The 119,801-nt window shown below is 31.4% G+C and overlaps 11 protein-coding genes, 1 long non-coding RNA gene and 2 pseudogenes across 20 annotated transcripts; 6 read left to right on the top strand and 8 right to left on the bottom strand.

Annotated features, from left to right (window-relative positions):
* The first annotated feature begins 2,689 nt into the window (after positions 1–2,689).
* LOC114187726 (putative LRR receptor-like serine/threonine-protein kinase RFK1) lies at positions 2,690–10,721 on the top strand. Of its 6 annotated transcripts, none has more exons than XM_085675150.1 (24): positions 2,690–2,964; positions 3,254–3,428; positions 3,554–3,625; positions 3,764–3,832; positions 3,917–3,988; positions 4,084–4,155; positions 4,287–4,358; positions 4,446–4,517; positions 4,603–4,674; positions 4,779–4,850; positions 4,964–5,035; positions 5,249–5,317; positions 5,547–5,612; positions 5,986–6,048; positions 6,147–6,194; positions 6,624–6,667; positions 7,347–7,735; positions 7,806–8,004; positions 8,426–8,599; positions 8,798–8,916; positions 9,017–9,227; positions 9,398–9,635; positions 9,725–9,875; positions 9,973–10,721. In XM_085675150.1, exons 1-24 carry the CDS (start codon positions 2,871–2,873, stop codon positions 10,345–10,347), a joined length of 3,060 nt encoding a protein of 1,019 aa, XP_085531276.1. In that variant the 5' UTR covers positions 2,690–2,870; the 3' UTR covers positions 10,348–10,721. The 6 variants fall into 6 exon arrangements, with proteins under 6 accessions (XP_085531276.1, XP_085531275.1, XP_027931851.1 ...); XM_085675149.1 differs by having other exon boundaries at positions 6,144–6,194; XM_028076050.2 differs by having other exon boundaries at positions 2,691–2,964; positions 8,447–8,599.
* A 540-nt stretch (positions 10,722–11,261) lies between these two features.
* Positions 11,262–13,666, bottom strand: LOC114187700 (dynamin-related protein 4C pseudogene; annotated as a pseudogene).
* A 3,216-nt stretch (positions 13,667–16,882) lies between these two features.
* Positions 16,883–19,199, bottom strand: LOC114187924 (dynamin-related protein 4C pseudogene; annotated as a pseudogene). The gene has a single exon (XR_014995640.1). The product of XR_014995640.1 is annotated as a dynamin-related protein 4C pseudogene (transcript).
* Positions 19,200–26,221: 7,022 nt separating this feature from the next.
* Positions 26,222–28,320, top strand: LOC114186853 (uncharacterized). The gene is made up of 3 exons (XR_003605160.2): positions 26,222–26,437; positions 26,541–26,615; positions 28,045–28,320. It is a non-coding gene; the product is annotated as an uncharacterized LOC114186853 (long non-coding RNA).
* Positions 28,321–28,501: 181 nt separating this feature from the next.
* On the bottom strand, positions 28,502–31,343 carry LOC114187590 (heat shock 70 kDa protein-like). The gene has a single exon (XM_028075868.2). It carries the CDS (start codon positions 31,028–31,030, stop codon positions 28,649–28,651), a length of 2,382 nt encoding a protein of 793 aa, XP_027931669.1. The 5' UTR covers positions 31,031–31,343; the 3' UTR covers positions 28,502–28,648.
* A 1,543-nt stretch (positions 31,344–32,886) lies between these two features.
* Positions 32,887–34,966, bottom strand: LOC114187591 (heat shock 70 kDa protein-like). Its single transcript, XM_028075869.2, has one exon. The coding sequence runs from the start codon at positions 34,874–34,876 to the stop codon at positions 33,068–33,070; it is 1,809 nt and encodes a 602-aa protein (XP_027931670.1). The 5' UTR covers positions 34,877–34,966; the 3' UTR covers positions 32,887–33,067.
* Positions 34,967–40,373: 5,407 nt separating this feature from the next.
* Positions 40,374–44,433, top strand: LOC114187566 (protein NRT1/ PTR FAMILY 4.6-like). Of its 2 annotated transcripts, XM_028075841.2 has the most exons (6): positions 40,374–40,530; positions 40,620–40,740; positions 40,817–41,034; positions 42,435–42,878; positions 43,034–43,161; positions 43,367–44,433. In XM_028075841.2, the coding sequence occupies exons 1-6, from the start codon at positions 40,528–40,530 to the stop codon at positions 44,235–44,237; spliced, it is 1,785 nt and encodes a 594-aa protein (XP_027931642.1). In that variant the 5' UTR covers positions 40,374–40,527; the 3' UTR covers positions 44,238–44,433. The 2 variants fall into 2 exon arrangements, with proteins under 2 accessions (XP_027931642.1, XP_085530962.1); XM_085674836.1 differs by lacking the exon at positions 40,374–40,530 and having other exon boundaries at positions 40,614–40,740.
* A 1,077-nt stretch (positions 44,434–45,510) lies between these two features.
* On the top strand, positions 45,511–46,860 carry LOC114187200 (oil body-associated protein 2B-like). Its single transcript, XM_028075378.2, has 4 exons — positions 45,511–45,846; positions 45,937–46,019; positions 46,111–46,225; positions 46,506–46,860. Exons 1-4 carry the CDS (start codon positions 45,564–45,566, stop codon positions 46,760–46,762), a joined length of 738 nt encoding a protein of 245 aa, XP_027931179.1. The 5' UTR covers positions 45,511–45,563; the 3' UTR covers positions 46,763–46,860.
* A 5,774-nt stretch (positions 46,861–52,634) lies between these two features.
* Positions 52,635–53,117, bottom strand: LOC114186618 (uncharacterized). Its single transcript, XM_028074573.2, has 2 exons — positions 52,973–53,117; positions 52,635–52,896 (listed from the first exon to the last, which is right to left on the bottom strand). The coding sequence occupies exons 1-2, from the start codon at positions 53,031–53,033 to the stop codon at positions 52,724–52,726; spliced, it is 234 nt and encodes a 77-aa protein (XP_027930374.1). The 5' UTR covers positions 53,034–53,117; the 3' UTR covers positions 52,635–52,723.
* A 2,862-nt stretch (positions 53,118–55,979) lies between these two features.
* On the top strand, positions 55,980–63,203 carry LOC114188268 (Integrin-linked protein kinase family). The gene is made up of 12 exons (XM_028076856.2): positions 55,980–56,475; positions 58,413–58,487; positions 58,597–58,692; positions 59,371–59,456; positions 59,543–59,663; positions 59,775–59,854; positions 60,656–60,718; positions 60,851–60,957; positions 61,129–61,214; positions 61,644–61,765; positions 62,268–62,379; positions 62,746–63,203. Exons 1-12 carry the CDS (start codon positions 56,161–56,163, stop codon positions 62,848–62,850), a joined length of 1,368 nt encoding a protein of 455 aa, XP_027932657.1. The 5' UTR covers positions 55,980–56,160; the 3' UTR covers positions 62,851–63,203.
* Positions 63,204–84,765: 21,562 nt separating this feature from the next.
* AG (K-box region and MADS-box transcription factor family protein) lies at positions 84,766–92,794 on the top strand. Of its 2 annotated transcripts, XM_028075466.2 has the most exons (9): positions 84,766–84,971; positions 85,327–85,565; positions 89,359–89,440; positions 89,608–89,669; positions 89,847–89,946; positions 90,091–90,132; positions 92,153–92,194; positions 92,289–92,455; positions 92,557–92,794. In XM_028075466.2, exons 2-9 carry the CDS (start codon positions 85,336–85,338, stop codon positions 92,558–92,560), a joined length of 729 nt encoding a protein of 242 aa, XP_027931267.1. In that variant the 5' UTR covers positions 84,766–84,971; positions 85,327–85,335; the 3' UTR covers positions 92,561–92,794. The 2 variants fall into 2 exon arrangements, with proteins under 2 accessions (XP_027931267.1, XP_085530845.1); XM_085674719.1 differs by lacking the exons at positions 84,766–84,971; positions 92,557–92,794 and having other exon boundaries at positions 85,318–85,565; positions 92,289–92,459.
* A 4,455-nt stretch (positions 92,795–97,249) lies between these two features.
* On the bottom strand, positions 97,250–99,634 carry LOC114187085 (GDSL esterase/lipase At1g29670-like). Its single transcript, XM_028075213.2, has 5 exons — positions 99,263–99,634; positions 98,842–98,966; positions 98,479–98,724; positions 97,824–98,061; positions 97,250–97,632 (listed from the first exon to the last, which is right to left on the bottom strand). The coding sequence occupies exons 1-5, from the start codon at positions 99,510–99,512 to the stop codon at positions 97,367–97,369; spliced, it is 1,125 nt and encodes a 374-aa protein (XP_027931014.1). The 5' UTR covers positions 99,513–99,634; the 3' UTR covers positions 97,250–97,366.
* Positions 99,635–101,685: 2,051 nt separating this feature from the next.
* On the bottom strand, positions 101,686–103,576 carry LOC114187329 (GDSL esterase/lipase At1g29670-like). The gene is made up of 5 exons (XM_028075549.2): positions 103,263–103,576; positions 102,957–103,081; positions 102,600–102,845; positions 102,282–102,528; positions 101,686–102,199 (listed from the first exon to the last, which is right to left on the bottom strand). The coding sequence occupies exons 1-5, from the start codon at positions 103,510–103,512 to the stop codon at positions 101,922–101,924; spliced, it is 1,146 nt and encodes a 381-aa protein (XP_027931350.1). The 5' UTR covers positions 103,513–103,576; the 3' UTR covers positions 101,686–101,921.
* Positions 103,577–117,270: 13,694 nt separating this feature from the next.
* LOC114187713 (GDSL esterase/lipase At1g29670-like) lies at positions 117,271–119,564 on the bottom strand. The gene is made up of 5 exons (XM_028076036.2): positions 119,244–119,564; positions 119,025–119,149; positions 118,644–118,904; positions 117,729–117,963; positions 117,271–117,654 (listed from the first exon to the last, which is right to left on the bottom strand). Exons 1-5 carry the CDS (start codon positions 119,494–119,496, stop codon positions 117,470–117,472), a joined length of 1,059 nt encoding a protein of 352 aa, XP_027931837.1. The 5' UTR covers positions 119,497–119,564; the 3' UTR covers positions 117,271–117,469.
* Positions 119,565–119,801: the final 237 nt, after the last annotated feature.

The raw sequence follows: 119,801 nt of genomic DNA, 5'->3' as shown, positions 1-119,801 counted from the left end.
ATTTAAATCAAATTTTGTCAAGTTTAGTTGATGTTTAGACGTGTTAACATTAAAATGAAAATTTATGGCTTAAATACATTTTTCGTCCTCATTCTCGTAGTATTTGTTACGGATGGTCCTCATTTTGACAGAATATTTAAAATGGTCATAATTTGTATTGAATGTTTAAAATGGTCCTCATTTTCGCAATTCGTGTTTTATTTGGTTATTTTCTGTGACGCCGTTTATATCAGTAACAGAACACTGTACAAGTACACGTAACACACTCCAATGCAACGTAATACGTAATAAAAACAGTGTCACATGTACAGTGCTCCGTTACTGATTTTAACGGCATCGCAAAAAAGGACCGTATAAAACACGAATTGCGAAAATGAGGATCATTTTAAACATTCGGTAAAAATGAGGACCATTTTAAATATTCTGTCAACATGAGAACCATCCGCAACAAACACTACGAAAATGAGGATGAAAAAAGTATTTAAGCCAAAATTTATCAAACGATGTAAATAACTCAAATGTAATTTTGAAATATGTTTAAAACGTCAAATAAATTTAACAAAATAGGTTTAAAATGACTAAATTCATATAGTTTTAAACGTTAAAGAACTAAATTTGATCAAAATTTTAAGAAGAGACTAATTTCAATTTTCACTAAAAGTTAATGGACAAAAAATATATTTAACTTTACTATTTATCATAGATTCTGAATTCATCTTTATACACTACTCTGTAGCATCTTTATTTAAAATAATATAAATATAATGTATTATTTCAGTTCCTAAGTCATTTAATTATTCATTTTCATAATTAAAAAAAGTTTAATTCACATATTAAATATTCAATCTTGCCTTCACTAAAATATATGTCAATTAATCTAGTGAAAGAATATTTAGTTAAGCCTGTAATTTTATTATAAATATTTTCATCAAAATGTCTCTATTATATGCCAATATTAGATTCATTGGTAAATTAAAACTTTATGCTGATTTAAGTAGTCATTTTTAGGAAAAAGAGATTTTAAGTCTAAAATAAATTCAAACTATTTTTTTCACTTTTTAAAAATAAATAATAGCATTAAAGTTGAACAATTTATAATATCACTTGAAAAAAAGGCCCAAAGCCCAAAATATTGAGAACAATAAAAGCTGGACTTTTATTATATACACTCCTTCTATTTGTTTATTAACTTGCTTTTATTTTTCATGTAAAATTGCTTTATAGCATTTTTTGAGCTCTTCCTATGTTTTAAGTTAAACATATAAATGTATTTGTAATATTAAATTTATAAATAAATTAATAAAGAAAAATATATTTTTAAATTATTTCAAATATTAAAATTTAAAAATTATAAATGCCATTTTATGTTAACATTTTTAATATCTTAGAAGAATTTAAAATTTAAAATTAAGATTTTCTTATTGAAATTAAAAATGTACAGAATAAAATTAATTTAAATATTTAAATAGTAATTTGATGTATAAATTTAAAATATAAAAACTAAGTAAAATAAAAAATATTATCATGTAATACTATTATGTGGTATTATATATATATATATATATATATATGACACTATTATTGTGACGTGATCCAACAATAATTTATCAGATGACAAAAAAAAAATTAAAAATTAAAAACAAACACGTGACATGTAGAAAAAACGAAGCGTAATCGTGGATCTAATGAAAATAACTTAATTAGGTATTTTTAAAAAGTTAGAGGACTTTTAACGTAACGTAGTCTATTATAGTACCATCCTCGTCAAATCACGAAATACCAAAAGGCCCCTACTTATATAAGCGGAATATATTTAGTTTTTCAGCCCCCTGAAAACCATCGATCTTTGGTATTGCTTCACAATTAACGAGATTCGTTGAATGTCAAAACTTGGTGTTCAACCTCGTTTGTTGAACTATAGCTTTTTTGAATTTTCTCACTTCTTTGCAAGTGTTTTTCTTGGTGGTATTCATGAAACCAAATGTTGACTCACACTATTATTCATTTCATTTGTTTTTAAATTAATACGGCTGCGGGGACATATGTAATTAGGGGCAACAGCACTTCAAACAAAAATATACTAAAATAACAAATATTCATAGTTGCAACTAAATCTAATTCTATACGATAAACGATTCACTTTGAAAAATCAAAGAAGTATTTTTATTAAAAAATATATGTCAATATTACATAATAATAAATTTTGAATATATTAAAATACCATGTCATAATTTTTATCACCTTCTCAGTAATTTATTGATTTTCATTCACTGACTCTAAACTTCTCATATTCTGGTACGGATGTGCATTTCGTTTACTGACTTTAATGTCTATTTTCATATTCGTATTTTAGTGTACTGTACTTTTTCACTGTTTAAAATTTACTCTAAAATAAATATTTTTACAGTGGACTATTAATTTTTTTTAGTATCTCTTGTCTAAATGAATATATTAATTGTTCAATTATCACAATTACTCTATTCTTCGTATTTATTGAAAGTGTGAGTATTTTAATAAAAATGTATAAAAACATATATGTATTTATTGTTTTTCCTAAATCATTCGTACGAAAGGTACTTTACAATGGAGGAAGTATAGAAATATTCACTTGTTTAATGCATAAAGTTTAAGAAAAAAATTCAAATGAATGCACCGTCTGGAAAATGCAAACACGTAATTAATATAGTGACAGTGTCTTTGACTCGGACTGTTCCATGTTCAGATCCATCATCTCCATTCTCCAACTTAGTTAGGTTCCTTCAACTCAATTATTGCACGTAAGGTAGCTGCAGTGAAAGAAAAATGAGACTTGAATAGTAGAGGTTATAGCTTAGCCAATCTGGTGCTTCTTTTTCACCCCTTAGAGCAACATGGGAGTTGCCAATTTCTTTGTCTTCCTTTTTATTGCTCTAAGTTGCTTCCGCTTGCTGAGAGTTTCTGCATCAAAATTACCCCAAGAAGAAGGTATCTTCAGTTTCATCTTTGCAGATACGGATTGGAGGTGCTGAAGTTTTAGTTCAGCGTATTTCAGTAACCTGTTGTTGTAGTTGCTCATGATGTAAAATGAATAATTTATGGGTGAAATTTTGATTAATAGTTTCTATCTATCCACTTTAATTTTCTTAGTTATATGAACATTGAAACAGTATTTTCCTTTGGGTTGGAAGTTGTCCAGTTGATATTAGATTCACGTTATAATTAGTGTTGTTTACAACTACAATGCTTATGCTTACATGTTTATGTTGTCATTTAGTTGATGCCCTTAGAGAAATTACGAGTGCGATGGGGTCGGCATATTGGAAATTTGATGCTGATTCCTGCAGTATTGAAATGGTTGGACTAACGCAAGAACCACCAGCTGAAGCAGAGAGAAGCATTGGTTGTAACTGCAGTTTTGAAGACAACACTGTCTGTCATGTTGTGACGATGTATGACTACGAAATTAGTTTATTTTTCGTGTTACGTGTTTTCACGGTTTTATCTCTTAAATTTCCACATTCAGTTGTCTCAAATTTCTGTTTTAGCCCTGATGAACAATGTTTGTATGTTTTAGGACTCTCAAGCGCCTAAGCCTACCTGGCACTCTCCCACCTCAACTGGCCAAGCTACCTTTTCTCCGAGAAGTGTATGACCAATTTAAACAAGTTAATCATTGTTTCTTGTTAAAAATAATTGTAATGGGTTCTTATACCTTGATTTGGTTCATTCCCGTTATCAACATCTTTTTTATCTTAATATTTTCCAAAAATTCCTCTGTGCACAGAGACTTTGCTTACAATTGCTTCACCGGTTCAATTCCAGAGGAATGGGCTTCAATGAAATTAACTTCAATGTGAGACTGAGTCTCGTGCAACGACTGCAAACTTTTCGTTCTATCATTCTTATTTTATATTACTGACATGTTACAAATCTGCAGTTCTCTTCTTGTGAATCGCTTATCTGGGGAAATTCCAAAGCATCTAGGAAATTTTACAGCTCTTACATATCTGTATGTTCCAAGCTTTAATTTAATTCATTCATATTGTGGTAGTATGTTGTTTTACATCCTCACTAACCTCTGCGTTTGTTTTTGTTTCCAATTAGGATGCTTGAAGCAAACCAGTTTTCTGGTGCTGTTCCACCTGAGCTTGGGAAACTAATCAACTTGCAGACCTTGTTAGGCATCCCAATTCCTTTTCTTGTTTTCATTTTTTAATATTATTTGATTTTTTTAATATTTTATTTACTTTCTCTTGTAAGATATCATGTTTTCTTAGATTTTTTTTTCTGTAATTTTAACACTGAAGGGTTCTGTCATCCAATCAATTGACTGGGAACTTACCACTTACACTTGCTGGACTACAAAATTTGACTGACTTGTGAGCTATGATTGTGTTCCTTCTCCTTAATTATAACCCTCTCATAAACACTGCATCTCATGCATACAATTCATTATCACATTGCAGTAGAATAAATGATAACAATTTTACTGGAACAATACCTAGTTTCATACAGAGCTGGCAACTTCTTCAAAGACTGTGAGATTCTACTTCCTTTCTTAGTTAATGTTGAATCTTATATGGTTTCTAACTCCACACTCTTACCAATGTAAAATCTGTGAAGAGAAATGCATGCAAGTGGACTAGAGGGACCCCTCCCATCAAATATCTCTCTCTTGAAGAACTTGGTTATGCTGTGAGTATATCTTCCTTTTAGTACTTCGATCATGGTACATTTTGCGCTTCATTTTGTCTATCATATTTATATTCTAGCTCATGGTAGCGCATATACTTATACAGAAGAATCAGTGATATAGAAAGTCCTGCGCAGGTCTTTCCTCATCTGGAAAACATGGCAAACTTGGCTATATTGTACGTCTACTGGTGATAATATTTTCTCACATGTTGTTTCTTAAATGGGAATATATATATATTCCTTCAACCATTAGTCTGAAGTTTAACGCAATTGAATTTTGTGTTTTAAGGATTCTAAGGAGTTGTAACTTATCTGGTGTTATACCTTCATACGTATGGACAATGAGGAATTTGGCGATTTTGTAAGTAAACGTGTCAAGATTGTAGACCTATAATATGTTTATTCCGCATGTGTGTACTGTGTATTAAGATTTATGAGTCGGCACTATAGTTGTTATTGACTTGTTTTAATTTGTTATACAAGCTTCTTATATTATTGTATGATTACATATTTCGTGTAAAAGGGCATTGCCTCATTAAAATTGAAATTCTATATTTTCAAAAATTTATGATAGGGATGTCAGTTTCAACATGCTCGTTGGGGGAATTTCATCAATTATAAGTGCAAGGCGTCTAAGATTTATGTAAGCATCTTACTCTAATGTATAGTTTTGACTTAAAAAAAAAGGCAGAAGAGCTTATGCAGATAACAAATCTCTGCATTTGAAAGCAAATTTTCCTCTGAAGTGAGATATTTTTCAACCAATTTCCATGATTCTAATGTACGCAGTTTTAAATAATGAAACTGAATAATTGTTTTTATGTTCACGTATTGACACAACGAATTAAACAGTTTGGCATTGCTTCTGTTAGCTACCTAACAGGTAATATGCTTAGTGGCAATATACCGAATTCAGTCCTGAAGGATGGAAGTAGCATGTAAGTTTCTTGTGCTTCAAAATTCTTAATCTGCAATTAAGGTTTTACTCTCGTATAAGTACAAAACCATACTGTTGAATCTCCTCTAAGGGCATGAATACAACAGCAAATGCTAAGTATTATCTCATCTGCTGCATTTCTTCACCTCTTTTCCATTTGATCTTTTATATATTAATTTCTGGGAAAAGATTGAAACAGGGTGGGAACCCATGATGGCATTTTAATATGTGTTGAATAGTAGAAGATATTTTATCAGTAACTGGTCTTGAATGGTTTAATTTCATCTTTTAGTGTGAGAACATAATTATAACCAGACTTGGACTTCAATTATTATGGTTTATTGACAAAAGCTCTCTTATTGTGTTGGACACAGTGATCTATCATACAACAACTTCACTTGGCAAGACTATGAGCAACCTGCTTGTCAGGATGGCATGTCAGTCAAAACATTTTCATTAGTATTTCCTTCCTTTACATTTTTCAAGTTGATATTTTTCTAAACTGAATTTTGTTTCTCATTGTTTCACTTAGTAGGAACTTGAATCTGAATTTGTTCAGAAGCTCGATTCTGAAGAATAAGTTGTAAGATCCCCTTCTCTAGTTTTGGTTAGACAAGAAGCCTAATTGAAAAATGATTTATTTTCAAGAATTTAATTGCCATGTAGACCAAACAAGTGCTGTGCTAGTCCTGACTATTATTTTGACATCATTATTTATTTCTACTTTAATTCATGAGAAAATGATATAGCAATAAATAGTGGATATTCGTATGCAACTTCTTAGGCAATGCAAACAATACATCCATTGACACTGTCTTTCTAATACATAATTTAGTACTGAATGTATTTTATAATGTCCAACAAAAAATTTATCGACGAGAATGTATGGAATAATGTTGTCAAAAGATATATTACAACTTGCTAGAAGCAATTCAAACTTCTTTATAAGTACATGCTACTAATTAAATTGTATTTGAAAACTGTTACCGAATATCTATTTTTCAATTGACAGAGAGGAGTATGTTCCTTGCTCCAAGAATTTCAGCTGTTCACGGTGTAAGTTATATTAAATTACATGATTTAAAAATATTAAACCGATTAGGTTTATATATATTTTTTCATACATGAGTTATAGTCATTGAGTTTAATCTTACATATATGAAAGATTTGACACAAATTTTATTCCTAAAATCTTAAAATAATGAGGTTATAGGTCTTTTAATTTATATAGTATTTAATTTTGTTTTTTCTACCTAATGAGAACTTATTCTCCACGTCAATATTCTCTGTATTAGAAAATCTTATTGTACTTGACTATATTTTTCTCTACTATTTAGAATGTCAGCACCCCTTGAATGATATCTCTCATCCTACTTAACATATATATTAATAGCTCTGAATAAAATTAAAAAAAGTATGCCTTAATTTTCTAAAATAAAAAAAACTGGTAAGCCAGAGAATGCAAGACCTAAAAATTACCACAAATCAGAAGGATGAATCAAAGTGTACACGAGTGGAAATGTTGCTTAATCAAATGACGAAAATTGTAAGGTGATATAAATATGTGTATATGTTGCAATGTTGAAATCTAAGTAAATGCATAGTATAAAATAACTCTTTGCTTTGTATGACTGTTATGGTAATTGCATATCAAATTTTGTACTGTAAATTTTCTTATTCATTGTGACAAAAAAAAAAAAACTCTTACACTTTTAATTTCTCAACCATTTTTCAGTTTCAAGTTGTTTACATGTTAACTGTGGTGGGAAGGATGTAAGGGTAAGAGATGATAGAGGAGAAAACCTTTATGCGGGAGACGAAAATGTTCAGGGTGGCACTGCAACTTATTTCTACAGTGATGATGATCACTGGGGATTTAGTAGCACCGGGGACTTCATGGATGATTTTGAGGCCCAGAACGTGCGTTACACTGTATCTCTTCCATCTTCAAATATGCCAGAATTATATAAAACGGCTCGTGTATCTCCAATTACGCTTACTTATTTCCACAACTGCATGCAAAATGGGAACTATACTGTGAACCTTCACTTTGCTGAGATACAGTTTACAAATGATAAAACATATAAAAGTCTTGGCAAGCGCATATTTGATATTTATGTACAGGTAACCGATTTAACTAATTAATTTTACTTTAATTTCCGGATTATGAATTAATGCATTGACTTTGTCTCAGGGAAGAATCACTCACAAGAATTTCAATATAGAGAATGAAACAAATGTTGCTGAAAAACCACTGGTACTGCCTATACACAATATCAGCATCACAAATAATGTCTTGGAGATCAGATTCTACTGGGCTGGAAAAGGAACGACTAGAATTCCTGATGTTGGAGTTTATGGCCCTCTTGTATCAGCTATATCTGTGATTTCAGGTGAATACTGCCCCATGGCACGATGGGTGTAAATTTATTGTATTTAAATTTGAAAGTTTATGGTGTCTACGTCTAACATCACTTTTCTAGAATACACCACTCTGCTACTATTGAAAAAAGAATGCCCTTGGAGAAAAAGAACGTCATGAAATAGTAGTTTTGCTTTCATTTTTATATTTGGTATGCTCTTTTCTGTTTCTCAAATAGCATTCTTCATATGGCTTTCTTGATCTTCTTAGTAAAGATCAAATGCAATGTCTGTTTCTTGTCACTTACGTAAGCATTTCTTATACTCTCAATATCATTTCTACATACATATCAATTGAAGGCTACACATTTTAGTATTGACAGCAATCTTATGGGTGAGATGACTTTTTAGGTGTTTAAAGCGACCATATGAATAGTGTTGAATAAAATTCAGTATACCTTGTTCTTCGAACAGATTCTAGAGTTTGCTCAACCGGAAAAAAGAAAGTTGCTGTTTCGATAATCATTGCCATTGTAGCCGGTGCTGTATGCTTAGTGCTATTTATATCTGGACTCATATGGTGGAAGTGGAAAAGCTTTGTCAGAGGGAAACGGCGACAGAAAGAAGGTGAAGTCTTATACTTTGAAAGATGAATTGTACGAAATATCCATAGGGGAGTGGCAATAAAAGTTTGAACAAACTAATTATATTGTTTTCGATCACTATTTAATTTATGCAGAGCTGATAAGTTTGAGGCTTTTGTTTACAATAGGATATATAGATAACTACTGACTAATACAAATTTCGCATGGCTTGTATGGGCAGATGCAAAAGATGGAGATATGCAGTCAGGTAATTTTAGCTTGGAGAATATCAGAGCTGCCACCAATGACTTCTCTTCTGCTAATAAGATTGGAGAAGGAGGTTTTGGTCCCGTATACAAGGTTTTTATACAACTTCCAAATAATTTTACTTTATTTAAATGGAATTTTCTGTTTATGCCTGGCACACTAGGTTTCTGGTAACTGGGATACGACAATGCAGGGCCAATTAGTAGATGGTACTTTTATAGCGGTAAAGCAATTGTCATCAAAATCAAGACAGGGAAATCGTGAATTCATAAATGAAATAGGGTTGATATCTTGTGTGCAACACCCCAACCTCGTAAAGCTTCATGGATATTGTGCGGAAGGGGAACAACTTTTGTTGGTATATGAGTACATGGAAAATAACAGCCTGGCCAGAGCTTTATTTGGTTAGTCACTACTGGTCCATCAATTTCTTGATCCTATGTGGTCATCTGAGAAGTTCTGTATGAATAAATCTGATCTTTACATATATTTCTCTATGCCTAAATTATTTCCCCTATAATCCCTCTGAAGGGGATTTCAGCAATATGTTTGTAAGGCCCCATGATCTCTGTAGGTAGTGAGAACCAACAGCTTAAATTGGATTGGCCCACAAGGTTTAGGATTTGCATTGGCATAGCGAAAGGTCTAGCATTTCTCCATGATGAGTCAAGATTCAAGATAGTGCACAGAGATATCAAGGCTTCTAATGTGTTACTCGATGCTGATTTGAATCCAAAAATATCTGACTTTGGCTTGGCTAGGCTTGATGAAACAGAGAAGACCCATATCAGCACCCGAGTTGCTGGGACTATGTAGGTTGCCTTTGCATTAATCATACATAAATCTCAAAATATTATTTGCCAGTATCTAAATTTGCTTTTCCTTTTTTTTTTGGTCGTAGAGGATATATGGCACCAGAATATGCATTATGGGGCTATCTTACATACAAGGCCGATGTTTACAGTTTTGGAGTTGTAGTATTAGAAATTGTTAGTGGGAAAAGCAATAACAATTATTTACCAGACGATGGAAGTGCTTGTCTTTTGGATTGGGTATGCTCAATGCTTCTAGCTGTATTTTTTAAGTATAAACCCTTCATTCTTTTTTGTCATTACTTGTTTAAAGATAAACAGTAATTGATATTTGCAGGCATGTAAGTTAAATCAAGCTAAGAAATTAGAGGGGCTTGTTGATGAAAGGTTGGAGCAAGAGCTTAATGAAACGGAAGTAGAAAAGGTGGTTAGAATTGCTCTCCTGTGCACAAATGCTTCTGTATCTCTTAGGCCTACGATGTCTGAGGTGGTGAAAATGTTTGAAGGAGAATTAGATATTCCTGATGCAATCCCAGAACCAAGTACCTACAGTGAGGATTTAAGGTTCAAAGCCTTAAGGGACCTCAATCAACATCGATCAAAGCAGAGTTTGAGTGGTAATTCATCGACTCATATATTCAGCTCAGCCTCTGGTGGTAATACTCACACTAGCAGTAATATTGAGGATCATTGTTCAGTTGACAATAGTTAGCTACCCCTGTCAGTAATATTGAGGATCAAATTTTTTATCATAGACAGCCAGAGTAAGCAAGATTACTCCTCGCACATGCATATAACCTTCCATTTTCACTTCAGTACTTTACTGCTTTCTGCACAGGTCTCTCCAAAGGAGCACGACAATATTTTTCCTTGTGTCACCTTTATTTTGTTATTTTTGTTTTTTGTATTTAGTAGTGTACAAATATATTGCTACAAGTAAAGCCATCTCTGAATTATAAATTAGGTTACATGTAAGAGTTAAAAGCTTTTTATGATGTTCAATCTTTATATTTTCTTTAGCCATTTTGACTTATGTAAATACTTTTGGTTTCTACCGTGGTAATATAGTTTGCTGCTTGGAGTCTCTTCCTAGTTTTACACACAAAAATATGGCAAAAGCTTAATTCATACCCCCAATGTAATCTGCAATAAATTATGTGTTTCTAACGGATGAAAATGCGCTTTTGGTATGAACCTTCTGATTATGGGTGGCCACATTCCACGTTTTATCTTGTGTTGAATTTTGAAAAAGAAAACAAAAGGGGAAGAACAGTTTATTAACACAATTAAATAGAGTGAAAGTTGGATTTTGCAGCAACTAACCTAATTCTGTTAACTTATGTTCTACCATTTGTTTTTTTTTTTCTTATCAGATAGGTTAATGGATATTAATCTTTTTATTAAATTTTCAATCATGTATAAAATGAATATTGAAATCATACATAAACAAAAGTACAACTTAAAGTTTATATAAACAACTGAAATTGAGGGACAGACGGATACTCTTGAAGACAAACAGAAAGAACAAAACAATGCAACATTAAGAGTTCAAGTCAGTCATTTTGCAGGAAAGAACTTTAGGGTATTCAAAGAACAAGGATAAAACGTCAACACATTATTAACATGTGATGCTAAATAAGTTTGAATTATCAAATTGCATGAAACAAGAAAACAATAACTCACGTAGGAGCCAAATCACACATTACGAGTTATACAACTCCAACACACACCAAGCTAAACCTAGAGAACACAGCAACCTAAAAACCATACATCTATTTATACCAACACTTAACGGACACTTGCTCTAAAACCTTAGATGCAACACTTCACGAACATAAAAAAAGACAACGTTAATTTTAATTAGCATAGGTAGAAATTTTGTCAATTATGCTAGCCACCACTTCCTTACTTTCCTTAAGAGTCTTAATGCTCCTATTGAGATCGTCACGCTGCACAGCAACTGAAGGAGTTTCCTCAAACAATCTCTCTATTCCATCTGCACTGGGAGACACCATATCCTTCAAAACATCACACCCTAGATCCTTCTTTAAAAGATTGAAAATGCTAAATTGCAAATGCAGTGCAGTGTTGTCAATAAGTCTCTGAAGCACAACCTTCCAGTATGCTGTTAGTCTCGCTTTCAAGTCAAAAGCTTGTGGAACTAAAGTTGTGTACTGAGTCAGATGACTAACCTGAACATCACCAAAACCATTAATAACTGTCTGAGAAGAATGTGCTTTAACTCTATCAACCAAAGAATTCTGACTGCCAATTAGTTTGTTGTACTCATTTGTGTATTCAGGATTGCAAGTGTAATCAGTTAGTTTCTCCATTTCCACAACCTCTTTCATATATTTCATAGAATTTTCCCTCATTTTAGCAATAAGCTTCTGCCCACAAAGTCGTAGACATGTCTGAAGTTGGTGATAGTGTTCAGAGTGACGATTCAGAACACTCACGACCACTTCCTCAAGATAGTCCCAAACCTTGCCAATGAACTTAATTGGAATGTTTGAAATGGATTCCACTTTATCGTGTAAACGAGTAAGAAAAACAGTGCGTGAGATGAAGTTTGGAAGTCCAATCCGCTTGGTTTCTTCTAGCACCTTAATTTCTTCCATCAAAAACTTCTCTCCAGCATCACTTTCACAACCATTGCGAAGATCATTACAATACTGATCCAGCATTTCTACAAGGCGAGCCGTGCAGTGCATTTGTTTGTCATCACGGTACTCGTCAAATTCTCCTCTCAAAAGAATCTTGCTTAGGGACTCTCTTGTCAACCCAATGACATCCATGAATGCAGACATAACATCAACCAAGGAGGTGAGTTTCCTGGGAAATTTTTCCAGATTGGCAAGCTGAGAATCAAGCCTGTCATTGATCTTCTTAACAATCTCAGGGAGTATTTTGGAAATACTAGCCGCTTGAAGCTGAACGAGCTTGTCTGCCAAAACCGGAATACCAACAATGGACTTGTCAATGTTGGACAAAAGCGTGTGTGTCTTGAATAGTTTGGCTTCTTCTTCACGAGCTTCTTCGTAGGACTCGTCTCCAATGCGATTTCTTACACACACATAGCCAAGACCGATGTTCACATCATTAGCAGTTACCTTCTCACGCAGTCCCTCCGGGGGCATATCAACTTTTGTGACAACAGCAAGAGTCCTCTCTCCCGTTTTGTCAACACTCTGTGACATCTTAATGGACTCATAAGTAGAGAAATCAACAGCGGCAGATAAAACATTGAGAATAATGCTCTCCTCAGGCCTTATATACTCCATAATAATTTTCATAATCTGGTCATATACATCTTTAGGTTGACCTTGAACAGGCACTCGCGCAATGCCAGGAAGATCGATCATAGTGAGATCAGGAACGCCATTCTTCTTGACGATAAGAGTTAATGGGGTGTTCGAAATTCCTTTCCCAGAGCCGGCAAGTTCATCTGTGGCATCACAAATGGCTTCAGAGACGTGAGCCTCATCCGTGGGTACACGTTTGCAATTATACTCCAGCTCCAACTCAGGTTCGTGAAGTGAGTGATTTTGGAGCCTCATGATTAAGGGCACCCTTGTGCAGATACCTTGTCCACGGGGTAAGTTGATTCCAGCCAGAGATTCTAAGACACTGGACTTTCCTGTTGATTGGTCACCAACTACCACTATGGTTGGAAGCTGTATCCCTTCTTTGGTGATGTTTAGGCGCCTCAGGTTCTCAAGAGCGTCAAGGATCGGACGTATGCGCTCTTTGTAAGAGGACACCATAGGTGAAACATTTTTAACATTTTTAACGTTAGTTCTTGGTGTAGCATGTTCGAAAACAGAGGCCAGGGCTCCTTCTGCCATTTCCAAGTGAGGGTATGGTAACGAATCGGAACAACAGTGAATGGAGCAAGAGTGGAGATCCTTGTAGTTAATTATATGTACAACCCATTAAGAAATCTAATATGGATTATGTAGCAACTGAAACTGGGGATAAACATATCAGAATTGTACTAAGCGTGAAAGGTGCAAAACTTGGAAGTTATTGATCAAAGACGTGGGAAACAATCAACTGTCTGCAATACGTGTTTTATAGATAATAATTTGGAACTGTATTAAGAGGATCTCTGGTATTCTTGAAATTTCTTCCCTTCCACATGTTACTTCTCCTTAACGTCCATAACACTACGGTGCGTTATCTATATAAAATATACATATACAGATATTTTCTTTAACGTGGACACATCTCGTAATATTATATTCTTTATAATATAATTATTTATTAAATCTTTTAAATTTAACAGTTAATTTTATTTATTATTTATAAAATTATTTATTTTTTTTCTTTTTTTTATTAATTAATAATTATTCTCTCTATTCATTTTATTTTTAATAATTATTTTATATACTATTTTAATAATATTATATTATTATTACCAACTAATATAATATCTTTTATAATTAAAAAATATTTCCAGAAGTACAATAACACTTTTATTAATGTTTTTGTTTATACTAGTTAATAAATAGATAGAATTCTCTCACTTCAGCGCTATTGACTCTCCATCTCACTATTTTGGTGCTCTCTAAATGATATCCATGAGAAAAAACATGAATAAAAATGGTTTTTGTCAAGTACGATTTTTATTTGATAAAGTTGAAGTTACGTTTTGTAAACATAATTTCTTTAATACGAAATTGTAATCCGCAAACACTTTTAGGAATGAGTCTAAATTTATTATTTAATAGAAATGAGAAAATTGAAAAAATATCCGTATAAAATACTTAAAATTCTGAAATAAAAATAAGTAACAGTTATCTACTGATTTTGAAATCCATAAATAAATTAATATGACATAATTCATACATAATATCTATAAATAATTACATATAAATTAAGTTCATATATATTTTCTATTTATAAAACTTATAAATAATAACTTACGAAAGAAATCTATATTACCTACCGACGATATCAATAAACGAACCTTTTTCCTATATAATAACATAACTTTTTACAACTTTATATCCATCTAACTATTTACTTTTACAATTTTATAATTTTGAAACCTTGTATTTTGTATTAGATTTTGCCATTAATTCCAAACTAAGTAGATTAACTTGTTTTTCCTTCCTTTCGAACTTATATCAATATCATATAGGTCCATGGACATTGAATCATCTCACTGTTAATGTTCAGGCGCCTTCTCCCTGTACCTCCAAGACTTCTTCTGTATCCCTAAAAAAAGACCGTTATACCATCATTTATAAAAGTGGGTGAAATTCGTTGGGACGCATTTACTGGGTCACCAACCTCCTGCACCCCCAACAGTTGACTCTCTTAGTATTTTTCTCTTTTCGCGTTTCGTCGTTCTTCATTCCAGTTGCTCTCATTCTCTTCTCCGTGGTCCTTTTCTGTCCTTCATTCATTCCGTGGTCCATTCGTTCCTTGTGGTGGTGGTCCCTCTGGTTTGTATCACTTTTATTTCTTTTTTTTAAGGAATGATGTTTATTTTCTTCATATCTTTACTTTTGCATTGCATTGTGTTATTGAAGGTTGTATCAGTGGTTCTTTGAAAGAAGTTGGTTGTGCGTTCCAGGTTAGCCTTCTTACCATCTTACCAGCTTGTTAGGAGTTTCTGTTTGCTTGTGTTTTCCCTTTCATAAACTAGAAAATCCATTTGAACAAAAAAAATCATAATTTAGTGGAAACGGAGTACAGAATCCGTTTCATACACTGTGAAACGGATTCTGTAATCCGTTTCCTAAAAAAATTTGCAAATTTTTTTATGAAACGGATTACATAATCCGTTTCCAAAAAAAAAAAACCAAACGGATTTCACAATCCGTTTTTTAAAAAAAAAAATTAAAAACCAAACGAATTTCAGAATCCGTTTTTAAAAAAAAAAAAATAGGAAACGGATTACACAATCCGTTTCCAAAAAAAAAAGAAAAAAAACACCAAACGGATTTCACAATCCGTTTTTAAAAAAAAAAAAAAAAAATAGGAAACGGATTACACAATCCGTTTCCCAAAAAAAAAAACACCAAATGAAATTCATAATCCGTTTTAAAAAAAAATAAAAGGAAACGGATTCCATAATCCGTTTCCCAAAACAAAGAAAAAAAAACTCATAAACCATGTCTCAAATACTCAGACATCAACTATTTCCGAAGCAGGTTTAACACAAAAAAGCGAAGATGTACATATTCAAACCTACAACTAAAATCAATTAAAATCAAAATACGTGAAAAAATGGAGAAACGTATCGTGAAAAATGGAGAAACTACCGTAAAAAATGTAAAAGCGGCGGGAACAGATGAAACGCGATTGTCTGGGGACAAGAATGGTGTGTGGAGAAGAGAAAAAGATGGCGTTGGGGAGAAGAGGGAGGACGTGGGTGGGTGCTGTGTTGTGTTTGTGGGAGAAGAGAGAGAAGGGGGAGAAGAGGAAGGACGTGTGGGTGCTGTGTTGTGTGTGTGGGAGAAGAGAGAGAACACGGAGAAGAGGTGTGGAGGATGGAGGCCTCTGCAGATTAAAAAAAACTAGGTCAAAGATTCCAAGGGCAAGGGCAGGGGTGCAGAGCAGGGAATTTGCTTTTGGAGGTGCAGTGCGGTGAGTCACAGGATATTTGAGGGTGCAGTGCAGTAAAAAATAATAACTCATTTTTTAACCATGGACAAAGACGGAATTAAGATAAGTTTTTGGAGTACAGGAGAAATAATTGGAGGTGCAGGGAGAAGCCCCTAATGTTCATCAGTTGTTTTCTCTCGCTGCAATGCTTCCAGTCACGCATATTTTGTTTTGTTATGTGCATAAGATTTGGGTTTTTTTTTTGTTTTTCAAAATAGCAACTATATAGAACATTATCGTTTATTTTTTTCAAGGTTTATTATAATCACAGTTGTTTACACCTTAGATTCAAACTTAAATATTTTTTTTCTCCTTTTGTAATTAAAAAGTCATAGATTTCTCTCTCCTGGTTGCATGTAATACTAATAAAGTTTAAATTATCAATTGCATGAAACAAGACAAATATAATTCATGTCAGGGGCCACATTAACTGCGTGAAGCTAGAAATTTTTTGAAACAAATTCAAGGAATGTTGGTTCTGGTGTTAAAAAAGAAGCAGAAATGATTCTAAATGTACCAAGACATTGTGTGATTCAGGCCATCGACGTTTGAGTTTGAGGGTGAATGCTTGAGGGTGAATGCTTGAGGGTGAATGCTATGGGAAAACAAGCAAAAAACAAAATACAACATTTAACAGTTCAACGCAGTCATTTTGCACGAAAGCACAGGAAGAACAAGGATAAAACGTCAACACATTCATTGTGATCCTAATCACACTACAAGTTATACAACTACAAACACCAAGATAAACTAGAGAACACACCAACCTAAAACCCATACATCTAGTTATACTAACACTTAACAAACACTTGCTCTAAAACCTTAGATGCAACATTAACACTGTCACAAACATCAAAACAGACATTCTTAATTTAATTAGCATAGGTAGAGATTTTGTCGATTATGCTAGCCACGACTTGCTTACTTTCCTTAAGAATCGTAATGCTCTTAATGAGATGGTCACGCCTCACAGCAACTGAAGGAGTTTCCTCGAACAATCTCTCTATTCCACCTCCACTAGGAGACGCCATATCCTTCAAAACCTCGTAACCTAGATCCTTGTTCAAAAGGTTGAAAATACTGAACTGCAAATGCAGTGCAGTGTTATCAATTAGCCTCTGAAGCACAATATTCCAGTATGCTGTTAGTCTCACTTTCAAGTCAAAAGCCTGCGGAACTAAAGTTGTGTGCTGGGTCAGATGACTAAGCTCAACATCACCAAAACCATCAATAGCCACCTTAGAATAATAAGATTGAACTCTATCCACCAAAAAATTCTGGCTGCCAATTAGTTTGTTGTACTCATTTGTGTATTCAGGATTGCAAGTGTAATCAGTTAGTTTCTCCATTTCCACCACCTCTTTCATATATTTCATAGAATTTTCCCTCATTTTAGCAATAAGATTCTGCCCAGCAAGCCTTATACATGTCTGAAGTTGGTGATAGTGTTCTGAGTGACGATTCAGAACCATTACCGCCACTGCCTCAAGATAGTCCCACACCTGGTTAATGAACTTAATTGGAATGCTTGAAATGGATTCAACTTTATCGCGTAAACGAGTAAGAAAAACAGCGCGTGGGATGAAGTTTGGAAGTCCAATCCGCTTAGTCTCTTCTAGCATCTTAATTTCTTCCATCAAAAACTTCTCTCCAGCATCACTTTCAGAACCATTGCGAAGATCATTAGAGTACTGATCCAGCATTTCAACAAGGCGAGCCGTGCAATGCATTTGTTCGTCATCAGGGTACTCGTCAAATTCTCCTCTCAAAAGAATCTTGCTTAGGGACTCTTTTGTCAACCCAATGACATGAACGAAAGCAGACATAACATCAACCAAGGAGTTGAGTTTCCTTGGAAATTTTTCCAGATTGGCAAGCTGAGAATCAAGCTTGTCATTGATCTTCTTAACAATCTCAGGCAATATTTTGGAAATGCTAACCGCTTGAAGCTGAACCAGTTTCTCGGCCAAAACAGGAATACCAACAATGGACTTGTCAATGTTGGACAAAAGCGCGTGTGTCCTGAATAGTTTGGCTTCTATTCCACGAGCTTCTTCGTAGGACTCATCTCCAACGCGATTTCTTACACAAACGTAGCCAAGACCGATGTTCACATCATCAGCAGTCACCTTCTCACGCAGACCCTCTGGGAAAAGATCAACTTTTGTGACAACAGCAAGAGTCCTCTCTCCCGTTTTGTCAACACTCTGTGACATCCTAATGGACTCACAAGTTGAGAAATCAACCGTAGCAGATAAAACATTGAGAATAATGCTTTCCTCAGGTTTTATGTACTCCATAATAATATTCACAATCTGGTCATATATATCCATAGGTTGACCTTGAACAGGCACTCGCGTAATGCCAGGAAGATCGATCATAGTGAGATCAGGAACGTCATTCTTCTTCACGATAAGAGTTAATGGGGTGTTCGAAATTGCTTTCCCAGAGCCGGCAAGTTCATCTGTCGCATGACGAATGGCTTCAGAGACGTGAGCTTCATCCGTGGGCACATGTTTGTCATTATATTCCAGCTCCAACACAGGTTGTAGAAGTGAGTGATTTTGCAGCCTCATGATCAAGGGCACCCTTGTGCATATACCTTGTCCACGGGGTAAGCTGATTCCAGCAAGAGATTCTAAGACACTGGACTTTCCAGAAGATTGGTCACCAACTACCACTATGGTTGGAAGCTGTATCCCTTCTTTGGTGATGTTTAGGCGCCTCAGGTTCTCAAGAGCGTCAAGGATCGGACGTATCCGCTCGTTGTAAGAAGACACCATAGGTGCAACATTTTTAACCTCGTATAGCTCAGCTATTGGTGTGGTATGATCGAAAACAGAGGCTAGGGTTCCTTCTGCCATTTCCAAGTGAGGGTAAGGTAACGAATTGGAACAAAACTGAGTGCAGCAAGAGTTAGGAGGAATGTTGTGTTGGTAAGAGTGGAGCTACAGCTATTTATACAATATTTCTGCAAAAATACTTGTTAATTCTACAACACAGTACCGAATAATAATATTTAAGTTCGTTACTTTCTGAAATAGGTTAAAGTGGGTCACATATCATTAAACATTTTTAAATTTAATAATGATGTATTTTTAATATAAACAATTTTATTATTTTTTAAGATTTAGTTTATTATATTATTTAAATCCTTTAGCAAGTTTTTCCTAGTTTTTATTATTATTATTATTATTTATTTAATTCAAAGAATCTTTCTTATTTACTAACTTTTATTTATTTATTATTACCCGTGACTTCTTAATCCCAACAAATATGGAGATGTTTTCGGAGGAGAATATGTTTCTCTGTATGGTAAAATTAGTGTCAGAGATTATAAAAGTGTGTCCAATTGATTTGAATGTGAGGTGACTGAAACAGTGGCATAACAGCCATGCCTACCATTCTGACCAGAGTTTCAGTCTTTCCTCACACGCTATCACCCCTCCCACTGTCCACTCTACTACTTGTTGCTTAGGCTGTCTAGTGCATTGTAAATTACTTTTACCTTTCAGCAACATCACAAAATAAAAATAACTGTGATATTATAGAAAGCAAGTCCACGGATACGAGTTTTTAATAAATTTGGAGTTTATTGTAATTAAATTTAGAAGAATTTTTATAAAATTTTATAAAAAATTTGATTGATGTCATGAATCGAAAAATATATTTTAATAAAAATATTGATGAGATTATCATTTTATTTTTAGTTTAATCAAAAATATAAATTGATATTTATATAAAAAAAATTATTTCATGATTTTTTTAATCATTAAATTGAAAAAAAATACAACAGAAAAAGAATTTTATATATATATATATATATATATATATATATATATATATATATATATATATATATATATATATATTAATCAGGCACAGATATCTGTTTCGCGATATAGGTATTCAATCTCTCAAGAAATCCATATCTAACCTTTTTAAGTGGGATCAAATCTCACACAAAATAATACTGATCCATTAAAGTCGGAATTAAATCTCTCATTTTCTCTCTTTTTATGAATTCGTTCCACTAGAATGGGATCGGTTCACTCGTCCATCCACTACTCCAAAAATAAAGTAATAAAACGTCAAAAGAAATACAAAAATTTTAAACTTTATACACGTTAAACTCATTTGCAATATTAAAAAGATTTTTCAAATCAGTACACAAATTAATTATGTTTGAATAATAAAAGATGAATTCACCGTATCTCACGTATTATATTACATGAAAAATTACATTTTGAAAGATTTAATTGTTGCAACTCAAATTATTTTTTTCTGTTATAAAGATTATTAAAAATAGACTCCAAAAAAAAGATGAATTTTGTTCTGATTTTGTTTAATTTATTATATCGAACGAGGAACCGTCAAAAGGTTTGATACAAATTTATAATTATTCGTACGATATTCCTTTATATTCAATTGGTTAATTATTTAAAGATAAGTCTGAATCCGATTCCTACTTCTTGGACAAGGAGACCACAAAAATATGCGGATTTCAAAGATAAGATAACGATATTTAATTCATTTTTTTAATGCTTCTTCTCTAAGGAGTCGACACTCATTGGCCCAAGGGAAGCTCCAATTAAAATCCATCATCTCAACTTTTGCTTTTTGTCTAAACTTTGTATTCCAATCTGAAAAGCTGAAAGCCTGAAAGCGCATTTAAGACAATATGTGTTTAACAAATACGATAAATTTAACTTTTTTTAATATATTTTGTAAACAAAATATCTTGAATTTATTTTTCAGTAAAATAATTATACATTTACTTTTAATCTTTATAAACTATGCAATTTTATATTAAATAGTTAATGCGCTGGATCCTAAGATTAAATTATTTGAAAACTATCTCCTACTTTCACTTTGATTCTTGAAGAAAATTGTTTTCCTCAAAAGATTAAGTTAATTTCGATTTTTTTAATTGAGTACAAAAATAAAGATGGAGATGTATAATGTTCATTTTGTTTAAATTATTAAAATATTTATAATTAATTAAGTGTATATATATATATATATATATATATATATATAATTTTTTATTTTTTTTAATTATTTGGTTTATTATAAAAGTCATTCGCATCTCAATTATATTTTTTATCCTATCATAATATTTATGTAATTATGTTAGAAAGATGTATGTCAATTAAAATTTTTTTGTCTCACATTTTAATATTTCTATTATTTTTTAATATTGTTATGTATTGTATATTTTCCTTTCACATGAGAATGTTTAATACTCTTAATTTAAGTATTTAATAGCACAAACCTTTCGTTTACTAAGTAATATACAAAAAATTCTTTACTTATTTGAATAACTCTTTTATTTTGCTTAAGCAAGGAGCTTTCGCCTGAGCAAGGACAACAGTAGTTCACCCCTTCTCTATTTTGAGGGCTCATCTAAGTGAAACCCACTTGCCTGAGCGAAAGTAGTCTCGCCTGAGCGAGATGGGCTAGCTTGAGCGAGACCTCGACATGCCCACTATTACAATCTCGCCCAAGCGAGACCTGGCAGCTTGAGCGAGGGGTCTCTCTCTCCTGAGCGAGGGGTCTCTCTCTCCTGAGCGAAGGCTCCGTCATCTGAGCGAGATTGATGGTGTTGATTGGATAAGTGTATGCTTTCAAATGTTTGGTTGGTGTGATAGTCTACAAAGTCATGTAAGATGTCTTGTATGTATTATATATGACACAATGGGAATGAAATGGATGAGTTTGGTATAATCTTGCGTATGGAACATGTTTTGAAAGGTTGGTTATATACATTGGCATGAGTTGGTATGCATGATATTATATGCTTGGTTGGTGAAACATGATCTTGGTATGGTTTCGAACGTAATTCCATGAATCTCTAAGTGATATCTCATGGTGGTGCCTCATTGGTCAGGACGTAATTCCACGAGATTTTCGTGGTGGTGTCTCATGGTCAGGACGTAATTCCATGACCCCTGTTAGTGGGAGCTCATAGTGGTGCCTCATGGTTATGACATAATTCCACAAAGATTCATGGTGGTGCCTCATTATATAATTTAGTAAGGATTCAAGTAAGAATTGCATTCTAACACTCTAAAGAGTTAGTTAGTCTCACGTAAAGCCTACTGACTCAAGTGGTGAGAGTAGCAGGATGCCCTAGTCTTTGGCAGGATAATGGCCTTAGATGTTTGAAGGCTAACCTTGTGCGTGGTAAGGTGAAACCCACTAGCAATGGCTCTGCAGAGCAGTAGAGACCACCACAAGTACAAGCATTCAGTGAATCTGACTGATTATATGTATCCGCATAATCGTGTCTTTGAGTCTTAGTTTTTTGTTTGTCGATCTTCACATGCTTGGTTGTTTCATGTATCTTTGACTTTGAAAATTGTATGTAATTGTATGATAAAACGGTTTTCCACTCTAGCTCACCCTTTCTGTTTGTTGCATGTTCTATTTGTGATTTTCCTCCTTTTGTGATGATTATTAATTTATTGATGTGAGCGGATGTGGGAACTTCCCGTGGTCGTCAGGGTGATGGAGATTTCGCTGCATAGATATTCTTGGGTCGGATCCCCTCCTCCGGGTGTTCTTTAAAGCTGAGGCCTATGTACTACCTTATATTTTAAATACTATTCAACTTTTATCTTATTTTGTCAATGACATTGTGGTGTGCCTTAGGCTTTTCTCTAGGTATCTGGGGTTTTTCTTAAGGAGCGATACTTATAATCCATAATGTTGCTCTTTATATTAATTTGTGTGATGTTTCATTTGATTATGTTATTATTTAAATGGGACGTTACATTTCCTTTTATATTTTTAAAAAATATTTTTAAATTTTATCAACTAGGTTTCATTAATGTTTGTAAATTTAATAAATGTGTTGGTTCTCATGAAATTTTATTTGGTATTATAATATAAAATGTAAGCAATTATAATTATTTTTTTAAATTTTATTATAATTATTATTTGTTCTTTGTATCGTTTTGTTCAAATGATGTATTATAACTTTTATTAGTGTATAAAAAAGAGATTGATTAGAATTTAAAAGATTGAAGTAAACAAACCTTTAAAATGTATTTTAATTTGAATATTTATTTTTCTTTTATACTTTTTAAAAAATATTTTTAAATTTTATTAACTATGTTTCATTAATATTTGCAAATTCGAGCTTTGTTTTGATTTTCATTAAATTTTATTTGGTATTATAATCTAAAATGTAAATAATTATAAATTATTTAAAAGTACTTGATATCGAAGAAACAACCACCCTTCTAATATTGAATATTTGTTAATATTATGCTTCCTTTACCATAATTTTTTATTATTTTATAAAAATTAATTAAAATTGATATTGAAGTAGTAAGAAAATGAGTATGAGTATGGGGACGAGATTATACCCGTTACCCGGTTAGATGGGGATGAGACAAAAGTTTGATACCCGTTGGGTTTGGATATGAGGATGATGATGGATTTTTTTTACGGGGATAAATATGAGATAGCGAAACCTGTGTCTCTCTGCCCCGTTACCATCCCTAAGAATAGTTAGATTTGAGTTGATTTAAAAGTGAATTATGTGTTTTTTTTTAAATAAATTTAGAGGTGATTATGATTATCATCATGGTGCATTCCGCATATCATCATTATACATTTCTCTCAACACCTCACAAACGAACAAATAAAGAACTTGACAATCTATCCTCGCTAAACTATTCTACCTCAAACAAATACATCATTATTATAGATTTTTTGTGACACTTATTATTTTCTTTACTTTTTAAATTAGGTATCGATCTTTTACTAATATTATATAATATATTTAGTATTTAACAAGATAAGTTACATAAGGTAAAAAATATAATTAGATAATAATATTCTCAATATATATATATATATATATATATATATATTATATAAAAAATAAAATTATTTAAATAAAGAGAAATACAGAATATAGATGTTTATTTTAATTTCACTGTTATTACTGTTTTGACTTAATTTATTAAGATAATTTAATTGTAATGGATCACTGTATATGAGTTAATTCCATTTGAAAATTTGATGTTTTCGGATGATTCTTCTTCTTCCACACGATATTTGCTTATGTTTGCATAGTCAAAAGGATGCACTGTACTTAAAAACGTATGTCTGTTTGGATCAAGCCATATAATTAATACTCAAGACAAACATTATTGAGAAAATTCAAAAATAAAGTAATAAAACGTCAAAAAAATACGAAAATTTTAAACTTTATACACGTTAAACTCATTTGCAATATTAAAAAGATTTTTCAAATCAGTACCCAAATTAATTATGTTTGAATAATAAAAGATGAATTCACCGTATCTCGCGTATTATATTACATGAAAAATTACATTTTGAAATACAAGTTCAACATCACAAACTTGATATTCCATTTCAGTAACGAGAAATTTATCAATGATTTTTAAATTATGTCATTGATAGGTGAAAATAATAAAATATTTAACGTATTTTGATTAATCATTTAATTCATTAATTTAATCAGATTTAATTGTTGCAACTCAAAATTTTTTTCTGTTATAAAGATTATTAAAAATAGACTCCAACAAAATAAAAGATGAATGTTTATGTGATTTTGTTTAATTTATTATATCAAATGAAGAACCGTTAAAAGGTTTGATACAAATTTACAATTATTCGTACGATATTCCATTATATTTAATTGGTTAATTATTTAAAGATAAATCTGGATCCGATTTGAATCGTGTTGCGAGGCCGTACCTACTTCTTGGACAAGGAGACAACAAAAATTTCCGGATTTCAAAGATAAGATAACGATATTTAATTCATTTTTTTTTATTTTCATCTTCATTACATTATTTATTTAAATTATTTTTAATAATATAATAATTTAATGATGATCAAAATAATAAATTAAATATTAAATATAAAAATAAATTAAAATATCATTATCATAAAATTAAAGTTTAAAAAATAAATTAAAATATGATTATCCTAAAAATAAAATTTAGAATATTGTAATGCTTCTTATCGAAGCAGTCGACGCTCATTGGCGCAAGAGAAGCTCCAGTTAAAATCCACTCATCTCAACTTTTGCTTTTTGTCTAAACTTTGGATTCCAATCTGAAAAGCTGAAAGCGTGAAAGCGCATCTATGTTTAACAATTACGATAAAGCTAGACATACTTTAACTTACTTTTTTTATTTATTTTTAATTTATTTTTTAATTATTATTGAATTATTTATTTTAATTTTTTTAAATGATGTAATGATCTAATATCGATTAAAATAGGGTTTAAAAATAAGTTAAAAAGAGCCAATTAAAGTATTGTTATCCTTACTATAAATTTAACTTTTTTTTAATATATTTTGTAAATAAAATATCTTGAATTTATTTTTCAGTAAACTAATTAAACATTTACTTTTAATCTTTATAAACTGTGCAATTTTATATTAAATAGTTAATGCGCTGGATTCAAGATTAAATTATTTGAAAACTATCTCCTACTTTCACTTTGACTATTGAAGAAAATTGTTTTCGTCAAACATCACTTGCTTCGGTGCTGAATTAGATCAATCTAATGGAAAGTATCAAATCACATATAAAATAAAATTTTAATCCGTTATAATAAATTTAATAAAACAATAGTTATTAATAATTATTTTTATGTTTTAAATTAGTTGAGCTAAACATATTTTGAATTATCTAAAGGATCCCGTACTCTGACACTTTTAATACTATTATTTTACTATAAAATTTCATTTATATTCATTTTTATATATTAAACATAATAATTTATTAATAAAGGTTAACGTCAAATGGTCGGAAGAGAAAAAGTGAGTGTCAAACTGCAATTTTCCTTGTCTAAATTATATATTTTTATTTAAAATAACATTTAAAGAAATTTTGACCAAATTTATATTTTTAAGAAAGTATTATAGGTCTGGATAGTATTTTTTGTTGAGTGATCTGAAATATTTGTGTAAGGTCCCATTTTTTTTCTGCCCTAAAGATTAGTGGGCTGCTCTTGTAAGTGGGCTTAAGGTCGGCCCAACGCATAAAAGTCCTTAGGTCTGTCCTAATTCCTCACTCAACCTCACTCTTGCAGAAATCCAGCCGCCCTCACTCTCCATACCCCTCACAGAACGCTCTGCTAGGGTTTGCCCTAAGGTGCACTTCGAGCTAGCTCAAACTCGGTTCCTACTCACGTAAGTCACTCCTCAGCTCATGCTCCTTCCTTTCATGGTTTATGTTCGCTGTATCGTTAGGGTTTGGTAATAACCCGCTCCTTTCTTCTGTTCTGCCGTTCAGTTTAGCAGCTGACCGCCCTAGGGGCAGTTCTACCTTCTTTGTACGGGTCAGAGCGTTTGCTAGCTTGATTTCCAGGTACGGGAAGTTAGGGTTCTAGTTTCGAGTCTTTCTTTGGAACTGTTTATGCGTTGATTGTTGATTGCATGGTTGGATCTGTCGTTTTGATGTGTGAAAGTACTTTGCATGTGTTGTTTGGTCGGAAAATATGGCGGTTACAGGTGAAACAGCGGCGAGATCTGTAAATCTCGCCCAGGCGACCTAATCTCGCCTAGGCGAGACAAACAAGGGCTCACCTTGGCCAGTTCGCGCGAAAAGTCGCCCAGGCGACTCGCTCAACTTTTGAGCCAGCAGGCATCTCGCCCAGGTGAGAGGGATCTCGCCTAAGCGAGATCCCGCGTTGATTTCTGGATGCCTTTTTGAGCCCTCGCCTGGGCGAGGAGGGCTCGCCTGAGCGAGCACGTCTCGCCTGAGCGAGCACGTCTCGCCTGAGCGAGCACGTCTCGCCTGAGCGAGACCCTTCAGCCTGAGCGAGGTACTGGGCGAGACAGTGTTGTATTTAGATGCTTGTTTATTCTTGGATGATTGGTATTGGTTTGGGTATGAATGTTGTGATGAGAGACATGTATATAATGGAGTATTATGTATTCGTAGCATGATTCATGAATTGTAGATGATTGGTTTGGTATGAGAATTGGCATGTGAACTAAATGAGATGGGCATCATTAATGTGGCATGATAACGAGATGAGTTGAATTCTATGTACGTAGATTGGAATTAAAGTAACATGGTATTGATATGAGATGAGGCCCTAGACTCATGGGGTGGTGATGACCAGTGGTATGGATTCAAAATGTGATACGTATGGGGAATTAATTCCAGGGGTTGGTATGAAATTGTAAACATGATTTAATGTTCCCATACTGCTGATTTATGATTGTTGGTCCGTGTCAGCGTGTAATTCCTTGGGGTCTCTAGGTGAGACCTTCAGGGTTGCGCTTCAGTGGTCGGGACGTAATTCCATGACCCCTGTTAGTGGGTGTTCATGGTGGTGCCCCATCTGTATAACTAGGTAAGGATTCAAGGTAAGGTTGCATCCTGACACTCTGAGGAGCCAGTTAGTCTCACCTAGAGCGGACTGACTCCTGTGGTGAGAGTAGCAGGAGGCCTGAAATTCATTAAGAGCTAACCTTGTGGTGAGGGAGATTTGATTCATCATAACACTTGTATTACATAGCTCAGGGTCGAGCAGAGGTATCCACCACAAGTGCAAGCATCCGCTGAATCCGACCAAGTTATACGTATCCGGATGAGTCGAGTCGAGTCGTAGTGTATTGAATGAAGAGTCATAACATGTTTGGTTGCTATGTGGATATGAGATGATGAAAATATATTTGACTGCATGATGAATATGTTGTTGGCTCTAGCTTACCCGTTTCGTTGCATGGTTGTGTTGTATGTGGCTGTTCTTTCTTGCGATGATCATCAACTTGGTTGATGGGAGCAGATGGGCGAGGTTCTCGTGGTCAGCAAGGGACTGGCGATTCAGTAGCTTAGCCATCCGGGCCGGAGTCATTTTATTCATGATTTCTTTAGGGCTACGACCCCTGTATCTTCTTATGATTCCTTACTCTACACTCTTTGTTAGAATTGTATCGGTTTTATGTTGACATCTTGGTGTGCCAGGGTGTAGGGGTTGCGTTAAGGACCCCAAGACTACGCTGTTATACTTTATCGCGTGACGTTTCCTTTAATTTCATTTAATAATTAAATGGAACGTTGCAATTTGTACTCATAACTATATGAAAAATAATCTTTTTACAAAAAGTATTTTGACAAAGTTGACAAACTTTCCTTAAATAGAATTAAAATATATTATTTTTTTTATTTTTAACTAAAATAAAATAATAAAATAATATTTTTTTACCAAATTAGTAGTTTGTCAAAAAATTTGTAAGAAAAACTTTGTTAACATATCATTTTCCCTATATGTATACTTAATTGATTGTTAATGTACAAATGATTACAATCACAGTGGGCCGCATCATAAAAGAAGAAAAGAAAAAAAAAAGAAACTTATAACCATGGATGACCAATACATATAAACAGCACTAGGGAACGCCACGTTGCTTTGCAAGACCTGCCAAGTCATCTCGAAGAAACTCAACAATGGCAGATGGAGGGTCCGAAAATCGCTTCCCACCCGATTCGAAAGAGTGGGAGTGTCCCAAGTGAGCCAAGCGATCGGCCGCACGATTAGATTCTCTAAACACGTGCGAGAACTCCACCAACCAATCCTTCCGAACAAGCTCATTGATCTCTTGAACCACCGCAAACGCTGGGTCGTTGCCCACTGGACAGTGCCTAACCAGACCAAGAGCATGGCTCGAATCAATGTCAACCTTCACCTTCTTACAACCAAGATCCCACGCCAACTTCAGACCGTGAACAACCCCCCACAACTCCGCTAATGTCACCGATGTGGGCCCCAAATTAACACTGAAACCACCAAGAAAACATCCTGCGGAGTCTCGAACTAGACCCCCACACGCACCTCTGCTACACCCTGTTCGATGGTTCTCAAACACTGACCCATCCGTGTTCAGACAAACCCACCCACTGGGTGGACATCTCCACGTGCACCATATAGGAACCTTAACCTCAGAGTTTGAGGTATTATTCGGATTTGGATAATCTTTTAGATAACTTCCTAACTCCCGCTTCTTGTACTCAATCTCCTCTATCTCTGCTAATTGGTTGTTCTCTAGCCACTCTATGGTTTCTTCCACCGCCTCTTCTATCCTTCTCGCTCTCTCCCTCATTTCATAAGCGAAATTCTCAAGTGCGTTCTTTGCCTTCACCTTCCTCTTCCCCACCTCATCCTCTGCCCTATACTTCATTGAATCCCTCACCATTTTTCTGATCTCTTCCGGGTTCAACCTTCCCTGCTTGTTATTGATCGCTATCTTCTTCTTTAGCCCCGTCGCTTTATCTTCCGCCGTCACCTCCACAATGCCATCTGCGTCCACGTCAAAGATAACGTTGATCTGTGGAACTCCCTTTAGCGATGGCTCGAACCCATAGAGGACAAACTGCCCGAGAAAGACGTTGTCTTTTGCCTTGACTCGTTCTCCCTCGAACAATTTGACCGTGACGCTTGTCTGATTGTCGTAGAAGGTCGAACAAACCTTCTCCTTCTTGGTGGGGATCATAGTGTTCTTGGGGATCAACACTGACATGGCACCACCGGCACCCTCAATTCCGAGACTAATTGGCATCACGTCCAATAACAACAATTCCTCCACCTTTTTATCTCCTTCACCGCTCAAAATTGCTGCCTGAACTGCAGCACCGTACGCCACGGCCTCGTCAGGGTTGATGCTTTTGCAAAGCTCTTTGATATTACCGTTGACGCTGGACATTTCCTTCAGAAGTTGCTGTACCTTTGGAATTCTAGTGGACCCACCCACAAGAACGATCTCATGAACTTGGCTCTTGTCAACCTTGGCCTCAACCAGGCACTTCTCCACTGTCTCCTTACACTTAATGAACAAGTCTTTGTTCAGTTCCTCGAACAAGGCCCTCGTAACAGAGGCATACAGATCAATCCCTTCATATAAAGAATCAAGCTCTATCATCGTCTGGGAAGTCGAAGACAGAATCCTCTTAGCTTTCTCGCACGCTGACCTTAATCTTAGCATAGATTTCGCGTTTCCGCTAATATCCTTCTTGTATTTCTCTCTAAAAACATTCACGAGATGGTTAACCAATTTATTATCAAAATCCACACCACCCAAATGAGTATCTCCCACCGTTGCCTTAACCTTAAACATCCCTTCATCAATTGTCACCAAGGAGACATCAAATGTGCCACCACCGAGATCAAACACAAGGACGTTCTGATCACCCTGTCTGAATCCTTTCCTGTCCAACCCATAAGCAATAGCTGCTGCTGTTGGCTCGTTGATGATCCTCAACACATTCAAACCAGCGATTTTCCCAGCATCCTTTGTGGCTTGTCTCTGCGCGTTGCTGAAGTAAGCAGGGACAGTGACAACTGCATCCCTTACTGCGTGACCCAAATAGGATTCCGCGACCTCCTTCATCTTAAACAGCACCATGGAAGATATCTCTTCAGCTGCAAGGTGCTTCTCTTCGCCTTTGTAGGTGACCGCGATCATTGGTTTGTCTCTGGTCCCAGGGACAACCTTGAAGGGCCACAGCTTCATGTCTTGCTGAACAGAAACATCGGAAAATCTGCGACCGATCAAACGTTTGGCGTCGAAGACAGTGTTGTGAGGGTTCTTGAATCGCTGATTCATGGCATCATCGCCCAACAACCTCTGAGTGTCGGTGAAGGCAACGTAGGAAGGGGTAGTGCGGTTGCCTTGGTCGTTGGAAATGACTTGGACACGGCTGTCTTGCCACACTGCTACGCAGCTATAGGTTGTGCCCAAGTCAATGCCAATGGGTGTGACTTTTTTGGTAGCCATGGCAAAGCTTAGCAGTTGAGAGAAGAGAGTAGGTAAACACAGAAAAGAGATTTATTGAACAGCAAGTGTACAGATATAGGTATAAGAATGTGATAGTTGAATTTCAGAAACCCTTGATTTCAGAATTTGGGGAACCTGCTTGGAAAGCAGCTTCAAGAAAATTGTGGCAAAGGCGATGATAGATTGGATTGGTAAAGAGAAGGAGGTTTCCCAATAAGTCCCTTTTAGAATCAGAGGTAAAGGCTTATCTATGAAAGATTTAATTGTTAATTCATATCTATGATTAAAATTTTTGGGTAACAATTTTGAATTGGAGGAGTAAATTATGGGGCAAATTTGCATGGTTGACTACTAATTTATAATATACCAACTTGATAAATAGTTTTTCCAAAACCCACTTCATAATCTTGATAAATAGTTTGAACAAACACAAGAAGTACATATACACATTTTATATTAATTAAAAAATAATAATTTTAAGCAACAAAATGTCTTTCTCCACTATTTTTCATTAACATAAAATATTTGTTTGATATTGTTGATACTAAAATTTATCGAATTTTAAACTAAAATAGTAAAACGAAAAAGATATTTCATAATAATGTTGGATTTTTTTTAATAATATTCCTAGAAGATATCTGGCTTTTAATAATATTCCTAGAAGATATCTTGCTTTTATTTTTCTTCTAAAATTAATAAAAACCATAATTTATCTTGGTTTTTTTGTCCTTTACAAATTTTTCCAGTTTTTGTGTGAAAATTGTTTTTCCGAATTCCACGTAAAAGTCCTCGCTAAAAATACAACTAGTGAAGTACGAGTCTACTAGTATTACAACTGAAAAGAGGTTAGAAATTTAGGTTCCTTTTCCACTTTGTCTACTTCTTAGCTAAGGAGTCAATATTTCATTGATTGATTGGATGTACAACCACAAAATTTCAATGATTCAATTCACCTTTGTTTTTTTCCTCTACCTTTTGGTCCTGTGGCTTCTTATTATTTTTCAAGAAAAGGACTTCTGTTTTTGTTTTGTTTTTACATCACTGAAAAAAAAAATGTTTTAAAAGAACCACTTTATTTTTCGATCATCGATATGAGCTTTTACTTTAATCCAAACATGTACGTATTCGATCATACACATCCCTATTAGACATCAAGACATCAAGAAGAGCCACGGGAGGATGTTATAGATTTTCTATTAACTTAACTGGAACGTTAGGTTTTCCTATTCGAAGTAATAAAATAATTTTTAAAGTCCTATTTTCCACAGCTCACTCTGTTTCTCTCTCTATCTAAATTATTTTATTCTCCTTTTACACAAACTGACTCATGAGTGTTACTAACTACGCTTTGGAGCACGGATCAGCTGAGAAACTAGGTTAATTGGTCAGTGATTATTATTGGATAATTGATTGATGCACTAGACCATTATATATTAAAAGAGTAAAATTATATCATATATACAGCCTAATTTCACAAATCTAACTTACTAAATTTTTTATCATAGTAAAATATTAATATATGAATCTCAAATAAAAATTGACCCATGCAACTTTATAAGTAAGGTCAAATGAAATCAATCCAAATGGAATGTATTTTTATCTTAACATCAATCTGAATTGATCTACCACGGTTCGGGATTTATAACTAGGTTTGGAGTATAAAACTATATAATTACTCTTCAATTTTCCTAACTGCAAACGAAATCATGTTATATAAGGAAAAATAGTTCCTGGCCTCGTCTTAGCAACATCACATGCCATAACCACGAATTCTTGTGAAAAAAGTGAAACAATGGATTATGAATTATGGATTACGAGGAATGCATTCCATAAGAACCATCGCAAAAGGTCAATAATTAACAAACATAACATTCCATTCATTTCATCCATACAAATTTACTAACAACTTTCACATTTTAGACCAAACGCATAAACTAGATGTTAAGACAAACCGCTAGATCGAGTTAACAAAGCTAGAACTATTTTACATTGCTTCGGACTCGATCAATAGTAAAATTGTTCCACCATGAAGAACCATTACATAAACTTCAGAACCCTTTCTTCCAGCTCCTGCATCTTGTACTCAAACTCATCGGCTTCAGCCAATTGGTTTGTGTCAAGCCATTCTATGGTCGCCTCCACCACCTTCTCCAGATTCTTCACTCGATCCCTCATTTCAAAAGCATAATTCTCCAGCAAGTTTTTGGCCCTCACTTTCTTCTTCGCTTCCTCATCCTCTGCCTTATACCTCTCTGCATCTCTCACCATCCTCCTCATCTCTTCGGAACTCAACCTCCCATGCTTGTTGCTGATCGTGATCTTTTTCTTCAAACCCGTGCTCCTATCCTTAGCAGTGACCTCCACAATGCCATCAACATCCACGTCAAACCCAACATTTATCTGTGGACCCCCCCTTGGCGATGGAGCGAACCCAGATAGCTCAAACTTCCCAAGAAGAAAGTTATCCTCTGTCTTAGCTTCCTCCCCCTCGTAAACTTTAATCAAAACGCTCGTTTGATTATCAGAAAACGTGGAGAAAACGCTCTCTTTCTTGGTGGGGATCATGGTGTTCTTCGGAATCAACACCGACATGTCACCACCACCGGTTTCAATTCCAATACTAAGAGGCATCACATCCAGCAACAACAAGTCCTCAATCTTCTTGTCCCCTTCGCCTCCCAAAATCGCGGCCTGAACCGCCGCACCGTACGCCACAGCCTCATCAGGGTTAATGCTTTTGCAAAGCTCTTTAGCTTTTCCATTTACGCTGAACATGTCCTTCAGAAGTTGTTGTACTTTTGGAATTCTAGTAGACCCACCTACAAGAACTAACTCATGGACTTTGCTTTTGTCAACCCTTGCCTCAACGAGGCACTTCTCCACTGTCTCCATACACTTCATAAACAGCTCCTTGTTCAATTCCTCGAACAGCGCCCTTGTTAGAATTGCATGTAGATCAATTCCTCCACATAAAGAATCAAGCTCTATCGTTGTTTGAGAGCTCGAAGAGAGTATCCTCTTGGCCTTCTCGCACGCTAACCTCAACCTTCCAAGAGATTTGGGGTTTTCAGCAATATCCTTCTTGTACCTTCTCTTGAAGATGCTCACAAGATAGTTCACCAAATTGGTATCAAAATCAACACCACCCAAATGAGTATCTCCCACTGTGGCCTTAACCTTAAACATACCTTCATCAATTGTCACCAATGAAACGTCAAAAGTACCACCGCCGAGATCAAACACAAGCACGTTCTGCTCTCCCTCTCTCCATCCTTTCTTGTCTAACCCGTAAGCAATAGCTGCTGCGGTTGGCTCGTTGATGATCCTCAACACGTTCAAACCAGCGATTTTCCCAGCATCCTTAGTGGCTTGTCTCTGCGCGTTGCTGAAGTAAGCAGGGACAGTGATCACCGCATCATTCACCGCGTGACCCAGATAGGCTTCAGCAACCTCCTTCATCTTAAATAGTACCATGGAAGATATCTCTTCTGCTGCAAGGCGCTTCTCTTCATCCCTGTACGTGACAGAAATCATGGGCTTATCCCTGCTGCCAGGGACAACCTTGAAGGGCCAGAGCTTCATGTCTTGCTTAACGGACTGGTCGGAGAATCTGCGTCCAATCAAACGTTTGGCGTCGAAGACAGTGTTTTGCGGATTCAGGCAACGCTGGTTCATGGCAGCATCACCCAACAACCTTTGAGTGTCGTTGAAGGCAACATAGGAAGGGGTGGTGCGGTTGCCTTGGTCGTTGGGAATCACCTCGACACGGTTGTGTTGCCACACTGCCACGCAGCTATAGGTGGTTCCCAAGTCAATGCCTATGGCTTTGACTTTTCTGGTTGCCATGGAAGAGTTTATTTTCAATTTCAGAGGGACGAGCAGGGGAATTGAAGAGAACAGGGGGAATGCAGAGTGGTTGATGAATGAGAAGTGAGACACTCATTCTATTTAAAGGCATAAAAATGAAAAAATTGTGTTTTTAGAAACACTTTTTCCGTACTTAAGGAAGGTGTCCGGAAAGAAAACACATTAAGAAAGTTGGAACCTGATAATTTTTTATAAATATTTTATTAATTTTTACTTATAAATAGGAATCATATAATCAATTAAATAAGAAAGTTAATGGATTAGAGTTAAATGACATTTTATAAAACATTTTTTTTATTCTAACGTAATAAATAATTAAATATATAAATATAAATAGTGATTAAACATATTTTATCATATCCTAACAAAATTACTAACTAAAATAAAAACATTAAAATAATTAATATAATTTTTTTTTCACATATATTTCTATATTAAAAAAACAAAAATAATTTATTTAAATGCTGACGATTTATTTTAATCTATTTTTATTCTAAAAAATATTTTTTTTTTTGTGAAAGTTGTTATAATAACTTTTTATTTTAATTTAAAATTCATTGGACTTTAATTTACATTTTCAAAAAATTTATTCTTTACCTTCATTGTAAAATTTATTTTATAAGTATATTCATGTATAGTCATTTTTTTCTGTTACATCAATTACATCGGAGGGGATATCAATTGATGAAGTCTCGATGAAATCATACTCTTCAGCTTTTTATGTTGTTATGCTTTTTATGTAATAGGAATTATATTCGAATTATTCATTATAACTTTCATTCTAATAATAAAGATTTATTTTAACTAAATCCATTACAAACTTTTACATTTTGTATTCTGAATTGATTATGATTCGTTTCTATTGGGTTTTTGAACTAATCTGGAGATAAACACAACAAAACACATCTATGTAAAGTAGTACTAGAGACACATTTACAGTTTGTTTATTAATTATTAATATTTTATTAATATATGTTCTATATCATAATAGAATAAATAATAAAATAATAAATAAAATAAACTAATTTAGATTTTGATATTTTAATAAAATAAAATATTATTATTTCTTTCATATTCTTTCTAAACTCAGACAACCTCATTTTCTACTTTTGTTTCTTTTCTTTTCTTTTTCACCATTTCAAAATTATCCTTGGGTTCAAACAAATCCTTAATAGTGATTCGACCGTAAAAACGGTAGGGGAATGAAGACGGGTCATTGGTTAAGTGCTTCAGTTAAAATTAATTAAATTAAATTTGAAGATGTGAATATATTAGGTATGGAAATACATGGTGTGTGGGTTAAAAATAAAAGACAGAGAATATAAAGTTTTCAATAGATTAGCTGTTGGAAAAGAGAACTCAGATTCCCGGATTCCCTAATGCTACTGAGTTGACCCCATCTGACTCCTTCTCTCCGAAGGGATTCATTTGATTGGCTACTTAATTAAAACCAAAAAAAGAAAAAGTCATTCGTCAATATCTAACTTTTAATTTTAAATTAGAAAAAAAATCTAAATGTGATAAATAATATTAAATGATCACAAAATTTAGAAAAGTGCAAACGAGATATTTACAAATAAACTTATTTTATACCACTACTCTGAATTTTAGGTAATGTGCTCATAAAAATAAAAATTAGGTATTCTTATAAATACTCTAGACAAGAAAGTTATGTCATCAAAGATATTAAGAAAAATAATTCTAATACAACTTTTGACTCGGCTCTAATTTAATGCTAAATCAAAATATACTAATAGCAAGATGAAATCAATTATTTCGTGACAGATGTTAAATAGATCGAGTCCCAGTCAAACTATCATATTTTAGAATTATACCAAAACTTTGATGATCAGAAGAAAAAGAAAGAAAATGAAATTTGATTAGTCATTGTCTTTTATTTAAACAGGGAGGATGGAAAAATAACTTATTTTTTAATTTATAAGGAGTGGAAAAGAAAATTTAATTTACTGTTACAAGCTTTAAATTTCCAAATATAAACAATAGCCATACACATCAAACATTTTAAGGTGTAGTCCCTTCCCTTAGCTTTCCTTCCTACAACTAGCGTTTTTTTAAATAATTTATTTGCTTTTAGAATTGGATTTTTAAACTACAGAAATATATTTATGTTCTGACATACTTTTTTATAATTTCAATTACTAAGATATCATTAACTAACCAGTTTTAAATAAGTACAACTTTTTCTTCAGTTATAAATAACTATTTCCCCATTTAAAACAGATATTATTAAGTAAAAAAAATAAAGACAAAATTGGAGTTGTCAAAACGGATAATTCAGTTCAACCTGACTCAATCCATTATGGGTTGATGATTTAGTGAGCTAACTCAACCCGGCTTACTTTGTAGCGAGTCAAAAAAATTTGAACCCGGTCCGGCTCACCACGGGTTGACGGGTTAAATGGGTTGGCTCACGGTTTCACTTAATTAAAAAAAATTTTATTTTTTTATTTTTTTTTCAGTCAAAACTAAATTGTAATTCTAATTAAAATCTAAATAAACTTTAATACAATCCAAATACAAACCAAAATAAAAGAATACAATTTATTTATGTATTGGATAAAAATAACCTAACATGACTTAAATGTAAGTCCAACTTAATAAAAACACTTGTGCGACCATTTTATCTGCGGGTTGGTGAGCCAACCCGGCTCACCACGGGTTCAATCCCGATGAGCCGGGTCAAAAATCAACCCGTATTGAAAATTGTAAAAAAAAATTCAACCCAACCCGACCTGAACCCGTGGTGAGCCTGGTTGACTCGTAGGTTTCAACTCATCTTGACAGCTCTAGACAAAATGTAATACAACAATCCTTTAAAATTTCAAAATAAAAAATTTTAACAATTTAATACGCTGTTTAAAGTTATCATACGGAATACTAAAATCATTTTAATTTAAATTAACTTTTATTTATTTATTTTTCAATTAATTATTTCTGCTTATACATAGAGAAAAAGAAGAAAACTGATTCCTTTGATGTAACTAGTTTTTTTTTTTTTTTAATTCCATGGAGGACACACGACCCAAAATAAAAGAAACGAGACTAAATGTGACTCTTTCTTCATGTACCACCAAATTTTCTCCATACACTCCCAAACTTTTTAAAACAAAATCATATTACAGTACATAATTACAAATACGGAGGGTTTTGAATTACACAATCCCAGTTATAAACTCCTTTGAACTTCTTCCACCAATTTCGAATTAAATAATTACAAATACGGAGGGTTTTGAATTACACAATCCCAGTTATAAACTCCTTTGAACTTCTTCCACCAATTTCGAATTAAATAATTACAAATACGGAGGGTTTTGAATTACACAATCCCAGTTATAAACTCCTTTGAACTTCTTCCACCAATTTCGAATTAAGTAATATGTGCTTTCTCTACTTGTCTCAATTGATTGTACCCAATAATATCATGTTGAACTTAAAATCTTAAAATAGAAAGTTTACAAGTCTTTTAGGTATTTAACTTTCTCAATTCTGATCAAAATAAATTTTGGATATACTTCTACTTTATGGTTCATAATTGTAACTTTTTTTTTACTTTCTGAACATTTTAATTTTGTTAAAAATATTCTGTTTGTTTTTCTATTGGAAAATGTACTGTATGATTTATCGATATCTCCGGCCAGACAATCGGTCAGGTGGTCCAAGAATAAGTGGTCGAAGACTGTCCGTTACAGGCAGATGATTCCTTGGGTTGTTGATGTGGTAATTTTTTTGGAATGATTTAAGGGAGCTCACGACCGAATGGTCTCTGTCGTTCATTCTAATGGAATTTTGTCAACACAATTATGAGGACCTCAGCCAGGACGCAAGACCCTCCAATCGAACGGCTGCACCAAAACTAAATCAGTAAACTAAAGTAAATTAAGGTAATAGTAATCAAGTTTAGAAAGCTATTGGGTCATCATTAAGAAAATTTTAATCACATGCCCATGTCAAAAATTATAAATAGGAGTCCAAGGTAAGTTGGTTGTGACTTTTACCTCGCATTTATTACAAATTAATTGTATTTACTTGAATGAACTTGAAATGACTTAAGTATTGAAGCCTTATAGATAAGTACTCCGATTATTTGAAAAGAAATCGAATGGAAAAAAAAAAGAAGAAAAGATCAAACGGTAAAAATTAGCACAAAAAAATCGTAAAAATAAATTGAGTGTAGAAGATAAGTGTTTCACCCCTATATCCGAAACAGAAAACTTATAGATAATTCTCTCATTGTTATTTATTTAAAACTCTAAAAGAAACTTATCGAGTTTGGGATAACTTTTTATCTCATCTAGAAGGTTTTGCTATCGTATTCAATTCTCAATATCAGCTGTGTAAGACCTGAACACCATCTTAAAGGACGTGTTCGAAGTGGTCCATCTTCTATTATTACTCCTCTGCCATTTTATCTTGCGAATTTAAGAAACGAGAAAAGAAAAAAAGTCTTCTTACATAATTCATTTATTATTCTGCACATCCCATATATATACACAAGTAAATATACAATTTTTTAATTTATCAAAATTATATATACTTATTATATTCTCTTATTTTGGTTCTTCCTAATTTCATTCCTTAGCTAAACAATGTGAGAAATTTTGTCCTACAAATACTAGTTTGAAAAAGGTAAGCTTATGCAGTCAAAGTGGAAATTAATGTTTAAAGGCTAATAGCCTAATACTCATATGTCAGCATATTCGAAAGAGGCTGCAAATTGTTTCCATTACAAATTTTTAGAAAAGCATATAAATGGGATCGCCATAACATTATTAACTATGTTTATGATATATCTGTCATGGCACTCGTATATTATCACTCAAAATTATATTATAATTGTAATTTTTTTATATTGGAAAAATAATATAATAATTTTTCCATGTATAGTTCATATCATATAGTTTTTTTATTAAAAGAATTTTTCTCATTTGTTGTGAACAAGTCCAGTTATCAGTTATAATTGTTAGTTACTACGGTAAGATACTATTTAGTATTCTTTGGATATAACGACCTAGGACTCGCCCTTTTGTTTTGATTCTTTGTTGAGAGTTAAGTACGCTGTAAACCTCGAAATTTCCGCTTCTAAAATCGGCGAATTTTGTCACCAAAGCATGTTGCTGCCAATCAAAGACGCCAAATTCTGTCTAAATAAATAGGTTTGTCAGTCATCCCTCATCATCATATGTAAAATACTTTTTATTTTTTTTATAACATATTTCTCTATTATTCTCTTTAAGCCAATCTTTGTTTCGATATGAACATTTAATAATTGTTTAAAATAACCAAAACAAGGATTTGAAAGATATTAACATTTGTAAAACTATTTGTCTCGAAAAATAATGATATTTTGAAAAAAAAATGCTTTTACATTTATTTGATATGGTTCTTTGTTGACTTTCATTTTTCTTGGGATGGAGCACTGCAGGAGTGTTCCCTTGTCTTTCTTCATTAATCTTCTATACACTAAGAAACTTTTATTTTGTTTTATTTGTATTAATAGAATTGAGTGTATATATAGAGAGAGATACTGATCTTCCCAACCACCATTGTAAATCTTCTTCTCAGTCCTGCTCTTTCTACAGAACCGCTCAGTAAAAGTTGTCTGCATAATCATGGTACCTATTTTTTCTGTGTTCTCGTGCCTCTGCCATTTCGGCTCTAGAGTTACCTTTTCTTCTTTTTTTTTTCATTTTTGATCATGCAGGAAAGGTCAGTGGTTGTAAGTATCGAAAAGCAGATGGTTGATGAAAATAAAGAGGATTGGAAAGGAAGAAGAGCTGATAAATTAAAATACGGGGGAATGAGAGCTGCTGTGCTGATATTAGGTAATGAACAGTGGTATTAATAAGTGAGTAAAGTTAAAGTTGATTATGACATGAAGTTATTTGAAATTGGGCGCAGCTATGATTAGTTTCGAGAATTTGGGAACATTTTCTCTGGCAGTGAACTCGGTGCCGTACTTCAGTGGGATCATGCATTATAGTATACCAGATTCGGCTAACATGCTCACCAACTACATGGGAACTGGTTACATACTCGCTATTCCGGTCGCAATTCTTTCTGACACATGGATTGGCAGATACACATCTGTTTTAATTTCTGGCCTCTTTGAGTTTCTGGTAAGCTCCTACTTCACCATCTTACTATTTCTAATCATTCTAATGGATAACTGACTTCTAATAATTAAATTAAAAAAATGAAGATTAAAATAAAAATTAAAATTACCCTGGAATAATTTTATCCTTCTTGTAAATTAATTTCTTCTTGTCTTTAATTAAGTTGTTTGTTGATTTTTGAAATAATTATTTTAAAATATATTATCTAAAATTATTTAAATTATTTAGGCAAACATATTATTGTTATACACTTGTTTCAAACATTTACGAAAATATAAATATAAAAAACTCTTCCCGAAGTATTTGATGAAAAGGTTGGGTTTCATATGGGCCTATAGTCTATATTTGCTATTTTCATCGTTCTTTTTAAGCTTTACTCACCGATTCTTTTTTTTTTTTTTTCATGAAAACTAGGTTATACTGTGCTAAACTATATAATAGAAGTTAGTTTGGGAGAAATATCTTAAATAGATATACAACGGAAATAGTTTTGTGATTATTTAAGATACTTGATGGAAACAAGATTCAATAAAAGAAAAAGTTTCATTTTTTGTTAAAAAATATAACTAATTGCGGGAAGAAAAAAAAAAAAATCGGTGGGTTAAATGCGAGCACTGGTGTGAAACGCAGCATATGGCCCCAACAATTTGTCAGGTTAGGGCCCAACAATTTGTCAGGTTAGGGCCCCAGCATATGGCCCCAACAATCGGTGGGTTAAATGCGGGCACTTCATGCATCCACCCTAATTTTCAAAACAACCATTTGAAAAAGTGATTTCTAAATTATTTTTCAAAATTTACATAGAACAATTTTTTTTTAAATATTCAAAACATAATTTCTGGAATAGGTTTTTTTAGAATAAAACTTTTGGAATGAGATTTTCGAAATAAATTTTATTAGGACTCATGAAATACATTTAAAATAATTTATTTGGAACAGAATTTCAAATTAAGCTTTTTAAATATATATATATATATATATATATATATATATATATATATATATATATAAAATAGTTTAGAACGAGATTTCCGAAACAAACTTTTGAGAAATAAGTTTTCTCTCTTACCTTCCTCCGCTGTAACGATGATGGCACAGCGGTGGCGTTATGCATTTTAATTTTTTTCTATCAAGATAGAGTGGAGTTAATAATAATGAGGTGCAGGAAGAATTTTCCCAAAACGTTAAAATCCATTATGAAAACTTGCTCAATTGAGAAACAGTGAAAGGCCCAAAAATCAACCTGAACTCACTAGCAAGATTCTTGATCAAATTCCATGACCAGCAATCAAAATTCAGAAACACAAAGTTAATTAATAGATAATAATTTGCACAGTTGTAGATAGGTTTGTAACTCAGAAATGTATGATTACTGTTAATATGCATTTATGATGAGGTTGTAGGGACTTGCATTGCTCACAGCGCAAGCACACTATTCCAGCCTTAAGCCACCTTCTTGCAACCTTTACGTCATAACTTCTCACTGCAAAACACCCAGTGGTGGCCAAGAAGCTCTTCTGTACATTGGCCTATACCTGTTGGCTTTTGGAAGTGCAGGAGTGAAAGCTTCCCTGCCATCACATGGTGCAGACCAGTTTGATGAAACGGATCCTGAAGAAGCAAGGGCAATGTCCACCTTCTTTAACACTCTCTTGTTGGCTGTTTGCATAGGTGGTGCTGTCAGCTTAACCTTCATCGTATGGATACAAATCCACAGGGGCTGGGCTTGGGGCTTTGGTATTGGCACCATAGTCATACTTTTGGGTGTCATTATCTTTGCAGCTGGATTGCCACTATACAGATTCCGTGTTCGTCAAGGAACAAATGATATCATTCAGATCATACAGGTATCACGTAATCCGTGCTTCATACAACATTTTTTCATAAATAAACTCTAGTGCTTGTTAAAGGGACTTGAATTTGAAATGATTTAAATAATTTGAAGCTTTAGTATTGCATTGATGAAGCTGTTTGTTCTAACATCTGCTCATGCATTTTCCAGGTCTACGTTGCAGCGATCCGCAATAGGAATCTTCTTCTTCCTGAAGATCCAGCAGAACTGTATGAGATTAAACAGGACAAGGAAGCTGCTGAGAAAATAGAGTTTCTACCTCATAGAAACATTCTCAGGTTCAATTCCTCTCTTGAGTCTAACATAATTGCATCATGTCACTTGGTCACAACTCACTACTCACAATAACTCACTAGTAGTAAAAGTGTTAGAGTGATCTTTTGCAAATATAAAGTGTATATCTGCTAAAGTTTCATGAGTTTCATGGAATATCACTCCAATTTAAATTTATTCTGATTCTAAACTGAAGTTCCCTTTTCTCAGGTTCTTAGACAGAGCAGCCATCCAAGTAAAAGATGATGTGGAATCTGAGAAACCACCAAGCCCATGGAAACTTTGTAGGGTAACCCAAGTAGAAAATGCCAAAATTATTCTTAGCATGATCCCCATATTCTGCTGCACCATTATAATGACCCTTTGTCTAGCTCAGCTACAAACCTTTTCAATCCAACAAGGCTACACCATGGACACCACTTTCACTAAGAATTTTCAAATCCCACCTGCGTCCCTTCCAATCATCCCAATTTGTTTTCTAATCATCATTGTTCCAATCTATGACCGCATTTTTGTGCCTGTTATGCGAAAAATCACGGGCGTTCCTACTGGGGTTACTCACTTGCAGCGCATAGGAGTTGGTCTTGTTCTCTCTTGCATTTCAATGGCTGTGGCTTCAATTGTAGAGGTGAAAAGGAAAAGAGTGGCCAGAGACCACAACATGCTTGATGCTGTACCAATACTTATGCCATTGCCTATAAGCACATTTTGGCTCTCTTTTCAGTACTTTATATTTGGCATAGCTGACATGTTTACTTATGTGGGGCTGCTTCAGTTTTTCTATTCAGAGGCACCTAAAGGTCTTAAGTCTACGTCAACCTGCTTCCTTTGGAGCTCTATGGCACTTGGTTATTTTGCTAGTACCATATTGGTAAAAAGTGTGAATGGAGCCACCAAACATATCACTAGGAGTGGTGGCTGGTTAGCCGGGAACAATATTAATAGAAACCATCTAAATTTGTTCTACTTGTTCCTTTCCATAGTGAGCCTGATCAACTTCTTTATCTATCTGCTAGTTTCAACGAGGTACAAGTACAGGTCTCAAGGCCCTTCAGTTCCTGCTGCCAATTCAAATAAGTAACGGGGAACAAAAAAGAGAGAACTACTTGTTTCTTTTCTTCATAATTTTAAGGGAATGGTCTCTAAGAGATTCATAACCAATGTGATCTGAAACTATTTCCCTATGCCTTTAGGAAGAATTAATTTCTATTTCTAGTTTGCTTTTCACGGCTTCTTTTCTTTCTTTCAATCTTACCTCATGGCTGACCAATTATGTAGTTCTGTTCTGTGTCTTTTTCTTCGTATTATACCAAAAGCAATAAGATATGCATGAGAAAGACGCTCCCTTTTTTGGTTGGTAAATTAAAAATCACTCGATCAACAATAGTTAATACAGCTTAGCACCACTAGATATTCAAATAAAGCATTTAATGCAAATTCAAATTTTAATTAACCTTAATCATCGATATTCATTATAACATAATTATATTCTACACATTTACTTCCCAAAGAAATGGCCTCTTTATATTTCTGATACTTTCGAGATATATAGACGACAAATATAGTGTAAAACTGTTATAAAAGTTAGGAATAAATATTGTTGTGAAATGCTTGAAGAATTATACGATCATTCTAACTGTTAGTGGGCACCTTAGTGCTTGTTCCTCAATATTTCTTCCAAACTCCTCCAACTCGTTGTCCTATATTTCCAAAATTCACACCTTTACTGGATTAAATTTAAGAGTTCTACCGTAATTTTCTTACACAATAATATGATATTCAGAATAATCACCTCAATCAACTTTAACAAGATTATTTAAAATCTGACCCTAAGTTAGTCTCTTCCAGAGAATGTATATATCTCTTACTTTTACGTCTCAAAGAGACGAAGTGAAGAGACTTGAGCGCCAGATTATCTAATACGCGAGATTTTTCTATCTTAGTATCAAATCAAACTCTGCAAGAAAGTAGCGGAGAGTTTTTGAATTCAGACCACTAACTTAAAAACTGCACTACTAGTGAATCCAATTTCGAGATGATAGCGAGGAAAAGCAATCCCCCAACAAAATAAGCTTACTTAACAACTTACTTATTAAAGTTTTAGAGTGTCATACTATATTTTTGTGATAGTTAATGTCTTGGCAGCAGATTCTCTCTGAACTCAGCCACGTAATCATCGCTGCATGTCCACGTGGAACCAAAACCTCTACTATTAGGCACGTATTCTTCGATGCATGTCCGCGTGGAACCAAAACCTCTACAATCAGCCACGTAACCATTGCTGCATGTCCGCGTGGAACCAAAGCCTCAACCCACGTTCTCCATCTTCGGGTTATATATACGAGTCACGATGGGAAGACATCCCACATGCTCTAGAGAGGAGACTGAGTTAAACTTGCAATAGGTAATGGCCTCCACGGACAAGTCACCGGAACCGACGCCGGCGAAGGGTCCGGAACCAACTCCCGGAAAGGCGATGGGAGTAGGACAGCATATGATCGACAAGGGTGCAATGATGATACAGTCACTGGAGCCCATAAAGCAGATTAGTCACCACACGTGTACCTTCGCCATCTATAGTCACGACATGTCTCGCCAGATAGAGACTCACCACTACTGCTCCAGGCTCCACCAAAATTTCATCCAATGCGCCGTCTACGATTCTGATAAATCCGATGCTCGTCTTCTCGGTCTTCTTCTTCTTTTCTCTCTCTTTTTGTTTCAACTCTCTCAAAACTCGATATCTGATTTTTTTAATGTTTTGGTTGTGTGTTTGATAGGTGTGGAGTATATTGTTTCTGATGATATCTTTGAAACAATGCCACCGGAGGAACAGAAACTTTGGCATTCTCATGCTTATGAGGTTTTATTCCCAGCTTCTGCTTTTCTTGCATGTGTTTTTTTCTTTGGAGTTGAAAATTTCTGAAGGATGATTTGGACCGTGGACCGTGCAGGTCAAATCGGGTCTCTTGGTGAACCCCAGAGTTCCAGAGCTTATTGCGAAGCCGGATCTCGAAAACCTAGCCAGAACTTACGGCAAATTCTGGTGTACGTGGCAGGCTGACAGAGGTACGCATACATGAAAATAATTTGATACTTTGAGTTTTTTTTTTAAAGTATTTAATTAAAATCTCTCATCTTTCGATGACGCATCATTCAATTGCAAATTATTTGTCTTTTATATACATACAATAATGAATCGAAATAGGTGCTGTGTTTGTCTGATGTCTGTATAGTTTAATGTTTTTTTAATAAACGAGTGACATAATTTATTTCAGAGACATTTATTTTAAATTTAAATATACTGATCGAATGGGAAGATGCATGTTGATGAAAATTAGAAATGCAGGGGACAGGCTTCCTATGGGTGCACCTGCGCTGATGATGTCTCCACAAGCAGCAAGTCCTGGTGTAGTGAGGGCAGAGCTGGTGCAAGAGAGGGATGCGAAGTACGGTATTTGCTCAGAGAGCCTGAAAAGCTCAAGGGTGGAGATTCCTGAGCCTGAGATGATCAACCCCTTGGCTGACTACTGGAAGCAACATGGCAAAGGATTTGCCATTGACATCGAGGACACTGAAATGAAGTTGAGGGCACCTTTTCCTTGACTCATCTCTTTCTCTGATTTTTTAGCTAATAAATCAGACTTATGCAATTTTACATTTAAGGGATAAGCTAAATAAATGTCTGTCAAGTGTTTCCTCTACCCAACTTTACATATATATGTTAATGCCTTCTATCTAAGCTTAATAATGTCTCTTTTAATCACAACTATTTGTCAATTCAATTCAAACATCGTGAATGACACAATTATCTTTTTTAAGATTGATTGAATTAACGATCGTGTATCGATGAAAAAAAAATTACGATAAATTATAATAACATTAATGGAATATACGACTTATTTTATAATGCGAGGAGTAGTATAAACTTGTGCTCACATCGATATTAATGAGAATATGTGTTTGATTCCTTTCTTGCAACAAGAAAGTTTATGAAAATAATGAGTTTACAGTAATAGTTATTTTTATTGCACATTATTTGAGCCCAACATCAGAATAGGTTTGAAGATGATAAATGAGAGTGATATAACACCTCATGCAGCGGGTGGAGGAGGTGGAATTTCATAGAGGGGAGGACCGTGATAAGGTCCTGAAGAAAAAGATCCATAAGATGAACTCAAACGACGAGGGGGTGGTGGAGGAATCTCATAAAGCGGAGGACCATGGTAAGGTCCTGAACTGAAACCATGATGAGGAGGTGGTGGTGGCGAAAGCTCGTAGTGTGGAGGGCCACGATAGGGTCCGGAAGAAAATGTTCCGGAAAATCCACCACGGTGGTTTCTTGCCGAAGGAGGAGGTGGACGCCACAACTGTTCGGAGGCGGCGTTTTCTGCAGCAAGGGCAGAACCTAAAGCAACGACACACAGAAGTGCCACTTTCAAAGCACTCTCACAAATATTTCTCTTAGCCATCATCATCTTTCCTTCAAACTTTTGACTCTGCTCCTTATAACGTCAGAACCCATTCAATGGAACTGTTCACAATCAATTCTCATTAAATATTTATATTAATTTTCTGTCATCATACGTTGAATGTAGCTTGGACTTTTTGAAACTATTAGTCAATTAAAAAAAACAATAATTAATAATAATTATATATGTTGTGTCATATTAATAGTTATAATAAAAAATATATACAAAATTAATGTGTTTCCTATTATTCAATCAAAAAAAAAATTGTTCAAAAAGTGTGAATTAAAATATTTTTAGTCCGATTCTATATAATACTCGTTTTTAAAGAATTTTCTATTTCCTTTCTTTTTTTTAATTTCGGTATGATATGTTTTTTTTTCTTTAATTGTACCTTTATTTTTACTTTATTTTACACTAAAAATTGCTTGAAAAAAGAAAATTAAAAAGCAATAGGTAGTTTATTTAAAATTACATTAAAATATAAAAATTAAATGTTCGAGTGAGTTTGATCGAAACAACCCTAAACCACTATTACATTAAAAAATATAGGGGGTCTAGTTAAAATATTAGGATATTAATCATAATTTGATATTGTAAATAAATACTTGTTGTAAATGTACTTATCTCTCTCATTCGTTGTACTATAATTCCTTGTGTAAATTTATTTCCTCATAAATATTTCCACCAATTCATTGAATATAATATTAATAGTTGCAAGCTTTCTTAATATTTAAGCAGTCCCATCCATGTACAATAATGTTTTTTCATCCCTATAAACGTCATGTACCGCACTATCTTAATATTTTTTATTCTAAAATATAGGCAAACCTTTTGAATTAATTTGTTAATATATAAAAATATGTAATTAAGTTAACTAAAATGATATATATGCTTTGATTTTAAATTAAAACTAAATATAAATTAAATCACAAATCAACAAAAACAATTTTATCTCATTGAATGAGAACATATATTTGGATACGTAAATATTTTTTAAGAAAATTAGGATAATTATCTATTTTAATATTGATTTAAATGTATTTAAGTATTTTCATGTGTTATTCCATTTCCATAATTATGATTATTATTTATATTCTTAAAAATAGTTTCAAGTACAGTTAATTGTTTTGGATTTAATATTTAAGTAAAATATTAATACATAGGGATTTTGTGTACTTATCTCTTTAAGGTTATATATTAAATAATACTCACATTTTTAACTTTTGAATGAAAGACTTGCCTCCTTTATATTTATCACTAGTGCAGAATTCTCATTTTACCTCGCCTTATATGCCTCGGTTGGTCAGGAACCGAAGCATATAATGGCGCGGTGGCATTTTTGCAATTTCAGCCAAGTTTTAGGCCTCGGTTCTCCAAATACCCGAAGCCAAAAAGGGGTATAGGCCCCGGTTCGCCCAAAACCGGTGCCAAATGGTGGTATAGGCCTCGATCCAGTTAGACCCGAAGCCAAAAAGTGGTTGGACGTTGGCTGTTTGGCCTCGGTCCAAGGAGACCCGGTGCCAAAAAGGGGGTCTATGGCTTCGGTTACCCTAACAACCGAAGCCATAGGGTTTATTTAGGGTTCGAATTTCGCGAACCATTCTTCTTCCCCTCTGCAACTCCTTCCCCTCGCTCTCTCTCTCGCGCACTCTCTCTCTCGCTCTCTTCGCAAAAATGGCTTAAGGTTAAGCCTCGAACTGTTCCTGTGACGATGAAGTTGAGCCCGTGACGATGAAGTTGACGACGTCGTCAGGGGAGCAGAGGTTGAGCGGCACGGCGGCGAACTGGGTTGTGGCGCCGCTCTGGAGGAAGAGGACAGAATACTCCGGCGAGATCTGGAGGAGGGTGCGAATACTCCGCTCATGTCAGATCCGCCCCAGTTGTAGAGCTCGGATTGGGCACGGAGGAGAACCTTTTCCGGGAGGGTGGCGGGGCCGGCGGCGAAGTTGAAGACGCGATCTTGGGCATGGGTGAGGGGTGGGGTTGGGTGTGGAGTTGGGTGGCGCATTTGATTGATGTGGTTTGAAGAAGGTGGGGCGAGGGGAGGAGAGGCGGAAATGGGTGGTGCGATGATGATTGCGGGAGATGAGGTGGTGGAGAGTGGATCGGCGCCGGAGATGAAACTGAGTATATGGCACCGGTTTTGAAACAACCGAAGCATAAAAGTGGGTATATGGCTTCGGGTGATAACCGAGGCCAAAAGGGGTACATTTTGGCCTCGCCCCAATATGCCTCGGTTCGAGACCCGAGGCAAAATGTGAAAATTAACCGGGGCAAAAAGCCCTTTCTGCACTGGTGTATTCTTAATTATATGAAACCAAATCTATGTTATTTTTATATGCACATTCACCTCACCAAAGTTGTAATAAATATAAAACTTGTATCCTTTATTTATTTTTTAATAAAGCGGCACCAACCTCTTTTATTTTTTTTATATTTTGAAGTTTTTTTAGCAAATATTTAATTTTTATTTTAAAAGTTTATATCTGTTAATTTCTTTTGCCATAATAAATACAAGAATAAGTATAAATTTAAATATCACTTTTTAAATTGAAGATGTTCATTCAGAAAAACATTTATCCTGATGTTAACTCGTATAGATTAAGTCCATTCTATTGAATTTTGATAAAATTTTGTCGACATTATATTAGTCTTCGACATATATGAAATGAAAAGTGATTTCAAAAAAATTATCGTATTAATAAATATTCACAAGTAATCATACGATCTAAAATTTAATGCAAATAATTAGCTTGATCATTTAAACGAAGCTAAGATTCACTAAATATATACATGATATAAAACTAAATATAACAGAAATTAGGACAATAGAAATAAAACATACATGTATTTTAAAATTCAACTGAAACAATTTTAAATGAATTACAATAATATTAGTTTAAACTATAATTTTTTAACTTAATTCAACTTTTAAAATAAATTTATAAGATGATATTTGCATTTATTTATATATTTTAAAATTATTTTATAAAATCTTTAATAAAATATATATATATATATATATATATATATATTAAAATTACTTTTTGTACAATGTTTTAAAATTTATTAATTAATTTTCTTTATCATCCAATAGGATGTACTTCTTATGTATCCGAATTTGATCATAAGTTACAAAAATCAATCCTTGTACGAGGTGGCTAACTTGAAAAAGAAAATAGACAAAACCAGATAGGTAAATAAGTGGACAATAATAAACAAATAAGTGGAGAACTGCGTATTACTTTTCGTATAATTTTTTAAAATTTATTAACCAATAATTTTTGTATCATTTGTGGGATGGGATGTACCTCTTATGTATCCCGAATTTGATTATAAGTTACAAAAATCAACCCTTATTTCTTGCACTAGGTGACTGGCTTGAAGAAAAAAAAATAGGCCAAACCAAATAGACAAACAAGTGGGACACAAAGAAAAAAAAAAGTGTGAGTTGCTTATTAGTTTTCGTAAAATTTTTTAAAATTGATCGATCAATCGTTTTTTTTTATCGTCCAAAGGGATGCACGTCTTATGTACAAAAAATCTGATTATAAGTTACAAAAATCATCCCTTATTACTTCAAAAGTTGGGCTAAGCACCACCAAAAAAATTCTATAAATATAAGACCTTGGACTTTTATTTCAGGCATTGAGTGGAGACAAAAAAATGTAGCATTAGGATAAATAGGGTCTGTGAGGCACGAATGAGGTGTTCTTAGTGTAAATCTTATATGTAGACGTTGCTCAAATGAGATTGTAATATTCTATGAGTAGCTGAATTTCCTCGTGTCCATGTTTGATGTAATCAATTCTGATTATATTCATTCTACTTTTTGAGTATTTATCTTTGCTTTTATTCAATTGTTTGTGGTTTAATTTATGCTTAATGATGACTTGATCACTCATTTATTTAACTAGTTTGAATTGAGTTGGGAAACTGATCTCAAACTGTGATCCAATCAAATCATCATACTTGTACTGGTGCTAATTTAATTTTAAGTAGTTAGAGGGGATGGTGAAGGAGAGAGTCCTACACATTAAAGCAAAAGATTCATTCTACCAGAAGTTGAGGAATCACACTGGGTTTGAAGTCCTTAGGTTCTAGTATATTAGGGATGAACCTAGATCTATGTAGAAAGAGTACTCCCAGGACATTGAATGATTTGCATAATAAGTAAACAAGATGGTAGTGGTGTAGTAGAAGATGAGATGAAATCAATTGACAGTCCCTGCTTCACTCAATCTATCTAAGAACTACCATCTAATTTTACTTGCGTTCTTTATCAAAACCAAAAACCCAAAAATTAAACTATCAATATACTTGCTAAATCCTCGTGGATATAACACTTATTGATACTATTAAGTACCAGTACACTCTGACTAAGAAATGGTTGTTGTGAAACAGTCACCAATAATTTTATATTATTTAATTTTTTATTTTTAATCTTATAATTTTGTTTTCATAATTTTGCAGTTTTATATTTTTGTAATTTTGCATTTTTTTTTATTTTTAATTTTAATTAAATTTAAAAATAAACTTTGTTAAATACAATAAATATTTGAAATAGATCTGTGTCATGAAAGTCTTGTGTGTGACATTTACGCTAACATTACAAGGTAACTATCACAACACAAAGTTAACCGTCACACTTAATTGTAGAGACTCAATTGAAAAATTTTAAATTTTTTTAATAGACTACAATGATGTATAGATTTATTAAGAACTCAATTGAAAGTTTCCAAATCTCCAGTAGACTAACAAAAGTCAAAGTCGTAAAATCATTTTAACTTAAAAATCTACTTTTTTAATTTTTAAGAAATTATAAGTTAAGAGTTTATGAAATTCACCAAATCTCGTTAAAGACAAAGTCTTATTTAAAATTGACATTAAAAATGAGAGTGTAAACTTTACAATTTGGCATTGCTTTATTAACTCTTGGTCCTTCAATAAATGTTCATAAAAAGGTTTTTAATGCGAAAACGTAGTTATATATACGCACAGAGAAGGAAGTTGAAGATAGAATGTTATTAATATTAAGTTATAAAGTATTATGCATCATTATTTGCCTTGTAACCCAAAGCAAGGAAGACATAGCCTAGAAGGGTTTGTTAACGTTTTGTTGTACATCAATTTTTGTAGAATCGCAGTTGCAAAGGCAAAATCCGCCAAGGCACAGCGCAGGGCAATGTGGGCGGTGACTACAAGCTTTCGCACAATCTTTGTCCTGTTTGCACTGGTCGCCTCTACCAAAAGCTTGTTGCATAAAACCTGAAAATAAGAAAAATATGTATTCATTCCTGCATTTTGAAAAATAAAGTTGCATTGGAAGAAGGTGGGGAAATACCAGATGCAACCAGAATTAGGAACACAAAGAGTGCCACTTGATGAACTGAAACTTTCGCCATTGTTTCTTCAGGATTTTGCTGCTGCAAAGAATATGCTGTTTTATCTTGGATTGGGATACAAATGCTATCACATGCAACATATTTATCCTGGTTGAGTATCTCAGTTCATTTAATAAATATATCAGTTTCTCAGTTTTTTTCGGATACTCATGATGAAGGAAACTAAATGTGTTTGGACCGTTCTCATCTTAAATTCAGGATTATTAATTATTTCGGTGGAAATATTTATTTATTTGCTTTTTATCAATAAATATTACTTTTTAGTATTTTTGTTAATGGAAAAATGAACTCACAACTTTTCTCCTCTTTCTTTCCTAATTCATCACAGCACCAAATATTTATTATTTGGTTATCGTTATATTATTTTTAATCGAATAATTATTAGATAGTGTATAGCTTATTTATTTTGAAGATTCTTTTATATCTTTTGTTTTAATAAGGTCTTATAAAGAAACATATTTTTGGTAATTTTTATTTATTTATTAATAAATTATTTTTATTAAAATAAAAAAGTATATTATGACATAAAAATTTAAATTTTGTATCAGATTAACATAAAATTTTCAACTTATGATCTATGAGATATCATCTATTAAAATAAATTCGTGTAGTAAAATATTAATTACCTTTTAAGTATAAAAAATTGTAAATCTTATGTTATTACATACACTTTAAATATGTAAATAGTGATCATGTTCATTTTTTTTTAAACAAACTGATAAAATTTACTTCTTGCAAAAGGTTATTAAAATATCATTTCACAATAGATAAAATCACATTATTAAATATTATATTTCGGTATTTTGTTGTTATATTTTACTAAGTTTATATTTTTATTATTTCTAAATAAGTTATACATACATTTTATAGAGATGTGGATTCAGAAATAATGGAATCAATTTAAATTTGTATTTATTGTCTTAACTTTTGAATAAAGACAACTTAATAAATTCAAAGGTACAGTCGTATTAATACAAAATGTTAAAATGTAATAATAATAATAATAATAATAATAATAAACGGCTACAAATATACATACCATGTTTAATCTGTATATGTATAATTTATTTGAACAAAATTTCCGAACACTTTTTTTTTCTTTCTACAAACTAAAGTGATTAAAATTAAAATAAATAAATAAATTTATCTAAATTAACTTTATCTAGAGTCATTCTTACTTTAAAATATATATTTTCTTTAGTAAGTGTTTAAAAGAAGTTTGTCGACGCAAAACGTAACAAAAAACTCTTGATTTCCTCATATCAAACCTTTATTTTTATTATAAGAACCAATATATGGCAATGAGATTAAGTAATCATGATGATAATGGAGAATTTCAATCAAACTTTTGATCAATTTATGTAACGGAATAATGGTGCCAGCATATTAAAATGGGTTGAACGTTATCAAATTCAAATAAAACAACTCCAAATTAATAATGAAAAGGAATTTCATCAAAATCAAAGAATTTTCACATCAAAGACTTAATGATGCAAAACATCTCAGACATGTATGATGCGAAAAAAAAAAAACAAAAGATTTTACAAGAAAAAACATCAATATAGTATAACTATTTTCTTTTTCAAATAGATCGATCGATTCGAGAAAACTTACCTATATAATAAGTAGTGTTATCTTGACACTTAATTCATAATAGATTATTTTAGAATCACATGACTTAACTCATATTATATTTTGAGTTGAATTTGTCTACATGATACAATTTTAGTTCAATATATTTTAAACTTAAAACATATTATAATAGTACGACTTTAGTTTAGTTTTAGTAAAAGTCCTACCAAAATGATATGATTCCAGTTTAAAATATTTTTATATAAAGTTATATCACGTTATCATGAATTCAACATTAAAAATGTTTTAAACTAAAATTGTACCATCTTAAAATAACATTTTAAAAAGACTTTGTTATCATCTCTAAGAATTTAAATTCTTATATATTTTCGTAATCTCCATAAATTTTGAAGAAACTAGGTACAATATTCATAAAATTGAATATTTTTGTGATTTGTTTTCAAAAATTACATTTTAAACATGGAAAGCTAATATTCGGATTTATACTAACAAAAGTTTCCTATTTCAAATGGCTCCTAATAGAAATTTTAAGGCGTAAGTAATTATTTCAAGAATATAATTAATGTCCATAACTATTTTATTAAAAAAAAGATTAAAAATGAAAAAAAAAATTAATTTAATATTTTAAATTTGTGAGTACATAAAACTCATAAATTATAAATTCATTTCTTTATAAATAATTTAGTGATTAATTTTTATATATTTAAATAAATTCAACATAGTCTATAATTTTGATAAAATTTTAAATTTTTGTATTATTTTGAACAACATAGAGATACATAAAAACCTAAACAATAATAATTATGTTCTAAAAAGAAGTATACATAAGAAAAAACCAAATAAACCGACCGAATTATTTGCTTGGAAATAAAGCTTTTGGTTAATGTTGAAAAGACATTTTCTTTGATCAAATATATATTAATCATTAAATAAATTGTTAGAGGTTGGTAACTTGATCGTATATAATAAGCAGTCGTTATCACGAATAATTCTCCATTAAAAACATATGCAATCAATTTCCTTATTTTTCTCTTTGCATTCTTGTTGTAATCTAACTTTCAAAAAGGAGTACTTGAATTTCAACATTACAGGCGGAAAGAAAAAAAGAAACATGTATCAAAGAACGTCCATTCCACTCCGTGTTACACATAAGCAACGGTCAAGATCTTCTTGAATCTAACCTCACCAATTGCATCCGCCGCCAGCGGCACACGTTAGTCATATATATCTTACCCTGCGCCGTGTTGGCGCGATACGTTGGCATTGAAGCAGACGCGTGACGCGCTTAGCACAACGCGTACAATCCACCGCGTATTCGGAAAGCCTGAAGTCAAACATTTCCACGTTGGATTACGCTGACAAAAGTGAATCTTCGTCATCGATCACAAGCGGCTCGTCGGACTAGTAAAATTTTCAAAAGCAAAGTGAAAAGAGCTTGCTTTATCGAGTTTTCGTCCCGTTGAATCTTCCATCCCCAAACTTCAAAATCAAATCTTTCTTGATCTGAACTTTCTTGGTTGCTTTTCTTTACGCCATGGAGTCCAAAAACCCTGCGAGGTTTACGCTGGGGAAGCAGTCATCGCTTGCCCCAGAACGCCACAACGAAGGAGCAGAGCCTCAAAACGATGGAGACGCTGTTGATCAGGGTGTGAGGTTGATGTACTCGGCGTTCGAAGGGGATGTGGATGGTATTCGCGAGGTGTTGGAGTCTGGTGTGAGTGTGAATTACAAGGATATTGATAATCGCACTGCTCTTCATGTCGCATCATGCGAGGGCTTCACTGATGTCGCTGATTTGTTACTCCAAAAAGGTGCTGAAGTTGACGCTAAAGATCGATGGGGGAGCACGGTAACTTCACTCTTTTTCTTTTTAATTCGTGATCTTGTTTAGTGCCAAAAGTGATTGTGCTTTGATGTTTGACACGGTTTGTTGGTATTGCTATTTGCGGTTTTTAGTCGGACAAAGATGATAGCATTTACCATAGATTTCATAAGAAAATGTCCTAGGTTTGGCTTAAGCGTTCAGGGTTGTTGTATCTGGATTTAGTGTTGTTTGATTAGTCAAATGATGTCTCGTGTAGCGTGGATTCGTTCTGTGAAATGTAATGCCTAAAAAAAGGATTGCGTGTAGTGGATTGTAGAATAAGTTAGAGGCATTTTTCGTGAACATGATTGTTGTTGCAATTTACCCGGCGGCTTGATTAATTGTTTAGGCGTGCATTTCTTCGAGCAAGTTTAAGATAAGTTCTCTTATCAAAAGGAGATTGATGCCTTCATCTTAGATTCTATTAGGAGGTGAGTGTAAGCCTAACTCATCTAAAAAACCCGAAGAAGATTCTTCCACCTTATATACTGGAAATTGGTCTTTTTTCTAGTTAACTAGAGATCTCCAACATGTGAGTGGTCCAATAGAGACTCAATTTGATAAACTTTAATATATGAGTTTTTAAGTTTAAGTTGTTACGATAAAATCGACTTGTAAGGTGAAGATTGTTCTATTGATTTTATTTATAATCAATGTAAGATCAAAAACATTCTGTTGCCACAACAATTTATTCTGAAGGTTATTAGAATCTTACTATTCACGTTTCAAGATTTAAATCCTATTCAAAAAAATTTGACTACATGTTGACTCGTTTCATAAGATGAATCACAAATGACATGGAATCTCACATTTCACTAATGAATTAGTGAAACTTTTTCATCATGGGTGTAAATACCAGGGTTCAACCACTTTGTTAATTGAAGAAGAATTGAAGAAATATTTTTGAACTTATCCTATTTGATTATTTTTCTATTTTGTTTATAAATCTCTTAGTCAATGCATGCACTCTATCAGACTATTTCAATGTTTATTTCCATTCTTACAAAGTAAAGGTATCAAAAACTCTGATATACTAATAATTATGTTTTATGAGACTTGTGGTTAAGTTGTTTTATCTATTTCTAGTTTAAAATTATTAGACTGAACTCTATAAATAATCTATATGATGCATTATTTCTCATTGGCTTTGAAACTTACAATGCAAAGCAAATTATGATTCATAATTCAACAAATTAGCTTGGTGATGATTAAATGTCAATTTGATAACCTTGTGTCTAAACTTAAAGTGGAACAGATGGTGTGCACTAGCATGCATCTGTTAGGCAGTGTTTTTATCCGATTTTTGACAGAAGATACTTCTGATGCACGTTGACTTATCACTTGCCTGCGTGAAAAGTTAGTATGATGGGAGTAAACATCAAGAGGATATAAGTAATATATACTTTAAAAATAGGACTGATCTTGTGTTGCAGATTGTATTAGGTTTCTAATTACGTTCCCCTTGAAGTGTTGTGCTATTAATCGTGATTGAGTTTATCCTTAATTTAACTCCGAATGAAGTGATGAAAATATTCAATTGTATTGTGTTTCTTCTAACTTTCTTTTAATAATCTTGTCTTATGCTCCTTCTTTTCCTCTTTATTAAAGAATACAAAATGAACTCTTATTATTTGATTAAAGTAATAACGGGAGCTCATATACATATAGAGTTTACCAAATTGATAAAAGAAAAAGATACAATTGTATCATAAAGAATAGAAAAGGGATTGTATCATAGAAGGATAACAAAAATAATACTAGCCCATCTATGTAATAACTAACTAATTATCTCTAAAATACTCTTCTCTGTATTCTGTAATTACTGTTCATGGGTCTTCTGTATGGGCTTCCTTTGAAAATAAAATACTACTAATAGATATGTAATCATGGGACTGATTATTAGTTTTGCATCTCTTTAACAGCCCCTTGCAGATGCTATTTTTTATAAAAGAAATAACGTGATTAAACTATTGGAGAAGCATGGAGCAAAGCCACTGGTATGTGTGTGTTTAGGATTGTAAATTATCAAGTTATTGTATCAGTTTTAGCTTTTATATTCTGCTTCTGGATGTGATGTGAATACATGTTGTGATTATACTGTTTCAGATGGCCCCTATGCACGTTGACCATGCACGTGAAGTCCCAGAGTATGAAATAAATCCTAAAGAGCTCGATTTTAGCAACAGTGTGGAGATAACGAAGGTAAAGGCTTTCTTATTATTTTTTATAATTGTTAGTTAATGTCAATTACGTCATTAATTCATCAGAAATTCTCTAAGGACATTGGTGTGTTTGGATGTGGAATTTGAGAAAGAATTCAATTTTCAAGTGAACTTAAAATATCATACATCAAAGTGACCTGTTTGGATATAAAATCCAAAGATTTTTAAGATAATGGGAATTTTATAATGAGGGAGTTTCAAATAAATCCTAAAAGGAAGGAATTTCAAATAGCACAATATGAAATTTGAATATGAAGAAAATTTATATTACTTAATCAAACCAAAGAGTTTGAAATATTCAAACAAAGTATTTTAAAAATGAAGGAAATTTAATTCAAGTAATTAAAGTCCTGCTCATTTTAAAATTTGATGAAATTGAAATCCTTATCTAAATGTCAACTTATTATCCTTCATTAGGTTTATGACACTAGTTGGTGATTTTGCAAGTTTTGTTAAATAGCTATAACTGTACAGTATTGAAACAAGCCAATTCCTGTTTCTCAAGGAATTTGACCACTATTGAATATCCAGGTCTAGCTTGCAGATTCTCTTAAATTTTCGTGTTTGTGTGTACATAATTACTTAATTGCGTGAATAATCTTCAATTGTATTGCTTCTAAATGATTTTTGTTTCTGCTAATCTTTTCTGAATTTGCAGGGGACTTTCTGTAGTGCATTGTGGCGTGGAACAGAGGTTGCAGTAAAAAAGCTCGGGGAGGAGGTGCTTAGTGACGAGGGGAAAGTGTGAGTTGCTCTCACAAACCTTGCGCAAAAACTGTTGCATTTTGTTACGTAATTTCATGATAATTAATTTACTTGATCTTGCTCAGGAAGGCTTTCAGAGATGAACTTGCCTTGTTCCAGAAGATCCGGCATCCAAATGTCATTCAATTTCTGGGTGCTGTGACTCAGAGCAGTCCAATGATGATTGTGACAGAATATCTTCCCAAGGTTTTTTGTCCTCCAGCTGCATGAAACATGATTTCTTGGGATGTTTGTTGAAGTTAAACAGTAATGTGACAAAATGTTCCTTTCTTGATCTAATTTTGCCATGTCGTGCAGGGAGATCTTTGTGATTTCTTGAAAAGAAAGGGAGCTTTGAAACCATCTACAGCTGTGAGATTTGCGCTTGATATTGCTAGGTATTGACGACACTCATGCATTGATTTTATCTGGGTTCTTCTGTTTGCAGCATCTAGTCTCACAATGAGCTCTCTTTCTCTCTCTCTACCAGGGGGGTGATTTTAAACTTCTGTGATTTTATTTTGATTGGTGCTTATTAGTCATGCAAAAGATCAGAAGAGCACATAAACTATAGTATATTTTTTATTATAAAAGGCTTCAGATTCCTTGCCCTAGTGGCTTGATTTTCAATAAAGGAGAAAAGAAGAAGAATTTGTCTGAGAAACTAGAAAGTAACAAACTGAAGATAAAATTAACTAAAGGTGTATAATTTTTGTCATATATAGTAAATAAATAAATGAATATATGGATAACCATTGAAGTCTGTGCTTAATTAGGTTATATAATGATCTAATCCCTTTTGCCAGTAACATAACTGCATCCATATAGAGAGAAAAATCGAATAGGATCTTAGTGGCTAAATGGTTTTGGCTCACAAACTGCCAGTCATTTCTATATGACCCACCGAGACAAAGTTATTAATTTGATGGAAAGGTATTCAATGTATTTTTGAAAGCTACCTCCCTCATTCATGGAATTTTGTTTTAGGAGTTTTATGACTGTTAACATTTCTCATGGATTCATTCTTGCTGGAGGAAAGTCTGTGACATGTTAAACACAAGTTCTCAAAATCCATTTAATGGAAATTATATTTAGATGAGACATTTGTTGGGTTCTGATAATGATCTCTGCTCCCTTTTTTATTTATCTTTTGTTCTATTAAGTGTACTCAATACCATTTTTTATTTGAAATTATGCAGGGGAGTGGGTTATTTGCATGAAAATAAGCCATCACCCATTATTCACCGTGATCTTGAACCTTCGTAAGTTTCTTTTGTTCGGTTATTGTTTTTTCCTCAATTTTATATTGTTTTATGTGAAGTCCGTGTGTGTCTGGTTTAGTGGCTGATACAGTCTACACTTTTTATCAATGTTGCTTATGAGTAAGCTAACAGTAATATATTGCGGGATGATTCTGGGCACCTAAAAGTTGCAGACTTTGGGGTTAGCAAGTTGCTGGCCGTTAAAGAAGACAAGCCTCTAACTTGCCAAGAAACTTCCTGTGGGTGCTGCTTTTCTTCAGAACTGTCATTAATGCATACTTGAAATATTGAATTATCTGAAATGCTGTATTCTCTTTTTCATGGGGCATTTGAGAATACTTTCACTATTGTGACATTTTCCATGTCCTCTTGATTTTCTGAAACTGGGAATCTTTTATTTTTGCTCATAGGCCGGTATGTGGCTCCGGAAGTTTTCAAACAAGAAGAATATGACACCAAAGTGGATGTGTTTTCATTTGCACTAATTCTACAAGAGGTAACTTTATTTTTTCCATCTATGCTAATAAAAGCTATACATTATAGAATGGCAATATTATCGTTGTTATTGTTGCATTGGTCCCTTTATTTTTGTTTTATCCATATCCTGTATGAGACCTTTCTTGACTACCAGTTGAATTGACCTCTACATGGTTCATAGTAAACCATGTTCCCAAATGACATTTAAACTACATTCTTTTTCCTTGAAAATCAACTATGTAGAATTTTTATATCCTTTTTTTAACTTGGTTATTTACTTCTCTTTCCCTTCAAAACCCAATATTTCCAACAATATGATAGCATTCTTTTCTGCTGTCGAGTTTCTAATAATATTTATTGGTTTGATGGAATTATTGTAGCCTTAGTGTGAATGTTAAGATCCTAACTAGCTATTGTCACAATTGATGTTTCTTATGTTTATCTTTAGATGATTGAAGGGTGCCCTCCTTTTTCTGCAAAGCAAGAAGATGAAGTTCCTAAGGTGTATGCTGCCAAAGAGCGTCCACCTTTTCGAGCTCCAGCCAAGCGTTACTCCCATGGAATTAGAGAGTAAGTCATATATGTTTCTTGGGTTATTTTTTCCTGTTCAGTGATTTCAATTTCCTGAGAAAAGGTAAAAGGATGTTAAACTATTTCCTCATCTTAACATGCAACATACAATTTTTTTGTTAATAAGCTTTCTAACTAGGTATACATTTTATTCCTTATTTTTGCATTTTAACAGATAACTTACCTTCTTTTTTATTAATAGGGCATAAACTATTAATGTTTGGACAGTTACAGTTTAACAATGTTCACGTTTGTAAACCAACTCTTATTCTTATTATGCCAATGTTTGGTAAAAAGATACTTGAAAAGTTAGTTCAAAGTTCAGAAGTTTAAAAATTTGGAATTTATCTATTACGCTAGATCAATGAAGTAAAAGTATGACTAAAATTAGCTATTGAACTATTTAGCAATTTAAAATCACATAAAAAAGGTATGTTTAAATGTATCTTTATTTTTTTTTTTGTAATTCCATTTTTTAATGAATAATGATATATGTTTGTAGATTGATTGAAGAGTGCTGGAATGAAAATCCAGCTATGAGGCCAACATTCAGGCAAATTATAACAAGGCTGGAGTTCATCTACAACACAATCGGTCAAAAAAGACGTTGGAAGGTTATCCTCTCTCTTACATAACATTCCCCTCTCCCCTGCATCAGATATTTGTGCTTCTTCAAAACTCTGTTCAATGGACTAAATGCCTAATCTCTTTAAATATTTCATATTTTACAAGTTAAAGTCATTATTTGTCGCATGTTTAATACTATTCACTTGATTTTGCTATTTTAATGAAGGGTACCATCCATAATTTATCAGCTAAATTTACTGTTGGTTGTATGCAAATATAAGCAATTGGCAATGTACAAATTTTCACTAGCATTGTACTAAAAGTTGGCACTATATGTCATTTATTTGAACAGCTTTCTGTGATTACAACACATGTGGAGCAGTTGTAACATTGACAGTGTTTGTAACATACAGGTTAGGCCTTTGAAATGTTTCCAAAATCTGGAAGCCTTGCTAAAGAGAGATCATTCAAATGGAAGCAGTCGTGGTTCATCTCGCTCTAAATCCAGCAGAATATGAAGGAGAACACTGGTCTTCTCCTGTAACTTCAAACATTGGCGTAAAGATGAAGAACAACAAACAAATTTGATTTCTGAGTAGGGGCTTTGCAACTCTTTCACATGTGTATTTTTCAAGATTCTTCATGCTTCTCAATTATTTCTTTTTCAATTACATTGTGTCTGATATATATAAAATTGTAGTAACGTAAACACATTCTAGGAACTTGCTCCTTGTCATGTACATTATGTACTGTATTATTATGTACCAAGACAATTTTGTTATGTAATTTTTGGTTCTCACTGCAGAACCAAACAAACAGGAAGATGATAAATGATAAATAAATGCTATTTTTGTTTTTGTTATATAAAAAATGGTTATAGTATTAAAAACACTATCGTTTAATTTTTAATTTTAGAAACAATAACAAAAAGAGGCAATGCCATGACATGAGTAAATGATCATGGAGAAAAATAGTAGCACTTGGGATTTTGTTTAAATATTGTTTTGTAGGACTTCTAGAAAATAAAACAAAAAATAAGATAATTTTTTCGTAAATTAAACTCAGTCTATAATATAATTTGTAATTTTTTTTTTTTACATTACCTTTTAAAAATCGAAATTTTAACTTATGCATAAGTTTGTTTTAATATATAGAGAAATTGACTTTATAGTTTTTTCACTTAAAAATGTAGAAATGGAAATTTACCTTGATAAATCCCAAATACAGTTTGTCTCTGCGGAGTATAGTCATGTTAACATCAATGATGCAATGCAACAAGAGAAGGTATTTTAATTTTTATTCTGTGTCATTAGTGTGTGCAGGTAGTAATCACGGGGTGCAGGAAGTAAATATCTCATTTTAAAAATAAGGGTATGGGCCGTGTGAGGGTCTTTTTTCTCTGTTTTGGGTAGGTGGAGAATTGGGCTGGGAGACGTTGACAAAAAAAAACAGTTTTGTTATATTGAAGGGGTACCTGCACTATTCATACCTGAAACTTTGTCCTTGAATCATACCTGAAACTTTGTCCTTGAACATCAATCAGTGAATTCTCATATGTAGAATTTTATTTTGATTCATCAACAGCTTACATTATTATTTGAAATAATTATCAAGAGTGCTAATAGATTTGTTAAAGGAGAAATATAAACTAGAGTTCTCAAATATAAGTTATCAAAAATGCAATAATGAGGATCAATTTGTTTTTTACTAGTGATAATAATTTCACATAAAATATAAATTATGTTGATCTAATTATTAAATAATAACTACATACGATCACAATTATTTTCATAAAAAAATTTCCTAACATTAAATAATAATAACAAAGTCATCATATAATTTATATTTTTCTGTATTTTAAAAAATATACGTGTCTTGTTCTGGTCAAAAATTTATATGCTTTGACAATAAAGAGTAACTTTTTTCTTACTTAATTCTCCAAGAATATGTCCATTTGTAATCTTTTTCGAATCACGTCTCCTTTTAGTTTATATTAGACGAAAAATTGCTTTAGTTTTTTTTAACTTATTTTTATATTTAGTGTGGTCTCTTAACTTAAAAAAAAAAAAATCTAATTTGGTCCTTTAAATTTCTAAAACTAAGTTTAGCTTAGTTTTTTTTTTTTTTTTTCTGTTATTATGAAGTGGTTACCTCGTTAGTGGGTACACATAGAAAAATGTTGATATGATATTAAATATTTGAAGAGTTTGTGATGAAACCATAGATAGAGAGAATTCAAACAAATAAAAAGAAGGCACCTCTTGTGGTCCTTACAAAATAAGATGATAAACTCAAGAAACTTCAATAAAGAACATGAATTAAAGAATAAATACCTTTTAAAAATAAGAAACATTATTTTAAATGTGTTAGAAAGTTCTAAAAGCTTCTAGCATATTTTGTGACAAGGTGGCTAAGTGTCATGGACTAACTCCAACTAATACTAGTTAAAGTTAGTTCACACACCTAATTGTTTTTTCTATCACATGACATGATGATAAGGAAGTTGCAATCTCATTTTCATTTCATGTATCTAGATTTTTGGTTACCTTAGTCTTTTGGCCCATTAGTACTTTACTTCTCTTTTTAAATCTTTGGAAGCTTATTGAACATGCTTTCTTATCCTATAAAAGGCCCCTCCATATTATATTTTACATACTTTAAGAGAAACATAAAACAATACATCTTTATTTGTATCTTAAAATCTGGATACTCTTAATCTAGATTTCTATCTTTGAAGAACTTATTCAAGAAGTAATTCAACAATATACTTATCTAGTATCCAAAGATGTCATATTCTTTCTATTATGAAATTGACAAGTATACCAAATTGCACAAGTAATAAAGTGTATAGTCTAAGTATTGTTTTCCCAAAGATTATTGTGGCTTAAGAAAAATTACGTTTATTTACTAATAATGGTTAAAAATTTTCAAACAATTGATGAATGAGAAGTTAATCTAAAACTAGAAAACAATAAAATTCACAAAATAAAAACAATTAATTTGATTTAAGAAAATATATGATAAAAGCTTCACTGGGATTGTGTTGCATGATTCAATTCAAAGCAAAAATATTAAACAATATATTTCTAATTCATTCTTTAGCATTCACATCTTTTGTAATAAGTTCCAATCTCTTATCAATGAGTGATGAGAAACAATAACTATACCATGAATAGAGGAAATATTACACTCAACCCCGTGAATGAGGGAGTTAGTTACTCCTAAACATTATGTGAATACTAGAATAGTGACCAAGATGAATATTTTCTGCCTTAATAATGCACTTTTACCTTCATTGTTTTTAGGTCAAGTGTCATTCTTTCCAAAAGTGTTATTTTTCTCTCTCTTTTTGAAAAGGGGGGGTTTTCCCAAAAAGGGTTGTTCTTTTTTACCTCTATCAAACTTTTTGTTTATAGTTTTTTTTTTTTTGATTTGGTCGATACATGTAGTTTTGTACTTTGTCTTGTATTACGTTATTTTGTATTGAAGTAACTCACTTCATAAATGTCTCTTACGGATAACTTTGATAATCAAATTTCGATGATATTCTTTTTATTTATTTTTTATATTTTCACGCAAAATATTAAATATGTAAACCAAATAATTATTTTTTCCAGTTTTATTAAATAAAACCTAAAATATCTGAAAATATAATAATAAAATAACAATAAAAGATAACAATAAATAAAAAATAAAAATATAATATAATAATACAATTACCACTTTCCATCTTCTCATTTAATTTATTTGATTTTATTATTTTACACTTTGTTCCTTATTTTTAAAGCCTTTGTTTGGTTGGTCCAAATCTTTCTAACTTAATTAGCGTTTATTTATTTATGATATTATTTATATTTTTTTTCATAAATGTATGTTAGTTCAATATGTTTTTAAGTATATTTAAATTCGTCCTTCATGTGTTTAAGTAGGTCCAATTTGTCTTTCACTTGTTTAGAATATGTAACCTAGTTCACCCAAAGAGACAAATACTATAACCATACCCTTTTTACTAGATTCAATGTACATTTGTCTTCAATGTGATTCAAACAATTAAAATTTACATGCAAAAATGTGTATATTACATAATTCATAAGTACAGTTTTCATTAGTTAATAATTAGATTACATAAGCTAACAAAGCCTTTTATATTCAACTTTACAAAATTCACATACTCTTCCTCCGATACATTTGAATGGGAAATTCTCAATAGTAGGTAGCTTCATACAAAATAACCATAAAAATTACATTTATAACTTACATTACATCTCATAATATATAATCATATATTTTTTCATCACGGATCTCTGCAAAATACCAACCGTAAAGACACAGTCGCTGCTTTCAACCCTTTTCTACTATGAAAAAAAGATCAAAACATCAATAAAAAAACAACTTAGCATTTTCCAAGATAAATTTCAACATTGAAGCAACTTTATTGCAACTTGATATAAGAAATGTTAGTAATTTTGGGTCATGCATATATATATATATATATATATATATATATATATATATATATATATATATATATATATATATATATATATATATATATATATATATATGATACATAATTAAATGTGTTAGGACTATTATTTATTAAGCCAAATAATAAAGTGATCTGACTAAATTAAAGTTTTGACTAAAGGCATATGTCATGAAAATAAATATTGTATAGAGACCATAAAGTAATTTCTAATTTGATGAGGGGCTAAATTAGAAATACTAAAACTTAACAGTTTATAAATGGTCGTGGTCCTTTCTGAGAGTACACAGAGACATAACGTTCTTTTCAAGTTCCTTTCTCTCTATCCCCATCAAGATAGAAGACTAAAGGGAAATAAAGGTGCTCCACAGGAAGAAGATCACTGGATCACTAGTGCTCTAAAGAAGGGAACATCATCGTTATGGCTTATTCATATACACTTTCCATTTACTATTTATAACATGAGTATGAGATATGGTTTATGATTGATCATCAGAATCAATATTAGGATCATATTCTGCATATATGCTGACAAGAAATAGATTCAACTATTATATATCAGCAATATTATATTTCATTAAGATTTTTTGTTAGCTTTATATGACGGAAAAAATTTAAACTAAATCGTTTTAGAAATTTAATAAACCAGCTAAGTGAACAATAAATTGAAGAAGCAAAAGTAAAATTTTAGCTTTATATATAATTTTAATTATAAAACACATTTAATATTCAGTAAAGTATTCACAAGACAATTCATTGTTTGTAAGATTCTAACGACATCTTACTCAAGAAAAATATCATTCTACCTATTATATATAAGCTGGTACATTACTGTTGTACTATTGAAGTTTTTTCAATAAAAAGTCAAATGCTATTCGACATCAAAAAGATGGTTAGAAAGACAATTTTGAGTCAAAATTATTTTTTAATTTCATTAGATAATTAATGTATGACACCTTAACATATTTATATCTATTAATGATTAATAAAATTAGTAATATTTGATACTAGTAATACAATTATAAATATATTCTCATACTATTACCTATACGAACATCACGTTAAATATAAGTTAGATAAACCTAACAAAGTTAAAAAAGAAAAAAAGAAAACAGCACACGGCTGATTTCATATAGTAATATCTTGTTTATTTTTTTTTAAATAGTAGTAATGTGATTAATTTATTTTAATTTCTGTGCTATATATATTGGAAGTGTATATCTTATTGTCACCAACTTTAATTTGCACACCTCCAAAAATGAAACGGGACTAGACGTATTAAGAGTTCAACACAATAAAAAATGTGACCAATAGTAAATGATTTTGAAGATATATACTTATTATTTTATTAACTATTTCTTTTATATACATCAAAATTTATTTCTTAAATATTTAATTGAGTTATTCGAAAACTTATAAAAATCATTTCACATTTGACATTAATCTATTTTATTTTAAAACGCACTAAAGCAGAAAATTTTGAATATATGAAAATAAGTAACGTTCTGAAATGAGCAGAAAGAGAAATATATTGCTTAAAATGAAAGAAGGAGGAGATTAGGGTAGAAGAGAGACTAGAATTGTCCTGAAATAATATATTATGTACCAAAGCAGCATTAAATATGGTGTGAATTAAATGATAGATTATGTTATGGGTGGCATGACCTAATAGGAAACAAATATATATTTACAGTAACATGGGTTTTTTAGTTTCCCCGTAAGGAAGAAGACCAAAGAATTACTCTATGAAGCATATTTAAGAAATGTGTTTAGAGTGCACGTTGAGAGGAAGAGATTAATATGGTTGCTGAAAATGGGTTAAGGTCTAAACTAAACCCAAAGTAGCGAATCCAAATTGCAGGCATGCTTACCTATTTCTGAAGAGATAACAAAATTTGGCACTGTTCGTGGAACCCTTGTTTCCCCATTTGGACAGTTTCAAATGTGCAAGCAAATCTCACGCCTTTACCTTTTTCTCCTTTCACCGCACACCCTCTGCCGTAATCCAATAATATTTAAAAAAAATTCTCAATACTAATCTTCTAACAAAATAATAATAACAATAATGATGAAGAATCTATTAACGTGAAAATTTTCCAATTAGTGGGAACCATACCAACCGTAGACTCCAACTCAACCCTCTTATTTCGAGAAAGCTTTGCACGTAATTGACATGTATTACGAGCTTTCACTTCCACCACAGTGTTTCAGCTTCTATTTTCACTTCGTACGTAACATTTTAAGCTCTTCTATCTGCAACTCAAGATGGGGCAAATCCAAGGTTCCTCAACGTGGAAAACTCTTAATATCGCTTCCTGCTTTATAATCGTATCTTCTACGTACCCCTTCAAATCGGGGCTCATCAATTAATTTCCAATTAACACTTCCTTGTCAAACGTGAATTCATTTTCCCCCAACACTGACATCCAACTGAACATAGCCATAAATTCATGATGGTGTTGGAATTAATTATAATGTTGTCACTTTTTCCAAAATTTTGAAGTTTGTTTTAATAGAAAAATTACGAACGTCAGAGGAATAGACTGATAAACGTGACAGTTAATCTTTTGATATGTTGGGTATTGAAAGCTTAGGGTTAGCTGGAGCCACATGGCAATGGAAGGATTTGGTGTGATGGTTCACGTTGGGATGTCACGGGCAACGCTAGAAGAGGAGAGGGTGTTGAAATAATATTAGGGAATTAATGCAGCTCATATGATTTTGTACTTGGACCCAACTACCTGTTAAAATGCTCATAATAACATTGCCCTACCCTTGTGTTTGTGGGTGGGGACTTTGTCTCTAAAATAAACCATCATGCTTCGCATCACTCGGCAATGGAAAAACAAAAAAAATCTTATTTCCCATGCTTTCTTCCTTCAGATACCAACATGCCACCCAAACACAGTGCTGTGAAATTCGAGTTTCTACTTGGGAGATTTTATTTGGGGATGGGGTGGGTGAGGATTCCTACTATAATACTCATTCTATGAGTAAAAAAAAGGTTGTAACAGTTACCAACTTCCAACTGCTTTGTGCTTTTTCTAAGGACATCATTGCCCTGTAGAATGTGAAAAAAGAGTGATTGGAGGCCACATAAGTAACAAAATTTATATTCAGCACCATGTGACTGCGAGACCAAAAGTTGGTTCGGTTCATATCATGCCTACACCCCAATCCAACAGTAAGAAATAAGAGGGTGAAGCACGAGAATGGTTTTCTTATGACTGGAGCCTCCAGCAAAAACAAAAAGGTGGACTTTACACACTCCAAATCCATAAGAGCAATCAACATTATACACAAGCATTACTCACTTCTTTTTCCCCTTTAAGCTCTTTTAACAGGGTAAATTCATTGATCCCCATGCTCCATTTTAAGTTAGTTGCAGTAAACTTGTTGTTCTGTTAAAGCTTGTATCCACTTGAGAGACTTTACAGAGAAGCATCATATTCACCGGTAAATATCACATTACAGAATTTGGAATGAACTTTTCATTCGTAAGAGAAAGAAGTACTAAATTTTTTCTAGTTCCGCTGATCCAACTAGGCAGTGGTGGCAGAGGACCCTCAATTTTATCTTGTACATCTTTTGGGGTCGTTGAATTTGGACCCATCAACTAAAATTCATAGGCTTTATAGAGCAAAAGGCCTAAGGTAACAAAGAAACAAGAGGAGGAAAATGGACAACAGATTTATACTGTAATTGGGAATTACCAGCATCTACCAATTACCATTGTGGGTTCTCTTTAGCAAAAGGAAGGGATGGGACCAAGCATCAGTCACCCTGAAGTGGTGTGAGATGAGAGCAGAAAGATGTTACCTAATATAGATCGAGTATTTTTGTTCATCTTCAATATTCTTAAGCCTTGGTACAAAAAACTTCCACTCACTTCTACTCAGGGACCAAGGACACTAATGCTTACTTTCGATTAGGAGAAATATTTCATGACATTCCTATCCGGTAGTTGAAACAAACTAATGATCATTTCTTACAAACTCCAATTCAAACCCTAACGTTTCCTGCAATTACCCTAGCAATACAATTTGTGAAAGTTATGACAAACTTCTTTGCCATCCACCATACCCAGGGGAGTCAGCCCAATACCAGAATCACTGGTTTTATGGGAAGGGTCTTTTTGATGCTAAAATATCGAAGAATGAATTGAAAAGAAACTGAAAACCTTATAGTTGAAGCATTTTAGGTTGCATGACACTGACAAAAAGAATTGACTTGTTCGGGGGATGGAAGGTAATGGTAAGTTAAAATGTGGCAGAAGAGTTATTTAGGGCGTTAATAGCGGATGTTATAGTTGATGAGCAGGTTGTGATATAAGTGGTTGAAGAAGGGCAAAATCGTAGCAGCCCCCACACCCAATTCTTTGAATTGAATTTAGTTCCCGTTTGAGCTAAACTTTCTATTTAAGCATGTGGGAGTGAAAGGCAGTACTTGAATCGGCTGAAATCATACAATAGCTTGACGACAAAGAAGGTGAGATTGTGATAACCTACATACTATGCATTTATGAGATTAGGTTTTGCATTGAAGAACAGCAAGGAGTAGCATCATTTGAAAGCCCTATAGAGAATCATGTAATTGCTGTGTGGTCCCCTTGTGCAAAGAATATATTACTCCTCAAAGGAACTGCACCTTGTACTTCGCTCCTAACTTTACAGTAAAGAATGAGTGAATGACATTCTCTTATAAGAGTCACTCTCACAAAACTTATCATTCCATAATGGCATTCATTTTGAAGTTTAATTATGCATTTATTGGGAGTAAATAATGACAAAGGGAAGATAATTATGGGCTTCCTCTATTTGTTGAGACAGTTATTTGAAATTGAGGCATGCAAAGTTTAAGGACATGGAAGAATTTAACAATTAGAACAAAGTACTATAGACTAAGCCAAAAGAGAGGTATTTTAAATTAAAGAAGGATAAGGTAACTAATTTACCTACTCCTAGTAAGTTGTTTTATTAGAAAGAAAAAAAAGAAGAAGAAGAAGAAGAGAGGGAGGGGGGGCAGAGGGTTCACCCAAATTTCCAAACAATTATAAGGGGGGGGCCTCTTCTACCCTTGTCTTCCCTTTCTCCACTCTTTCCCCTTCCTCCCAAACAAGAGCTTAATCAGAGACTTGTTATGAGGCATCAAGGCTCTAATTTCACAAAATTCTTTTTGAAATGCATTCCATTCCATCACACCCATTCTTTTGCATAATTGGTTCACATTGAAAACCATGCATAAGCAATAATTGAGAGGTCTACATATGCCCAGTGGTGACACATGTGTGTTAACTCTAGCATTTGGATGGCTGAAGCAAGAGGCATGTGGTACCACTTACCCTCAACGTGTGGTCCTCATGGCAGATATGGGCAAGATTTTTTTGTTGTGAAAACATAAGGAGTTTGACCCTTGAGAAAATGGCTTATCTCTCTAGCCCCTTTCCATTTCAGAGCTAAATGGAATTACAATTCAAGTTATGAGCAGAAGGTGAGTTGGATGCTTTGGAAAAAGGTTAAGCAATTTGCCACACACCAAGGATAAAAACATGGTAGTGCCTTGTCCTCACCAATGCTATACCGTCGCCAACACGGAAATCTCGACAAGGATTGCATTGGCCCTTAGTGCTGTCACCATGCCACTCATCCCTACATTTCCTAAGCACCTGCAAATAGAGACCATCCATGCAACATTTCTTACTTCTCTGTACCAAACTATCCACTAAACAACATCATCATCATCATGCCAAAATCAACCAAAACGGGAACCAACACTCCCTCATCTAACTAACCTATTCCACACTCTCTGTAAACATATAATTAATGTTAAATTCCTACCATAACCTATACCTTATTTTTTCCTTCTGCTTCTTCGGTTAATTTTCGACTTCCATGGGGGAAAACAGTGGGCCCAAAAATTCATTTTGAGGTGAAAGCTAGAGTTTACCTACTTAATTATTCGTACAACCTTTTCATAATGAGTAAGGGAAAGATAACGAATGGTGGGTACCTTGCTTTCAAGACTAGTGTCTGGTTTTTATTTTTTCCGTTGTGGGGGGAGGAGAAAATATACAAGTATGAAAATAATATATAATTTTGAGGACAAAAATAGGACTAGCCAGCTTCTGAAAATTACTTTCAAAAGATACTGTTATTCCTGTCATAAAAATGTCAAAAGCAGGGTTGCAACATAGAAAGCTTCGTCCATGTTTCTCTTTAAATAATGTTTCACAGTGTATGTTCTGGAGAGAAAAGGCGACAAAAAAAGAAGTCGTTGGAATAATGTAACATTTCTAAACCCACATCAAAATACTGCTATCAAGCAGTTGTAAATACGTCGTGGCTATGCAATAATGGTAGCGCAATGTCACACAGTGAAAACTATGTTTGAAATTTTAGTTTGTGAGGTGTGTATCCGTGTGTCTTCGTTGGACAAATTACCCTATATAATTTAGAAAAAAAAAATTATAAATTAAAATAATTTGTAAAAAAAAATCATATACCTTTTATAAACTGTTATTTTTTAACTTGTATGTGCTCTAACTTTAATTAATTTATTTTATTTTTATATTTTCTTTTCCAAAAATCATTTGTATTGTACAAACATAAGTCAAAAAGAATGACACCTGCCTCTAAGAATCCGCAGTCAAATTTTAATATAGTCTACTTATAAAAACATGAAAACATAACGAACAAGGATATTAAACTTAATTTTAGTTCAAATGAAGTAAAAGTACTTTAACGCACAATGCTTTCTTTATAAGGAAAATTGCGAAGCAACTAAACTAATTTTATATAAATAAAAATACTTAAAACAAACATGACAAATGTTAAGTAAATTATTTATTTTATCAAAGAGAATTTGATTTAATCGTTCCTTAATCCTCAGTATTTGGTATTCATTACAAAAACCAAACCCATAAATATACTTAATCACGAACGGCCTACTATATAATTGATCCTAACATGGGACATTTTAAAACTAATTAAAATAATGTGAGTCAATCTTTTGATCTAGTATGGCCAAATCAGTCATAAAACGCTTATTCACAAAAAAGAAGTTATGGGCACATGATAGATGAACTTTTTGAGACCTGTTTCATTTCAAACGTTGATCTCATGAATGATTATTAAATAAATAGTTATCATACATAATGATAATTATAGCAAATTGATAGAATAAATAAATAGTGTGCACTTTTAATGACTTTTATGATAACTATATATATAATTGTTGATTGTATAACTTTGTTAACACAATGAATAAAATAAGTTATCTAAAATTAAAATTAAAATGAATTGATTGACCCAAAAGTAATTCAGATTGAAATTCAATCCAATTTTTGAACCCTATATAGAAGTCGTAACTTAATTAAGGTGTGAATTTTAGGATGGAGAAACTCTACCTTTTGTATGAGATAGAGAGGTTAGAAGGTGTAGTTGTGAGAGAGAAAGTGGTTTGAGATATGAAAAAGACATTCACATGGATGTTAATGTTGCAATAAGCTTATAAGAACACATAACTGACATGTAAGACTCTATTGAACATCCTAACAAAAGTATCAATTATTATGTCACCTTTTTTGTTTTGGTGGGAAAATAATGCAACTTTTATGTTATACATACATATATTAATGCTAATTGTTTCTTTTGAGAATGAATACCAGTAATTTATTCTAAGGATTATTAATTGTTTATACATAACTTGCAGAACTCTCTTATCACACGTACATGCACTAGTGCAGAATTCCCATTTTACCTCGCCTTATATGCCTCGGTTGACCAGAAACCGAAGCATATAATGGCGCGGTGGCATTTTTGTTATTAGAGTCAAGTTTTAGGCCTCGGTTCTCCAAATACCCGAAGCCAAAGAGGGGTATAGGCCCCGGTTCGCTCAAAACCGGTGCCAAAGAGGGGTATAGGCCTCGGTCCAATAGGACCCGAAGCCAAAAAGTTGCTGGAAGTCAGGGGTATAGGCCTCAGTCCAAGGAGACCCGGTGCCAAAAAAGGGTCAATGGCTTCGGTTCCTCTAACAACCGAAGCCATACCCTTTATTTAGGGTTCAAAATTGACAAACCCTTCTTCCGCCCCGCACCACCAGCGCCTCTCTTCGACCCATTCTTCTTTCTCATGAATCCCTCTCCTCTCTACACTGTTCAACTCCTGCAACATGTTTTCCCCACCACCACCCACGTTGACCAAGACGGTTCCAAATTTCAAGTGGCTAATCAGGTTCAATCGCAAATTGGAACCGCGTTGGGATTTCACTGCACCGAGCCTCCCCCACAATCTTCCACACGCTGTCACCGGCGCCCAAGCCCCGCCGCCGCAAATCCTCCCTCGTCGACGCCTCCGATGGCCCCAACTATGGCCCCGCACCACCAGCGCCTCTCTCTCTCTCTCTCTGCGAGCACGAGCCTCCCCCACAATCTTCCACACGAAGCCTCCCTCGTCGACGCCTCCGTGGTCCTCCGCCTAGTCGTGGAGACTTCCGCGTCGGCGACTTCCAACGCGATGGCGCACACGCCGAGGCCGTGCTTGGCGGCGAAGGAGAGGCAGGCGGCAGCATCGCAGGTTGGAATGGCACGCGGGGTTTGAATGCAGTTTGTGTTTTGGTTTGAATGCAGTCTGCAGCAGCCATGAGCGAGCAAAGGGTGAATTAAAAAAAAAAATTTATTACCTATGGCCTCGGTCCTAACTGACCCGAGGCATAAAACTGGGTCTATGGCTTCGGGTGATAACCGAGGCCAAAAGGTAAACTTTTTGGCCTCGCCCCAATATGCCTCGGTTCCAGACCCGAGGCAGAATGCAGAAATTAACCGGGGCAGAAAGCCCTTACTGCACTGGTGATGGAAACAGAATTTGGTAACCCAAGTCTTTGTACCCTTTAGTTAACGGTAATCTTATTCAACAAGATTGTATTTTTATTTTCATAACAAATTATTCAAATAATTACATCAATACTCCTTTTTAGGAGTCGATACAAAAATAGTTTAAATACTTATTCAATATTATGAAACGTCTTTTAAAACAAAATTGTAATATAGTTTTAGTTTCAAAGTGAATAATACTTTAGATACATTGATTGACCCTATCAATAAATATTATCTCCATCGATTTAAAATCAGAATATTAGTATTGTATATGGAACAAAAGCATTCGATGTCTCTTCCTTTTTAGTAAATGATAGAAGGAAACTGGAATATTAAATAAACTAAAAAAGGCATTATACCTATTTACAAATAGAATTATTATTTTTTTACATATTTTATTTTCCAATTTTACCTAGCTTTTATTTTAAACAAATAATTATATTTTCATCTTTACCCTTTAAATAACCATGAATCTAAATTTAATTATTGTATAAATTAAAATAATTATTTTACCATTTTATCCTTTTAATAACTACTTTTTTAGAATTAAATAATTATTTATAATTAAAAATTAAAAAAATTATTTATTTTCATAATTATTTAAAAAATATATTTTATAGTTTAATAAACTTTTACTAAAAACAAGTGGATACTAGTATATATAAAGATGATTCGTTATGTTGATGTATACATTTTTCTTTCAATTTTACTCTTTAAATAACCGTTATTTTAAATTAAATTAATTATATTTTATTTTTACCTTTTAAATAACTGTTAATATAAATTTATTTATCTTATAAATTAAAATAATAATCTTACCATTTTAATTTTTTAATAACTACTTTTTTAAAGACTATAAGAAAATGAATATTTTTATAAAAAAAAATAGTACCAATCTCAAAATATTACCCTAATATTCGTTTGTGTGTTTAAGGTAACAACTTTGATTCTTAGTTACGAAGTGATCAATTATAAAACTAACCTGCAAGCACCTTGCATGTTCTTCATTAATTATAAAAAAGAAAAAGAAAAAGGCTAAATGTTTAAAGCGCGAAGGGATTGTAAAATCTTTGATCCAAATGTTCTGTTCAGAGGACATTTTTTTCAGTTTATCACAGAAGTCTTAAGGACGCGAAGGGTTGGGGTCAACGTGTACGTCATTATCACAGAAGTCTTCAGATGCTATTTTTAGGTGCCATATATATCTATCTTTCTATCTCTTTTAATGTGAATTTGAAATATTTATAAAATTTCAATCGCTCTTCCATTTTCATGAATGCTATATTTCGTTAATATATTGATTACATTTTTGAGTGATATATTGATTATGAATGGGTTTATGTGAAGAGAGGGTGCAAAAGTGAGTTAATTTGTGAGCACATGGGGTGATGGGATTAGTTAAATTTCCATAATTGGAGCGTTTTAATAGAATCCCTAACCAAAATGGGTAATGCGGTTGTAGAATAAACGGTTGAAGGATAGGAATATTATGAAAAAGAAAATGAAAATTGGGCAGATGCATATGTAGTAAAAGTGAAGAACGTGGAAGGTGTTTTTCCCATGCATTGGTAAGGTGGGTATGGATAATTGAGTTGTCCTAAGCCACTATGAGTGATGAATGAGCCACAACACAACACGTCCAATCAACTCAAATAAATGCCACTTACACTCTTCTCAACTCAACCCTTCTTTTTCTTCTATCCCCCCCAAACAAAACTTCACTTCCACGCCTCTTGGAAAAACATCTCTAAAACAATATTAAAACTCTTTGAATTGTTATTCAACTTTTCAACATCCTTATACCATCCCAATTCATATATCTTTGATTCTGAAAAAAAAAAAAAAACCTTTTTCGGTAAATAAATATTAAGTACTTTCATAATGTTCTTCTTAACTTTTAAGACTTTTGTTTAAACCAATATCGTATTAGACAAAAACTAACATATAAGAGATAGATTTAGTGGGACCGACGTGTAACGGAAGGGAAGAACTTTTCATTTTTTTTTTCGCTTATAGTTTCTAAAAATGACGTAATTTTTATAAAATAAATAACTAAAAGAACTCAGCAATATGCTATTTAAAAAAAACATTGGAATTAATTTATTAAGATAATTTTTTAATACGTATACAATGTTTTTCATACAATTTATTTAGTTTGTATTACTTTATATTTGCCTTATCCAAAGATAGGAGAGATATTTTTATTCTCTTTCACTTTTTAGTAGGGACGAAATACAATTTTAGTGAAAAGTTTGAGAATGAAAAATATATTTAACCAAAAATTTTAATAATATTTTGTTGAATTTTTTTAATATCTTAAACATGTGGAATGTTTCCATGTGACAAGTGAAGTTTCACAATTTACTACAATATAATCTTCATAAGTCGTTTATTGTAGAATATGACTTCCAGGAAGTACATGAACAAACTAATTCATAATTTAGTTTATGAATGAAACAAGAATTTTTATACTAGTTTGAGAAAGAAAAAATATTAAACATTTTAAATTTTAGTAAAATAAACTAATTTTTGTTAATAATTAATTATATTATTGTTCACTAGCGTAAACACAGGCGCTATTGTGCCTGTGTGTATGTATTTTTTAAATATGCACAATATTATATTAGTAGGTGATAATATTGTAATGTTATTAAGTTAATATATAAACTAAAATTATATTTATTAAAAATAAAGTGAAATATATCAGAACAGATGAAAGAATAAGCATTGATAAATAACGAAGAAGAGAAAAAGCAGAGATAGCCGATTTTATAAAAAGTTTATAAAAATAACGGTCAATTTTTAAAAATTTAATAAATTATTATATTTAAAGGGTAAAATTGGTATTTCGAAATGTGAACAAAAAGGAATCCCCTTTATATATTGTTATAGATATATAATTTGAGAATATTTATAAGTTATTAATATATATATATATATATATATATATATATATATATGACACTTATTTAATGTGAAATAATATGTAAGTATTAAGTTTTAACTTGTGTACCTAAATATATTTCCGGCTTTATACGAGTCACACTAAATAAAATAAAATACCAATATTTATTGAAATGCTCTATTCTATAAGGTGGATATTATTTGTCTCCGAAAGACAAATTAATTAATTAGTTTTTGTTGGAAGACAAATTGTATTAATTTAGTGAGAATGTTAATTCCGATCGATTTATTTAATTATAACTGGTGTAAAAGTGATTGTATCGGTTTTCATTTAAAAGTAAGAAACTAAAAAAAGATATATTTAAATTATAATTGGTTTTGAAAGTATTCCTATAATTTAAAAGATGTTTTTGGAGAGTAAAATTGAGCAGGCATTGATGATGAATTGTTGGATGGCTTCAGAATCACACATTTCTTCACATTCACAGATAAATTGAAATTGACTTTTGATTCATTCCACTCATCAAGATCAACGCATTTGCAACTACACAGTATGCTTATTATCACTTTACCACTATTTACGGAATCCGACAAACAAGTTACATGCAAGTAAACCTTTTCAGGTTCGAATAAACACATAAAACAAAGGGGAATAACATTTTAACAAAGTTTCACAATTCTTTGTCTTTTTTCCGACCAAAGTAAAAAACTTAAAAAAAAGTTAAAATTAAATATTTTAGTGTAAAAAACAAACTTTATCAAATTTGTCAAATTTTTTTTTATTAAACTATAATTTTTATAAAAAAAATTCATTAATTATTGACAGACACAATCTCTCAATAATAATTTATTGTCGGGTTATTAATGATATAATGGTTGTTGATAAAATTTATTGACAAATTATGAAATCCGCTAATAATTATAAAAAAAATACAATTTAAGTAATTTATTATTTAATGTACTAAAAAACTGAGGTTGAATTTGTGTATTTTTTTATTTATTTCAAATTTAATCCAGATCAATGTATTATTGAAGGAGTTTAATTGAATTAGGTCAATTTAGTCAAAATTGTGAAAACAAAAAACTTATTTTTCTGTTAAAAATATATATTTTTAGATATCAATCTAATTAAAAAATAACACGATGTTTTTAAAAATAATTTAAGGTTCGAAGAAAATTAGTAAGTCAAATCATAATAAATTTGTCCAAACTAATTCAATAAATAAATAAATAAATAATATATAATAGAATTTTTATTTATTGCATAAATGTAAGAGTTTTGGATAGGATGGTCACTCATATCAAACTATGTAATAAATGAAACTCAACCTAATCTAATTGACTCAGATTGAATAACTTAAATCAATGAACACTACTAATTACATATATCTTTTATTATATTTTATTATATGATAAAATGAATAAGTATATCATCTTTGTTTAAGGTACATAATCTTAACATTAAAAATAATAGAAATACACATTCATGCTTACGGTAGTCTCTTTCATAAAAATACATGATTTCGTTAAAAAAAATGGTTAAATATATTTTTAATTCTTAAAATTTAATATAAAATTAATTCATTAATATCTTAAACTTATATATTATGTGATTAGCCCTCTTGGTGTAAAGCTAGGATATGTTATTTACATATTTCATGTTACCAGAGGTATGATCCAAAGACATATTTCCTTCCACAATAACTATATTGTAATTGAAAAAAAAAAAAGATTATTAGAATAAGCATTATATTATAGAAAAAGTGAAATTATTCTAATAGAATTATTTTAAAAAACATAAGAAAATTTTAAACTGCATTATGTGAGCAGAAAGAGTGTTATGTGTAGAGTTTAGAGTATGTGTTTTTGGCTGCTGTTGAATATGGTATAATATAATTAGTTGTTAATAATTATATTGACAAGGATGATTTAGTTGGTTAATATTATATTTCGTTTTTGATATTTTTTCACTTATTATTCACACTTTAACTGAATATTAATAAATAACTTATCACTAAAAACTATCACTTTTATAATAAGTATTATATAATAAATCACTAATCTTCAAAACAATTATCTGGTTTGCACATTAGTCCAATAATGGCAGGATTCCACCTTGTATGACCCCAACTTAAATCAAATCAAGTCTTCTCTTTTCAAATAATTCATAATAATGATGATATATGTTGACTCCTTTTAATAAATTCATGTGATCAATTGACCCACTATTTTATTTCTTTTTGTTTTTTACATTTTTTTTAAGTTTATTTCTTAATTAACACATTACATTTAAAATCGGATTGTAAATTGGTTGTTTTAAATATCAAAATATTATTTTACTAATTCAGATATTCTCGATCATATATTTGATCAACTGGCGTAAAGTCTTAAATATAATAAACAAAACTACAATTCCAAGATTCTGAGACATTTTTTTCCTTATAAATGAGTTTCTCAGTATCTAATAGGGGAAGAAGCTAATATATAAAGAGAGAAATAGCAACAAAAAATGAAATGTTTCAATAGCAACAAAAAGAAGACAAGGCCTAAAAAAGAGAAGCAAACAAAAGTGTAGCCACAAAAACTAAAAACAACCAACAAAGCAAGACCGAGGTTTATAAATTTAAAGTTAAGTAGAAGTATTCTCATATAAATTATTAAGTTGGAAATAAGTCAAATGATTATAATGGTAAAAAAAATGGTTAAATATATTTTTGATTCTTCAACTTTTAGTAAAAATTGGAATTAGTCCCTCAAATTATTATAATAATAAAATTTAGTTAAAAGAATTAAATTCACACATTTATAAAATTAAAAAATTAAATTAGTTCAAGATTTTTAAGAAGAACTAATTTTAAATTTTACTAAAAATTGAAAGATAAAAAACATATTTAACTTAAAAAAAAACAACGAATCTATACAGCCTAGCTTGGATAAATAGATCTTTCTAACATGTTGCATAAGTTAAACAACAAGGAACAAAGTGTAATAAATTTTATGTCATATGTATGTTTTCTAGTGTCTAACAAAGACTTATATATACTAAAAAGAATCTTGCATATTTTTTCCACAATTAATGAATTCCCTAGTATTCTATTAATTATTAAATTTCACCGGATGAAACACGCTTTATAAATTTTCAATAGTGCTTCTTGAGTTTTTTTTTTTTCCCTCTTTTCTCTTACTCTGTTTTCTTGATCTCTATAATGATGGGGAAATATTGATAAATTACCCTTCTCTGTGTTCTCTTAATTTTTTTTTTTGCATGATTAATTATTATCATGTAACATAAAATAGCAAGTGTAACCCATAATATCATATTCAAAATTATTTTCATTTAGTGATAATTAAATTATCTTTATTAAAGTGAGAAAATGAATTTATTTTAATAACTTAAAAATAATCCTCATAGCTATATATAATACAATTTTAAGTCTAATAAAAATCACATTAGACATCTTTTCATTATAGCCATTTTATTACATTAAAATATCCCCACAAAAGTTCATTAAGAATAACAATCCTTTTATTCCAAAAATAATACATGTTTGTTAAACTCTTAAAAATAAATCTGATGCAAATGGAAAATGGAAAAGAGATTAACATTTCCTTCAGCCAAAATATATATATATATATATATATATATATATATATATATATATATATATATATATATATATATATAATCAGAGCGGAACTAGGGGAGTTACGGCTCCCCAATTTTTTTTTTTGAATTTTTTTATATTTATATATTTTTTAAAATTATATTTATATATTATTTATATTAAATTTATATTATGAAAAATTATAATAAAAGATAAAATAAAAAAATTTAATGCAGACATCGATTTATAAAAGAGATTAGGGTTTTTTGTAGATCGAGAAACACATAGATTGAGATTGAAGTATACATTCTTACATGATCTCTCACATATCAAGGTTAGTATCTTATTATGAATGATGTATATTAAAGTTATGATTCTTTTTAGGATGTTTCTCCCAAATTAAGTTTATCTCAAATTAATATAAACCCTAATTATAATTTTAAGGATTCTTTTATGAAATTGGTATAAACCTAATTATAATTATTCCCAAATTATTATAACCCTTAATTATGAAATTTAGGGATTTTGTGTTCTTCAATGCCTATGGTAATTTTTTTTTTTTTAAGTTTTGAATTTATACAATGTTGCTTATTTAATAAAGTGGTATGAGTTTTGTTATGTTTTGTAAATATAAATTTTATTTTTTCTAGATAAGCGAGAGGTGATAATTTTACATTAGAAAAATGATGATAAAAAGTAAAAAATTGATTCTTTTTTTTTAAGAGGAAAGTTTGTGATAAAGATGAAAAAAATGCATTTCCGATAACTAAACTTGAAAAATTTTATGAAAATCAAGAATTTAAGACAATCAAAAACAAATATCTAAAGTTCTTAAAGTTACATATAATGAATTTAAAAATTCATTAGAACACGATCCGGGAAAAACGACCTCAAATTTGACAATACCATCACCAAATCAAATTGATGAGGTACGAAAGACTTATCTAAAATGGTATTCATGGTTTGGTATCATGATATAATAGCTAATGATAGTAATACTTTTTTAAATTCTACTATTATGTGTGCTTGTTTTAAGTAGAGGAAATAAAGAGAAAAGATGAAGAGCTTCTTTTTTCTAACTAAAAACAAATTATATATAACAAATTTAATTTGACACCCCTATATTTTTTGTCCAAATTCTGCCACTTTATATAATTATATATAATTATAGCTAGGGTTTTTAGCAATGATTACCTTACTAATTGATTACAACAGTCATTGAATTATGCATAATTATTATATCAGTGACTTTGTTTGGATGGTGTTCCAGTGGACCGTGTCCACATGTAACTTGCCGAAGGGAAATTTTGTTATTTAAACTCAAGAATTAGGATGATACATTATATAAGGTTAAATTGGTTATTTTTTTCCTCTAAATATTTGTCTCTTTTAAGTTTTAATTTATATAGGAACAAATTGTAATTATTATCAAATATACAGGATTTTTTTTTGACAAACTATCACTCTTATAAAAACTAAAAATTATAATTTTTTATGACAACTAAAACGTAAAATGGAAAAACATAAAGTAAATAATTTAACATACACAGACACATTTATGTTATATATATAGAAGGATTTTAAAGAAAACACATGGTAAAATGAGAATATAAGAACAACTAATACTTAATAGTAATCACAAGCTTAAGATTAAAAATAATGGGTAATTGATTTAAAAATCAATTATAAATATCGCCGGTGAGTTAATTTCTAAAACAGTTAAATTATATAAAACTAAAGTGTGAGGATAAAAAGTCATTCTTTTAAAATTAATTTTTAAATATATTTGTGTGTGTTTTACTTTGTAGTTAAGATATATATGATTGAAATTAAAATAAAAAAAATGATATTAGCATTTTTGTATAATTTCATGACAAAGATTTATTCATTTCACATCTCAGGCTCTATCTATTATATTTCAACATAAAAAAATTATAGTAACTCTTTTTTATATAATTTTTTCTGTAAGAATATCTAAGACAACCCCAGAAAACTCAAAATTCTTTAAGGTTGACTTAATGAGTTTGAAAGAAAAAATGAAAAAAAAAATTATAAATTTAACTTCCTCACATACAAAATATTAATGACTAACGTGGATGATAAAAAAAAAACACCGTCGAAATTAAAAGAGTATTAGTATTTATCTGGTTCCAAAAAAAATGAGTGGGATTCAAACTTGTCAACCATCATATGTAAAATTTTGTATTCTTGAATCACCCTCTTGGGTTTTTTCTGTACAGAAAACCTATTTTTCTCTCTTTGACACAGTATAAATTTTTCTTGCATCTTAGCCCAATGTCCTTTTCACCCTATTAATATCGTTATCAGAACTTCGTTTCTCTCTCATATATATGCCCTACTTTCTTCTTGAGTTTTTCTTTTCCTTTTTTCTTTAAAAGTTAACGAAGCTTAATCCAAATTGTTATTCCAGGTCTATCCTTCTTATATGATTCATGGGCAATACACGCCACTAAACCAGTGAGGGTAGAAAAAAAAAAGAAAAGAAAAGGACAAAGAAAAGTAAATAAAATATAAAGATGGCAGATGAGTATAGTTTCTGATGCATAAACCACGATGGATGAAATGTCGTTTTTTCACTTTATAAATACCCAATTCTTTGGCCACTTTGCTTTTATTTTCTGATATCTTCTTCCTCTTCTGCTAAGTAGAAAACAAGAGGGAAAGAAAAAGAAAGAAAAAAAAAAGTTTTCGAGGGCTAGCTCAAAAATCTGTTGTGTCCTTAATTATATTCTCCCTTTGTTTTCTCACCAGGTTAGTTTGGAAAATTTTGAAACATCCTTTGAAATCCATCTTCGGTGCTTCAACTCTTCTGGGTCAATCAATTCTTTTCATTCCAAACCCAGATTCGGCAACACAAGCCCTGCTAGATTGCAGACTTTGTTACTGGCTCAAATCAAAATTTTGAACTAATGATGTAAAAGTTAGGCTGCGCGGTGTAGTGAGATTTCAAGTTTAATTTTCTTTTCATACTCTCCTTAATCAGACAAAACTAGTTGAAAAGACCAGAATTTGTTTGTGATTTTTACTCTTACATATATACATGTAACATATATATGTGGTCCTTATATTGTGAACTGAAATATTGATTGTGCTTCACATGATTCAGGTTGCAAACATGGCTTTTCCAAACCCATCCATGTCATCAGTTTCTCCGCAGAGGAAGATGGGAAGGGGGAAGATTGAGATCAAGCGGATTGAGAACACCACCAATCGCCAAGTCACTTTCTGCAAGCGCAGAAACGGCTTGCTCAAGAAAGCATATGAATTATCTGTGCTTTGTGATGCAGAGGTTGCTCTAATCGTCTTCTCTAGCCGTGGCCGTCTCTATGAATATGCTAATAACAGGTATCTAGCCATGAGTTTTCTTTTCCTCAATTTCTTTTCACATTTTTCTTCTCTTCTCATAACTCCTTTTGAGCCTTTGTTCCCAGTTTTGTGTTGTGAAGTTGATTAGAAATGATCATTTTTGTTTATTTTTGGGGACTTTGCGTTTAGATTTTTGCTTCTGTAAATAGATCTTTTGAAGGATTTGAGCACAAAGAACATAATCATTTTTGTGATGCAGTTGAGATAGAGATTTTCCTCTTTTTATCTCTGTTTCCTGCAACCAAGGATCACTTGTCTTTCTTTACTTCTATTTTGGCCTTTTCCTTCTATGAGCTTTTTTCTGTTCTTTCCCTTCCCCTTTTTTTATATTTTCTTTTCTGGTTATGATAATTTTCCTAGTTTTTGGTCTGTTAGATACATAGATCTGGTGCAATAGATAGAAATAGAAGCACTATGGTTGTAAGTAGCAACAGGTAAGGATTTGGGAAGTTATGCAGGTCTGTGAGATCAGCCACTTCCCCCAACTCCCTCTCCATTCTTGTTAATTTTCTGTTTCCTTTTTCCTCTTTCCCCTTCCATTATTCTCACCTTCTCTCTCTTACACATCTATGGGGCTAAGCTAAGAAGGCCTAAAGCAAAAGCTGTCATGCTTCAATTAGCCCAATCCTTGCATCTCCTTGACACTTCCTTAATAATACGTCAGTTGCACATCAACAAAGCACAGTACAATTTCGAGAGATTTCTCAATATGCCAAATTCAAATTAATTTCCAAGCAAAAAAGTTAACTAATGTTAGGTTTTGATAAAGCCCAACACTGCTTTATATCAGATTATGCAGAAAATCTCTTCTAAACATTTACAACCAAATCACCTCAAAAAAGGTCACACCTAGATTAAGATTTTCCAGTCCAGATACTTGAACCGAGGTTTCCCCAAATCCCACTTCCATCCACGTGCGAGATCTAACCTAGGTCAAACATAACCCTAATTAGGGTTTTATTAGCAATAGCACGATCAGTTTAATAATTACACTTAATCAGGAAAAAAAGTAAGTTGAAACTCTTTTCTTTTCGGTTAATAAAAATTCCTAAGCAGTAAAAATCGGTTTCAAAGTTCAAATCTGTTTGGTTGATCTTCCCCTCCTTTTAGGAAATGAGGTTTGGTGAATCTGGTTAGGGTTTTAAGGACTAGTCTAAGAGTTGTCTTGGTTGAAAGAATCTTTGGTCACGTCACACATGATTTTTCAGTTCTTGACCCTCTGACAAAAGAGTTTATGTCATGATTCCCATTCCGGGCTCTCTTTCCCTCTTCCATCTCAACCCTAAGTTTTATCTTCTATAGTGGAAACACCCCTCTCTGGGAAAATTTTCTTTCTTTCCCTTGTTTCCCTTCTCTCCTATTTATTCAAGGAGTAAAAATTCTTTTACATTGCACAGCGAAAGACAGTGATGAACCAATAAAAGTGACTCAACTGGGCTTATCATAATGTATTTCGCCACTGTTGGTACCCCAGACTGGGATTTGCATTTGCTCAATATCTTGCATACATATATCTATGAAAGTAATTGTCTGAGAAGGAAAAAGAAAAGGGTTTCCAAGCTCAGCGAGGAGAGAGAGAGAGAAAGAGGGAACAAAAATATTAAAGATTGAAGTGAGTGAGGTAAATGGTGGCAGAGACAATGTACGACAATTGAGGTAGCCAATGGGAGAGTTCTGAGTATTTGGCTTCTTCCATGCAATGGGAAGCGTAAAACTATTGCTGCTGCTGCTACAGCAGAAGCTGAATTGGACGGCTGTGATGTTCACAGACTTTCAGACAGAAAAGACTCAATAATTTAATCATATTTTATTCAATTTATTCGCTCTAGATTTATTCTGTTAAAGTTTGTGTTATATATATTGTATATAATATATGAATCTTTTCATATCTGAGTCTAATGTTGGTTCATCGAGGTGGATATTTCAATGGGCTGAGGGTATTAACCATTGTGAAATGGGTTCCCCTCAAGTGGCAGAGAAAAAAATAGCCCTAGAAATAGTTGAACCAATCATATAGTGGGATCCTGTGCCAGCGTGGCAGAGGCAGCCAATCAGTGGCTCGAGGAAATTAAGGTATCAGCAGAAAATGGTTTTCCTATTTTTTCTATGAATATTGAAAGTGACTTTTTTTTCATTATTTTAAGATTTTATTTTTATCACATCTAATCTGAGTTTGACTAGAAGGACAGACCAATGAGATCATTTGACGTTGCTTTTAAAGAGTTGCGTTTAAGGTTGAGTTAACTGAGAGAGTTGGATGATTTGACCCTCAACCAGAGAACTCCTTTCTGGCTAATCTCCAACGTTGTATGCTTAATTTCATATTGAATTGAATACTAAGATAAGATTGACATGACACCTTTCCTTTACTTGCTCCTTTTTTCTATTTCTGTGTCCAAAACAAGCAAATAGGATTAGTCATAGATTTGAAAGATGGAAGGACAGGTTTAATGCTTATGTAAGCATTCATCACTAACCCTCAAAAAATTGTGGAGGATAAACCACAGGGAATGAAATTAATAAGGTGTTACACCTTTAATTTTAAACTATGTCTATAATAGTATTAATTTATAATAATTTCCTTGCTTATCTTCTCACACTAATTTTCAATTAATATTCTCGGGCCAAGTGTCTAATCGCAGCTCAATAACCAAGAAATTACAGTGACTCCAGAAATATTTTTATGATGAATTTTCCAATTCGTTTTGATTGCAATTTTACGTGCTATTGGGTAATTTGAACAATATGCTGTTGCTATACTACACGTACTGACCTCAGGAAACACATCTCTAATTCACTTTACTACTTAATTCTCATGGAAAATTAAAAACACTGAACTCTGAAAAATTAAGGGAATACCTTTAAATTTTCAAATTAAGAGTTTCTCTTAGAAAACAAGGTACTTTTTCTTCTTCTGAGTAAAGAAAAATCTCAACTTTCTCAGTTTTTCTTTTTTCATTCCAATCATATGATTAGTGATAATAAGAGACATTATAACCGGAACCGCACATAATATACCTGATAGTTGATATAAAATTGGGTTACATACACACACGAAACTAGAGTCTCACATTCTAATCAGAGGACTAATGATCTCCCATTTTGTGTGCTGTTTGATTTAGGTTTTATAATTCATCAGCATTGTTTAACCACATATGGAACCTTCACATTTGACAATACATTGCATTTTTAATTTGATTCGCATAAAGTTAGCAATATTGCCCTGAGCTTGCTGTTGAACTAGAGTCTCATACATATAATTAGGTTTCCTCTAACTCTCTCTACCTCAAACATATCAAGGCAACAGGTATTCCCTCCTATGCATATAACTACAGTGAGTATTATGGACAACGACTTTAAACAAGAGAATATTGAAAACAAAGAAAACCTCATCAATTTCCCATCGAGATTGTTGCAAATTCTTAGAATAATCACTCATAATTATGGCTGCAACTCATGTTTGGTCATACATAATAAGCTTTTGGCATATACACTTACGATGATATAAACTTCTAAGAATGTTATTAGTTCAGGAGCCTAGCTTTCGACGATCTTAATAAAATTACAAGACCATAGTGTTTTATTTATTCCACTTGCAACAATAACTCCCTTGCTAAGAATTTATTTATTTATTTTAAATAGCTTCTAATGAATTTAACGATTAATTGCAAAAATTGAGACAGCTTACAAACCCTTTATAGATGTTTATCCGTTTAGCTTGCTAATATACAATGTGATCAATAATATAAACTGATACTATTCATCCTTGCAGTGTCAAAGCAACTATTGAGAGGTACAAAAAAGCATGTTCAGATTCGTCTGGTGCTGGATCTGCTTCTGAGGCTAATGCTCAGGTATTGTTTGTTCCTTGTTACGTATTTTTGAGTGAGAAAAGTTTTGAATCTTTCAATTTGGTAAGTTGCTGTTAGCATCATTTAGAACCTAATTAATTAATGATCGTTGTAATTTATTGTATAAACTGATATTCATAACCATGTGTGATTTCACATATATTTTCCAGTTTTACCAGCAAGAAGCAGATAAACTTCGTGCACAAATAAGTAACCTGCAGAATAACAACAGGCAAGAAGAGTTGTCTTTTTGATGCACTTGGAAAAGAAAATTCTCATTCACATGAATTCACAAAACAAAAGCATGAAGGGTTTCAAATTTTGAAAATAGTAGATTTTGAAAAAGTAAATCAAATCATGCAGATTTTGCAATTGGTATTGATGAAAAGTAAAATTAACTAAATTGTAGGCAAATGATGGGTGAGTCTTTGGGTTCTATGACTGCCAAGGATCTCAAAAACCTGGAGAGTAAACTAGAAAAAGGAATTAGTAGGATTCGTTCAAAAAAGGTATGTCTTGTAATGAACAAGTTCCTTCTATAACTTATGAAAGGATAGATGAGTTATTTGATTTATATTATCTTCTAAACCCTGCATTTTTCTGACGTTGTGCTTCTCTTTTTGCTTGTGCTACTATCCAAACATTAATATCAGAACGAGCTGCTATTTGCTGAAATTGAGTACATGCAGAAGAGGGTAAATATTTATCTTACATTTATGCTTTTGCTTTTCAAAGTTTTATTGGCAATGCATACATATTTGTCTTGTCAGTAACCAGAACTTTACTGATTCTGATTGAATGGTTCTGAAAGGAGAATAATATACTAGTTTAGTATGTGATTATGTTCTAAGTGGCTTAGCATATTTCTATTTATTTAAGTGAACATTCACATTGGATTTCTGTTGTGCTGCGTTCTGTATGTTTGTTTGATAATTCCTTGTGGCGTCTTAGGTTTTTTAAACTTGACCACTCATGGGATTGCAGTTTTTGTGACTTTTAGTTTTCAGTCTCATAAATGAGGACCGAGAAATTTCATCTACAGAGCTTAGGTTAAATGCATACTATTCATCAATCAGTATTTTATACAAGTTTAATTGGTCCATTATAAAAGATATTGAATAATACTGTTGTAATTGCTCCATTTTTAGAAAAATGAAAAAGAACAAACTCATATTGCATAAAGGGGAAAAAGGGAAGGAACAAAATGTGACCTGTGTCAACTAGACATTCATTTGATGTACGAGTTGACTGGAATCTGTTGCGAAGGTTTCTGTAATGATTTTATTCAGATGATTTGATATTTTATAAAGATATTATAACTTAGGAGATAAAATATTCCTTTCTTTAAGCCATTTATAAGACATCAATGTCAGATGTCTTTTACCTCGTGTAAAACTAAAGAAAAAGTAGAAAACATTTTCTTTTGTAACTTTAATCCATAATATGTGGTTCTTAGATTTTTTATTTATTTATTTTTTATTCCTTACCTTTAACATCTCAAATATAATTATAACTATGGCTGTGGTGATTAGGACAATTACAGAAAAAAAAATAATGATATAAAATACATCATGACACAATTACATATATTTTGATCAAACTTCAGTAAGAAAAAAAAATTATTTATAACAAAATATTCTGTGTTGCATTCTCTTGATCCTTAATAAATCAATTTCAATAGGCATACACAGTTCACTACAGACAATTTTGTAACCAAGCATCTAATTTGGTTTAATATAAGTATGGTGAGCAAACAAAAAGTATGGTTTCTTGCATATATGTATTTACCTCACGTCTGCCACCTCTTTTGAATATGATAAGGTACATTGTTCTAATAATATATATATCTCAGATTTATTTTCTCTTATGTTTCCACAATACTGTTGAGAAATTATAAATTCTACAAAAAAAGTAATTACTTATTTAAATATTAATAAGTGTCTTCAGTATTTTGGTTCAAGTTCATTGCATTAATTAGTCAATGGGTGCCTTGGGCATTTATGAGTAGCCTCATCATATCTCCCAGGTCAAAAATTAAATAAATCAATTTTTTTAATAGAGTTTGATGGTTTTAATTTATGGTTTTCTTCCATGAGTCAGTTTAAATAAAAATGTTGAATAGATGTAAAAGAATAAGATTAATTAAGAGGGTAAAATGAATAAAAAAAGTTATAAAACCAGATTATATATCTCAATTTTTTTACATGCTCCTCATTTATTTATTTTTTAACTTAACATACCGGAGTTGATTTCAACTTACAGATATTTACATACTAATCTTATCTTTTCATGAGAAGTTAAGCTAATTAACTCTAAATCTTTCTTCTCCCATCACTTTTCGCTAATTTTTTTTTTTTTTCTGGTGTCATTTGAAAGGTACTTGTTTATTCTGCTTGTATTGTACGAAGAAATAATGATACTATTTTGTTGGAGCTGCGAGAAAGTTTTAAAAAGGGTGTATGCTGGTAGTCTAGTACCCATAACGAACTCAGAAGAGAATGGCCTATTTGCAAAATCAAGTATGAATCCAAGTTTATGTGTCTGACTGAGTCCTGTGTAGTTCCTAGGTTGTTTGAATAGGAGAAATGGAAGGAAAGGGTAAGAATGATTCTGTGACAGCAAACTCAAAATAATAGGATGTTATATATGTTGTGTATTGCCCTAACTAACAACATTCTGGGTTTCAAAGTATGATAACTAAAATGTACACTGCAGGAGATAGACTTGCACAACAACAACCAGCTTCTTAGAGCAAAGGTTTGTTCATATGTTTTTGTGTCCTTTCTCAGATGGTTTGTAAGTGCATGATGATGTGTATAGTTAAGTAGGTTTTTGTTGGGTTATGGTGTAGATAGCTGAAAGTGAGAGGAGCCACAATATGGGTGTGTTGGCTGGAGGCACAAGCTATGAGTCTATGCAGTCTCAGCAGCCATTTGACTCTCGTGGCTACTTCCAAGTCACTGGATTACAACCCAATAATCAGTATGCCCGACAAGATCAGATGTCTCTTCAATTAGTGTAAGATTCATTTCTCCCTTTTCTTGTCTGAATCAATACTTGTTAATACTACCAAATCAATTATTAATGTAGGTTTTTTGTTTCACTTTTAATGTCTGCAGATGAAGTGTTAGTGTCGAGAGTTGAGATGTTGTGGTACTTGTAGTTTGGGTTCTAGTATGATAGGAGATGATGAATGGTAAGGGTAATGTAAGCAGAAGCATGTGTAGGGGATTTAAGCATCCCTCACTACTATATATATATTTCTAGACTTTCTTAAGACTATCCTGTATCTATTGTCAAACGCTCTCTCTCATATATGTTACTATGTCTCCTAACACTATGGAGAACACATCTTCACATCTTTTCCAACCTTTATTCACTTTCTACATCACCATTTTTATTTCTCAACCAAACAACAATATGCAAATAATGCTCCTTAATTATTATATTCCCAGTCAAATTTTTTATCTCCTTTTCTCATTACCTGTAACTGCTTCTTCCCCAGGAATGGAATTCATCCCTGTTTTTTCCATTTCTCCAGGATTGGTTTTGTTTGGGTAAGACCTTGTTCAATCCCACGCTAAAATGAGTTCTCAAGTTTTTATTATTATGAACATTCACAAACATTCCCACAAACGTATTCTAATGAATGTTTGTTTACACGTAAATGATTAAGATTTAATTAAGTCGAATGACATGGCTAGTTTAAGTTTATTTATTCATAATTAGTTGCTATGTATTTTTCTTACACGAAATAAATACCACATTTAAAAGATTTTTTTTTCTTCAACATGAACAATTTTAGGAGTAATATATTATTCCACCTCATTGCTTCTCCGATAACATTTAGCATAATTGTTTACTATCTAAAATGCTATTTTTAATTTAATTTAAATTTTAAAACTTGTTTAAACTATATTTAGTTAAAGATATATTTCTTTTTCAATTGAATTTATAGGAGAAAACACGAAATGACATTAATAGTTTTGAAGTAGAGATATACCTCCCTCTTGTTTTTATAAAATGATATTTATATACATCTCTAATTTTTAAATAGATATTCATATTTATTGTGTTTTGAATAAATGCATTCATCTTCTTTATGTCTTTATTTATTATTTCAAAGGTTTTCTTAAATAACGTTCGTATATTTATAAAGACTATGCATGTAATAAGGAAGGGACTCAAGTTTAATCCTCACAACGCATGAAAACTCGTCAAGTTAGCAACACTTAACAGTATGGCAAATGCAATAGTAATAAATTCAATAAAATAGAAGAAACTCGTCGAAAGACCAAAAATGACATCACACTACTTTGAAAATAGACATTCACCTCTTTTAATTATATTATTAGTAAAAATGACATCACACTAATTTATATTTTTATTACACAATTCAGAAATTAGTCGATATTTTGAATATCTAATATTAAGTCATTCAATTTTTTGTTTGTAAAAAAATTATTTTCATATCATAAAAAGATTACTTTTAAATTGGTATAAATAGAGCCGTCAAAATGGGTTATAACCCGCGAGCTAACCCGGCTCATCACGGGTTCGAGTCGGGTTGAATTGAAAAGAAACTACAAATTTTATTACGGGTTAAAAATGAACCTAACCCATTAAGAATCCGGCTCACTTGGGTTGAACCCGTGATGAGCCGGGTTGGCTCACCAATCCGCCAATAAATTTTAAATATTAAATATATATATATATATATATATATATATATATATATATATATATATATATATATTATATATGTATATATATTATATATTATATATATTATATGTATAATATATATATATATATATATATATATATATATATATTATATATATATATATATATATATATTATATATATAATATTAAAAAAATAAAACTCAAACCTAAATGCTATTTTCTTTAATTTATTATTGTATTTTTTGTTTGTTGTTATCGTCTCGTCTTGAATCCGCTGCTTCTAGACTTTACATTATTTGATTATTCATCATTTTCACGGTTCTAATTTCTATCTCTCATCTTTTTCTTTCACTTTCATTTTATATTTTATTTTGTTTTAAAGTTATGCTACTTGACATTTTTGGTTGTTTGTTTATATAGTTAATGTTTGTGGTGATTACAAAACAAAATGAATTCTAAAACAATAGATGATCAACGTGTTAAGTGTTAATGATAATTTGAATGATTCTTTGCCACCAACCGTATAAGAGATCGATAATGAGGGTACAAATTTTGGTAAAGAAAGTAAGAGATCTAGGGGAACGACTTCTAAGGTTTGGGATCATTTTACAAAAATTGGTATAAAAGAAGGTAAAGAAAAGGCAAAATGAGTATGCTTTTAGTCTTGGTTCTCGTGTGCTAACCAAATATCGTTATTTCATTCTTCTAGAGAATGTTGAGACACTCATTTTAACACAAAATTGGTTACATGGTTTTGAACTAAAAAGTAACATTATTGTTAGTACTGTAAAATTAATTTAATTATTTAATACTTAATCTTTTAATATTATTAGTTAACATTATTTTTTTCTTGTTTTATTGTAGATGGGGATAAAGAAGATGCTTCAAGAGATGAAAATGTTGTGGACTTATCCATTCAAGACTCTAATACTATAGTTTGATAAGTGACAAGAATGTTAGATAGTAATTTATATTTTTGTGATTTTGGTTTATTTTTGGAGTTTAACATAATTTGAGATTTTATTTGGATTGTATTGAAGTTTATTTAAATTTTAATCGGAATTATAATTTAGTTTTCTTGGGATTGAAGAAAAAAAAAATGTGTGTTGTTTTGTTAATTAAGTGAGCTAGTGAGCCAATCCGTTTAACCCGCCAATCTGTGGTGGGTCGGTCAGATTCTAATTTTGTTGGCTCGCTAATAAGTAAGTCGGGTTGGGTTGACCCACTAAGTGGCTAACCCATCATGGGCCGAGCCGGGTTGGATCAGATGACCCGTTTTGACAGTTCTAGGTATAATGGAGATGAATGTTGCTTTATTGAAATATAAAAGAGGTGGTAAGAGTCATTTATTACAAAAATTAAGAATATTAATATCTATTTAAAGCTAAAAGAGATATAAGTGCCATTTTAACAAATATAAATAAATTAACATCTATTTTAAAAGATGAGTGAAATTTAACATGAAAAAAGTATGGAGATAAAAATAAGTATAGAAACAATTTACCTGTTTTATTGATTGTTGTAATTACATAACAAAAATAATTCCAATATTTTATTATTCATTATGATTTTTTTAATAATGAAAATTAGAAAATTAGTTAACGACAATAATCATATAAGAAATAAAAAAAAAAGTAAATAGTAATGGTTATAGATTGTTCAGATACAAAACTATTTTCTAGCGAGAATAATGTAAAAATAATTAGTGCTAATTTTAAAAAAAACGACGTAATTAGCACTTCTATCTATTTATGACGCTTTATTAAACAGTAAGAGGTACTATTCAACAATATGTCGTTATCACAGGCTCACAGGAGTTTTGCTATTCCCACTCGTTTTTCTCTTTTCACTCATTTTTTTTAAATAAGTGAAAAGTCGCTCTTACCCTTGTATTCAATATTTTACCACATCCCTCCCTTCTTTAACAACACGCGTCGTCTATGGTCAATTACTAATTTATTTGAAATATTAATAATAAAATTTGACAAGACTTTAATACATCATTTTATTCTAACATAGGTTAGCAGTTTTATTAACAATTTGAAAAATGAAAAGGGAATTTAAGCAATTTTTTTACTGGACCAAAATCACTTTTCGCAAAATTATAAAGAACAAAAGGGAATTTAAGCAATTTTTTTCTATTAAATTCATCTACACAGTAATAATTGGTGGATTCTAATAGAAAACTTATCACTTCTCACGTTCATGCTTAATACATATACAGTAAATTGTTTTTATAACAATACATGTAATATAAAATTTTAAATAATATATGGCAGTTTTTGTGCTCAATCTACGAGTTCCACCATCAACTCATTAATTCAGTATAACTTGACTTGGTCAATGATTGGTCTAATTCTGATAACACAGACTTTCATTATGCATAACAAGAATGTGTGTTTTCATCATATATGAAATGTACACCCACTAAAACAATTAAAACACATTTTCATTCTGCATATTGTTTAACGTAAATGCACTTTTAACAGGGTGTTATTTGAAAATGAACAACAACAAAAAAGGCTTGTGGTGGAAAGAGAAAATTTTGGGGGTGGAATTAAAAGTTGATACAAAACGGGGAAGACAGTGGAGGTAATGGGCCCCTTCAATTTCTGCAATGAATTCATCATTATCTTAGCCGAAAGCCCATAAAGGAATATGTATGTTTTATTTATTAATTTTTCCAATATATGGTGGTGATTTTTTTTAACCATTATTGTTTCAACCATCCCTCGGACTGTTATGAAACAGAAATTATTCAAAAACATTTACTTATATTTGTTATAAAATGCAAATATATTAAGTAAAGAATAAACATCTAGTGATATTTTTTTATAGTTGTGATAACAACTATATGGACGTTTCTTTTCATCATGCTATGAAACAAAACACTGCATATATGGACGTTTCTTTCAACAATAAAGGGCAAAAAAAAAGTAGGTGGAACTTAGATAAAGGATATACTTACATCTAAATTGGTCCAACCGAATAACAGGAACAAAGGGGCTAACAGAATAAATGTCAGAACTTTAAAGACTTGTCAATAACTTCAAAGGTTTAAGTAGGAAAAAGTAGGATGCTTGAAAACAAAATTTTTAGTTTACTCTATAAATTGGACAAAATCTGAGGCAGAGGATAAGCAATTTACTCACTTGGTTAAATCCACTTTGTCATTCAAATTAAGTAGCAGGACATTCATACATATTCAACTCCTTATGAATGACTACATGATAACCAGAACTTATTCAGTGACACTGAGCTGTGAAGTTGCCCCATTTGGAAACTCCAATACCCTCTTAACTTCCCAGTCAACAAGGTGCTTGATATCCATTGGATAAACGAAGGCTGGATCAATGATAGATTCATAAGCTGGGATTGCATTGAGTAGGTTCCATGCCTCAGTAGGATGGACTTCATCCCAAAACACATAATCACTCCTATTATTGCACGGCTTTTGATCAGGAATACACCCCAATGGGCAGCAAGCAGCATCAGAAACCAAAAACCCTGAGACACATGGACTATATATGGTTATATATTATTCCCATACTTCAAAATAATTCCATATTATTTAGGAATCAAGATCAAGGTAAGAATATACATAGTATTATTATACTGCATGCACCTCAGCCAAAGGCAATACATTGCTTTTAATTTGGATATGTGGATTGAACAATACGCAAAACCAAATTTATTACCATGTGTGTCAAAGGCCTTTGGTGCCGTGTGTATCATGATGAATTTGGAATTAGCAGAGAACCTGTTATTGAATTGATCCACAAGAGTTTTAAGCTCATTATTGAAATCTAGTGCAGCAGCATTCTGCTCTTCAACACAAGATCCATTTGTCCCATGAGAATGCATCACACCTGGAGTGCATCCGAAACGGCCTAACCCATTCAACACGTACTTTCTTGCTCCAAGATCATGTAAAGCCTGTCCATAGAAATCAAATTGCCCAGCTCAATCATCATATCATGCATGGTGTACTTCAACTGAGATGCTACAACTATTATTCCATAAAGTAACTACATCCTCCTATAAACCTTATAGATACTTTGTACGAAAAAAAAGTTCAGTTTCTATGTCTTGTTAGAGTAAAACTTTATACTATCATCCTATAAAAACTAAAGGTAGATAAGACTTTTAAAATTTTACATATTCAATCGGTGGGTGGGACAATTTCTCTATAAAAAAGTATTGAATGAAAAAGTCAAAGCATTTCATGACTTTAGAAACATAAAAACCATTCAATACTTACAATGCAAAAACAAGTATATGATTAGTATGATGATAGGATTTATAATCATTCACATTACAATCATTTGTGAAAAAGAAAACTTCAATGGATACCAGTAAATTCAGAGATAACTCTTCAATTAGAGCTTGTGTATACTGCACAAGGCTATAAATTCGGCTTGTTGGGTAGAACTGAGGATTAAAGTAATTTCCCATGTAATCATTGCTGCCTATGTTCACATAATACAAGCATTTTTCAAGATATTGTCGAGCCAAGTCTGGACTTCCAAATCTGGTAGCAATTTCAGAAACTATGACTCTGTGATTTGCTAACTGTAATCCCAAGCTGATAGAACCGCCCTGCATTGCATTGCGTTAACATAGTAGCATGCATGAGAATTGTTACACAATCACTCCACCGTAAACTAATTGAAGATTTTGAGCAAACTAGAAAGAATTGAGTTCTTTGATTAGTACTGAATGTGATCCGGTTTCATTGCGTATTCCAGCTCCACCTGATGCATAGTTCACACCTTTAAGTATGTCTGAACCACTGGTGTTTGCAAAGGGTGGGATGAAATTCTCAAATCCCAGAAGCTGAGCTGCAATTATAGAACTTTAGTCTGTGACAAACAAATACAGTTTTTATTCTGTTAGTACTACTGAAGAATCGCAGGCTAAACCGAAGGAAGTGCATCATCCCAGCTCAAAATTATACACCCTAAAATTCATGAGATTTGAATTTAAAATTTATGCTTGCAACCTTAAATGCTCAATAGCTAAGGCAAAAAGAGAGACTTTATAGGTCTTCATAAGTGTAAAGAAAAGTTTGTTATTTTTTTTTTTGTTCATTCAAAAACTGAAAACAGCTATGAAAATGTAATGAAACAACCCTTACTGATTATGTCAATTTCTGTTCGGCCATTGGTAAATCTTCCAGTTGGTCCAGCGGGGAAGTCGATGCCATAAGGTCTGTAATTAGATTTTGCAGAGGTTGGAAGATCATTGTTATTTCCACTATCAGATAAAGAGTCCCCAAGGATAAAAAGGCAAGGCACTTGGGACACGCCATGGACACCATGTTGAATGCAGTAAGCAGCTAAGAAAAGAAGAAGCATAACCAACCACACGTTGGGTTCACAAGCCATCCCAAAGCTGAGGAATTGATGAGGAGGAAAAAGTGATTAGGTTATGGTCCAGGAAATGAGGAACATGGACAGAGAACAAGAAAAGTAGGCACGATGGTGGCAGGGTTATCAAGCCCTTCATTATTGGTTAAAAAATGTTAAGTCAACCCTCAACTTCAAACACTCAATTATTGCAACGTTCGTACCTGGGCTTGATTATATAAAATACTGTAATGGATTAAAAAAATTGTATATAATTACTTTTTTATTTTAACTTTTTCTAAAAGATGAGGCTTTTGAATATAAAAAACAAATGTTTAAACTGAATTACTCATCTCAAGAGAGGTTCTAAATAATAAATATTATTTTAACATAAATCCAATAAACTTGTTTCTGCAATACAGATCGACAATCTTTAAAAGTCATAAACAAACTAAGCTAAAAAAAATCAAGAAGAAGATGAACTCTGATGTTGAAGCAACAACAAACATTTGATTATTATAGATGAAACCAAAAACTCAATATATTATTTTTCTAAATAAGCTAGCCCCAATCAACCAACTGAACAGCCCAAACTAAACATCAACTAAGAAAAACTACATATTCAAAAACCCTTTCCCATTCACAAACCAAACAAGAAATCGAGGTCAAGTTGATGCAAAACCCACAATGTTCACATGCTACTTTGCGCGCCTAATCATTTCCTCCACCCTGGCGATCTCCACCGTATCCGAGTCCAACGGAGCGGCCATGTTCCGACACGCCTCATATATGGCGTATTCCGTATCCGACACGTATCGGACATCGACACTCGTACGATATGTCTAATCTGAAAAATATTTTTTTATTTTTAACATGATTTTGATGATTAAAATGAGGAACGAATCTTATTCTATCACTACTTTTTGCATATCGAATATTAAATAGATAGATTGAATTCATTAAATTTTGTGGTAGTTGACAATTTCAAATTTCATATATATATATATATATATATATATATATATATATATATATATATATATATATATATATATATATATATATATATATATATATATATATATATATATATATACTACACGCACCAGATCATCTCCTCCGTCTCGGAAAACTCCACTGCCACCAAAATCCCTTTGGAGCTCACCATTGTCATGGTGGCACGCTACATCCATATGGCCCATAGTGATGATAAACAGAAAAAATCTTCGGAAATAGTTTAGGTGCAAGTGAAAAGTTTAATATCGAATAAAATAAATAAAATTAAATATTATATAGAATTAAATATTTATAAATAAAATATTTATAACCACAATACTTAAGATTTTGATATAAAAAATAATATTAAATATTTTATATACGTATAAGACTTATGATATATATATATATATATATATATATATATATATATATATATATATATATAAAAGTTGATGGGTTTATATTTTATATAATTTAATTATAGTCATAGTTATTGAAAGTGTGCGATTTTATATATATTTATATATATTTTTAATTCATAAATAAATATAAAACTTCGAACGTGTTCATGCATCAAACATTTGTCGGTGCTTAAAAGGTGAACTGTTTTTTTCATAAAATGCGGAATAACAACGACATTTCAATGTGTCGCTCATGTTTGAAACGGATCCCTCCTGAAACAATGATTTTGTTATTATTATTATTATTATAAATTTAATACTTCCATATCTTTCATCAATATTAAAATCGGTTGACCATCTCTTATGTATTTTTTATTGAATCTAAATAATATAATTACACAATTATCTTTCACTCTTAGATTTTTAATAAAAGATAAATTATCAAATGATAGTTGTTTCAAACAGGTTTTTACGACATAATGAGTCATTTTTGTAAATAACTTTCATTAAAGATGTTTCTACTGGCTAACACGTTTATCATCGAATCACTCATCTGTATTTATTTACTGCGATTTAGCATACCACAAATGAAACGTACTGTGAAGATTAAAGCGGGTCTTTCTGGTTTTTTAATGTTATGTAAAAATATTTCATTACAGAAATAAAAATATATAATGACTATTTTACTACATAAGATGGTAAAGTCTTTTGAACTTTACTTCTTATATGAATAATATATAATGACTATTTTACTACGTCTTAATCTCCATCACAAATTGTTCCATTTATTCGGTTATAAATTATATTGTGAGTTTTACTGGTAGAATGATAAACTCATTATTCATTAGTTTTGCAAATTATATATTACATCCTTGATTTAGAATTGCATTCCACAAAAACAACAACAACTATGCCTGCATTCATGACAGCATACAAGCTATAGATTACAAAGTAATAAAATCCAAGACAAGTAGGACCATATTTGATGAAGGACAGCCATTTTATTCAGTAGTATATCCCACATGAACTACTGCATGATAACGAAAGCTTATTCAGTGGCACTAAGTCGTGAAGTGGAGTGATTAGTGAGTTCCAATTCCATTTTAATTTCATAGTCAACAAGGTGCTCGATGTCCATTGGATAAGTGAAGGCTGAAGTAGAGGTAGAATTATAATTTGTTATTGCATTGAGTAGGTTCCATGCCTCAGAGGGGTGGAATGCATCCCAAAACACATAAGCGTTCCTATCATTGCACGGCGTTTCATCAGGAATACACAGCCCCGATAACCCTGGTTGGCAGCAAGGAGCTTCTGGAACCTCGAAACCTGAGACACATGGAATATGTATATGGTTAACCTTAGTTAAAGACAAAAATTTTCTTTGAATAAAAAAAACCAAACAAAGTACGTTGTTGTTCGCGAAGGTAAATGGCCAATGCTTGAGTGTCCATAAAGATGAACTTGGAATCAGCAGAGAATGCGTCATTGAGTCCATCCACCAGAGCTTTAAGCTTGTTATTAAAATGGAATGCTGCAGCGTTCTGCTCTTCAACACAAGATTCATTTGTCCCATAAGAAGCCATGATACCAGGAATGCATCCTAAAAGACCCAACCCTGCAATCGCATACTTTCTCGCTCCAACTTCATGCAAAGCCTGACCACAATAGGATCTACATTAATTTATTCATGTTGTAATCATTTCTCAAACACAACTTCAATGGATACCTGTAAATGCAGAGATAACTCTTCGATCAGAGCTTCTGTATATTGCTCAATAGTATAGATGCTGCTTGTTGGGTAGAACTGGGGAAGGAAGTAATTGGCCATGTAATCATTGCTACCTATGTTCACATAATACAAGCATTTTTCAAGGTATTGTTGAGCCAAGTCAGGACTTCCGAGTCTGGTAGCAATTTCAGAAACTATGACTCTGTGATTTGCTAGCTGTGATCTCAGGCTGATAGACCCACCCTGTATTGAATTAGTTTAGTAGCATACACCCGAAAATTGTAACGCAAGAACTCACCATGAGCAATTGAAGATCGTGAGAAACAAGAAAGAAGTAGGCTCTTTGATTTATACCGCATGCGAGCCGGTTTCAACGCGTATTCCAGCTCCACCTGATGCATAGTTCACACCCTTGAGTATGTCTGATCCGCTAGTGTTTGCAAAGGGTGGTATGAAACTCTCAAATCCCAGAAACTGAGCTGCATATGTGGATCCAATAGTGTGTGAGCTTCAACAAAGTGTAAAAGACTCATGGCTCTATAAATAGACATAGTTTTAATTCTTTCTGCACTGTTAAAATATCGCTGAATGTAAATAGTATTAAGGGAAAAATGAGACAGAGAAAGATTAGAGGTCTTGATAAGTATATAGAAATGTTACCAATTATGTCAATTTCTGTTCGGCCATTGATAAATCTTCCAGTTGGTCCTAATGGAAAGTCCACCCCATAAGGTCTGTAATTAGATTTGAAAGTGGTTGGAAGTTCATTGTTGTTTCCACTGTCAGACATGGAATCCCCGTAGATAAAAAGACATGGCACTTGGGACACCCCAAGAACACAGTGTTGCATGCAGTTTGCAGCCAAGAAAAGAAAAAACATAACCAACCATGTATTGGTTTCACAAGCCATGTCTAAGCAGAGGAATTGTTGAGGCAATAGAAGTTAAGTTATGCTCCTGGAAACAAGGGGAAGCCTTGTTGCTCTATATATCGTGAATCAAAATAAACACGTGAATGATTTGATAGGCAAGTTTCACACACTGCGTATATAAAAACAAAAAGTCCGCGCCAATGAATTGAGTATTGAAGGTAACTGTTGAGTTACGGGCTCTGCGCGCCATTATTGCAACACTATGCAGAAAAAAAAAGAAAAAAAAAACTGACAGTTTATTTAATGTCGCTTGTTTGGTATAAAACATGTGGCTAAGATAGTTCCAACACGATCTGATATAGCATTGACAAATATGGTTGCATTGTAAATTGTAGATACGTATACAATAAACGTTGTGCAAATCATCCATCTTCAAGATTTTCACTATACAATGGACCCGTGAACTTGTCCGTGAAATCTGACACTGGTCACCATGGCTAAGAGAAGATGAAATTCGAAAAGATGTTCCGTTTCATGAGAGACCTCATATCTATATGGACTTGGAACTTCTTTGTCATCTAAAATTATTATGATTTAACAAGCAATAAAAAAGAGGTGCCCTGAGGATTAAAGAACTAACCTTCTAACGTCCCAATTCAAAAGTTGATGTCTCCCTCATTTAATTTCCTGTCGGAAAAATCTTATTCAATGGTACTCAATCCTAGTAAAAATAGATGGTGATAGACCACCAACAAAATATTAAAAAGAAAATTAGGGATGGTGATCGGGACCACCCAAGAAGTACAAAATATAAAATTAGTGACAGTGATGACCTTGCTAGAAAAAAAAGAAGATAAAAGTTCAATCTTGATTTGTCTTATATGTATGTATGTAATAGAATATATCGGTAAATTCATTAGTATTATAGGTAGTCACCATGGTTTGCACCGTTAGCGGAAGATGAGATGAGGGTGTTTTGGATTAAGTTTGTGTTTCTTTTGAAAAAATTACTCTTTAGATATATAGTGGAAAATGATAAAAATGAACGAGGAAAAGAGAATGAAAAGTGATGTTATTTGTATTAAATGAAAAATTAAACATAAATGAAAGAAATTTCATAAAAGTGTGTGGATGTAATAGATAAAAAAAATATTTTTATTTATAAAATTGTAAAATTATAATTTTGTCTTTTTGGTTAAAATTAATTTAAAATAAAATTTAATTAGTTTAAATTAATTTAAAATAAAATGAGTTACTAACTAAACTAAAAAATAATTGATGAAATTAATTTAAAATAAAATAATTATTGAATTTAAGTTAAAATAAGATGTGAGTGATATTTTAAATAAAACAAAATCTTAATTAATAACATTATTTTTGAAATAAAATATGATTGATCAAAATTAATGAAAATTAAAATGTGAGTTATTTGTTAAAAAAAACCACCGATAAAATATTATATATTATTATTATATAATATCATTATTATTAATAATAATATTATTATATATTACTATTATTAATAATAATATAATGATATTATTATATATTAATAATAATAATAATAATATAAATCTTATTATTATTATTATATTAATAATAACAATAAAAATAATATTATTATTTAGTAATATAATAATATTATCAGTAATCTATAACAAAATATAAAGGGAATTTACTCTTTTATGTCTACATTTTAAAATATTAATTTTATCCTTTAAATATAATTATTTATTAAATTTTTAAAAATTGACGTTACTTTTATAAGCTTTTTATAAAATTGTCTATCTCTGCTTCTCCTCTTCTCTTTATTTATCAATAATTATTCTTTTATTTGTTCTGACATATTTCACTTTATTTTTAATAAATATAATTTTATTTTATATATTAACTTAACAACATTACAAAATTATCACCTACTAATACACACATGCACGATAGTGCTTGTGTTTACGCTAGTACAATAATATAATAATACTATTGGTAATATAATAATATTATTAGTAATATGATAATAATATTAGTATTATTATTATTATTATTATATTATTATTAATATGTACTAATATTATTATTATTAATGTTATATTGTATTATTATTATTATTTAATATTAATAATAATTTGGTCCAAGTTAACTTAGGGGTGGCAAAACGGCCAGTCCGGCCCGTTTTGGCTCAGCCCGTATGTGGCCCGTCAAACAGAAATGGGCCAATAATCCCAACCTGTCCCGTATAGGACAGGCTAACGGGTCGGGCCGGGCTGACCCATCCAGTTTTTTTTGAAGTTTTTTAATTTGTTTTCAAAAGTTTTAATTTGTTTTATATTTTTAAATTGATTTATATATACATATAAATTATTGTTAAAGTCATATTTAATCAAATAAAATATTTTTTTAACTTTTAATTGATTAGTTAATGTTTTTAATTAGATCAGTTAAAATAATTATTAAATTTACATATTAAATTATTCAATTATAACTTTAAACTTAATTTGTAGGTGTGAATGATTTAAATTACAATACTATTATATATTTATACATTAAAAATATATAATATAAAAAAGTAATCTTTTTAATTACTTTTATTTTATTTTATTTTCTTAAAATGGACCAACGCGCCAAGATGAGTTGGCCCATACTTTGGCCCGTCAAGTTGACGGACTGGACAGGATGGACCAGTACGGACTTACGGGTTTAAATCTTCAACCCAACCCGTTCCTTTTAACATGGGTTGACGGGCTGGTTCCTTGGGCCCAACTCCTTTTGTCACCCCTAGGTTAACTTGGTTCAACTTCGGCCTAGATCGATTCAACTTGACTTTGTCTTGGGTCAATTTAGCTCTACTTTTGTTCTTAGTCAACTCGGCATGACTTTTGGCCTAAATTGACTCAGCTCGACTGTGGATTCTGGCCGTCTCGACTTAACTTTCGTGAGTGGAGTGATACTAGAGTAAAAATGTGTGAAACTCCAAATTTCTTATAATTATGAAAATATTTAAAATTCTTCTATATTATTAATTTGAAATATTTTTCAAAATTTCTTAAATTTTAATTTTTTTTCCAATTACTTTTTCCAAACAAATAATTTTAAAATAAAAAATTTCAAATTTTTTAAGTAAATAAATTGTCCTTCTAAATTATATCATCCGACCACAACAAAAACGACCACCACCGCACATAAAACACACAAAGAACGTCCACAGTAAAAGGGAGCAACGGAGTTCTTGTGTGAACCAAATGGAATCATGGAATCCGTGAAAGGTTTATAATGTAAATTCACAATCCTGATAAGGTCACCACCATTATCCTCTGGTCAAGAATTCCCTGCTATAAGGAATCTCTGTCATGCCATGCACAAGTGCAGGGGAAGAATCATCTCACATGAATATGCATAGTAAAATAAAGTAAGACTAAAAATATTAAATTACCATTATGTAACATGCATTTATCGCTTTTGTCCGTTTTTGTTTTATTTGGGGTCGATTTTCACTCCAATTTGTAAAAAAAGCCTGTCTAATTTTTATTTTTTTTCGTAAAACAGGGTTAAGTTATCAGGATGGAGGATGATACTAAAGTTAAAGTCGTCTTTCATCCAGCCGGTTTCATATATTTTTTTTTTTTTAAAACAAAGTTGTTAGGGACGAGATCGGTTTCTATTCATTTGAACAGTGAAATCATTTTCACGGATAACGACTTCACTTTTAAGTTTTTTTTTTTAACAATAAGTGGTAAAAAAAAAATTGGAATAAAAATAAACATTAATATAGTTGAACGTAATTTTTATTATGTAATATATTTTATTAAATTAATTTATTGTACCAATAAAAAATAATTACCAAAAAATAAATATAATCTCTTATGTTAACAAAATTTTGTAAAAAAAAATAAAATAAAAACTAAAAGGTTAAAAAAAAAAATTGAAAAATTAAAATAAATCTACAACAACGTTAAAAAAAAAAACTAAAAGTGAAGTCGTTATATGAGACGACGACTTCACTCTCATATGTGCAGAAACCGTAATCTGCACTGATGACATTGCTTTTTCAAAAAAAAAATCAAAACTAGCAAAACCGTTTGGGGGAGGACGACTTCGCCTTTAATGTTGTCCTCCCCGACTTAACCCAAATTTGAAAAAAAAAAATTCAACGGACCCTATTTTATAAATTTATAGTCAAAACGACCCAAAAAAAAAAAAAAAAACTTTGTCCCAAGGGAAAGAAGTATGATACCATCGTCCTACATTTTTATCTTCACACATATTTCCAAATCGGTAGAATAAACAAAAGACATCTGCATTGTTTTTCTTTTGTGTGAACATTACACACTTTGAAAGCAAAAAAAAAAAAAAAAACTATTGGGATGAAATTGTATCTCAATTTTTTTTAGAATTTTATGCATTTATATAAAAATAATTAAATTGGGGAAATTTTCTATTTTTTTATAACATATTTTAAATTTTTATAAAATTTTAAATATAAAATTAAATATAATGAAAAACAAATATCAAATGTGTTTGAGAAAAAATTAAGGCATTTTTTTTATATTTTCTCCACTCTCTTCAATCGTAAACCAGTAAACACTCACCTCAATCCCCATCCCACATAAACATGTATTTAAAAAAGAAAATTATCAGATCAATAATTTTGTGACTTTATTTTCAGAAAAATAAAATAATTCCATTACATTTTGTTATATATAGAGAGAGTAAGTATATAAATAAAATAGAATAACAAGTATTTGTTGTAACACATCTCTTATATCTCTGATATCTATCATATATCTTATATCTTTCATGTTTTTACAATCTGTAACTTATAATATTTGATACTGTAATATAACTCTTATGATTTCATAAGTCTGCATTTCAATTAAATCCGCATCAAATTTTTAAGATCAAAATGGGGACTTAAACGAATATTTATTGTACATTCTTTCAATTTCTATTCGTTGTTTTATCTGTTTTATATTTTTAAAATAATTATTTTACTCATTCTTCATATATTATGTTTCACTTATGAAAAAATTAAAAGAAAAATATCTTTTTTCTATCCTATTTCACTGTGAAATTTATTAAAAATTATTGTTAACTACTATAATATATGAATAAATAGGGGTCTTTTTGCACTTTGTTTGGATAATGTTACTCTTATTAAGTATTTTCAAATTTTAGAGAGATTAAACATTTTTGATAAACGTGTTAACTATTGTTTTTAGTCAATCCTTAGTTTAGTATACCTAGTTAGTTTTCTTTTGAGTATGATTTTGTCTCATGAAGTCCTATCTTGGTCTAATTTATTTATAAATTTTGTATTTTTTTATGATGTAAATATTAGTGAACTTAAAAGGTGTAATATTGATGGAATATGCCTTGATTTCAGAGTCATTTTTTGACCACCATTAAAAAAAAACAGAACAAACCACGTAAAATAAAATGGTTAAAATATGAATTTGTCCAAAATTTTATTTTTAGATTTTATCGGGATAAAGTTGTCGTTAATATATATATATATATATAAAGATGAAAACAATATATTTTATAATTTAAAATAATTTTATATACAAATTAACATAAAATTTTAAAAAGCTAAATAAGAAGTTTTTATAAAATTGAAATGTATAAGTTAATTTTAATTCATAAGAAAAAAATCATTTATTTTTTATTTAATTATTGAGAATTCATTTAAAAATTTATAGTAATATACTTAATGGCTTATATTGAGACTTGTTTGTTCATGATATTTAAATGTTGATGATAAATTAGTAAAAGGTGTAGATATGAGTGATGATCTTACAAAAAGACAATCAGTCTGATAAATAAGGACCAATACCAGCTAAGGCTAAAGGAAACATAGAACGTGTCAACCTAAGGTTAGCATTAGCCCACGCCTACATGGGCCCCAAGCTATATCACTCTATCCACTGTGTTTGTTTCTGGGTGTACACCGAGCAAATGAATTTGAAGAAAATATTGTGAAAGTCAAGTTATTTGATTAAAGAAAATATGGTAAATAATAATAAAAAATAAGATGAAAAAATGATGTTATAAATTTAATACATTAAAAAATATATTTTAATCGAAAAAAGTAAAATATTACTCTTTTATCTTTGAACCTAAAAATATTTACATAAAATATAATTAGTGTAAGATACGTTATAATAAAATGAGTTATTATAAATTGATAAAATAATATTAAAATAATATGGAATTGATAGAAATTAAATTAAAAATAAATTATAATTTAAAAAATTATTATTATTATTATTATTAAGTATGTTTTTAGTTGCTGAACTTTATCTAAAATTGGATTTTATTACGAAACTTCAATACATCTTGCTCTCTAAACTTTAAAAATAAATGAATATGAGACCTTTGAGCCGGCTCTGATACCACTTATTAGGTTTACAGAGGGATATCACTGGACTGGGAAGATACAACACCAATGAGACCTGAGTTCAACCGTATAAGACATTGACATCACTCTCAACTCAAAACCTTAAGGCAATGAGTTTATGGGGTCTTTATCCTTATATATTGCTTTACTTTCTCATTTATAGCCAATGTGGGACTTAGACTTACACTTGGAATCCTAACACCTCTAATCCAATTCCGTTAATTTTATTTGACGTGTCAAACACATATCATGTTAGTATTGAAGTTGTTTACATCGTTTGACACATTCTCGGTTCAATATCTGCTGGAAAATGTGTCAAAAAGTTATCATAATTGGGTTAAAATGATTATATATTCATTCATTTTTTAAGTTTAGGGACTAAAATATATCGAAGTTTCATACAGGGACGAGATCCAATCTTAGATAAAAGTTCAGGAAATAAAAACATATTTAACCCTTATTATTATTATTATTATTATTATTATTATTATTATTATTATTATTATTCAGCTTTCTTTTTCATGTTTTTTTCTTCTGCATAGCTTGTTCTTTATCTTCCTTTAGGAGCATCTTCGAGCATCAATCAGTATTAGCGAGAGAAGGCGAACCTACACTACTACCCATGCACAAGACATGCCATCCAACACAACAACTCCAATATAACAAACGTTCAAAATACGAGAAACGATTATGTAAATATGAGAATCAGTTTTGCTTAACAAGTAAAAAGAAGGAGATAATCGATTCTCTTGTATAAAATTGAAATAAGAAAATAAATTATTTGGAAGTTCGTTATCTGGTATCACACATTTGATCATGAATTTCGTATTTTTTATACAAAAATATTGTGAGTGAGGATATATGAAAAAATGCTCTCTCCTTTTCTTCTTATCCCAGCGAGAGAGAGAGAGAACGTTCCCAATATCTTTTGCAAATTCACGCTCCATTTTCTCTTCAAATCGTGTGAAACAAATGGAAGTGTCACTCGTTTTTCTATTATCGAGCACAACAAATCAATACATAGAAACAAATAGAGGCTCATAGTATTTTCAGAAATTTCATAGTTAAAAAAAACTAAATATAATTATTTATTTTACTAACTAATTTTTAATAATTTAAAGAGGTTAAATATGTTTTTGTTCTTTAATTTTTAGTGAATTTTAGAATTAGTACATTTCGAAGCTTTGAACCAATTTAATCTTTCATCTTTCAAAATATGTAGATTTAGTCATTTTAATCAAATTTCGTATGCATTTCATGACTGCATTTTAGTTGTTTATACTGTTTGACACATTTTTTTTATTTAATGTTAAGTCAGATACTATTATGAAACGAGTTTGAAATGTCAAATAAACTTAACAAAATTTGATTAAAAGAACTAAATCCATGTATTTTGAAAGATGAAGATTAAATTGGTCCAAAGTTTCAAAATTAACTAATTCTAAAATTTACTGAAAATTAAAGGACTAACAACATATTTAAACCATTCAAAAATATCAATAAGATATTCTGTTTGGTCGGGACTTTTTTTAAATCATAGTCTCTCCATATATTTTCAATTTATCAACTGAAATTGTATTCGACAAATATTAGTTATAATTATTTTAACTTATATTAAAGATGATTTTTTTGAGTTGTTGTTAAGTTCTTTTTTAATTTTCAGTTGATATTAATTGAAATATATTTCTAAATGATATTAGTCCAAATAAAAAAAGTATTAATAAAGATTGATTGAAAGTTTTTTTTGGCCAACATTAAAATAAGATGTTATTAGTTATCGACAAAAAGTAATACTAGTGACTTTATCAGAAATACAATTCACATAAATATTGAATAAAAAAGTTACCATAGACGTCACTCTAATAAAACATAGTTAATATTTATCCTAAAATAATTTTGTCAAAAATAAATTAAAATTTCTAATTAATCTCAATAAAAAAAATAATAATGAAAAGGAAGTCTCCCAAATATCAATTGATGGTGCTATTTTGTTTTATCGAAGCACCGTCCTGTCACTTGGACTGAATCGTGCATCTTCACTTTAACAGTTTTGTCTTACATGTTATTTTTGTAACTAGTTACACCAAAACTTTAGTCAATTGTAACACAGTAACACTCATAATGCACATGTTACCTTCTGACTTCTCTGTTCACACACCTAACCATAGTGGGACTTATCAGATTTCCTTTTTGGAAACTCATTTTCCACGAGTTAGTGGGCCTGGGCTCGGGCTCCACCAAAGGCCCCAAATCCTTCAAATGGAAGAACTTGCATTGGGGGTTTCTCCCTGCACCTCCAAACATTTCTACTACACCCCCAAAAATTTTAAAATTCCAATAATATCCTCTGAACCTTTTACTGTTAAACGGTAAAAAAAGTCAAAAAGATTCTCTGCTTTAAAAAAAATTCTCTGCTCTTAAAAAATATTCTCTGCTCTCTTAACTCACGCCTGTGATAAATCCGTCCAGTTTCTCTTCAATGTTACCTTTAATCTCACATCCCCCAAATTGAATGCAAAGCTTCTGCTGCTTCTGCTGCTGCTAGGGGAGACCCTTTGCATCCAAACCCACACCAGCCGCTGTGAAGATCTGCGAGGAAAGGTTCTTTCTTTTTCCAGTAAGCATTATTCTTGTATTTATGATTATTGTTTGAATATAGTTGTATTTATGATTATTGTTTGAATATACTTGGAGATGGAGATGAGAATTCTTATTATTGTTTCAACATGCAAAAAATATATCACGTAACATAGGATCGTTCGTAGAAGTTTGGATTTCGTAAAACGGGTTTCGAAACCCGGTAAAATATTTATCCGGCTTTCTAAATCCGGTAAAAACTTGAACTTTCACAAGCACCAGCATTTGAAGCCCGATTTAATGTTCTACCGGCATTCAAACCCCGGTTTAATGTTCTACCGGCAGTCGAAATTCGGTTAAAAAATCCAAAATCAGCTTCCTTTTAACCGGCATTGGTAATCCGGTGATAATTTAAATTTTCATATTTTTTTATTAATTTTTTTTATAAGTTTTAATTTCTATTATTTTATAATTTATGTATTAATTATTTAATTTTAGATTATTTATATTTTATATAAGTACGTTAAATAAAATTTTATTATTTTAAATTTTATAGTTATTTTTGCTTTGTTAATTTTTAATCAATAATGATAAATTTTTATTTAAAATATTTTACTTTATAATATATAGATTAATAAAATTTAATTATTTTTGAATAATTTTGACTTATTTATTATTTGTTACCTCTTAATGTTTCTATTTATTTACATAATTTTATTTATAAAATTTAATTTTAAATTCTTTATATTATATATTAATTATTTAATTTTAATTCTATATTAAATAAAACCATATAACGGCAATAGAAATCCGATAAGTTAACTATTTTTTTATTTAAAATTGTTATTTGTATACTGACATTTCAATTTCGTTAATTGATATTAATATTTCCTATTTTTTTAATTCTGAATTTGAGTTTTTATGTATTTATATATACCCGCAATCATCCGATTGTTAAATTATTTTTTTTTTTTAAAGTTACCGACATTCAAATGCCGGTAGTTTACTTTATTTATTTATTTAATATATAAAATTTAATTTGAATTTGATTAATGTTATTTAGTTATTGTTTAATTGATTTTAGAATATATTTTATTAATATTTATTATTTCTTGAATTTCAAAAATTCAGCTTTTATGTATCTATTTTTATCTTTTTTAATTTGTTAATTTTTTTTATTCATTTAATTACTTTATTTTTAATTTTATTTTTCATATATATTTTTAGTTATATATTTTATAGTTATTTTTACTTTGTTAATTTTTAATTAATAATGATAAATTTTTATTTAAAATATTTGTCTTTGTAATATCTAGATTAATTATATAATTATTTTAAAGTTATTTTTAGTTATTTATTATTTGTTAGCTTTTGATGTTTTTATTTATTTATCTGATTTTATTTATAAAATTTCATTTCATTTTTTTAATATTTATATATTAATTATTTAATTTTAGATTGTGTATATTTATATAAGTAAAATTATATACCGGGAATGGAAATCCGGTTGATATTTGTGTACCGACATTCCAAAATTTTGGTAGTTCAGTTTTTTTATTTATTTAACATTTTATATTTTATTTCAATTTGATTAATATTATTAAGGTGTTGTATAATTGTTTTATATAATATTTTATTTAATTTGAATTTTATTTATTATTAAGTTGTTGTTCAAAAGATATGACTAAAAATAACATTACATATAAAAAATTATATGATACACAATAAAAAAAACTTTAGAAAATAAACAAAACATAAAAAAATATTATTAAAACCATAAACATCAAATATAAAATTTTAAAAAATAACAAATAAAAAAATATTTAACATTAAATTAAAAGGAAATTAAATTTTCAACCAATTAATAAAATTAAAAATAAAAATATAAAACAAATATGTCAAATAAAAAAAGTATTACACCTAAAACTAAATAAAAAAAAATCCAAAATCAATACCGGATTTAGTTTTGCGGTTTGTGTAAAATGAAATCCGTTTACCACTTATTTATTTTATATTTTTATTAAAAATATTTAACAAAACATTTTATTTTTAAAAGTTGAAAAAAGAAATATAAATAAAATAAAATATATAATAAATCACAAAAAATATAAACAATTTAAAAATTTAACCGGATATCGAAATCCGTGTAATTTGTGAAACGGATTTGTAAATCCGTTTTTGTGTAACCGGATTTCAAACACCAATGTATGTGTATATGAAAAACCGGATGCCAAAATCCGTTTAAATTTTTAACCGGATTTCTAAATCTTTTTAATATTTTAACCGAATTTCTAAATCCGTAGGTGTATGTGTACAAATTGGTTTTGTGTAAAATCGGATACACAAATCCGTTTAATTTTTGAACCGGATTTATAAATTCGGCATAACCGGATGTCGAAAGCCGGGTTTGTGTTTTCTAAGTTTTTTTTTTCTCTTTTCATGTCGTTATCTATCAGCATCTTCAAACACAAATCACCCATTCATAACCATTCACAAACATGCACATTCACTATATACAAAAAATGCATTCAGTATCGTATAAAATGGTGGATATATCAAAGTTGAACATGCATAATATAGTATTTCAAAATGATGGATGATGGACGTCCAAGAATAACTTACATACTTTAACAAGATATAACTTAAACAACTGAAAAACGGAACAACGTTTCGAGCAGCGAAAGTGCTTCATAGGTTCTGAAAACAGCAATGAAAGTGACTTGTCAGGGGAAGAAGGGGCAATGCGCAACATAATAACCAAATCCAAGTCTCTTTCAGTTCAAGTCTCTTTCAGTTCACCTACTTCAGTAAATATTTTAATTACTTTTACCTAATTAAGAGAGAGGTAAGTCAGAAGGGTAAAATGGACCGTGCAATTAATATTTGGGGGTGCAGTAGAAGTCTTTGAAAGTGCAGGGAGAAGCCCCCCTTGCATTGCATCAAAGCTTGGAGCACATGGTTTATTCATTCAACCCCCCTCAACTTCCTCCTAACTATATTTATGAATATAATTAGAATCTATCGTAATATTGTTAAGAAATTTTACAATATTTATATATAAATGTAATTAATATTCAATTTTTTAAATTAAATATAAGAATGGAAAATAATTTAATATTTTATTTCTATATTTCTATATTTTTAATTTTTAATTATTAAATTTTTTATAATTTATTAGGTAACTTAAAATTATTTTTGTTATTTCTCTTGATTGTTAATTTTGTTTTATTTATAAAACTTTTGTTTCTTTTTTTTTAGTTAAACAATATTTGTAGGTTTAATAAAGCTTGAAGTTTCTGGTAAATTTGAGAATTTTTTATTAAGTTCTTGTTAGATTTTTGTGATGCATTGGATCTTAAAAAATTTAAAACCTTTTCAATTGTGTCCTAGTGATATATTTTTATATTAACTAGATAATGTGATTGTTAACTGAGTGACTGTTATAGATTTATAAAATTAATGTGACAAAAACTGAACAGGTAACAAACAAAATAAGAGTTAACCTAATTAATAACCACGTCACATAGTTAAAAAAAAAAATTCAAACACTAGAAACTAAATTTTTGAGAACTCATAGATTACAAAAATTAAATTTTTTAATAAATAGTCAATTAAAAGTTTCTAAAATTATAAGAACTTAAAACTTTGTTAAGTATTTTTTTCCTAGCTGTTATTTGATTAAAGTTGACTTAGATTCCCATTATTCTTTATTACAATCTTAATTCAACGTTTTTCTTCCTTTATACAATTTTTTTATTCAAATGATGTATTTAAATTTGATTAAATTAAATAGCTTTTAAGAGGCAGACTATAAAATCTCGTAAACCTTTTGAAAATATATCTTCTTTTCACATTCAACTATTGATTATAATATTATGTTTCATTTGTTATAAATTCTTATGATATTATTTATTAAAATTGAAAATATGAAAAAATTAATTTTTATTTATTAAATATAAGGATAAAATTAAAAATAAAATTAGACTTCAAGTTCACAATTTCATTTCATCCGTGCTGTACTTTCCATTTCATTTTCACCGTCTATATTTCTATCACGATCAGGTTCAGTTCAAGATTCCTCCCAGTCTTCGCACAATCCAAAATAATGGAGCTCCAAGAGTGAAGACAGAAAAAAAATTATAATAAAATAAGAGAAATTGTGCGGGTAGAATATATGCACCACTTTTTTACTATTTTTTTTTATAAAAAGTATATTAAAGATATAGTACTTGACAACTTAACTTTTTTTATCCTGAAATTGTATTTTACGAACAACCTGTCTATTTTAATAATTTTTAAAAATTTCCGATTTTAATAAACTTTCAATAATATTTTCATAAACAGATTGATTTTTTTTTTTTATTTATTTCTTGTCTCTTTTCTCACTTGATCCTACTTGAGCCTACAACAAGAGTAATTTAATGTTATAATCAGGTAATGTTAATACTTATCCATTTTAGCAATTTTTTAATTAAAATATTAATTTCTGTAAATTTTAATTAAACTATACAGTTTTCATAAACAATACCTTCCTATCTTTTTGTCGTTTGAACCCATCATTAGAGTAATTCAATGTTATAATATATCCTCAACAACATCTCAATACTCATTAAAATGTACTCACAAACAAACTCATTTCTTTCCTATTTCTATTTTGTCATTTTCAACCCACCAGAAGAGTAATTTAATTTTAAAATGTAATCTTCATAAACATTAAGGTCAATTATGTGGTAAATATTTCTTTTCATCATGAATGAGAAGAAGAAAAAAAAAGCACGCCATGCCATATACGTACTTTTAGGAGATAAAAAATAACAAAAAAAAGACGAAACTAATAGTATCTTTATAAATTAAACTTAATTCATATTATATATATAGAAACCTTTTAAGTAGGGTACAAATTAATTTAACTCAAGTAAAATTGAGTTTTTATTTAACTGGGCAGTTATTGAGGAGATAGAAGCATGCGTGATGATAAGAAGAAGTTATTTAAGGAGAGAGTGGTGCGGTTTGAAGTGGATGATTGGTTCAATGGTGAATAAGAGGCTTGATTTGGTCGTATGTAGCGATTGCAATGAGTCGGTGGACGAGTGCTGTGATATGGAATCCATCGAAAAACAAATACTGGGTTCGATCAGGGCATGGTGTTCCATCAACAACACACTGTCCATCGTCTCTCGTAGGGCAGCAAGGAGCATTCAGAACAGTGAAACCTGAAAAACGTGGATGCACGCGTTCATGCTTAGTTAATTCTGTAGAAGAATGAAGTGTAAGATGTTGTTCATACCAAATTGGTCAAGGGAGGCGCTTGTGCTGTTTATGAAGATTAACTCGGAATCAGTGTACTCTTTTTTCAGTGCGTTGAGTTTAGCATCGAGCTTGTTGTTGAAGAGGAAGGAAGCATTATTGAACTCAGCAACACAATTTCCATCTGTTCCACGTGTAGATATGGCTTGTGGAGTGCACCCTATAAGACCCATCCCAGCTACCACCACTTTTCTTGCTCCTCTCTCATGCAGTTCCTGTCATTCTCATTATCACTTTCATTTATATGTTTGTTATGTTGTGATGTTATATATGAATCCTGACATTTAGAGGGATAATAAAAGCTATAATGTTTATAAAATTTTCATTACAAAATTTAATTTTAATACGTCATCATATTTTTTGTGAAATTTAATATTTATATCAACGCCAGTTTTGTTTTTGTTTGAGATTAAAGAGAATGTAAATAGTTTTATAGATTTTTTTTTTTAAATAAATGATGGATCTTCTTAATATCTATGCATAATATTCGTAAATGTATGTATGTAATCTAATAATAAGATTTTACTTATAATTTTCAATATATTACACTAAAATAAAACACTAAAATGAATCAAAAAATAATAATTTCATATGCTTAATTTATTTTGTGACATGCACACCCAGCCACACAAAATACAAATACGAAGAAAATGTAGTTAAGTAAAGAGTTAGTAAATGTAACTATATATTTTTTTAAGTGAACCCTAAACTCTTGAAGTCGTCGGGAGGGTTCTTAAATGCCATTGAAATTCTAAGAACCCAAATTACCTTCAAACTATGCCTGCTATAACGAATGAATACGGCATCAAGAAGTTTTTATGTACGGTGTTAAGATTAACCCAGAATCGTGAATTTGTGAGACAGATTGAAAAGCAAATAGAAAATTGTAAAATACCTGAATATTTTGAGATAACTTGTTTATGAGAAGGTTGGTATATCGCTCAAGGGTATAGATTCGGCTTGAGGGGTATTGCTGGGGAAGAAAGAAATTGTTTATGTAATCGTTGCTGCCTATATTCACGTAATACAAACACTGGTTAAGGTACTCTTTAGCTTTCTTAAAATCTGCTTTCTTAAAATCTCCAAGTTCCTTGGCGATTTCCAAATATATGGCTCTGTGATTTTTCAGCTGTTGTTCCAAATGGATATTCTCACCCTGCATTGCGTAACGCTAATTTAGTGGCATGCCTCAGCATTGAAACACAATCTAAAACTATACCAAAACCAGTTAGATATATAGATGAACAAATAAAGAATATATATTTTATTTATATACTAGACGCTTTCCGGTCTCAGAGAGAATCCCAGCTGCTCCGGAGGCATAATTCACACCCTTAAGTATGTCTGAGCCACTGGTGTTTGCAAAGGGTGGGATGAATTTCTCAAATCCCAAAAATTGTGCTGCAAAGTGTGCATGGAGTGAGAAAATCGAGATAAGCAAAATATAAGTTTTTACCTTACAATAAAAAAAAATATATAAGGTTGAGAATATTACCGAGGAAGTCAACTAGGTTTTTTCCATTGGTAAATCGTCCTGAAGGGCCTTCTTGGAAGTCGACGCCATATGGATTGTAATTGCATTTTGCAGCTGTTCGAAGGTTGTTGTTATTTCCATTGTCAGATAAAGAGTCCCCAAAGACAAAAAAGCAGGGCACTTTCTGTTGTTGTCCATTGACACAATGTTGCATGCAGTTTGCAAGCAATAGAAGAAGAGATGGAATCAACAATGCTTTGGTCTTGATTTCCATGTTGGGGTAGGTAGGTAGAAAAAAAACAGATGAGACAAAAGATTTACGAGTGTGGCTATTGCAAGATGAAAGATGCATGTACATATATAGGGTTGGGAACAAAGTTGTGTGTCCAAAGTTGTAAATTACCATTACAATGAAGTCAAAACGAAGTAATATTTGAAGGACAACCAGTTTGGCATGTTTATCTTGTTTGTAAGATTTCTAAACCAAAGGTAGCCTTTTTTGTTCCCGAATTTGGAAAATTTTTATTCACTAATCACTAATAAAAAAGTACTAGTGTATTTTAATGGTGTATAAAATAG

The sequence above is a fragment of the Vigna unguiculata genome, chromosome 6, assembly GCF_037176805.1.
Source record: "Vigna unguiculata cultivar grain cowpea cultivar isolate G323 ecotype 2 chromosome 6, ASM3717680v1, whole genome shotgun sequence".
Classification (NCBI taxonomy): Eukaryota; Viridiplantae; Streptophyta; class Magnoliopsida; order Fabales; family Fabaceae; genus Vigna; species Vigna unguiculata.
This window is presented reverse-complemented; position numbering and strand designations above follow the sequence as displayed.

Excerpts from the sequence above, each read along its gene's own strand:
- LOC114187566 (XM_085674836.1), top strand. The coding sequence starts at position 40,614 with ATGCAGGAAAGGTCAGTGGTTGTAAGTATCGAAAAGCAGATGGTTGAT. Across the intron at positions 40,741-40,816 it reads AGCTGCTGTGCTGATATTAG|CTATGATTAGTTTCGAGAAT; the intron begins GTAATGAACAGT and ends AATTGGGCGCAG. Across the intron at positions 42,879-43,033 it reads ATATCATTCAGATCATACAG|GTCTACGTTGCAGCGATCCG; the intron begins GTATCACGTAAT and ends TGCATTTTCCAG.
- LOC114188268 (XM_028076856.2), top strand. The coding sequence starts at position 56,161 with ATGGAGTCCAAAAACCCTGCGAGGTTTACGCTGGGGAAGCAGTCATCG. Across the intron at positions 59,855-60,655 it reads TTTGCGCTTGATATTGCTAG|GGGAGTGGGTTATTTGCATG; the intron begins GTATTGACGACA and ends GAAATTATGCAG. Across the intron at positions 60,719-60,850 it reads CACCGTGATCTTGAACCTTC|TAATATATTGCGGGATGATT; the intron begins GTAAGTTTCTTT and ends GTAAGCTAACAG.
- LOC114187713 (XM_028076036.2), bottom strand. The coding sequence starts at position 119,496 with ATGGAAATCAAGACCAAAGCATTGTTGATTCCATCTCTTCTTCTATTG. Across the intron at positions 118,905-119,024 it reads CTGAGACCGGAAAGCGTCTA|GGTGAGAATATCCATTTGGA; the intron begins GTATATAAATAA and ends TACGCAATGCAG. Across the intron at positions 117,655-117,728 it reads CGCCTCCCTTGACCAATTTG|GTTTCACTGTTCTGAATGCT; the intron begins GTATGAACAACA and ends CACGTTTTTCAG.
- LOC114187200 (XM_028075378.2), top strand. The coding sequence starts at position 45,564 with ATGGCCTCCACGGACAAGTCACCGGAACCGACGCCGGCGAAGGGTCCG. Across the intron at positions 46,020-46,110 it reads GGCATTCTCATGCTTATGAG|GTCAAATCGGGTCTCTTGGT; the intron begins GTTTTATTCCCA and ends TGGACCGTGCAG. Across the intron at positions 46,226-46,505 it reads TACGTGGCAGGCTGACAGAG|GGGACAGGCTTCCTATGGGT; the intron begins GTACGCATACAT and ends TTAGAAATGCAG.
- LOC114187329 (XM_028075549.2), bottom strand. The coding sequence starts at position 103,512 with ATGGCTTGTGAAACCAATACATGGTTGGTTATGTTTTTTCTTTTCTTG. Across the intron at positions 102,846-102,956 it reads TTGAAACCGGCTCGCATGCG|GGTGGGTCTATCAGCCTGAG; the intron begins GTATAAATCAAA and ends AATTCAATACAG. Across the intron at positions 102,200-102,281 it reads TTACCTTCGCGAACAACAAC|GTTTCGAGGTTCCAGAAGCT; the intron begins GTACTTTGTTTG and ends CATGTGTCTCAG.
- LOC114187590 (XM_028075868.2), bottom strand. The coding sequence starts at position 31,030 with ATGGCTACCAAAAAAGTCACACCCATTGGCATTGACTTGGGCACAACC.
- AG (XM_085674719.1), top strand. The coding sequence starts at position 85,318 with ATGATTCAGGTTGCAAACATGGCTTTTCCAAACCCATCCATGTCATCA. Across the intron at positions 89,441-89,607 it reads CTTCTGAGGCTAATGCTCAG|TTTTACCAGCAAGAAGCAGA; the intron begins GTATTGTTTGTT and ends TATATTTTCCAG. Across the intron at positions 92,195-92,288 it reads ACCAGCTTCTTAGAGCAAAG|ATAGCTGAAAGTGAGAGGAG; the intron begins GTTTGTTCATAT and ends GTTATGGTGTAG.
- LOC114186618 (XM_028074573.2), bottom strand. The coding sequence starts at position 53,033 with ATGGCGAAAGTTTCAGTTCATCAAGTGGCACTCTTTGTGTTCCTAATT. Across the intron at positions 52,897-52,972 it reads CCTAATTCTGGTTGCATCTG|GTTTTATGCAACAAGCTTTT; the intron begins GTATTTCCCCAC and ends TCTTATTTTCAG.
- LOC114187591 (XM_028075869.2), bottom strand. The coding sequence starts at position 34,876 with ATGGCAACCAGAAAAGTCAAAGCCATAGGCATTGACTTGGGAACCACC.
- LOC114187726 (XM_085675149.1), top strand. The coding sequence starts at position 2,871 with ATGGGAGTTGCCAATTTCTTTGTCTTCCTTTTTATTGCTCTAAGTTGC. Across the intron at positions 5,613-5,985 it reads CTGAAGGATGGAAGTAGCAT|TGATCTATCATACAACAACT; the intron begins GTAAGTTTCTTG and ends TGTTGGACACAG. Across the intron at positions 9,228-9,397 it reads CCTGGCCAGAGCTTTATTTG|GTAGTGAGAACCAACAGCTT; the intron begins GTTAGTCACTAC and ends TGATCTCTGTAG.
- LOC114187085 (XM_028075213.2), bottom strand. The coding sequence starts at position 99,512 with ATGGCTTGTGAACCCAACGTGTGGTTGGTTATGCTTCTTCTTTTCTTA. Across the intron at positions 98,062-98,478 it reads AGTTATCTCTGAATTTACTG|GCTTTACATGATCTTGGAGC; the intron begins GTATCCATTGAA and ends TTCTATGGACAG. Across the intron at positions 97,633-97,823 it reads AAAGGCCTTTGACACACATG|GGTTTTTGGTTTCTGATGCT; the intron begins GTAATAAATTTG and ends CATGTGTCTCAG.